This window comes from Pan paniscus, chromosome 13 (assembly GCF_029289425.2).
Source record: "Pan paniscus chromosome 13, NHGRI_mPanPan1-v2.0_pri, whole genome shotgun sequence".
NCBI classification, from domain to species: Eukaryota; Metazoa; Chordata; class Mammalia; order Primates; family Hominidae; genus Pan; species Pan paniscus.
Window position 1 is genome coordinate 121,835,109 of NC_073262.2, and position 120,991 is coordinate 121,956,099.

Consider the following 120,991-nt stretch of genomic DNA (forward strand, 5'->3'; position numbering starts at 1 on the left):
CCAGAAGCTGAGCAGATGCTGGCACCATGCTTCCTATACAGTCTGCAGAACCATGAATAAATTAAACCTCTTTTCTTTATAAATCAACCAGCCTCAGATTTTTTTTTTTTTAAAGACAGGGTCTCACTTTGTTATCCAGCTGAAGCACAGTGGTACAATCATAGCTCACTGCAACTTCGACTTCCTAGGCTCAAGCAATCCTCCCACCAAAGCCTCGCGAGTATTTGGGACAACGGGTGGATGCCACCATGCCCAGCTAACTTTTTAAAAATTTTTTTGTAGAGAGGGAGGTCTTACTTTGTTGCCCAGGCTGGTCTCAAACTCCTGGGCTCGAGTGACCCTCCCACCTTGGCCTCCGAGGGATGGGATTACAGGCATGAGCCACCATGCCTAGCGAGGTATTTCTGTATAGTAACATAAGAACAAATGACTACATTTGCACTTCAAGCATTCTGGCTCATGCTCAAAAATGAGATCCGAAGATTTTTATTTTTTGAGTTCCACAAGGCTTTGGTTATCTGAGCATTTGTAAAGTGGGAGTGGGGAGAGAGGCAGTGTTTATCTTTGTTTAGTCTGCTCCATACACGTTTCTCCAAACTGAAAGCCTATAATTCTTTCTATTTTTGTAGAGACAGGGTCTCACTATGTTGCCCAGGCTGGAACTCCTAGGCTCAAGCGATCCTCCTGCGTCAGCCTCCCAAAGTGCTGAAATTACAGGCGTCAGCCACCATGCCGGGACTGGAAGCCTACAATTCTAAATTGTACTGATGAATATAGAGAGGAAAAAAAATGAATAAACAAAATTCTTAGAACCAAATGATTATAATGAGACTGGGAAAAAATTATTTGAAATCTGACAGTTATATATTGAAACAAAATAAAAGCATTTATAAAGTCCTGGATGCAATTTAAAATAAAAAGAATATTGGCTGGGAGTGGTGGCTCATGCCTGTAATCCCAGCACTTTGGGAGGCCGAAGTGGGCAGATCACGAGGTCAGGAGTTCGAGACCAGCCTGGGCAACATGGTGAAACGCCGTCTCTAAAAATACAAAAATTAGCTGGACGCAGTGGTGTGCACCTGTAGTCCCAACTACTTGGGAGGCTGAGGCAGGAGAATTGCTTGAACCTGGGAAGCAGAGGTTGCAGTGAGCCGAGATCATGCCACTGCACTCCAGCCTGGGTGACAAGAGTGACACTGTCTCAAAAAAAAAAAAATTATATTGGTCAGGTGTAGTGGCTCACGTCTGTAATCCCAGCACTTTGGGAGGCCAAGGCAGGAGGATCACTTAAGGCCAGGAGTTCGAGACCAATCTGGGCAACAAAGAGAGACCCCCCCCACCCCATTTCTACAAAATTAAAAATTAGCTGAGCACGGTGGCTTGTGCCTGTAGTCCTGGCTACATTCAATAATCACTAAGAATATTCTAGGCTAGGGTTTTTCAGAGTGTGGTGCATGGCAATCTGTGTCAGAATTCCTTCAGGTGCTTCCTACTGAATTAGAAGCTCCAGGGCCCGGAAATCCGCATTTTAAACTAGCTCCGTAGGCGATTTGGATTCACCCTAAAGACTGAGGACCACACTGTTCTAGGCACTGTTAGGTGCTGGGACCTAACACGAAACAAGGTAGATGTGGTTCCTGATTTCCCAGTATACTCATATAGGGGCTGGTCGCATTAGTGATATGGGTGCTAGAATGGAAGAAGTAAGATCACATAGCAGGTGCGCCTAGTTCAGACTGAGGAGGGATCTGCAGCTCTAGAGACGTCTGTACTTTGAGAAATACAGGAGCTGTCAGCTCGTGGAGGCGAAGGGCAGCCGTGGCCGTGAACAAAATGGCCAGGAGGAGGGCATCGTGTGTGAAGCGGGCTAAGGACCGAATTGTGAAAGACCCCAAACCACCCAGCCTTCCATCCCCCAAGATATCCGTCTTTGCCTTCGCTGGCCTTCCTCTGCGGAGCTACGCCCGCGCCCAGGGTCGCGGAGCCGCGCATCAACACCCTCTCGCTTCGGGACAGTCTCCCGACTCAGCCTTCTAGAGCAAGGCGAGGCGGGGCGGGGCTCAACCGAGGCCCTCCCCGGCTGCCCGGAGACTGCGCCGGACGCGCCAGCCCTGCGTGATGACGTCAGCGCGCCGCGCCCGCCGAGGGAGGAGCGGGCGCCGGGGGCCGGCTGGCGCGGGCGCTCCGGTAACCCGGGCTGGGCGGGGGAGAGGAAGGGGCGGGGCAGGGAGCCCGCCAGAGTGCGGGGTCGCTGTGCGGACCTCGAGCACGAGCCCTAAAGACGCTCAGCACTCGTCGCTTCTCCTAGCAGACCCTGCCCGGCCTGGCGATGGAGTTTCCGGACCTCGGCGCTCACTGTTCGGAGCCGAGCTGTCAGCGCTTGGGTGAGGGGCGGAGCGCGCGGGGGGCGGGGCCCAGCGGACAGGGACTTTGAACCGCAGGTGGGGAGGGAAGGGTGGGCTCCCAGGCTGGCAATGCCGGGGGGCGGGGCTTGAAGTTGGGGGGGTGGTCAGCGGCAGAGGGGGCGTGGCCAAGGAGGTAATGGGCTTGGGAAGGGGCGGTGTGTCGAAAATAGGGTGGCGTTTTCCTTCCCGAGTGGAAGGCTTGAGTGAGAGAGAAGGACATCGAGGTCCCGCTGGACCTGCAATCCGACCAACTCTTTGCAGATTTTCTGCCGCTTAAGTGTGATGCCTGCTCAGGCATCTTCTGCGCAGACCATGTGGCCTACGCCCAGCATCACTGTGGATCTGCTTACCAAAAGGTGAGGGGGCGATCCTCAGGGTGAAAGCAGGCAGATGGAGAATGCGTGCAGAATCCCCCAAATCTGTGTCTCACGTTTCTTCTCCCTTTTGTCTTTCTGAGGCTGTCAGTGCTGGGAAACACTGTTTTTTTGCGTGTTTGTGGTGGGTCATATCCAAGTTCTTTCAAGACCAGAGATTTGTTGGACTGGAGTGGGCCACAGACTGACCCTTGCTCCTTGACTACAGGATATCCAGGTACCTGTGTGCCCTCTCTGTAATGTGCCTGTGCCTGTGGCCAGAGGGGAGCCCCCTGACCGTGCTGTGGGAGAGCACATTGACAGAGACTGTCGCTCTGATCCAGCACAGCAAAAACGTAAGGTAAACATTGTAGGGGTCAGCCACAACCCAGCTGGGACTATGGATGCCTGGAAACCCAAACAGCTAGTCAGAGTCTCAGCAGAGACAACCTTCTCACTTCACCTCAGATCTTCACCAATAAGTGTGAGCGCGCTGGCTGCCGGCAGCGAGAAATGATGAAACTGACCTGTGAACGCTGTAGCCGAAACTTCTGCATCAAGCACCGGCATCCACTGGACCATGATTGCTCTGGGGAGGGGCACCCAACCAGCCGGGCAGGGTAATTGCAGCCAAGTCCTCCACTTGCTTTTGGGAAGCATTCTTTTGGAACTGACTCAAGCTCTGTTGTTACAAATTGGGGAGCTTCAACCCTACCCTGTCGGCTAGGGGAGTCTTTTAGCTTCCTTTTCAAGTGCATGTTTTTCCAGAACTCTCCTCCTGACTTCCTGAGTAAGGCTAGTTCTTGGAGACATGCCAAAAATCTCTCTTCCCTACAGACTTGCTGCCATCTCCAGAGCACAAGCTGTGGCTTCTACAAGCACTGTCCCCAGCCCAAGTCGAACCATGCCTTCCTGTACCTCTCCCAGCAGGTAGGCCTGCCCGTTTCCCTGCTCCCCCTTTTTCCCCTTCACACCTCTGACCTCCACCTCTTCAATGTCTGTCGTAGAGCCACAACCCGATCTCCGTCCTGGACAGCCCCTCCAGTGATTGCTTTGCAGAATGGCCTGGTGAGTTGGGCAGAGGTTGGATGGACAGAAACAAACACACAGAGAGCGAAGTCCAAGGACGCTGGTCTTCTTTCTCCCTTTGTAGAGTGAGGATGAAGCTCTGCAGCGGGCCCTGGAAATGTCCCTGGCAGAGACCAAACCCCAGGTTCCAAGGTACCTTACCCTCTTGTGAAAGAGAGCGCAAGCTGTGGGCAAGGGCTTGGTCTGGAGGCAGGTAGGTGGGACCACTCTGACACAATGCAAGATAATCACTGCCAACTTGGTCTCAAAATTAAGATGAACTATATGATCTTTGACAAGTTATTTAACCCATGGAGCCTTCATTTCCTCTATAAAACGGGGACAATACTAATACCCACCTTGTAGTGTTGCTATGAAGATTGAGATAATCCTCAGCAGTGCTCGGCACCATGAGGCCCAACACACACAGATCAGATGTTCAAATTTCAGATCTTACCATCATCCAACTTAAACTGTTTCTCCCTCCCAGTTGTCAGGAGGAAGAAGACCTAGCTTTAGCACAAGCACTGTCAGCCAGTGAGGCAGAATACCAGCGGCAGCAGGTATGAGGCTGGGCTGAAGATGTGTGCTGCAGTGGGAGGGAGGAAGAAGTCAGGGATGGGGGTTCTTCCGAGTGGTGCAGAGTTTTGGAATGGTGGTTATCGTTTGGTTTTCAGTATGACTCCAGCCCATGCTGAGCTCTGAAATGAGGGCTGTCCCTCATTTCCTTGACGTTGCACCGTGTCTTCCCCTCCTTCCCCTCTCCTTGCTCTAGGCCCAGAGCCGCAGCTCGAAGCCGTCCAACTGCAGCCTGTGCTAGGGCCCTGGGCTTGGGGAGGGAGGTTCACCTGAGGAGGACTGTGGCCCTCACACCTCTAGGGTACACAGGGAGAGGAGGCCCGGAGCACCCTGGAGGGCAGAGACAAGCGGGAGTGATGTGGAGGTCGCCCTGGGAGCCTCTGGAAGGCCTTGCTAGTGCTCCAGCTGCATGGAAGAGAGTGGCTAGCAACTGTTCCCTGGTTGGGCCCTCAGTGGATGCTGGCCAGGCCCTACTCTCAGCCCCTTCATCATGTCATCTCCCTTATGCTGGAGCTGCCCCGATGTGGAGTGGGCAGGAAGGGGCCTGGAAAAAATAAAGGATCTTGGCAGTTGATAAAACGTACAAGTGGTGTGTTTCTCTCTCCTCTCTAACCTCAAACAGAAAAGCCGTGTCAAGAATGCTCATCTGACTTATGGGTAGAGGCCCGCTGCAGTACCCCATCCCACAAAGCCACAGTGATCCTCGCACAGTCCACATTTTTATTTCCCCAAAAGGTGTTTTTCTGAAAGGTCCCTTTCCCTTACTATAGCTAGCACCACACCCCAAGACCAGGATGAAATAAGCCAGGGAAAGGAGATACATCTTATTCCCTTCTGGGTTAGTCTTTGAGAGGGAAGTGGCCAAACTTTTGTCACCGTTCCATGGTCTGAGGCTTAGTGTCTTCAGAGGTTTCTTCCTGTCCCTGCTGCTGCAGCTGCCACATGTCAGCATACACCCCACCTCGGGACAACAGAGCCTCATGCCTGGGGTGAGGAGAAAAGTGTGAGTCCTAACCATTAGTTTTACCCCGAGGGTCCTTGCCACCAGCCCACAGAGAGGACGGGATGGGAAGGGAGGTCCCCTCCAGAAGCCCCTGGGACTTCATGCCCCCTTTCCTGGAGCCCCCAATTCAGAAGACCTGTCCTTTTGATCTATGTATCTCTTACCGTCCCCTCTCCACGATGCAGCCATCCTTGATGACGAGGATCTGGTCAGCATTGACCACAGTTGAGAGCCTGAGAAGTCAAAGATCAGTCGCCTACTACCCCACCCAAAGCCGGCCACACCACCAGCCACCCCAGGCCTGTAGTCCTGTACCTGTGTGCCACTACGATGGTGGTGCGGTTGGCACAGACTTTGGCCAGAGAAGCCTGGATGGCCCTCTCATTAGATGTATCCAGCGCTGACGTTGCCTATAGAGAGGGTCCAGGTAAAACTGCTCCTGCCACTCAAAACCCTCAATGGAAGGAGGCAGGCTGCTGGCTGAGGCCTCAAGAATACACAAGAGCCTTGTTTGGGCTTGAGAACTGGAAAGTGTGTTTTGTGAGATTTGAATTCATGGTATCTGTTCTAGGTGGGGACAGTGCCCAGGAGGAACGGCTTGAGCATACACAAGGCAGGAAGGAGGGGAGGAGACCCAGGGCGCACCTCATCCAGCAGAATGATGTCCGGAGCCTTGAGGATGGTGCGGGCAATGGCGACGCGCTGCTTCTCCCCGCCGCTCAGCTTCAGTCCCCGCTCGCCCACCTGTGTCCTGTACCCTGTGGATATTACCCACCACATGTTTCTTACGTGGAAGAAACAAGAAACGGAGGGAACAGGGGTCAGGGATTAGCAGGACAACACCAGGAGGGGAGGGGACTCTCTGGAAAGGAATCTCTCACCTTCAGGGAAAGCCATAATGGCATCATGGATGCCTGCAGCCTGAGCAGCAGCCTCCACCTCATCATTCCCAGCTGTGACACGGCCGTAACGGATATTGTCGGCGATGGTGTCATTAAAGAGGACAGTGTCTTGGGGCACAACTCCAATGTGAGACCGGAGAGAGGCCTGGGTCACCTAGGGCCAAAAGACCACACACTCTGCCTTGTGAGATACCCCCAAGGCCTGGGAGGCAGGGTGGGCTGGCCGGAAGCATGTGGGATAAGAGGCTGTGGTAATAATCCCACCATCACTGCCCCAAATCCTAGCCGTGTGGGCAAATCACTCCTCTCTGTTTCCCCATCTTCTCTTCCTGCTTCACCAGATTGCTGCAGATGTTTTGTTTTGTTTTTGGATAGAGTCCACTCTGTCACCCAGGCTGGACTGCAGTGGCAAAATCTCAGCTTACTGCAGCCTTGACCTCCTGGCTCATGCAATCCTCCTACCTCAGCTTCCTGAGTAGCTGAGACTACAGGTGCTTGAGACTACGTCAAGCTAATTTTTAATTTTTTGTTGAGATGGGGTTGCCAGGTATGTTGCCCAGGCTGGTCTCAAAATCCTGGACTCAAATGATCCTGCTGCCTTGACCTCCCAGAGTGTTGGGATTACAGGTGTGAGCCACCACACCTGGCTACAGAATATCGTTGTACCTTTTTTTTTTTTTTTTTTTTTTTTTTTTGCTTTTTGTTTTGAGACAGGGCCTTGCTCTGTCACCCAGGCTGGAGTGCAGTGGCATGATCATAGCTCACTACAGCCTCCTGGTGGGACTACATGTGTGTGCCACCATGGCCAGCTAATTTTTGTATTTTTTTTTTTTTTTTTTGAGACAGAGTCTTGCATTCTTGCCCAGGCTGGAGTGCAGTGGCGCCATCTCGGCTCACTGCAAGCTCTGCCTCCTGGGTTCACACCATTCTCCTGCCTCAGCTTCCTGAGTAGCTGGGACTACAGGCGCCCGCCACCACGCCCAGCAAATTTTTTGTATTTTTCGTAGAGACGGGGTTTCACTGTGTTAGCCAGGATGGTCTCGATCTCCTGACCTTGTGATCCGCCCACCTCAGCCTCCCAAAGTACTGGGATTACAGATGTGAGCCACCGCGCCCAGCAATTTTTGTATTTTTTGTAGAGAGGGTGTTTTGCCATGTTGCCCAGGCTGGTCTTGAACTCCTGGGCTCAAGTGATCCACCTGCCTCAGCCTCCCAAAGTGCTGGGATTATAGGCATGAGCCACTGTGCCCGGCCCTTTGTAGCTTTTATGGCACCATACAAATCCTTCACGTGACTACTTTACTTGTGTGACTGTAGGTTATATCATGCTAGAATGGCCCTAGTTTTTTTGCAAGGGTGACATCTCCTCTCTCTGGACAGCCAGCCCTTATCATTCCTCCACACGTAGACCCCTAAACCACCGTCTTCTCCAGAGCAACCCTACCTGTGAAATGTCCTGCCCATCTATTCGGATGCAGCCAGAGCTAATGTCGTAGAAGCGAAACAGCAGGCGCAAAATTGTGCTCTTCCCTGCCCCAGATGGGCCCACCTGTTGCATTGGAAATGGGAAAAATCTCAGGCCCACTGGCTTTTTTTTTTTTTTTTTGAGACCGAATCTCATTCCGTCACCCAGGCTGCAGTGCAATGGCGCGATCTCAGCTCACTAGAACCTCTGCCTCCCAGGTTCAAGCGATTCTCTTGCCTCAGCCTCCCTAGTAGTGGGATTATAGGCGCCCGCCACCATGCCCGGCTAATTTTTGTATTTTTAGTAGAGATGGGGTTTCACCATGTTGTTCAGGCTGGTCTTGAACTCCTAACCTTAGGTGATCTGGCCACCTAAGCCTCCCAAAGTGCTGGGATTACAGGCATGTGCCACCGCAGCCGGCCGAGGCCCACTGGCTTTTGAGGTTCCCTCTCCAAGAGGTCACCAGTGTCCATGGAGGCTGCACCATTCAATCCGGTTGCCTATCGTGACTGGGCTCTCTGACTCCACAGCCTGGGTCACAAGCTACCATGGGCACTGAATGAGGGAAGCTTGAGGCATCTGGGCCAAGTGGCTGGGTCTCCTCTCACCAGGGCAAGTGTCTGTCCAGGCATCACAGTGAAAGACACGTCCTGCAGAGTCTCCTGCCTGCAAGGAAAGGTGAGGTTGCTCAGCAGGCACCTTCCATCACCAGAGCTGCTAGTAGGCCCTGCCCCTCCCCTGCCCAGGCTCTTTTCCAAAAGCAGGGATTCAGAGCACTGAGAAGCAGGAAGGCAGTGTGCAAATGAACGGAAAAGCAAAGGAAGCAAAAGGAAGGCCTCACCCATCGGCGTAGCTGAAGTGCACGTTCTCAAACTCAATTCGGCCCTTCTGAAAGCGAAGGGGCCCTGCTCCAGGAAGGTCCTTCACCTGGAAGGGCACCACCCATGTGTGCTGAGGTTCTCAGCTTTGTGTTTTCCAAGCACCAGAAACACCACACAGCTCCTCCCTCCCCAAACCCTACTCCTCTCCCTTCGCTCACTTCTGTCTCCTCTTTCAGCAAGTCAAACATGTTCTCCATGTCAATGAAGTTGGTCTGGATCATCCTGCAAAAAGGTGCTGGTTAGGACTTCTCTGAGTAGCCAGGAAATAATAATGTGCCCTGGACAGGTGAGGGCCAGGGCTCAGATTACCTGTAGTAGGTGCCAAACCAATTGAGGGGCATGTACAGCTGGATAATGTAGGTGCCAAAGAGCACATAGTCCCCAACCTGTGGCAATCAAGGAAGCAGAGCATGTCACGGGGGGCCTGCAGGCCGCTCTTCTTGTGTCACCCTGCCCACTTCCTACCCAAGAGCCTGGTGACCAGACACAGGCCCCAGGCCCCCTTTTCCTTGTGCCCCACTCTCTCATCCAAGATCCTGCCTCACCTGTAGCTTCTGCTCACTGACAAAGTATGCGCAAAGCAGGGAGCCGGCGAGGAGCCCGAGCCCAATCACCAGGTTCTGGGTCTGATTTAGTAAAACCAGTGAAGCGCTCGACTTCCACTCCAAACCCTGAGGGCAATAACACAGGAAGAGGAATGTCCTATACACAATGGCCATCAGTGAGTCCAAACCTGGGCCCAGGCCCCTTCTACCCCAACACTCGACTATCACTCTTGGCCCTGAAAATTCTACCAGGCCAGGGCATTATTCTCCGGAGGCCTCAAACTAGCATCCTCACCTGATATTTGATGATGGCCTCTCGATAGCGTTCCACTTCATAACTCTCGGCGTTGTAATACTTCACCTGATGAATTCAAACCAAATTTATTTGGCATGGGCACAGCACATGGCACTCGGGTCATTCCCCCCAACTCTGAATCCTCCTTCCTGAGTTCAAACATCACACACTAACATCACACCCCCAGCTCTCTGTCAGCCCCAGTGGTCCTAGTTACACTCCTCCACATCTCCACGCCTCACACCACTGCCACCGGGCCCTCTGTTACCGTCTCGAAGTTTAGCAGAGAGTCCACTGCTCGTGCCCGGGTAGCGTTCTCCTGTGTGTTCATAGCACGACGAAACTTGGTTCTCCACTCAGTGACCACAATGGTCAGGGCTGGAGAGTGACAGGATGGGGAGCAGAATAGGACATCATCCCCAAAAGCAGAGACCAAATGTCAATGTCCACTACCTGCCATGTACACACTAAGCCTATGCTCAAGCCCGGAGACCCAGATTCCACAGGGAGGCATCTCTGCAGCCTGCACAAAGTCTCATGTGTAGAAAACGCTTTTGGTAAACGAAAGCAAGCTGCATCTTGTTACACAAACGAGGCTTCCTTGACCTGTGTCCACAGCTCAGACTTAACGTGACAAGAATGTCCTTCCCCAGCCCCTCAGCTAGGTTGAGTTAAGGTTTGATTTGACAGAAGAGACCCGCCCATCACAGGATGAGCACTAGGAGCCCATTCAAGTCCACCAATCCACAGCCTCCCATAGGTGGGTCACTTGAGTGGGGGCACAGCTCATGGCCAAGGGAGTCCCTGGATAGTTCAGGGAGATGGTGTCCCCCAGCAGCACTCACTGAGGTAAAGACTCATGCACAGGAACACAATGAGGCCAAACCAGGCGTTGAAGAACATGCTGAAGTAGATGATGCCAATGATGATGTCGGCCAGCGTGGGGATGACATTGAACACCAGGTAGCTAGGAGGGCAGGTCAAGTGAATAAGAAAGGTCTGGGGGCTTAGACCCAGCAACCCTGCCTCTAGGCATTTCAGGGTAGTGTTTTATTTTCAAGCAACAGACTGGAACCAGTCTTAATTAATTCTACCCTCAAGAGGTGGGTGGCTAAATCAACCATGCTCAAACTACAGAATTCTCTGTATCAATTACAATGAATGAGGGAGACCTTCAGGCATGGAAGAAAAATATATCTCCATAATGTTCTGTTAATAAGCAACTCTGAGAATGATGGCTATGTCACAATACCATTTGTTTTAGGAAAAACCTCCACAATGCCATATTAGTTCTGTGAGTCTGCATATATAATATGTATGTAAAAATGCAAAAAAGCAGAACCCAGCTGGGCACAATGGCTCACAACTGTAATCCCAGCACTTTGGAATGCTAGGTGGGCAGATCACATGATGCCACGAGTTCGAGGCCAGCCTGGCCAACATGGTGAAACCCCGTTTCTACAAAAAATATAATAATTAGCCAGGCATGCTGGTGCACATCTGTAATCCCAGCTACTCAGGAGGCTGAGGCAGGAGAATTGCTTGAACCCGGGAGGCAGAGGTTGCAGTGAGCAGAGATTATGCCACTGTACTCCAGCCTGGGTGACAGAGCATGACCCTGTCTCAAAAAAAGAGCAGAACCCAACATACTAAACAGAGTGGGAAGCTCTGAAAAAGTAAGTGCAGCTTGAGATTTGCCCTCTGCTCGCATTACCTAAGTTATTAGGAGAGCACGTATACAATAATCCTATACTTTAAAAAACACCAAGGTGGGAGGGGCAGGCAGCTTCTCAGGCGGGGTCTGTTCTCTTCCTCCCACGGGCCCCTATCCCTGCTTCTCCGGCTCCACCCTCCCACATGCCCTTTCCACTGGGGCGGCACCTGAGCAGCCCTGTGACACTGGATGTGCCCCGATCCGCGATCCGCAGCACCTCCCCTGTGCGGCGCCCCAGGTGCCAGCGCAGTGAGAGCTCGTGCAGGTGGGAGAAGATGAGCAGCTCCACCCGCCGAGACGTGAACTGCTGCACCCGGATCCACAGGAAGGTGCGCAGGTTGCTCACGAAGCCTGCAGGGAGCCGGGGGATGCCTCAGTAGGGCCTGGGAGCTGAGGGACGTCAGCCCAGCACCAGGATGTGAAAGGTCTGAGAGTACATGGGGGCTGGGGAGGAATGCTGGGAGAGGCGGATGCTGAGGGAATGCCTGTGGGAGGGGCCTATACCTAGCAGGGTGAGGGCGGAGTCTCTCATACCTGTACTGCCAGTGCCACCCCCCTGGAGGAACTTGAGGAAGACGTAACTGGTAACAGTCCAGGCCAGAGAGTTCCAAGGTGCCTTCTCAGTCAGCAAGTTCACTGTGGAGAAAACGAGTCAGAACCCACTTATGGCGCCCAGGACTCTCTTCAGGCAAAATGGCCCCAGGTACCAGCCACAGTCTCTTTCTGACCACCCAGCTCTGTCCCACCTCCCTAGGTAAGGACCATCCCAGCCACCAGGCTGATGAAGGACCAGCACACTGAGCTGGTGCTCCTCCTGCTCACCAATGTTCCTATAGAATATAGGCACCAACACGTTGAGTGCCCGTTCCAAACCCATGAGCCCCAGGCAGATGAGCACCACCAGCTGCAGAGCTGGACTCCCTCGAGGCCACAGGTAGCCACTCAGGAGGCGGAGCTTCCTGCCAAAATCTCGCCAGGTAGACTGTTGGGCTGCTGACCGAACCTAGGATGGTGAAACACGTAGGAAGAGAGCTCAGAAATCAAGTAAGTGCACTAGCCAGAAACCCTTCAGGGAAAAACATATGGGGTTACAGCTCCCAGGTATCTCAGACCCACAAGTGATCCTTGATGGGGTCAGAAAAACTAAGTTGCAAACTGAGATTTGGAAAAGAAGCATTTCATTTTGGGGGAAGGAATGATGACAGGGAATGAAATGAAGAGACTCCAGGATTCAGAAACTGAGGTGGGGTCTGGTGCAGTGGCTCATGCCTGTAATCCCAGCACTTTGGGAGTCCGAGGCAGGTGGATCACCTGAGGTCAGGAGTTCAAGACTAGCCTGACCAACATGGTGAAACCCCATCTCCACTAAAAATACAAAAATTAGCCGGGTACACACCTGTAATCCCAGCTACTTGGGAGGCTGAGGCACGAGAATTTGTTTGAACCCAGGAGGCAGAGGGTGCAGTGAGCTGAGATCGCGCCACTATACTCCAGCCTGGGTGACGGAGCAAGATTCCGTCTTAAAAACAAAAAGAGGCCGGGCGCAGTGGCTCACGCCTGTAATCCTAGCACTTTGGGAGGCCGAGGCAGGCGGATCACAAGGTCAAGAGATCGAGACCATCCTGGCCAATGCTGTGAAACCCTGTCTCTACTAAAAATACAAAAATTAGCTGGGTGTGGTGTCATGCACCTGTAGTCCCAGCTACTCAGGAGGCTGAGGCAGGAGAATTGCTTGAACCCGGGAGGCGGAGGTTGCAGTGAGCTGAGATCACGCCACTGCACTCCAGCCTGGTGACAGAGCAAGACTCCGTCTCCAAAAAAAAAGAAACTGAGGTGTACCTGGCTCCTTTCCACATCTTGGTCCTCTTCATGAACCTGCAATGTATAGGACTGGGGACGAAGTCCAGGGGCCCAGAGACCCAGGACAAACAGCCCTCCAGAGACCACATACCGCAGCACCCACAGGCTAAACTGAACCTAGAATGAAATATAAGTGGAGAGAGTATCATTGAGGATAAAATTTCATTGTATTACTACTTATAATAGGGCTGGGGACTGGTGTCATGAACGCATTCAGCACTTACAGGCTTAAAAAAAAAAAAAAAAAAGCAAAACCACAGTGACTCAGCAAAGACACACCCCACCAGCTGGCTATCAGCTCCCGGCAGGACTCAGCCCCTCCCTTCTCCCTTTGCTTAGAGGCATCCTAAAGCCTGGAAGCAGTGTGACTGGACATGCAGTGCTTTCTCCCAAGCCCGGCCAGCAGAGGCTTCCCCCTTCCCACAGAGTCCCTCACCTGCTGGCCCAAGTCTGCCCTTGCCCACCACCACTGTGGGCTGTTCCAAGACACCAGGGCCAAGTTCTCAGCTGCAAACGCCACAGTCCAGAGGAGCAGGAGACCAGGGCTGTGCCTGAACTTGATCCAGATGCCCATTGCCAGACGCTGCCGTGCCTGGCTCCGCTCCACGACAAGCAGCCACAGGCCACAGGCGCCGGCCAGACTCTCCAGCACGGAGGCCAGAAGTAGGTAGCTTGGCAGTGGGGCCCCCCGGGCAGTGCCCACCCGGCCAGCCAGGCCGGCCAGGGGCAGCGCCGCCTGAAGTGTGGCCAGAAGCAGCTGCAGCACGTAGGGAGAGATGCGAGGGCCGGCCCCCCAAGACAGCGAATCAGCACCAGCGGGCCGCTCCCGGCGTCTGCAGGGAAGAGCCAGCACCAAGGCCAGAGTCCCTAGCGCCATCCGCGTCGAGGGCACGAGCGTGAAGAAGAAGCAGGGACTCAGGCCATCCTGCGTCCAGGCCGGACCCACGGGCCCTTCGGCCTCGCAGTAGTTGCCCACAGTCACCATGGCAATGCGTGGACGCCGGCCGAGGCTGCGGGCACTGCGGGACCGGAGGCCGGGACTGGTCACTCCGAGAAGGGCGCGGACATCCGGGTGCCTTGGCTCACGTAGCCGCTGGGCGCCAAGCTGTGGGGGTCCCGGGAAGAGACGCACGTGGACCAGGCCTCACCGCCCACTCCCCTAGCGCACGCGCCGCCGCCACGCACTCACGCAGGGCACGTACGCCGTCTCAGCCCGGCCCCGCTGGTTCTGGGCCCGGGACCCTTCTGCCAACTGCAGGCCCACGGGAATGCTCGGTGTTGGACTCGCACCGCGCTCCACGGCCGTAGCCCCGCCCACAGGACCGCCCCCAGCCCCTACCCACGGCTCCCATTGGCCAAATGTCTCCGAAGGGGGAGCGGGGGGAATGGTGCAGGCAAGGAATGCAAATTAGAGAGGCAGAGCCGGCTTGGTCACGTGCCCAGGGCGGGAAATCTGACGACCAGGCCGAGCTGGAAACCTCCACGGAATCGTGGCTCGGGGCTGGAAACAGACCTCACGGAATCCTGGCTCGGGGCAGGACACAGACCTCCACGGGAACTGTAGGTCGGAAGCTGCCCTTCCGCCAGCCGCCTTGCTCAGCGTATCTGAGCGACGGCCTAAACATACTTTCTTCTAGACCCCGGCCGAGTCCCCATCCCATTTCTCTTGTTCCCAGGATTCTAGCCGCGCGAGACAACAAGAAGTCTGGTCAAACTCCCTTTTTATTAAGGGTTATCAAGCTGTACACGGTCCCTACCCTGCTCCGCTCCGAGTTCGGGCAGCGCAATTCACCACTCTCCCAAAGCCGGACCACAGCTGGGTGAGGGGTGGGACAGAGAGTAGGAGCAGTCCCAGCATGCAGTGCAGCAGCCCAAAGCCTCGGGCGAGGCATCGCCCTTCATCCCCCTTCAGGGGACAGCGAGATGCGGGCCAGAGCTCTTTTGCTGGGACGTACACAGCCAAGGTCACCCTCCAGCCCGGTCTGTCCCATGTGCAGGTGATGGGGGGTACGATAAGCAGCAATGAGGGCCCAGGAAGACCTCAGTCTCCTGGGGGCCCATCCTAAAAGATGGAAAGGGCAGCAAAGTATTTCCATCCTGCTCCTACAATTTAGAAACCTTCTTTCTTAGTGTCAAAATATAGCGTCGAGGGGAGCTGGAAGCTAGGGTCTTCACCCTAACGCAAAGCAAAAGCCGAACGGAACGGGAGCAAGCGAACAGAACAGGAGCAAGCAGCACACACAGGCCAGTGATGTGCAAGAAGCGGAGAGAGGTGAGCCGGCTGCAGTACTGGGCGAGAACTGCGGGTGAGGTAAGGGCCACAGCCTGACCTGCTCATCTATTGAGGGGGCTAGGGAAGGTTGCAGGGGTTGAGGGTCCAGGCCCAACCTCCCCACTCCACAGTTGGCACAGGTTCTCCCTGCTTGGCAGCTTCTATCGTGGGCAGCCCTCTGGGGACTTGCAGGGGTAGGTGTAAAGGTGGCAGTACTGGGGCTGGGCTGGGGACCAGTTTCTAGCACCACACTCTGAGCCAAGGGGGTCCTGGGGATGAGGCTAGAGTCCCGTGTGCCCTCGGTTCCTAGGCCCCAAATTCCTCTCCTGGGGCTGTGGCAAGCCCAGTGTTGGCACCTCCCTTGGCCAGGCACAGACACACAAACACCACACACGTGGGGCCAGGCAACACTCAGAGGAGCCGTCCCATGGCAGGCAGATGGGATGGCAGGGCAGCGGTGGCCTCCATCCTGGGCCATAGGAACCCTGCTCAGCCTTGTCTATACCTGTGGGGAGAAAGGGTTGGTAATGGAGATAGTCTTCAGCTTCTGGTTGATACCTGCTAGCCCCATAGAAACCTAGAGGTAAAGGGACAGGAAAGGTTGATTCCTGGGGAGGTAAGGTAAGGAAAAACCAAGCCCTGCAGAGCAGTTGAGAAAAGAAGGGGTAGTGTATTTTGGAAGGGAGGGTACAGTATCTCTGTGTGGGGGTGGGGCATATCTTCCTTCCCCTGAAAAGCTGTTACCTCACCCTGGAAGTTACTATTTCTGGCAGTTTTTCCTAAGCCCCGGGGCCCTTACCTTGTGCACCTGAGGGGGTAGCTCATCCTCCGAGCCCTCTTCGGGCACGGGCTCAGGGTGCCTTGATGCCGACTGCCCATCTTCCGCCCACCCTCCAAGAGGCAGCCGAGAGAAATGAGAGGGAGCCCTGGGCACTGTGCCAGGATCTGGAGAGACAAGTAAGAGTAAGCATACTCATAGAAGGAACACAAGAATGAGGAACAGGGCTGGGGGGCTGCTTGGGGGGTGAGTCTTTGGGCCTGTTCTCTCAGACCTCTTTCCTCCCCTTGAGAGGCCCTGGAAGAACCACCCTTCCCTGCAGCCTCTGTTTCCTCCTATACCCCCACTGGATACCTGTGATGCCACCGTAGCGCCTCTGGAAGCCCCCATGCAGGGCGGTGGTCTCAGGAGCTCCAGGCCGGGGTGCTGCACAGGGATAGCTAGCAGAGCGAGGGATAGACTGGGGGGCCCGGGCGCCCTCTCCCCCTTCATCAGGGGCGCTTTCTCCACTCTCATCACTCTCCCGGCGGTGCCATACATGCCGCTCAGGTTCAGCCTGGGCCTGCTGCTTGTGGAGCTGGAGAAATGGGGGGCTCGTTAGTGGGGGACAGACGGATGTCCATCTGAAACAGCTGCCCTCCAACCTGGTATCAGTCAGTTCCCGCTTTACCCCTTCCCTGAGAATCCTTGCCTCAGAGCACCTATTATGTTAATAGTGTGGAATATACCTCTGATCTTTACAGATTACATTCACAGCAGATCCCCCGAAGAAGCCTGTGTTGTAATGGCCCTCATTTTACCTATTCATTTGATTCAGGAACAAACTGACTGACGGTCTAAGTGCCAGGCACTCTTTTAGGTGTGGGGAGATAGCAGTGAACAAAACAGACAGAAATGCCAGCCCTTGTGAGGCTTATATACTGGTAGAGGAGATATGGAATAAGCAAATAAATAAGGAAAAAACATGGTATGTCACATGGTGCTAAATGCTATGGAGAAAACTAAGACAGGAAGATTCAGGAGGGTGGGCAAGGGAGCCTTTTACTGAGAGTGATCAGAGAAAGTCTCAGGGAAACGGCAGCTGCAGAGACCCGAGAAGAAGGAGGAGGCCATCTGGATATCCCAGGGAAGTGGATTCTAGGCAGGGGAAACTGCGAGTGTGTGAAGGCCCTGGATGAGAGCAGGCTTAGCTAAAAAGGATATTAAGAAGGTAGATATGGGAGTGGAGGTGGCAGAACAAGTAAATGGCAGAGAAGGGTTTGGAACCCCGGTCTTGCTTCTCCGCATCTAAACCCTCTACTCTCTTTTTTAGCTGTGCACTCACCTGGTGCATATAGAGGGCATGCAGGCTCATCTCTGTGGACGCATATTCTGACAGCACCAGGCTCTGCAGCTGTCCTTCCCACACGCTGCTCCCGGAGCTGGCTGTCCTGGCATCCACCCTGTCTCTCCCAACAGAGACAGACAGCAGCTGTGAACTTCTCTGAGACCCACACAAGCTGCTGAGGGCTGCCGTGCCCTCCCATCTTGGCCCCGATTTACTCACCCAGAGCCTGTCATGGTACTGTGAGCCCGGCCTGTGGGCGCCTGCCCGGGTTGCAGCGGGGAGAAGGAGCGCAGGGCAGAGGCCACTTCAGCCCTGTGCCTGGAGCCCTGCAGGTCTCTGGGCAGTGGAGGGCCCCGGCAGGATGAGCCAGCTACCACATTTGCGATAAGGCTCAGGGGCTATGAACGAAACGGGTAGGTAGAATTCTTGAGGCAAGAGAAAGGTCTCTGGGGCCCCCTAGTATTCTGTATCTCAGGCCCCAGTGGCACATACTGAAGAGACAGCAGGAAGCCTTCCACCCCATGCCCGGTCCTCAATTCCCAGCTCCTGAAGTCCACTCTGCCCATCATCTCCCAGTCCCCAGGAACACACCTCAGACTCAGATTGTAAGGACTGGATAGACGTAAAGAGGGCATTTTCAGGGAGCAGACCCCCTTGGGCGAGGCTAGCAGCTGCTCCATCCCGCTGAACCTGCTCCTTGAGGAAGCCTAGGAAGGCTGTGCTCTCACGTGGTGGCTGCCAGCCAGGGTTGGTGATGGCAAAGTGCATGAGTGACAACTCTGTCTTTCCATCCTCAGCTTGCTGGTACACTGAGGCCTCTGTCTGCCCAGCAGATAGCCACTGCACAAGGAAGAGCAGAGTAAGCAGGACTGTTCTCTTCCAGGAGCCTTCCTGCACCTTTCCTGTTACTGGGGAGGCCTTACCCTTGGAGAACGGAGACCACAGTATACTGTCAATCTTTCCCAGGGCACTGGTGCCCCCCCAGACCCAGAAGGGGCTGCATGCTGAGCCAGTTACTTGTGTTGTGCTTTTTTTTTTTTTTTTTGAGATGGAGTCTCGCTCTGTCGCCCAGGCTGGATTGCAGTGGCGTGATCTCGGCTCACTGCAAGCTCCGCCTCCCAGGTTCACGCCATTCTCCTGCCTCAGCCTCCCGAGTAGCTGGGACTACAGGTGCCCGCTACCACGCCTGGCTAATTTTTTTGTATTTTTAGTAGAGAAGGGGTTTCACCGTGTTAGCCAGGATAGTCTCGATCTCCTGACCTCGTGATCCACCCGCCTTGGCCTCCCAAAGTGCTGGGATTACAGACGTGAGCCACCGCGCCTGGCTGTGTTGTGCCTTTCTTAAGGGAGCTTGGCCAAGGGTGCGAATTAGGGCTGAAATCCAGCCCAGGCTCCCAAGCAGTGTGCCCCTGGTATAGGACTGCCTTTGTGTGACTCAGGAGAGGTGTCTTTTTGCGGTTTTCCCAAAGACACTGTATGTTCCAGCATCATCCCAGGCCACCTGGCTCCCTCCTCTCCCAGTACCTGGGGATGACCATGCTGGCGAACATCCATCTGAGCAAAGGAGCAGGTATCTCCCACACCAACGACCTCCACGGTGAAGTTTCGGAAGAAGTCTATAATCTCCAGGGCCCGTGGGCGCAGGCAGAAGATGAGGATGAGGGGTGTGACAATGGGGCTCAGCAACTCTTCCAAAATGAACACCTAAAAGGGCGGGACCAAGGTCACAAGCGAGCAGGAGGGAGCCCAGCCCTCACCACCGAGCTACCAGCCAGTCTCTAGCAGGCCCTAACTCCAACTCCACTCACTGCCTTGTACTGGAAGAGCTGGGCAAACTCGTCCCGGGTCTGCGAGCGGTGGGCATTACCCTGCCAGTGGTCAGGCATGTAGTGGATGTGAGCGAGGATCACGCGGAGCAGCTGCTCAGGGCAGAACACCATGTGCTGGTCCGGGATAAAGGACCTAGTGGGATCAGGATCATGGTGAGATGTATGCCTTTCCCAGGAATGCTAGCCGGCTTGCTCCCGCCTGTGGCCCTGGCCCACCTGCACACGGTCACGGTGACCCCCAGGAGTGTGACGGTGGTCAGCACATGTTCCACAGCCAACACATCTTCGTCATAAATGGTGAGGGCAATAAGCACAGCCAGGATGGAGCCAGCGAAGAAGGCTCCATTCTTGGCCAGCAGTGTCAAAAGAGGTGACAAGAAGCAATTCATGTACTTGGAGGCGGGCTTGTAGCCACGGTTGAGGCGGGACTGCAGCTCGTGCTCCAGCTCGTTGAAGTGGCGGAGGTAGCAGCGGCCATAGAGTGACCAGCAGCGTGCTCCCAGGGCCCCCGGCTCCCGCTTCAGCACCTCAGCATAGCTGAAGAAGGCATAGAGGATTTGCCATATGAGGATGAGGGGGCACAGCAGGAAGTTAGCGATGCCAATCCACAGGATGCGGTTGCTGAGGCGCTGGGCCAGCTCTAGCCGTTGCCCCCCACGTTTGTACTCGGCCTTGAGGCTCCATTCATTGAGAAACAGAGAGCCAGGTCCCCAGAAGAGGATCAGCTCAAAGTTGTACTTGAGACCACGGGTGAAGAAGACAGCTTCCCCGAGGCCAGGCAGGCGGAAGCGCAGAGGCAGGAGGGATTTGTTAACCAGTGCCACCATGTAGTTCTGGAAACGGAGGATGCGGTGGTAGATGTCCAGTTCTGTCAGCTCACGTTTGTGGATGCAGATCTGGTGCTCCTTCTGTGTCTGCACGATCCGGGCCTGCACTTCTTGCCACGTGCAATACGGAAGGGCAGACTGCGGGGTGGGGTGGGGAAGAGACAAGGTACGGAAGGTGGGGTTGTTGCCTCGACCCCTTTGCCCTATATTAGAAGTGAGGTTCAGGGGTTGTGAGCTTAAGAGACACTTCCTGACTTGGCAATGACAGATAAGGATAACTGGTGCCCAGGAATACACCCACACCTCCCAATACATCTTAGACTATGGGCTAACTGCCCAACTTCCCAGTCTAACCATAGGGATGCGCAGAGCGTGCAGGTAGAAGGAGTGGATCTCCCAGTAGCAGCAAATGTTATAGATGAACTTGATAAGCCGGTGGATCCAGAAGACACCAGCAATGACCAGGATGGTGATAAGGGAGCCATTTTCCTGAATCCTGGTGGGGAAAAAGAAGGGGAAGGAGTCTTGGCAGAGACGCTGCTATCCTGAAGTATTTTTGCTAGACCAAGCCTGAGTCAGTTCTGGAGTATGAGTTGCTGCCTCAGACTCCACTCTATTACCCACCTGCTAGCAGAACTCAAGGCTATGGTGTCCTCTTGACTTGCAGCCCTTACCTGGCACTACAGACTTGAGCAGGCAAAAAGGCGTCTGGCAGAGTGACCTTGACGGGTTCAGTAGGGTGAAGACTGTGGTTCACCATCTTGTTGGCAAATAGGATGTCATAGTCCACGCAGCTGACCAGGAACGTAGTGAAGGCAACCACAAAGAGGAACTGCCTGGGGAGTTGGGAAGAAGGGGTGCAGTCTGAGAGCCAGAGAGGCTCCAGTGAAACCCAGTGGGAAGAGGAGAGTCTGGAGGTGGCAGAACAAGACTGGGAACTGGAAGGGCCTGGAGAACTCCCAGCGGGCCCTCTCTGCTCCTCAGCCCCACAGGACTGTCTCAGGCCCACTCTTTGCTCTTAGCCTCAGCTGCCACAGCTGCAGCCTACTTTCCTCACCTCATGGTAACCTCAGCCACCACTACTGGACTCTCGAAGGTTTCATCCTGTGGGTCTCTGATCTCCAGTCTCTGATTTCCTTTTGAGGTTGTAGTTAAAAGCCCTTGGGGGAGTTTTCTGATTGAGGGAGGGCTTCCTAACCCCTTCCCCTTCGGCAATGCTATATGGTTTCTCTCTCCCAGGAGGCTCTCTGCCTAGGAGCAGGCCATGGAACAGGCAAGGCAGAACAGAGGCTTTTCTCTGTGGCTGGCATCTCTGAGACCTCCTGACTGAACAATGTACGTTCCATTGGAGCGTTGAGATGATCAAGGTCAAGGCCTGCATTCTTTTTTTTTTGAGAGAGTCTCACTCTGTCAGCCAGGCTGGAGTGCAGCGGCACAATCTCGGCTCACTGCAACCTCTACCTCCCAGGTTGAAGCGATTCTTGTGCCTCAGCCTCCCAAGTAGCTGGGATTACAGGCGTGTGCCACCACACCCAGCTAATTTTTGTATTTTTAGAGCCTCCTAAAGTGCTGGGATTACAGGTGTGAGCTGCCGTGCCCAACCAAGGCTTGGGTTCTTTTCATGGAAGAGATAAGCCTTGGAAAGCTTTTCTTGTAAGAAAGCTTGGCCGGGTGTGGTGGCTCATGCCTATAATCCCAGCACTTTGGGAGGTTGAGGCGGGCAGATAACCCGAGGTCAAGAGTTCGAGACCAGCCTGGCCAACTTGGTGAAATCCCATCTCTACTAAAAATACAAAAAAAATTAGCCGGGCATGGTGGCACATGCCTGTAGTCCCAGCTACTAAGGAGGCTGAGGCAGGAGAATCACTTGAACCTGGGAGGCAGAGGTTGCACCGAGCCAAGATTGCACCACTGCACTCCTGCCTGAGCGACAGAGTGAGATTCACTCCATCTCAAAAAAAAAGAAAGGTGAAGCTGTAAGTTTTGGTGCCACACCCAGTCCCTGAACTACAAAGGTTTACAGAATTTTAGCCTAGGACTGAGTTGTACTGGCAGGTTGGGCCAAGTGTGAGTGCAAGGAGAGGAAAGACTAAGATGTATTCTTTCACCACATCATCTGTCCCTTCTTATACTTACATGAGCTCAAAGATCTCCCCGATGAGCATACATGTGAAGCCATTCTTCTGGTGCAGATTATAAACGTATAATTGTTAAGAAAAAGTAGTCAGTAAAGAAAGCAGGTAAGAGCACATACTTTGGTGTCAACACACTCAAGCTTAAGTCCTGGCTCTGTGACTTTCTAGCTGTGTGACTTTACCAAGTTACTTAACCTGTCTAAACTTTTGTCTGTCCATGGTGGTACATTAGGAATAAATAACACTTGTCTCATAGGAGTATTAGGTCTGAGATAATGCACGTAAAGCATTTAACACAGAGCTGACACAGAATGAGTCAAAAGACGTTACTTATTACGATTATTTACATCCCATCAAAAAGGAGGCTCAGCTGGGTGTGGTGGCTCACGCCTGTAATCCTAACACTTTGGGAGGGCAAGGCGGGTGGATCACTTGAGGTCAGGAGTTCGAGACCAGCCTTGCCACATGGTGAAACCCTGTCTCTATGAAAAATACAAAAAATAGCTGGGCATCGTGGCAGGTGCCTGTAATCCCAGCTACATGGGAGACTGAGGCAGGAGAATCTCTTGAACCCAGGAGGTGGAGGTTGCAGTGTGTTGAGATCGCCCCTGGACTCTAGCAGCAAGAGACAGACTCCATCTCAAACAAAAAAAAAAGGAGGCTCGCTCACCCTTAGAAAGGCTTCTACAAATTAACACCACAAAGTGCACACAGGCACACAGATCTTGGTAAATGTGGGCTATCATTACTTAACGATGATTTCACCAGCCTCTTTCAGCCTCAGGATGAGCTCCATTCCCGCTTCCAGGTATTAAGAGTCAAACCTACCCCCACCTCCCACCAGAGCCCCGGCTTAGAGAGACATTAAAGGTCCCAGAGCTCCAACTCAGAAACACAAAGGATATTCGAGAGAAGAAGAGGTCAAGGTTTTCAATATGGTGCCAAGGTGCTGTGGGATAGGAACAGAGATGTCAGAGCCCTGGGAGAACACAAGCCCCTTGCTCTCTCCATGTTCTTCCATCAACTCTCCCTATGGCTGTCATATCCAAGAACTCACACTTGCTCCCCTCGGCGACGTGCACCAACAGGTCCTCCTCCCCTGGGGGTGAATCACTATAGGAGGCCTCTAGGCGCTGGTATTCAGTGTCAAACTGCGCCATCACCACCGCCCCCTGTCCACCTTGACCACCTGCCAATAAGGAGGAAGAAGAGACCCTGATTCAGTTCCAGCTGCTGCCCATGGGCTGCCCTGCCTACTGCCAAAAGGAGAAAGTACCCTTGGGCTTTGTCCACTACCAGCCTCCTTGGCTCAGAGGCAGAGGAGTAGTGACACAAGAAAGGCAGTAAGCTCAGGGCTGGGGGAGCCTTAACTCTGGCCAGTCTGGGTGTCTACTGCTGCTTTCCTGGCCCAAAGCCAGAATCTGTCCCTTTGTTGGGGGCTGTTTCATCTTCTATTTAACGGACAGAAGAGTCCCTCCCCCGCCCATCCTGGGAACCCTGGTCTCCCAAGAGACTAACAGTTTGGAAGCACTTCACAAACAAATGTTTGAGAAAAGCACATGGCCCTACCAGCTCCATGGACAGTATGTGCTCCTCTCCAGCCCTCGATGCTCTGCAGCTGCTGGAGGAGAAGATGTCAGGCCCCAGAGAGTGGGCAGTGGGGATAAAAAGGAACCCAACCCTCCCACCCATCCACACCCCACCAAGAGGAGGCCAAGCATGGGGCAGGAAGGCTGCAGTGGGGAAGAAGCACCCTTCCAGCCCAGGACTACGAGCACTTCCTCTGGCTGTGCTAAACAGGGCCACTCTTCCAACTCCAGGGTCTCAAGAAGTAACTTAGGGACCCCATGGAGAATGAGGGGGTACAGACCTGAGGCCAGGGGTGCCTCTGGACTATTTCTCCATTGCCCCACCTTAGCCTCAGAAATGACATACTTCTCAGGGTCCACAAAACCTCAAGAGTCTTTCCTGAAGAGGACCTTTCTGGTCAACCCCTTCTCTTACTTCCCTAGCACCAAAGATCCAGCCGGTGAGCAAACCTTCTGGATGGGAAACCTTGACTGGGTCAGTGTAGACCCCCGATCCTAGGTGAATTTGTGGGTTCCCTAGGTCCTGTAAGCCAGGCATGGTCGAGGTGGTACTCACCTGTCCGTGCAGCCCCTGGGGGCCGTGGATCTTGGCCCAGCCTGGCCCCGGTGGGATTCCCTGGGCTAGTGAGAGCCCTGCCCCTCAGGGAAGTCACCACTCACAGGGTCAGTGTGGACCAGGGCCCGTGGAGCCCCGGCCGGCTGGGCCTGGGCTCAGGGGTTCCTGCGGATGTTGCAGGGATCGAGTCAGCCTTACAGCTGATAGCCCAGGTGGGTTGGCTTGCCTCCCCACACCCAGCCGCGGCGACCGTGGACCGGAGTCCACCTCGCCCCAGGGTCGCCCGGCCCCAGGCCAAGGGCTGGCAGCTCCCAACAGCGGACAACCTCGCGCGCGGCCCCGGCGCCCGCGCGCGCCCCCGTCTGCGCGCGCCAGCAATCAAAACATTCCGGCTGCGCGCCCCCGCCCCGCCGGCGGCGCCCCTTCCTCCGTTACCCGCCGCGAGCTCACTTAGGGCTCCGCAGGCACCCCTGGGCAAGGCCAGACACGGGGCCTGGGATTCCAATAACCGGTCTCACGTCTTACCTCAGGAACAGCGACCCGGGTGATTCCAGAGGCTCCGCCGGCTCCGCTCGGCTCGGCTCGGCTCGGCTCGGCGCGACCCGCGGCGCTAGGCCGGGTGTCTGCCACTCACTGTCACCCGCAGCCAGGCTGGCCAATAAGCACGGGGGGCGGAGACACAACGGCCAATTCTCGGCTTCAGGGACGGGACTAAAGTCTCGAGGCGGGTCTTGGACAGTCAGTGGCCCAATAGTGTGCTCTACGTGGGGCGGGGCTCAGGTGCGGACGCCGCCGGTTGTCCTCTTCGCTGCTCCGTAGTGACGGGGATTGTTGTGTTGCAGAAATCCGGCAATCGACCTGAGGACTTGCGTGCCGCTCAGCTCCCGGGACGTTTGGTGCGTCTTCTAAGGGCGTGGGCGAGTTTACGCGGGCCGGTTGTTGCTGGTCGCATGGGTAACGAGGAAAGTTCGGCTAGGCAAGCTCAGTGATTTTTAACTCTGTTGGACTCGATTTGGGAGCTGAATGCCCATTTCATTCTTTTGTGGGCTGAGACTGGGGTTTGAGAAAGTGGACTGGGGCCAAGGTATTCATCTCACAGCTGGTAGCAGGATGAGAGACGAGAAGTCTTGCGGTGCAGGAGAAACCAAGTCAGGCAGGCAGGAGACGCAGCAGTAGGATCTCGTTTGCAGGAGCTCTGTTTCTTACACGCTTTCTACTCCAGGAGCTGCTGCTAAATAATTTCTGCTCAGCCATGTCGCCGGCTCCAGATGCAGCCCCGGCTCCTGCGTCGATCTCCCTGTTTGACCTCAGCGCGGATGCTCCGGTGTTTCAGGGCCTGAGCCTGGTGAGCCACGCGCCTGGGGAGGCTCTGGCCCGGGCTCCGCGTACTTCCTGTTCAGGTATTCTGGAAGGTTTCGTGTGAAACGTGACAGGGCTCCTTAGAGCGTATTGCCCGTTCAGGGAACACATTCTTATTGGTATTCCCGAGCTTAGGAGGCCAATTGATTTATCTTTCTGCTTGATTAAATTCACTTAATCTCTGGGTAATGTCCAGCACAGCCCTTGTTTTCAAACAAGTCTTTTTGCCATTGCATGTATCTCCTCACGTTAACACCATTCCCTTCAAAAACACTTTAAACTTTGTAGAGATAAAATTCTCAGATGTATTCCACATTTAACCAGGCCCCACTCAAATTATTCCTTTTTGCTGAATATGAAACAATTTGTTATTTGTTTTGTATAGCTTTATTTTTTGAGAGTCTCGCTCTGTCGCCCAGGCTGAAGTGCAGTGGCACGATCTCCACCCACTGCAATCTCCGTCTCCCGGGTTCAAGTGATTCTCCTGCCTCAGCCTCCCGAGTAGCTGGGACTACAGGCCCGCACCACCATGCCCGGCTAATTATTGTATTTTTAGTAGAGACGGGGTTTCACCATGTTGGCCAGGCTGGTCTCAAACTCGTGGCCTCAAGTGATCCGCCTGGGTCAGCCTCCCAAAGTGCTGAGATTACAGGCATGAGCCACCGTGTCGGTCCTGTTTTGTGTAACTTTAGTTTGGCCACATCTTTTCTTGCACCTCTCCTTAGACAAACTGTACACTAATTGGAAATGTAAACTTTAAAAAGCATTTGGGAAGTAGTTTTTGTGCAGTGAAAAATAATTTTAAACTGAACAGAAATTATTTTCTTTAGGATTCGCCCAAACAATCTGTTTGGCTAATTTAAATTAGACAAGACTCAAACTCAGCCAGTGGGGAGGACTTGCAGACGCTGGATCTCGGGAGAGGGCTACGTTGGAGAAGTTTAACCGACCCCAAGGCTTTTACCCTCATCGGATTCTTTTCCAGAATGCCCAGGGCCAGTTTTTATTTACATTCGTTTTATTTATTTTATTTTTATTTTTTATTTTTGAGACAGAGTCTCGTTCTGTTGCCCAGGCTGGAGTGCAGTGGTGTGATCTCGGCTCACTGCAAGCTCCGCCTCCCGGGTTCACGCCGTTCTCCTGCCTCAGCCTCCCAAGTAGCTGGGACTACAGGCATCCGCCACCACACCCGGTTAATTTTTTGTATTTTTAGTAGAGACGGGGTTTCACCGTGTTAGCCAGGATGGTCTTGATCTCCTGACTTCATGATCCGTCTGCCTTGGCCTCCCAAAGTGCTGGGATTACAAGCGTGAGCCACTGCACCTGGCCAATTTTATTTTATTTACATTGATTTTACGTACATCTTTTCAAAAGCATGTTTATTGCATTAAGTGATTGCTGTACTGTTTATTTCATGACTATTAGAGTGTAAATTCCTTGAAGGCAGTATCATGCCATCTCTTTTGTATCCTCCTCTGCTTTGTATATCACACTCTGAATATAATTCTTGTCACTGTGGATTTGGGCTCCCTTTCTATGTCCAATTCCTCTTCCCTTATTTAGGCTCAGGGGAGAGAGAAAGCCCAGAAAGAAAGCTACTCCAGGGTCCTATGGATATTTCAGAGAAGTTATTTTGTTCAACTTGTGACCAGACCTTCCAGAACCACCAAGAACAGGTAATAGGTCAGGTGCAGAGCTAGATGTTAGAAGCAAAAGTGTAATGGTGGGTGGGGAGAGGTAGACATTTGATTTGTCTTAATAAAGGTCCATGCTTTGACTGAGGCAGTTGGTGTTACCTGGTTGTACTTCCTAGAATTCTATAACTGGTCTTGGCCAGTACAAGGTCAGGCTGGGGCATATTTCCACCTTTATCTCACTCTTTGTCTTTGTACTAGAGGGAACATTATAAGCTTGACTGGCATCGGTTTAACCTAAAGCAACGTCTCAAGGACAAGCCTCTCCTGTCTGCCCTGGACTTTGAAAAGCAGAGTTCCACAGGTGATGAGTGGTAGGGGGACCTATGTAGGAGTAGGACATGGAGGTATAAGAAAGCACTAGTTTAGAGTTTGAGGAAAGAACAAAAATGGGGTACCAAATTTGTGTATCTCATATTGTCTGTCTTCAGGAGATCTTTCCAGCATCTCGGGATCAGAAGACTCAGACTCAGCCAGTGAGGAGGACTTGCAGACACTGGATCGGGAGAGGGCTACATTTGAGAAGTTGAGCCGACCCCCAGGCTTTTACCCTCATCGAGTTCTTTTCCAGAATGCCCAGGGCCAGTTTCTTTATGCCTACCGCTGTGTCCTAGGCCCTCATCAGGCAAGTGACAGTACAGGTTGCATGGCTAACCCCAGCCTTTTGTACACCCAGCCTAGATTTCCCTTAGCCTAGTGCATTTCTCCCTGCTTCTCTTCCTTCCTGTTGGTTGTGGGTATCACGCTTGACAACATAGTCTTGAATTGAAACTGGCCTGAATTGTGGAAGGGTTAAGTGTAATGGAATTAAGTTTGGAAACAAACCAATTTAGGTTTGAATTGTGATTCTACCACTTCATCTTGACTGCCTCGCCAAGCCTCAAATTTCCTTGTCAAATGGAAACAAGCCTCAGGGTGGTAATATTAAATGAGATAATGTTTGTGAAAATTGGCCCTTAGTTTCTTGCTCTCAGTGAATGCAACAGATATGTTTCTGATGCTTCTCTGTCATCAAGGATCCCCCAGAAGAGGCAGAACTGCTGCTACAGAACCTGCAAAGTAGAGGTCCCAGAGACTGCGTGGTGCTCATGGCTGCAGCTGGGCACTTTGCTGGTGCTATATTTCAAGGGTGAGAGGGTGCTGCATGGGGGTAAGGATGGAGTGGATCCTGTTAGCCAGGGAGCACCAGCTGGTCTCCAGTACTGAGTCTGTGCTGTCTACAGAAGAGAAGTGGTGACACACAAAACTTTTCACCGCTATACGGTTCGGGCCAAGCGGGGCACAGCCCAGGGGCTTCGGGATGCCCGAGGTGGGCCATCACGCTCTGCTGGAGCCAACCTGAGGCGCTACAGTGAAGCCACACTATATAAGGTGAGTTAAGCCTTTGAGATCTGGTGGTACTGATCCATACTTTTTTTGCATCTCTGTTCAACTCACTGTTAAGTAGGGAGGTTTTTGACTCATATCCTTCCAATTTTCATTATAGGTAGACAAAGGTAGATGAGGGATTCCCCAGGAGCCTTAGTCCTCTATTCTTTCTCCGTGTTATCCTCTACTTTCTACCCCTTGCACTTCTGTGGGCCATTTTTTTTAGTTGGAGATTTATAAATAGCAAGTGAAGGTATGCAGGACTGAGTTACTCTCTTCTCTAGGATGTTCGTGACCTGCTGGCAGGGCCAAGCTGGGCTAAGGCGCTGGAGGAGGCTGGTACAATACTGTTGCGTGCTCCCCGCTCTGGCCGGTCTTTGTTCTTTGGAGGCAAGGGAGCACCCCTGCAAAGGGGGGATCCCCGACTTTGGGATATCCCCCTCGCCACCCGCAGACCCACCTTCCAAGAGCTACAGCGTGTGCTCCATAAGCTGACCACTTTGCATGTCTATGGTGAGCCTTTGCTCCAGATCCCAATTCCCTAGACCTTCCTGTTCTCTCCAACCTAAGCCTCCATTCTCATTGGTATATCCAGAGGATTTTCTAAGCCTTGGACTGCAGCCCAGCTACATCTGCATTGAGAGAAACCTGCGCTAGCTTCTCCTCAGCTAAGGTTGAGAAAGATCTTTTCTTTTATGGCAGAAGAAGACCCTCGGGAAGCAGTCAGACTGCACTCACCTCAGACACACTGGAAAACAGTAAGAGAGGAGAGAAAGAAGCCTACTGAGGAAGAAATAAGAAAGATCTGCAGTGACGAAAAGGAAGCGCTGGGGCAGAATGAGGAATCTCCCAAACAGGGTTTGATTACTATCTGGCAACTGTCAGATCTGAGTTTCTGTCCTAAAAATGCACTGGCAAATTCCCTACTCTCAAAACTGACCCATTTCCTTATTTAAACACACACCCACAGTGTCTATCTTAGCAATTACTGAGACATGTTTAGTGACCTTTCCAAATCTATTATCTCTTTTGTTATGGATGTTTCCCCAGAGCTAAGAAAATCTTTGTGTGGAGCAGATGCGTGGATGTGTTGCATGGATCTCACATAGTTTATCTTTGATTGGATGCTGTGGTTTGAGGCTGAGGGCTGCTTCCATGCTTTCCTCTATTGTGCGGCATCCTAAGGCTACTCATAGGGAGAGTCCAGGGACTTGTTCTTGTCTGGGCTGAGAGCCTCATTTCTGCATGTGATATAATGGACTCAGCTCTTGATGTGCTACTTTATCTGGGTGACAAAATAAAAACAATTTCATTTCGGGCTTTCATTCTTATGCATCTGCTTCTACCCTCTGAGTACTCCCTAGATGGATTTCACATGTCAGGTTTTTCCCTAGGTTCAGGGTCGGAGGGAGAAGATGGCTTTCAGGTAGAGTTGGAGCTAATGGAGTTGACTGTGGGGACTCTGGATCTTCGTGAGTCTGAAGTATTGCCCAAGCGGAGGAGGAGAAAAAGGAATAAGAAGGACAAAAGCCGAGACCAGGAGGCTGGGGCACATCGGACTCTTCTCCAGCAAACTCAAGAAGAGGAGCCTTCCACACAGTCATCCCAGGCAGTTGCTGCCCCCTTGGGCCCTTTGCTGGATGAGGCCAAAGCCCCTGGTCAGCCAGAGCTCTGGAATGCACTGCTTGCTGCTTGCCGAGCTGGAGATGTTGGAGTGCTAAAGCTGCAGCTAGCTCCCAGCCCTGCAGACCCTAGAGTTCTGTCTCTGCTCAGTGCCCCCTTGGGCTCTGGTGGCTTTACTCTCCTGCATGCAGCAGCTGCAGCTGGAAGAGGCTCAGTGGTTCGTCTGCTGCTGGAAGCAGGTGCTGACCCCACTGTGCAGTGAGTAAAGGTCCCCATCCTGAGTCATTTGGGGTATAGAGAGGATAATTTGGAGGTTAAAGTTGGCATTGGCTACTTGGCAATATTCCCTTGGTCTGGTTGGGTGATGTTGGGAAAGGCAGGATGCAAGTTAAACCCATTTTTGGAGTTTTTGCACCTAGGGACTCTCGGGCCCGGCCACCTTATACTGTTGCGGCTGACAAATCAACACGTAATGAGTTCCGAAGGTTCATGGAGAAGAATCCAGATGCCTACGATTACAACAAGGCTCAGGTCATCTGGAATAGGAAGGACAAGCAGAGTGGGAAGGCATCACAGATCCTGGCTAGACCCTTTCTACTTCTTGCAGTTTTACCAAAGATAACTTATAGGGTCTTATATTTGAAATCCTCCAGGTGCCAGGACCATTGACACCAGAAATGGAGGCACGGCAGGCTACACGGAAAAGGGAGCAGAAGGCAGCCCGGCGGCAACGGGAGGAACAGCAGCAGAGGCAGCAGGAGCAGGAGGAGCGTGAACGAGAAGAGCAGCGGCGATTTGCCGCCCTCAGTGACCGAGAGAAGGTGAGGCTGGAGGTTCTCTTGTCCACGGCAAGGCTTCCTAGAGGTCTAACCCCTTCCCCAGCGTGCAGCTGTCACCTCTTGGGTGGCCTACTCGCCACTGGGGCCTTGTCCTTAACACAACTTGTCTCCCTCAGAGAGCTCTGGCTGCAGAGCGCCGACTCGCTGCCCAGTTGGGAGCCCCTACTTCTCCAATCCCTGACTCTGCAATCGTCAATACTCGGTATGGGGTGCGGGATGAGGGAGTGGGTGGACTGTAATGTTGCAGGGACCATTGGGGGCAAGAGAAATGAGTACCTGCACAGTATTCAGAAGGGTGGTTGAGGGGATTTGGGATGTTCTGGCAGATGCTGCAGTGAAAACAGAAATGGCAGGAGGAGGGACGGGGAGAGCGTGGATTGGAAAGTTTCTGGGGTACCTGTCCAGCCATTTTTCTTCCTCTTGTTCAGACGCTGCTGGAGTTGTGGGGCATCCCTCCAAGGCCTGACTCCCTTTCACTACCTCGACTTCTCTTTCTGCTCCACACGTTGCCTCCAGGATCATCGCCGTCAGGCAGGGAGGCCCTCTTCCTGATCTCTTACAGCTCTACCTGGGGCCAACTCGGACCTGAGACGGCACATTCACAGCAGCCCTAGGTTTTTTCTTCCCCGTGAAACCAGAGATGATTTGGAAGATGGGGGTGAAGGACACTCGGGAACTAGGGCAAAGACAGGGCTAGAGAGGTATGTGGAGCTGGTACTGTCTCTGGAATTTTAATCACAATAAAGTTTGGCAAGGAATGTGTACTTGTACTTACATTCAGAGGCATTGTGGCCTTTAGTTCCTTAGGGTCACCGTGGCCAGCACCAAGGGATCCTGCCCACTCCATGTCCCAGGTCCAAGGGTTACTTTTTTTTTTTTTTTTTGAGATGGAGTGTCTCACTGTCACCCAGGCTGGAGTGCAGTGGTACTACCTCCACTCACTGCAACCTCTGCCTCCTGGATTCAAGCAATTCTTCTGCCCTCAGCCTCCCAAGTAGCTGGGATTAGAGGTGCCCACCATCACGCCCGGCTAATTTTTGTATTTTTAGTGGAGACGGGGTTTCACCATGTTGGCCAGGCTGGTCTTGAAGTCCTGACCTCAGGTAATCCACCCGTCTCAGCCTCCCAAAGTGCTGGGATTACAGGCATGAGCCACCACGCCCGGCCTACCTTTCAGTGCCCACTTAACTCCATTGGTTCAGAGGCACTCAGTGTATCAGCTGAAAGGGAGTTGATATGTGTCCTGTGCAAAGTACTAGTGCTATTGAGGATAGGCTTATCCAAAAATTGGACTTGGGGCTGGAGAGGTACATCTTCTAGTTCCAGCAATGTAATTTTGTTGAGGGCTCCCCTAGGAAACAGCAGGAATCTTGGCACGTAGAGGGTCTGTTGTGGCCCCTGCTTTGTCCAGTACCGGCCCAAGTTAAACCCATTGATCCAGACTTGGCCCTGGGGAATAGGGAGCAGGAAAGAGGGGAAAAGAAAGGGTCAGCTCTCCAGGGGTAGAATCATACCCTTTTGGGTTTCTAATCAGAGGATACTTTCTGCTCCCCTCCTTCTGTGATTTTTCTCTTTTACCTCCCCGCTACCCAAACCACCACCATTAGCAATACCTTGGTCCATCCAGGTAGATATAGAAATGTGTCCCCAACTGAGCCTAAAATTGGAAATGTTTTGGAGTAGAATGTGGGGCCAGAAGGAGCTTGAGGATATGGCCATTTTGGCAACTGGAGGGGAAACCACCACTTCACAAGGTTATCAATTTTCAGAGGAAACATCATCCACTGGGTAAGGATTGTTTGCCCCAGAATTGGTGGCTTCAACAGGCCCTATAGGGAAGGAAAATGAAAAGTCATCATTCACTAAGCTTTGAAGCTAAGTTATCCTTAATCAAGCCCTGGGATATAACTAGGCAAAGCTAGCTCACCTTGAAGTCACTGCTGTTAGACCCAAAGCTGAGCCTCCCCATGTTCTCCACCAAGATATCCAGTTTGGACCCCAGTTTCCCCGTCAAAAATAGTTTGTCTCTCATATTTCGCTCCAAAACACCCTGGAACACCTGTGGATAGGAGATAGGATAGGAGCAAGGCTCAGCATCTAGCTCTTAGCCACTGCATAGGAAACCACACATTAGGATACTTATTTGGAGGGCAGAGAGAATGTAGCCATCTATCACCCATCTATTCTAGAATTCTATCCTTAATCAAACTCTTCCTCATCCCAGCTTATCCCTGGAACCCTCTGCAAACGTGAACAGGCAGGTGGGAAAGTGTAAATATGGGGAACTTAAGGCTAACGCTTCCTGGGGAAGGGAGGAGTTTGGGGCTCACAGCCTGGAATTAGGTTCTCACCCCATCCACCATCACATAGGCACGGTCATGGACTCCATTATTTGGCACCCAGAATGGTGTTGGCTCAAAAATGGTATGGGTCATATAGGTTCGGTACAACATGAAGCCATGGTCCTGGGTATGGAAGAATGAGTACTTCAGACAAACAGAAATAAAAGACGACACTGTGACTATAGCCAAGGAACTTTTGCGTATAGCTGTTAAGGGAGGTTGTCATCTCCACCAGATGTGGGTTTATGCCTTACCTGCTTGACAGCCTCAAAGGTCATTGGCAAGATTGAATGAATGGGCCCACGGGGGCAAAGCAAGTCTAGGAAAGCCAGTAAATGCCCAACCTATTAGAATAAGGGAGAAGAATTAGAATATCAGGGAAGTTTCTGGATAGAGGACAAGAAAGAATAGGCTATTTAGAAAAAAAAGGTGTGGTATAAGAGAAAAGATGTGGAGGAACTTACCAGGTGCAGAGTCACAGGTCCAAGCATCATCTTGGGGCTGGGGGGAGGTAAAGGTCCCAAAGGAACTTCCTGGAACTGAGCCCAGATTCTCTCAGGATCCATAGGAAAACCACAGAAAACAATACCTATTCCAAGACTCTAGGGCAGAGTTCCTAACCTGGGGCCCAGGGAAGGGCTTCAGGGATCATGGAGGCTCAATAATTTTGCACACCTGTGTGTCTTCACACATAGTCCCATTTGGTTGAATGGGAAATGCTTCAGTGGGATGCTCAGAAGGCTCTGTGGCCCAGACAATAACCACCAATTTATGGGATACCTTTACAATGTGGGCACTCCCTTCCTCCAAATTAATAAAAGCCTTTGGAGCTTAATGAAATGGTAGGGTACCTTGCTGATGACATCTCGAAGAGCAAAAAGCTTAGGTGTGGGGTCCCCTGCTTCAGATATAGGTGCATCATAGTCATAGCTGGTAGTAATCGGAAGGAAGCGTCCCTTCTTATCGGCACCTGAAGTTGAGCCAATTTAATTAATTCAACATATATTTCAGATGACAGGCACTACTAAGCATGCTTCATGCAGAGAATTTTGCCATCAGAGGGGGCAGAGGTGGCCATATTCAGCTTCTAGACATCCTAATCCACCTGGCCCTTAGATTCTCATTCCTTGTTACCTCCCTGCTTCTATCCCAGGGACCATCTGGACTCACCATTCCAATATCCAAAGTTGGTACCTCCATGGAACATGTACCTGAAGTGAGAGAGGGTGGGGGAACAGGTAAAAGCTGACTCACTGAATCTTAACTTTCATCCCCAGCTCCCAGCTACAGATTCATATTGCCCCCAGTGTCTTTACTTACATGTTCACACTGGCTCCCAACTTGAGCATGTTCTCTAGTCCTTTGGTTACAGCTGACACAGACCGTGTGGAGTGATTCTGGCCCCAGTAATCCAGCCAGCCTGTGTAGTACTCAGAGTTTACCTAGAGTGTGAAATGAAAGGAGCTGTGAGTGAGATGGAACTGAGCTGGACCCATTCCTATCCCTGATTCCCTGACTCCTCTCTGGCCCCTCACCAATGGCCCATGGGGTTCATACTTCCGAAGCAGGGTAAAGATTTTGGTCATGTTGTCAGCTGCGGAAAGGAGGCAAAAGAAAAAGATAAATGTCGTGGAAGAGGTGTCCTTTCCCCAGACTCCACTCCCAGCCCTTGCTTGAGACCTGGGCCAAAATCTACAGTGGTATAGAGTCCCTGGAGGGAGCCACACTTGAGTCCTTCAGGCCCATCTGTGGTGAAGAGCAAGATCTTTTCTCCTAGCAGTGCACGGAATAGCCCAGCCAAGTGCCTCATGTAGCTGAAGTCACAGGCTCTGTAGCTACCATATTCATTCTCCACCTGCCAGAGGGGAGGGAAAGTGGAACCCAGCTATGGGATGGAGGTCAAGGACCCCTTGTACCTTCTTCCCCTGCTCCAGTCACTTCCCCCTTGTACCTGAATGCTAATGATGTTGCCCCCATTGTGGTAAAGCCATGGATATATCTTGGGCAGCAAGACCTTGAACCAGGAGTCCACTGCGGCAAGGAAGTCTAAAGGAAGGAGCAGAGCTTCTGTGTTAGGTGCTACCATCACACTTGCTCACCACTAAATATGGGAAGCAATGACTCTTGTCAAGAAATTCCCAACCCTAAGCACCTTGTATATTTGCACGTCAATGAAATTTGAACATAGGAAACCTTAAAGTAGTGTTTCTTAAAAACAAATGGGCCGGGCGCGGCGGCTCACGCCTGTAATCCCAGCACTTTGGGAGGCGGAGGCAGGCAGATCACGAGGTCAAGAGATTGAGACCATCCTGGCCAACATGGTGAAACACTGTCTCTACTAAAAATACAAAAAAATTAGCTGGGCGTGGTGGTGGGTGCCTGTAATCCCAGCTACTCAGGAGGCTGAGACAGGAGAATCGCTTGAACCCGGGAGGCAGAGGTTGCAGTGAGCCGAGACTGCACCACTGCACTCCAGCCTGGGCAACAAGAGCAAAACTCCATCTCAAAACAAACAAACAAAAATGGTGGTATATGGGGAGACTAAAATATAGAGGGGATGGCCGGGTGTGGTGGCTCACGCCTGTAATCCCAGCACTTTCTGAGGCCAAGGCAGGGGTGGATGACCTGAGGTCAGGAGTTTGAGACCCTCATGGCCAACATGGCAAAAACCTGTCTCTACTAAAAATACAAAAAATTAGCCGGGCAAGGTGGTAGGTGCCTGCAATCCCAATTACTCGGGAGGCTGAGGCAGGAGAATCACTTGAACCCAGCAGTCGGAGGTTGCAGTGAGCCAAGGTCACGTGACTGCACTCCAGCCTGGGCAACAGAGCAAGACTCCGTCTCAAAAAAAAATAACAATTATGCCGGGCGCGGCGGCTCACACCTGTAATCCCAGCACTTTGGGAGGCCAAGGCTGGCAGATCACGAGGTCAGGAGATCGAGACCATCCTGGCTAACACAGTGAAACCCCATCTCTACTAAAAATACAAAAAATAGCCGGGTGTGTTGGTGGGCACCTGTAGTCCCAGCTACTCAGGAGGCTGAGGCAGGAGAATGGCGTGAACCTGGGAGGTGGAGCTTGCAGTGAGCCGAGATTGCGCCACTGCACTCCAGCCTGGGTGACAGAGCGAGACTCCATCTCAAAAATAAAATAAAATAAAAATAATATATATATGTGTGTGTGTGTGTGTGTATATATATATATACATATATATGTATGTATAGAGAGAGCGAGAGAGAGACCAGGAAGGCCTCACCAAGGTGACTTCTGCAGGAAGCTTGTGATGAAGGAGCACCACATGCAAAGGCCTCAAAGCCCAAGGCCTGGTGGGTCTGAAGAACAGCAATGAGGCCACTGTGGCTGGAGCAGAGTGAACATGGGGGAGAAGAGCAATAATGTCGAGGAGGTGACTGGGGCCAATTGTGTAGGACCTACCACTTTAAGGAATTTATGGTTCATATTCTGAATGAGATGAGAACCTACTAGAGAGGTTTAAGCAGAGAAATGACAAGATCTGAGATGTATCTTTAAACTTATACTTGAACAGGATCACACTGTCTGCTCTACTGAGAACAGATTGTATGGGGGAGAGGGCAAACAAGGGAAACCAGTTAGGAAGCTATAAAATAAGCCAGCTGAGAGAGATGGTTTGGACCAGGGTGGGGGCAATGGGGGTGATAAAAAGCACTTAAATTTAATGTTTGTCAAGATACAGCTGATAGGATTTTCTCTTTTTTGAGACAAAGTCTCTTCAATCTGTCACCCAGGCTGGAGTGTAGTTGTTCAATCTCGGCTCACTGCAACCTCTGACCCCCGGGCCCAAGTGATTCTCCTGCATCAGCCTCCCAAGTAGCTGGGATTACAGGTGCCCACCACCTCGCCCAGCCAATTTTTTGTATTTTTAGTAGAGATGGGATTTTGCCATGTTGGCCAGGTGGGTCTCAAACTCCTGACCTCAGGTCATGCACCCGCCTGGGCCTCTGAAAGTGCTGGGATCACAGGCATGAGCCACCGTGCCCAGCTGTTTTTTTTTTTTTTTTTTTAATCAGTTTCTTCCACTATATTATAAGCTTTACAGCACAAGGATGGGGGTCTGTCTGGTCCCCCAGTTTCTTGCATCCTGCTGGGCATGAAGGAAACACTTGGTAAATGAATGATGACCTCCAATTTGGGAATGGTCTCTTCTGCTTTTGGCACCCAAATAGCCCATTTTACTTCCTTCCTTCTGTGTTAAATCCTTTGTCTCAACTCACCTGGATCTGAGGTTCTTAGATGAATTTCAGGTTTTCGAAGCAACCAGGATGGGAGACCCCCCTGAGACAAACATAAAGAGAACAAAGAAGCATGTAGGTTTTGTTTTGGGGTGTGGTGGGGAAGCTAGGAAGGGAAGGAATTGAATATAGTGCTGGAGATGGCCCTAGAGTGTGGGCAGATGGGAGTAGTCTAGGAACTGCACAAGGATAACTGGTTCTATCCCCTCTCCAGCTAACTCACCATCTCCCACTCTGCACAGATGTAAGGTCCTGGTCTCAGTATGACCAACAGGTTCGCTAGAGCTGCCTCATTCAGAAAGGCAATGAGGTCCCGGCTGCCATTAAAGTTATAGACCCCAGGCTGTGGCTCGTGGTAGTTCCAGGGCACATAACTGAGAAAGGAAGAGGTTAATAAGGCCCAAGGTGGAGAGACGCCAGGGAGGCCTAACGGCTCAGGCCTTGCAGGGAATCTCCACGAAGCGGTTGGAAGGAGGTCCTGGCCTGCCGTTTCCCACCCTTGGCCTAGGAGTCCTGGCAGTCTTCCTGTCCCGACCTTCTTTATAAGGGGGCGGTAGAAAAAGTAGATCCCATCCCTCCGCGGCTCTTGCGAGCACTTCTTACAACTGTATGGCGTTGAGGCCGCTCCATCGCATCTTCAAAAGCCGGTCGCCCCAAAGCACCCGCGGTACCCGAAAGTAGTGCAGGCTGCCAGACACATAGCGGAACGGGGCCCCGTCTAGGAGAAACCGGTCATGACCCCTATCCACTACGAACGACCGAGTGTCTGCCTATAAAGAGAAAGAGACGCTGCTCAGCAGACGCCTGGAGGGAGCGTCGAGGGTCAGCGCCTGCCAAGAGCGGAAGAGATGGAACTAGCCCTGCGGGTTGTTTGGTTGTTACTTTGGACTTTCTCTCATCCGCTGGATCTGATCCCGCTCACCGCACCCGGCAGGCTGGTTCACCGTCTCATCTTACCTGGGGCAGCAGTAGCGTCAGGCTGAGCGGCAGCAGCAGGGAACGAAGGCAGGACAGCTTCTTGGGAGCCATGGCGCTTACAGCGCTCCTCTAGTCTGAGACGGCGGACAGACCGTCACGTGTCGGATTCCTGGGAGGGAACCTCAGCGAGCAAGGGGGCGGAAACCACCTCAAGTTGCCAGGCGTTTAGCCTGGACTTCCTCTCCAGCCTGCAGCCACCCCCTTACTCTACTAGTTTGTAAAATTTCTACATCATGTTAAAGTGCAGTTCACGAACCAGCTTCATCAACGTCACCTGGGAACTTGTTAGAAATGGAGAATCTGGCTGGGCACGATGGCTCACGCCTGTAATCCCAACACTTTGGGAGGCCGAGGCGGGTGGATCACTTGAGGTCAGGAGTTCAAGACCAGCTTGGCCAACAGGGCAAAACCCTGTCTCTACTAAAAATACAAAAATTAGCCGGGCCTGGTGGCACGCGCCTGTATTCCAAGCTACTCCGAGGGTGGGGGTGGGGGTGGGGGTGGGGGTAGGGGCTGAGGCAGGAGAATTGCTTGAACCCGGAAGGCGGAGGTTGCGGTGAACCGAGATCCTGCCACTGCACTCCAGCCTGGGCAACAGAGCGAGACTCTGTCTCAAAAAACACAAACAAACAAACAAAAGAAATGTAAACTCTCAGATCCTACCTCAGACCTATAGAATCAGAATTTGTATTTTAACAAGATTCCCAGGTGATCCTAGGCACCTTCAAAATTGAGAAGCATGGCTTTACTTGACTGGGCTCCCTGAGGACAGGGAGTGCCCTGTTCATCTCAAATCCTCAGCCTCTAGCACAGGGCCGGGTATATAGTAGGTTAAATCTGGATGAATCAATGTCATAACCAAAAGGCTAAAACAGGTTCAGAACCAGGGGAAACCATTGGAAAATCTTCAGGGTGATCCGGGGTGTGGAAGGGAGGAACCAGGTCACAAGAAGGACCTCTTTCCTGGAGAGTCCTGTTTCAGCAAAACAGCCATTCCCTCCTGGCCATTCCACCTTCTTTGGAAGTGCACCCCTCTCCAGCTTACCCCTGCCTGCCTCCGCAACAGATATTAAGGACAACTGCTTTGTGCCAAAGCTCGAAAATTTGTGAATTTCCTTTCCTTTTGCCTTTACAGTCTCAAGAATGGGATGTGAAGATCAGGGTAATAATAATTACGGTTTATTGACACGTACTGAAGGCTATGTGTCAGATATTGTATTAAACACTGTACATCTCATTTAATCTTCAACTCCATGAGGTAGATAATTATTTCCATTTTACAGAGGAGGAGAGGAAAGGACAGAAACATTAAGTAGCCTGTCCAAGGTCACACAACTACGTTAACGGAGCTGTCATTTGAACTAGTCAGTCTGGCCTCACAGTTAAGCTACTTAACCTTATGTACTATTATACCTATTTTACAGCTACCAAAAGTAAGGATCCGAGAGGTTAAGTAACTTGCCCGAGGTTACACAGCTAGCATGCTATTAACACTCAATTTAGAAACTGGAAGTCTGGTTCACAAGCCTGAGCTCTTAACCACTGAGACTAGGGGTAGTGGGATACAGGCCAGAGCCCAGAAGGTTGTACGGGCTCAGGAGACCAGGCCACCAGACCCGCCCCTCACTGGATCCCCCTCCAGGCTGCAGTGTAGTTGGCCGCTTTCTGCCCCAGAGCGCCAGAAGTATGAAGCCTCCTACCTCCAACATTGGGAGATGGAGGTCCTGGGGGCCTCGGGCCGAGCCCGGCTTTGCTCCCCTTTGGCGTAGGTGCCTGCGTCTTGACCCCCACCGAAGGCCAAGTAGAGAACCCTCACCAGGGTCCTGGGACCCGTCCACCCCTACACCTAGCTAGCCCGGAGCCTCTCAGCTCCGCGCCCCCACATCCTCCGGATGCCCAGCGGTTGCTAAGATACCGCGGGCCGTTACGCCGGCGCGGACTGATGATGTCAGCACTGCTTCCGGTCGGTGGCGCTTCTCTCTGGCCCGAGCCAGGTCAGTCCGGGAGTGCAGATGGCCCATCCCGGGCTCTGGGCTCCTAGACCAGGGGTGGGCCCTGCCAGGAGTGGGCCTGAGCCTCGCACGTCCTCTGAAACTACGCTATGCTCTGCTTTTGCGGCGCGATGGGCGTGGGAGCGGGGGCTGCCCAAAGATGGGCTGGGGTTGGAGGAAGTGGCCCGGTAGCCGCTGTGTGTCCTGAGGCCGTAAGGCGCCTGACCCCACCCTTGAAGCTGGCGACGGAGCAGGGCCTGTTTTCTCTACACTATAGTGTAGGTTCCAGAGACCTGGGCCTGAGCTCTCCGCATTGGTACTTCATGGGTCGTCTGGATTGTGCCGGACCTGTGACCCTGCCGTTGTTTTCTTTCCAGCATGATCCGCTGGGCCCCCAGCGCATCTCCTGGAAGAGCCCACTCACCCTGGACGAGCTCTTCGGTAGCCTCAGACCGTCCTTGAAGAGGATGACTGAGACATTATGGGCCACGGGCTGTGTGTCTGCTCTCGGGGAACTGTCATCATTGACAATAAGCGCTACCTCTTCATCCAGAAACTGGGGGAGGGGTGAGTGTTTGGAAGTCAGTTAACTAGTCCTCAAGTTTATGGTCATTGAAGGACAGCGGTGTGCACATGCTTGGGGCACAAGGGTTTTATCCCCATCCCTGTCCTCTCTCACCTGACAGAACCTAGCTACACAGTATCAAGAAGGGGGATTCTGGAGCCAGGCCTCCTAAATCCACCTCGTGTGACCTTGATAAACCATGTTTTTTTCATCAGCTTAATGGAGATGATTATTATCCCTCACTGATGGAGTTGTGAGGATTAAATGAGATAATGTGTATAAAATGTCTCACCCAATGCCTGGTTGACAAGTACTTGATAAGTGTTGGCTATTATTTATTTAGCATCTGTCAAGTGCAGAGGTCTCTATTACGACCATAGGACCTCAAAGATTTCTATATCTCTGCTCCTGAGGAGCTCACGGTGTAATATTCTTCAGATTTCTCTTAGAGCCACATCTTGGGAAGGTTTCTGCTAAATGGGAAGGACACCCCACTCCCCACCAGGAAATTTCTCTAGGTCCAAGCCATGTGGGAGATGACCATGGCCCTTTATTGACCCCTTTGGCCCACAGCGGGTTCAGCTATGTGGACCTAGTGGAAGGGTTACATGATGGACACTTCTACGCCCTGAAGCGAATCCTGTGTCACGAGCAGCAGGACCGGGAGGAGGCCCAGCGAGAAGCCGACATGCATCGCCTCTTCAATCACCCCAACATCCTTCGCCTCGTGGCTTACTGTCTGAGGGAACGGGGTGCTAAGCATGAGGCCTGGCTGCTGCTACCATTCTTCAAGGTCAGAAAGACTCCTGGTTATGGAGGGGGTTGCAACAGAGCCACCTACTCAAGGGCTGTGTGAGCAGTCCAGCATGTTAGGAAGCAGGGACCATGTCCTGGGTTTGGCCACTTTAGATTTTGAGTTTGAGGTGTGTATCATGAAAGGGCTGATAGGCTTTGACATAGGGAAGGGATCAGGCCTAAGGAGCAGAGGCTCCAAAAACATCTCCAACTGTAGGGAAACTTGTGTTGCAGAGAGGTACGCTGTGGAATGAGATAGAAAGGCTGAAGGACAAAGGCAACTTCCTGACCGAGGATCAAATCCTTTGGCTGCTGCTGGGGATCTGCAGAGGCCTTGAGGCCATTCATGCCAAGGGTTATGCCCACAGGTCAGTGGGAGGACCCTGTGTGCTTGCTGGGGCCCAGAGGAAGAGCCTCACCAGGAGAAATGGGAGGTCTCTGTTCTCCCAAGAAACAGCCTGTATGATTCTTTTGCTTGCTGGGATTCCAGCCTTCCTGTCCAGAGATGCTCATAGGTCACTTCTACTTCTCTACAGGGACTTGAAGCCCACCAATATATTGCTTGGAGATGAGGGGCAGCCAGTTTTAATGGACTTGGGTTCCATGAATCAAGCATGCATCCATGTGGAGGGCTCCCGCCAGGCTCTGACCCTGCAGGTAAAAGAGTCTCCAGGCTCCTTTTCTCACCTGTTCCCCATTCCCACCCCTTCTGGTGCATGTCCCAGTTTGGTCACATGACCATGACCTGTGCCCCACTTTTGAGCTCTGGGATCACTGTTCCAGGACTGGGCAGCCCAGCGGTGCACCATCTCCTACCGAGCCCCAGAGCTCTTCTCTGTGCCGAGTCACTGTGTCATCGATGAGCGGACTGATGTCTGGGTGAGGAGCATGTGGGTGGGTATCTGGGTAGGGAGGGCTGTGGCTCTGTACCCACCGTGGAGTAGAGTAGTTCGTTGGTTTCTGTTGCATGGGGCCCCAGGAACCACAATATGTCCCCATCCACTTCAACTTCCTTCCTGGGAAATGTCACTGATACTGTACCCAGTTGTACCGGATGTGGTATAATCCGTGCCCCTGAACAAGGTGAGTACAGCTCAGTGTCAGTAGTGAAGGCACTGGCTAAGCAGGGGCTAAGCTAAACAGGGGCTGCGGAGGCCTCCAGCTGACTGGCAGTTTCTCTGGACCCTGGTGGTGCCATGTGGCTGAGGTCAGCGTATTCTTTTTAGCTTATGTAGTCTCCTTTTACCACAGAAGTAAAGGGAGAGATGTCACCTCCACTGGTCCCCTTCTAGGGACTAACCAAGTTATGCTCAGTCCCTAGGCTGCGTGCTATATGCCATGATGTTTGGGGAAGGCCCTTATGACATGGTGTTCCAAAAGGGTGACAGTGTGGCCCTTGCTGTGCAGAACCAACTCAGCATCCCACAAAGCCCCAGGTGAGTGAGCAACGAATAGGGCATCAAGTGTTTCAGACTCCCCCCTGGTATTAGCTGAGTTGACAGATAGGTGTCATCCGGTCACCCTGGGCTCCTCTCTCCACAGGCATTCTTCAGCATTGCGGCAGCTCCTGAACTCGATGATGACCGTGGACCCGCATCAGCGTCCTCACATTCCTCTCCTCCTCAGTCAGCTGGAGGCGCTGCAGCCCCCAGCTCCTGGCCAACATACTACCCAAATCTGAAAAAGCAGCATGTTGAGAAGATGGCCCCTTGTGCCTTGGAAAGAGGTTCCCATCCCTCATTGGAATCGCCACCCATTCCATCCAGGACTTCTCTTACACTTGGGGGTAGCGGGGTCAGGACAATCATCTCAGTCCTGCATCTTTTCTTCTGCTTTCTTCCCTCCAAGAGCAAAACCTGGGCAAGGGGACTTACTGAGTGGGGGTGGGTGGGGGTTGGGAAAAGGGAAACTGGTGGGATATGGAACATGGCTCTGAGCAGGACTGTTGAGCTCACATAGTGTTCTGACTCCAAATCTGGGAGCAGGAGAATGTGTAAACAAGAATAAAGTGGAAGCAGGTTGGTGTGGATCTTAGTCTCAGTGTTCCTGGAGTGAGAGAAGAGGTGCAAGGGGCCCAAAGTCTGGTTGCCGTTTCAGGCAAACTGCCTGGGAAGGAGGAATGGTGCAGAGTCGGCAATGGTGTGACTTCATTCTACAGGAGGTTGGTTAGCAGTGGACAGTTCTAGCTTGTCTTAGATCAAAACTTAAAGCTGCTTGGGCTCAAGCTGGCATCTGCCTGTGTCAAGAACTAGGGCCCCCTAAAAACACTCAACTAGTTCTTTCCTTCCTTCACTCCTGGGGTGAGTAGCTTAGTCAAAGCTGCCTAGCCGGTTTGCTAGGCAAGGGCCTCTGGGTGGAGACACCTGAGGAAGCTTTGAGACAGGTAGATTACAGGTCTCCCATCCTCAGCCTAGGGGCGAGGGGAGTGGAGGTGGCAGCGGCAGCTGTTTTGGCCTGTGTCTCCCTGATCGTTCAAGCTCATACATGGTTAATGATTAATGAGGCAGTGTGGTGTGGCAGTATCCAGCTGCCACTTCCTGCCTACTCTGCTGAGTAAACAGGGGCCTTGTCTTAACTGGGCTTCAAACCTGTTCCCTAGGGAAGGGCTCTGTTCCCTGAATCACCAGGGAGGAAAGGCAAGGGCAGGGTTGGCATCTCCTGCTCTTTTGTGATCCAAGCCTCCTCCCCCGAACCATGTCTACCCCACAGTATGACATCAGCATGGGGCCTGGGGCTCCTGTTAGCAAAGTTGAAGCTTTCCCCAGGGCCCTAGCAGGAGTCTCTCACTAGCTAGCACAGAGGGTGAGGCCAGAAAGAAATCACAAACAGAGGGGAGATGACCTGACTTTTAATGGCACAGCCCCAGCTCCAGCAAAGCAGCAAGACAGGAAGCTATGCAAAGCTGCTCAGAGGTGCAGTGGCACAAACAACTCTAGGAGATCGCCTGTGTTCCCTCCCATCCCCCAAGCTTATGACGTGGCTCCATGCCCAGGAACTCTGGGCCAGCCCAGCCCCACTCCCAAACCCTCATAATGCACAGAGGAGCCTGGGCCAAGCCTTGCTTCCAGAGTTGGTAAATGTAGAGGCAGCAGGAAGAACAGGGTAGCAGTCTAACTTTCAAAGACAGAAACCACTGGATTAAACTCCTACTTGGAAAGGAGCTGAAGACTCATCCTTCAACAGTTTGTGCCTGGATTTTGGTCCTCATTTCCTCCCTATACTGAGTAACCCTAGGACTTCAATTTAAAGTCCCTGGGGTTATGCTTCCTGGGCCTGGCAAGAACCCCTTTGCAGGTCTCACCTTCAGCGATGGAAGGGATAAGGGTCATGAACAGCAAACAGAGCAGCAGCAGCATGAAGGGGAAGGCAGCAGAAGCTCAAGCACTCAGAGGGAACAAGAAACCGTGCAAGGAAACTGTTTATTTCGAAAGGATTTTGCAATAAACATAGTGAATAGGCTCCAGGCAGCTGCTTTATTCTTCTCCCTCATCCTCATCCTCATAGGAGTCGATGCCCACCTCCTCGTAATCCTTCTCCAGGGCAGCCATATCCTCACGGGCCTCGGAGAACTCACCCTCCTCCATGCCCTCACCCACATACCAGTGCACAAACGCCCTCTTGGCATACATCAGGTCGAACTTGTGGTCCAGGCGGGCCCAGGCCTCGGCGATGGCGGTCGTGTTGCTCAGCATGCACACAGCACGCTGCACCTTGGCCAGGTCACCCCCAGGCACCACAGTGGGAGGCTGGTAGTTGATACCAACCTTGAAGCCTGTGGGGCACCAGTCCACAAACTGAATGCTGCGCTTGGTCTTGATGGCGGCAATGGCAGCGTTGACATCCTTGGGCACCACATCTCCACGGTACAGCAGGCAGCAGGCCATGTACTTGCCGTGCCGGGGATCACACTTTACCATCTGGTTGGCAGGCTCAAAGCAGGCATTGGTGATCTCTGCCACCGACAGCTGCTCGTGGTATGCCTTTTCTGCAGAGATGACTGGTGCATAGGTGGCCAGGGGGAAGTGGATGCGAGGGTAGGGCACCAGGTTGGTCTGGAACTCTGTCAGGTCCACATTGAGGGCCCCGTCAAAGCGCAGAGAAGCTGTGATGGAGGAGACAATTTGGCTAATGAGGCGATTGAGGTTGGTGTAGGTTGGGCGCTCGATGTCTAGGTTGCGGCGGCAGATGTCATAGATTGCTTCGTTGTCCACCATGAAGGCACAGTCTGAGTGCTCCAGGGTGGTGTGGGTGGTCAGGATAGAGTTGTAGGGCTCGACCACGGCTGTAGACACCTGGGGGGCTGGGTAGATGGAGAATTCCAGCTTGGATTTCTTGCCATAGTCAACAGAGAGCCGCTCCATCAGGAGTGAGGTGAAGCCAGAGCCAGTGCCCCCACCAAAGCTGTGGAACACCAGGAAGCCCTGAAGTCCTGTGCACTGGTCAGACTGAAAGGCAAGAACGAGAAAGAACAGTTTAGGTAGGGGAGGGGCCTGAGGGACTCTATCACCTGGCTCCATAAAGCATAAGATACATCAGCAGTCAGGGCAAATACTGAGGATGCCATAGCAGCACCACACTCGAGACCATGTATAGTTAGAGATGACCCCCTGAAAGGATCTGAAAAAAAATACTCCTGACCATTAGCACAGTCTCAAAAGTTCCCTCCCTCCCAAGACACACTCTCACCAGCTTGCGGATCCGATCCAGCACTGGGTCAATGATCTCCTTGCCAATGGTATAGTGACCACGGGCATAGTTGTTGGCAGCATCCTCTTTCCCAGTGATGAGCTGCTCTGGGTGGAAGAGCTGTCGGTATGGGCCATTTCGGATCTCATCTGGAAGGGCAAAAACCACAAAGCTATGCTCAGCAGGGACCTTCCTCCCCCAGGGTGGTAGCTGTGGCCAGATGCATGGAAGGACTCATCCTCCTGCCAGCCTGAGATACCAGAGTGTGAGAGAAACCCAGACCAGCTGCCCAGGCCAGTCTCAGATCAGCTTGCCTTCTGCAGCTTCAAGTAAGGCTAGGAATTTTCAGGGCTAGAAATGCCTGGTCTAAATACCCTCTCTCTCCAGGGAGAAGCTTTGAGTCATGCTCCACCCCCTTCAATTTTGTCCCCACTTCCTCTCACCAATGACCGTAGGCTCCAGATCCACAAAAACTGCCCGGGGTACGTGTTTTCCAGCACCAGTTTCACAGAAGAAGGTGGTGAAGGAGTCGTCCCCTCCACCAATGGTCTTGTCACTGGGCATCTGCCCATCAGGCTGAATCCCATGTTCCAAGCAATAGAGCTCCCAGCAGGCATTGCCCATCTGGACACCTGCCTGCCCCACGTGGACTGAGATGCATTCACGCTGAGGGATAGAGAGAGGGGACACAGCATGAGCCCCACATCCACAAGTCCTCACCTTGCGAGTCTCTCTTCCACCCTATCATCTACCAGCTAGGATGACTCAGTTGGCAAGAGTGGAGGCTTGGGGCTGGGCAGAGGTGAGAAGAGAGTAGCAGCCTGCCCGGGCTCCCAGGTGCTGCTGGCACCCAGCAATGCAGGCCAACCTCTTAGCCCACTTCTCAGTGGGGAATCTGTCAAGTGAGCACTGTGGCTCCACATGACAAAAGAAGGTTTCCTAGAGGTATGGGTTTACAGCTAGAGGCCCCCCCCCACTTGATTAATTATTTGCTTTTGAGTATGAACAGCTAGAATTCATAGAACCCTTTCCCTCTTTCTTTCCTGTAAGCTGCAGAGGTGTCTCAGCCATCCAATCTGGCATCAACTGACCACACGCCATCAGGATGCCCTCCTCCCTCACCTTTAAATCCCATCTGGCTCTGGGGATCAATCCCATCTGGCTCCTCTCCCCACCTCCACCCCCGCACCCTGGGTGTCTTCACCACTTTCATCTCCCGTGTCAGCCCGCACGGAAATAGCGGCGGTAATGCTTGTAAGCTCAGACAGCAGGGGCCAGCAATAAGGTTTGAGGGTACTGGGGCGCTCACTGCCTTAGGCTCCGTCCCTGTCAGCCCGAAATTAACCCCTAAAGCACTAAAGTCCGGCAGGGCCCGCGCGCTCTTCCCACACCGAAATGGCGGGGTGACGGTTTCCAAATACCCAGAAAGGAAGTGGAACCTGCGGTGAGGCCCCAGAGGTAACCCGCCTTGTCCCGGGCAGGATGGGCGCCATCCTGCAGCCCAGCCCTACATCCGCTCTCCCTCTGGAGTCTTTACAGTTATTTCCCAGCCCAAAGCGGGGATTGGGTTTCGGCCCCCGCTCCTGGGCTATAAATACCACCCCCTACATGCACCTCTCTCCCCTCCCCCCAACCTGGCCTCGGCCCGCGCAGTGCTCAGCGCCAGCTGTCTCTGCCCATCCGCGCACCCGGGCTTCGGCTGGAGAGGGCCGGCTCGCTTCAGGAGGCCGAACCCCGTTCCCACCACCCCTCTCAGCTCAGAAGCGGGGTGCTGAGTCACGGGGAGGGGGTGGTTCTGTGGATAGTTGGAATGCATACACAGAGGAAAGGGGGATGCGGCACCAGGTAACCTGACCCCTTCCACCTTCTAGCGCCAAGCACGTGCTCGGTCAGTGCTGGGGACCAGGGACTGGGGATGTAAGAGGGCAGCCAAACGCGTCTTCTTTTGCCCGCGGAAAGGACGGGGCGCGGGCCCGCGTGACTCTCATACAGAGTCGGGACACAAATGCTCGTAAGGCAGGAGCAGAGTGCCAGGAAGGGTTCCTCTCTGTTACTGAAGAGTCGCACTCCACCCCAAGCCCCAACACCAGCCACCGAAGGTGAACTATACGGCTCGGCCAAAGTCACCAGGAGGGGGTTGGGGAGGGAGGATGCAAAACCCTCGCACCTCCTGGAGACCCGGAACGCCCGGTGGAGGTCCCCGAGCATGCCTGGAAGAAGTGTCCCCCAAAGGAGAGGGGCAATTAGGGGACAGGCGCGACCCCGGCCGGGCCGCACTCACCATGGTGAGTCCGGGCGGTGCGTCTCACGTTGAGTCGGGGTGACGGGTCTCAGTGAGAACTGCGCTAGCTGCAGTGCCGCACCGCCCTTATAGGCGGGGGGGGGCGGGGCCCGCGTTCCCCGCTCGCCCACTAGAGGCTGGGCGGCCCGCAGGCCACGCCTCCCGGGAGGGTAAGCGGCCCCCCCGAGGGGCGGAGCCTGGCCGGGTACTCTCCCCAAGCTGCGCGGGGGTCCCTCACCTGTCCCGCTGGGATTAGGAGTCGCGATTCGGGCTTTAACCATTCTTTCCTCGTTTTGAGCAGACACGCTGGGCTCCCGAGGGCCTCCGCGGAGATGCAGGGTGCTGTGGCAGGGCGAGTCTCACCTACACCTGCGTCCTGGAGGCACCGGTCATCCAGGTGTTCTGACTTAGGTCGGGAGCAGGCGAGGCGGTCCTTCCCAAGCGGCCACAGCTGGCCTTCACCCCTGCCCTTCCAGCCCTGCCTCCCAGGAGACTCGGGCCGGCTGTGAGGCTGTGGCGCGTCCCCGGGGAGCCCTTGCCAGCTGCCTGAGGCTTCCTGGTCCCCGGCCGGGGCGGCAGCCTTTCGCCGACGCCTGTGGGCGGCCAAGGACCCAGAACTGCACAGCCTGAGCCCCAGATTGCCAATGCCTTAGGCGCTCCCGCAGAGTCGAGCCCCGCAGCCTGTCTGCCGGGGCCGACCCCGGAATCTGCCGCGGCTCGCCGGCCGCCCGCGGGTCAGTGGCCCTGTCATCAGCGCAGTCACTATGATGCCCTCGCTGCGGGCACCTGCCCACTCTCCTGCTGCCAGAACTGCGGGAGCGCTGACCGGGGGACCTCAGGACCTGGATTCTCCTCCAGGCTACCCTGTGTGACCTTGAGCAAGTGACTTAACCTCACTGAGTCCTTGACATTTTCGTGGGTGAAAAGGAGACAGTGATGTCATAGTGGAAACGTTGTAAGCTATCAAAATGTCTGTTGCCTCTGGAGAGAAAAGAAGAAAATCGAGATTCTCATATCTTGGATGATTCTGACTCTTGGTCTCTTCTGTCTCTAACCCAAGAGCAGGATCTGCAACCCGCACCTTAATGGTCTCAGCACTCAGCCCCTGGTCTCCGCAGAAGCCCTTCTTTCTACATTTCATTCCGTTCTCTCCACCCCATCTTTTCAAGCTACTTCTGCTTTCTCTTTCTCTCTCTCTCTCTCTCTTTTGAGTCAGTGTCTTGCTGTGTCACCCAGGCTAGAGTGCAGTGGTGCAATCTCAGCTCATTGCAACCTCCATCTCCCGGCTCAAGGCCATCCTTCTACCTCATCCTTCCACCTCAGCCTCCTCAGTAGCTGAGAACACAGGTGTGCACCACCACCATGCCCAGCTTATTTTATTTATTTATCTATTTTTGAGATGGAGTTTCGCTCTTGTTGCCCAGGCTGGAGTGCAATGGCACGATTTCGGCTCACCTCAACACCTGCCTCGCGGGTTCTAGCGATTCTCCTGCCTCAGCCTCTGGAGTAGCTGGGATTACAGGCATGTGCCACCATGCCTGGATGATTTTTGTATTTTTAGTAGAGACGGGGTTTCACCATGTTGGTCAGGCTGGTCTCCAACTCCTGACCTTAGATGATCCGCCTGCTTCAGCCTCCCAAAGTGCTGGGATTACAGGTGTGAGCCACCACACCCGGCCTTATTTTTTGTATCTTTAGTAGAGACAAGGTCTCGCCATATTGTCCAGATTTGTCTTGAACTCCTGAGCTCAAGCGATCCACCCGCCTCAACCTCCCAAAGTGCTGGGATTACAGGCCTGAGCAACCACCCCAGCCTGCCTTGCATTTTCTAATTGTCTCCCTTCACTGGGGAAAGTCATCTGGCAGTGCCCCAGGTGCTGCTGGTTTGCAGATCTTAAGAAACCTGTCTTCCTGGCTCTACATCACTTGGAAAGGATTCACCCCTCCCTCCCCCATCACCTGACAACACAACATAATACCATGAAAGAACTAGTGATGGCAACTCTCTATCAACAAAATAGGCAAGGCATGGAAAGGAATATAGTGAAATATGACAAGGTCTTTCTTCCCAGTAGACTTGCCATCTGATTGGGAGAACAAGACTCATTCATAAAAAGAAAACTGACAGGGGCGTATAATGAGGCTTCTTTGGGGAATAAGGTCATGGTCCCTACAAAGAAAGGAGCCGTGGTGACTACAGGACACATGGCAGTAGGTTGCAGACCCTCCCTGAACCTCTTTTTCCTTGTGCTCTCCTATCCTAGCAGAATGAACATAGTAAGAGACTTGAGCTATCTTAGGAAAAACCCTAAACCTCTTTGACCTTCAGGTGCAGATTCTTCATTTGTAAAACCGGGATAACAACTTCAGATTGTGAATATCAGATGAATTTAGAGATGTACATATTCACATCAAGGCACTGTGTAAGTAGCTGTGACATTTATTTTAGTGGATATAGCACATCATGCTATAGTTATTTGTGTACATGTCCATCTTAATATTATAGATAGCAAACTATTGGAGGTAAGGACTGTGTCTTATTCATCTTTGTTTCTAGCTCCTAGCATAGTGCTTAGCATACCTGGTAAGCATTTGCTAAGTGTGTGTCAGAAGAATTGTTTCACTTCAGAGATGGTAGGCAGAAGAATGCTCCCCCATAAAGATGTCCACATCCTCATCTCCAGGACCTGTGACTGTTACCTTACATGGCAAAATACTTTGAAGATGTTATTAAGGTAAAGATCTTGAGATAGGGAGATGATCCTGGATTATCCCAGGTAGGCCCAGTGTAATTTCAAGGGTCCTTATAAGTGAAAGAAGGAGGCAGGAGGGTCAGAGACAAAGAAGAAGAGGTCAGACCTGGTGCAGTGGCTCATGCCAGTAATCCCAACACTTTAGGAGGCTGAGGTGGGAGGATCACTTGAGGTCAGCAGTTTGAGACCAGCTTGGGCAACATAGTGAGACCCTGTCTCTACCAAAAAATAAAAATTATAAAATAAAGAAGAGGTCAAAAGTAAGTAGAGGTCAGAATGATGTGATTGTTGGCTTTGAAGAGGGATAGGGGCCATGAGTAAAAGAATATGGGCAGCCTCTAGAAGATGGAAAAGTCGAGGAATAGATTCTCCCCTAGAATTTCCAGAAGGAAGGCAACCTGGCCAACACCTTCATTTCAGTTCTGTAAGACCCATTTTGGCTTTTTTTTTTTTTTTTTTTTTAAGATGGAGTCTCACTGTTGCCCAGGCTGGAGTACAGTGGCGCGATCTCGGCTCACTGCAAGCTCCACCTCCCGGGTTCAAGCAATTCTCCTGCCTCAGCCTCCTGAGTAGCTGGGACTACAGGCATGTCCCACCACGCCTGGCTAATTTTGTATTTTTAGTAGAGATGGGGTTTCACAGTGTTAGCCAGGATGGTCTCGATCTCCTGACCTCGTGATCCACCCACCTCAGCCTCCCAAAATGCTGGGACTACAGGTGTGAGCCACTGCGCCCAGCCTTTTTTTTTTTTTTTTTTGAGGCAGGATCTTGGCCGGGCATGGTGGCTCAAGCCTGTAATTCCAGCACTTTGGGAGGCCGAGGCGGGTGGATCACGAGGTCAGAAGTTCAAGACCAGCCTGACCAACATAGTGAAACCCCGTCTCTACCAAAAATACAAAAAATTAGCCGGGTATGGTGGTGTGCACCTGTAATCCCAGCTACTCAGGAGGCTGAGGCAGGAGAATCGTGTGAACCTGGGAGGCAGATGTTGCAGTGAGCCGAGATTGCACCATTGCACTCCAGCCTGGGCAATAGTGAGAGACACTGTCTCAAAAAAAGAAAAAAAAAAAAGAGACAGGATCTTGCTCTCTTGCCCAGGCTGGATTGCAGTGCTGAGGCAGGAGAATCGCTTGAACCAGGGAGGCAGAAGTTGTGGTGAGCCAAGATTGTGCCATTGCACTCCAGCCTGGGCAACAAGAGTGAAACTGTCTCAAAATATATATATATATATACACACACTATATATATATATTTTATAGATATGGGGTCTTGCTGTGTTGCCCAAGCTGGTCTAGAGCTCCTAGCCATAAGCTCTTCTCCTGCCTTGGCCTCCCAAACTGCTGAGATTACAGGCATGAGTCACCTGGCCCATTTTGGGTGTTTTTTTTTGTTTTTTTTTTTGAGACAGTCTCTCTGTGTCACCCAGGCTGGAGTGCAGTAGTGTGATCTCAGCTCACAGTGCAATGCAACCTCCACCTACCAGGTTCAAGCGATTCTGCTGCCTCAAAGTCCCGAGTAGCTGGGATTACAGGTGCGCAGCATGCCTGGCTAATTTTTGTAGTTTTAGTAGAGACAGGATTTCACCATGTTGGACAGGCTGGTCTCGAACTCCTGACCTCAGGTAATCCCCCTGCCTTGGCCTCTCAAAGTGCTAGGATTACAGGCATGTGCCACCATACCTGGCCTCATTTTGTTTGTTTTGTTTTGTTTTGTGTTTGTTTTTGTTTTTGTTTGACACAAGGTCTGGCTCTATCACCCAGGCTGGAGTGCAGTGACGCAATCTCGGCTCGCTGCAACCTCCACCTCCCGGCCTCTAGCCATCCTTCCACCACAGTCTCCTGAGTAGTTGGGACTACAGGTGTGCACCACCACGCCTGGCTAGTTTTTTTTTTTTTTGTATTATTAGTAGAGATGGGGTTTCACCATGTTGCCCAGGCTGGTCTTGAACTCGTGAGCTCAAGTGATCTGCCTGCCTCAGCCTCCCTGAGTGCTGGGATTACAGGCATGATTCACCATGCCCAGCCCACCTGGCTCATTTTGGACTTCTGAACTCCAGCCCTGGCAGATAACAAATGTGTGTTGTTTTAAGCTATGATTTTTATTACAATTTGTTACAGTAACAGTAGGAAAATAATACGACAACAATAGAGGTATGTGGAAGCTACCATCTTAAGATGGGCAACAAGCTCCCTCCAGTTCGCCACAGTCCTCATCACTCTCTGTGTCTCCCTGACACAGAACATAAGTGTCTGTTGTCATTTAACTTCATACGATCAGCCCACGTTACACATTTATGATACCCTGGCCACTGTAGCTAAGAGTTTATAATCCTTGAGCACGCTTTCTAGCTGACAAAATGGAGAAGACATGGGTGCAGGAAGAAATGCCCAAGATGGCCGGGAGCAGTGGCTCCCTCCTGTAAATCCTAGCACTTTGGGAGGCCGAGGCAGGCGGATTGTGAGGTCAGGAGTTTGAGACCAGCCTGACCAACTTGGTGAAACCTCGTCTCTACTAAAAATAATAAATAAATAAATAAATAAATAAATAAATAAATAAATAAATAAATTAGCCGGGCATGGTGGCAGGCACCTGTAATCCCAGCTACTCAGGAGCTGAGGCAGGAGAATCGCTTGAACCTTGGCGGCAGAGGTTGTAGTGAGCTGAGAATGCGCCACTGCACTCCAGCCTGGGCAATAACAGCAAGACTCTGTCTAAAAAAAAAAAAAAAGAAAAGAAATGCCCAAGGCATGTTAGTGAAATACAGATTCTGCTTCTGATTGTGTGTGTGTGTGTTTGTGTGTGTGTGTGTGTCCTCAGGATGTATACAGATCCTCAGAATTAGGGCCATAAACTCTGGGTGAGTATGCAGGTAATGGTCCATTTTACCAGATCAAAAATTTTTAGACATTCACAGACATGTACAGAATCTAGAAAATGCTACCAGATGTTGAATTACTTTTCTAATTCACTCTCCCGTTGAATTACTTTTCAGTCCATCTACCTATATGTGTACTCTCCCTCTGGGTCTCTCTCCCTCTTCTCCTTTCCCATTATCATCTCCATCTTTTCTGACCCCTTCCCAGGGTCTCACCTTTATCTTGGAGCAGGGCAGCAAGGTACTCAAAGTTTAAAATGTTTGCACTGACTCCATCTGGGAGAGATAGAGCCACAGCCTTAGTGATGTGCATCCCTCAGTTTTTCCAGACTAGAGCATCTCCCAGCCATCCTCTTTCTCACAGCACTGCCTTTACAAAAGGGGTAGCCCTATTCATCACATATCCATGAATTCACCCCTCAATACTCTCCCTGCAGACTTGACTCACATACTCCGCTGAGATGCTTTTGCCAAGGTCTCTAGTGGCCTGCCTCTTGCCAAATCCAAAGGCCACACATCTTCATCTTCATCTTTCTTAGCCGCTCACAGCAGCATTTCTCATGGTCGATTCTTCTTTCCTTCTTGAAATTCTTTTTTGTTGGTTTTGATGACAGCACCGGCTTCTAGCTTTTGTCCTGGCCCCTCCTTCTTGGTGGCCTCTGATAGCTTAATTTTAAATGATGTTCCCCATAGCCCAGTCTCAGGTTCTCTTATTTCCTTCATTTATTTTTCTCCCTGAAGGAGCAATTGTTGAAGCTTGGTGATGAATATATGAGGTTTTATTATATTATCTCTGTTTTTAGGTATATTTTTAATAATATTCATCATAAAAAGTTATTGTAACATTTTTGGAATTATTTAAAGAGAATTATTAAAAAATAATTTTGGAATTATTTTAAAACTAGAGTATATACATTCCCATACAATAGTGAAGGAATAGGATAAAAAGAAATGAATGTCATATATATGCTGACGACTCAAATTTATATCTCCATTTCCGACCTCTCCTCTGAACTTCAGATTCATATGACTAATTGCCTTCTTGACATCTCCACTTGAAAGCCCATTAGACATCTCAAACATAACACAGTCACCATGGAACTGTTTTCTACCCTCACCCCACTCCCTGCCAAACCTGCTTCTGTTCTAGGCTTCCCAGTCTGAGTGATCATCTTCCTTCCAAGTGCTTGAGTTAAAATCTTAGGATTGGCCGGGCACGGTGGCTCACGCCTGTAATCCCAGCACTTTGGGAGGCCAAGGTGGCAGATCACCTGAGGTCAGGAGTTTGAGACCAGCCTGACCAACATGGTGAAACGCCGTCTCTACTAAAAATACAAAAATTAGCCGGGCTTGGTGGCAGGCACCTGTAATCCCAGCAGCTCGGGAGGCTGAGGCAGAAGAATCATTTGAAGGAGGCGGAGGTTGCAGTGAGCCAAGATCGCACCATCGCACTCCAGCCTGGGGGACAAGAGCGAGACTTCATCTAAAAAAAAAATAAATAAATAAATAAAATCTTTATTTTAGGATCACTTTCCTCTCTCTCTCTCTCTCTCCTCTCCCTCTTTTAAGTTAGAATTTTTTGGCTGCAAATAATGGAAAACCTAACTTATCAATGGCTTGAACAATGAGGGCATTTATTATCCCACAAGGAATCTGAGTATAGGGTCTTTCCAGGGTTGATTCAGTCATGTCACCAATAACTCCAGTGTTTCTAGCTTTCCGCGCTGTCATCCTCAAAGAGCGGGTGACATCTTCCCTCAGGAACACAAGATACAGCAGCTCTAAGTATCATGTCCTTATATGACTCTGTCTTAAGGCAGGAAATGGGGGGCTTCCTCCCACATCTGTTTTTATCAGGAGAAAAACCTTTCCTTGAAGCGCCCTAGCAGACTTCCCCCTTCTAGCTCACTAGCTTTTGCCTAAACCAGTCACTGGAGGGAGGGAGTTAAATGGCCATGGATGGTTTGGACTAACCTGTACACACCCCTAGGTCTGGGGGAAAGCTGTCTTCCTCAAGCAAGTGCAAGGGTGAATACTCAAATAAAATCAGGACCTTGCTAGTGAAGAATTGGGCAGGGGCAGGCAAGGCTGTTGAGAAGCTCTGCCACCACCTACACTAGTATGTCCTTCACTTTACTGCCAACCCAGCTACTTCTCACCACCCCCTACTACCATCCCGTTATTCCTAGATGCCTTCAGCAGCCTCTGAACCAGCTTCCTGCCTCTAGGCTTGAAACCCTAATGCAGTCTCCACACAGCAGCTGCAGTCATCTCTCTGAAACACAAGCTAGGCAATGACGCTTGTTTCAAACCCTCCTGTTACACTTATATAAAAGCCATTCTCCTTCCAAGGCCCCTCCACCTCTATGATCTCATCTTGTAGAGCTCTCTCCTTTCCTCACTCTGGGTTTTTGGACACACTGGGCTAGTTCCTACCTATGATTGTTTGCACTTGCTATTCTGTCTGTCTGGAGAACTGGTTTCCAGATCTTGCCTCGCTGACTCCTCACCATTCAGCCCTCAGTTCAAGTGTCACCTTCTGGCCGGGTGCAGTGGCTCACGCCTGTAATCCCAGCACTTTGGGAGGCCGAGGCGGGCGGATCATGAGGTCAGGAGATCGAGACCATCCTGGTTAACATGGTGAAACCCCATCTCTACTAAAAATACAAAAAATTAGCCTGGCGTGGTGGTGGGCGCCTGTAGTCCCAGCTACTCGGGAGGCTGAAGCAGGAGAATGGCGTGAACCCAGGAGGCAGAGCTTGCAGTGAGCTGAGATTGTGCCACTGCACTCCATCCAGCCTGGGCGACAGAGCGAGACTCGAGACTCTGTCTCAAAAACAAAACAAAACAAAACAAAACAAATATCACCTTCTTATAGAGTGGCTTCTGTTCAGTCTAAAATAGCAGCCCCTGCATATCTTTCTGTTCCATTATCCAGCCTTGTTTTCTTCACATGCTTATTGCTATCTGGAATGTTCTTGTTTGTTTATTGTCTGTCTTCCCCATGAAAATGAAAGCTCCATTTTATTTCTTTTTGAGACAGGGTCTTACTGTGTCACCCAGGCTGGAGTGCAAGTGGCATGATCACGGCTCACTGCAACCTTGACCTCCTGCGCTCAAGTGAGCCTCCCTCCTCAGCCTCCCAAGTAGCTGGGGCCACAGGCATGTGCCACCACACCCAGCTAATTGAAAAAAAATTTTTTTTTTTTGTGGAGGCAGAGTCGCACTATGTTGCCCAGGCTAGAATGTAAGCTTCTTAAGAGCATAAACTTGCCAGGCACAGTGGCTCACACATGTAATCCCAGAATTTTGGGAGGCCAAGGTGGGCAGATCACCTGAGGTCAGGAGTTCGAGACCAGCCTGACCAACATGATGAAACCCCGTCTCTACTAAAAATACAAAAATTAGCCAGGCGTGGTGGCATGCGCCTGTAATCCCAGCTACTTGGGAGGCTGAGACAGGAGAATTGCTTGAACCCGGGAGGCGGAGGTTGCAGTGAGCCGAGATAGCGCCACTGCACCCCAGCCTGGGCAACAAGAGCAAAACTCCATTCCCCACCCCCCAAAAAAGCATAAACTTTTGTGTTTATCACTGTATCCCTGGCACCTGAAATGGTGCTTGGCATACAGCAAGCACTCAATATTTGTTGAAGAAATTAAGAGTATTCATGGCCTCTTATGTTTTAATCTAGATGCATTAAAATGCTTTAAAAATCTCAGTCTTGGCCGGGCACAGTGCCTCACACCTATAATCCCAACACTTTGGGAGGCCAAGGCAGATGGATCATCTGAGGTCAGGAGTTTGAAACCAGCCTGGCGAACATGGTGAAACACTGTCTCTACTAAAAACACAAAAATTAGCGGGGTGTGTCGGTGCATGCCTGTAGTCCTAGGTACTCGGGAGGCTGAGGCAGGAGAATTGCTTGAACCCAGGAGGAGGAGGTTACAGTGAGCCAAGATCACAAAACTCAGTCTTTTCATTCTGCTTTACATAAGACAGCTGACTGCCATTAGGATAGTTTTCTTTTTGGAGTTGGTGATACCTAGGTTGACTCTGAGAGTCCAACTCCCAAGGCCAGTTGGGAGAAGTTTCAGTGCTACACAAGAGAGTTTTGAGCCCAGTGGGCCCTCTGGGCCCCATACCACTCCATCTGGACAATAATTCCTGAGGTCCATGGTTTCAAGGGCCAACCCAGTAGAAGGCTGAGCTTTCTTATCTTTGATATGTTAAGTGGCTGGGTCTCTTCTTTGGGCCTCTTTGTTCCAGGTGGGAGACAGAAGAGTTCTAACCTTCAGTCTGTAGCCAAAGCCAGAGTTAACCAACTTGAGATCATTCCCTAGCTTACTGGGATGACAGGGTCTCTGAAAAAGTCCCCTGTTTCAACTGCACTATGTAACACAGTGGCTGAAATTTCACATTAGCAACTACTTCCTGGATAGGGTTGCTAAATAAAATACTTTTATTTGCTAAATCTGGCAGACCTAGTCCTGGTTTTGGCTGCTATCTGGAAGAGGGACTGAACTGTACAACAGTCCCCCCTTACTTACAAGGATATGTTGTAGGGCCCCCAGCGGATGCCTGAAATGGCGGATAGTACTGAACCTTATGTACTGTTTTTTCCTATACATGGATACCTATGACCAAGTTTAATTCATAAATTAGGCACAGTAAGAGGTTAAGAACAATAATAGGCCAGGTGCAGTGGCTCATGCCTGTAATCCCAGAACTTTGGGAAGTCAAGGCAGGCAGATCACTCGAGGTCAGGAGTTCGAGACCAGCTTGGCCAACATGGTGAAACCCCATCTCTAATAAAAATACAAAAATTAGCCAGGCGTGGTGGCATGTGCCTGTAATCCAAGCTACTCAGGAGGCTGAGGTGGGAGAATTGCTTGAACCCAAGAGGCAGAGGTTGCAGTGAGCTGAGATCATGCCACTGCACTCCAGCCTGGGTGACAGAGTGAGGCCCTGTCTCAAAAAAAAAAAAAAAAAAAGAACAATAATGATATAGAGAAATAAAGCGATGATAGTAATATGCCAGCATCACTGCTCTTGAGCGGTGGGGCTGTTATGAGGTAGAATAAGGGTTACATGAGCAGAAGCATCGCCACAGTCGATCTGATAAGGGATCCGGCTACTCAGTAGCTAATGGGTAGGTAGTGTCAACAGTGTGGATACGCTGCACACAGGGATGTTCTAGACATGATGGAGTAGGACGGCACTAGATTTCATCACACTACTCAGAATGGCGTGCAATTTAAAACTTATACATTGTGTTTTTCTGGAACTTTCTCTTTAATATTTTCAGACTGTGGTTGGCTGCAGGCAACTGAAACTGCAGAAAGTGGCTAATGGGGGGCTACTGTGGTGTGATTTCCAGGCAACATGAGGGCCCATTTGAGGCTAGTGGCCATGCGTTCGAAACATCAGTCAGCATGGTTCTGGATTTTTCTATGGTCACTGTTTAGCTGGGTGAGTGCAGACACAGAGCTGGGGACAAAACAAATTTAACCAGGGTTCTGGTTTAGTCAAACAAGGATGTTGAAGCTAGCGGGAGGCAAGACAGTTGAGGGGTACAAAAGGGAGTGACCCTGGCTGGCCATGGAACTGAAGACTGGGAGGAAGGAGATAAAGACCGAGGAGGGGCTGCTGTGCACACTCTGCCATGTGGAAAGAGGGGAAGCAGAGCCCGAGTCCTAGATAAATCTTAATTCCAGCACTAATTAATCCCCATGTGACCTCAGGCAGGACACTAGGGATTTCAATTTCCTTTCCTTCATCCTGGGAAAGGGAGGCCCTGCCTTGCCTACCTTACAGAGTTGTTGAGGGATTCAAAGGAGGTACGGAGAGAAGGTGCCTTAAGAAGCATAAAGCAGACTAGGCGCAGTGGCTCATGCCTGTAATCCCAGCACTTTGGGAGGCTGAGGCAGGTGGATCATCTGAGGCCAGGAGTTTGAGACCAGCCTGGCCAACATGGTGAAACCGTGTCTCTACTAAAAATATAAAAATTAGCCAGGCCTGGTGGCAGGTGTCTGTAATCCCAGCTACTCAGGAGGCTGAGGCAGGAGAATCGCTCGAACCCCAGAGGTGGAGGTTGCAGTGAGCTGAGATTGCACCACTGCACTCCAGCCTGGGCAACAGAGCAAGACTCCTTCTCAAAAGAAAAAAAAAAGATGCATAAAGCAGGATACAAATGCTAGAGACTAGCCTTTTTATTTCAGAATTTTGCCTAAGACTATCGGGAGACTCCTTTTCTGGGGACATAAGGCCAGGCTAGAGCAGCAGTGACTTGCCATGGCCTAGGAAGAGACATTTAGGAAGTGCCTTGAGGCCCTGCTCATCCTCTTGCTTTGCCCTTGGAGAGCAACAGCTCTTTTGGACTAAGCACTTAAGAAAGGTTACCTTGTTAGTACCTCGTAATACTACCTCTCCCCATTCTCCAGAGAGAGAGAAAAAAATAAGTTTTAATTGCTAGTAGCTATTAGAGGTGGGATTAAAACCAAGCTCTAGGTCGCTTGTTGTATGATATTCTGAGTTTCCAGGCAGGATGTCCTGAGGCTTGATCTCTTGGCAGAGGACTCATTATTTCTGGATCATTGCAGAGATCTTCTTAGTCCCACCCACAGTCGACTTACAGCCCTCAGCAACCCTAGGGCAGGGGAGTGCAGGGGTTTGATGGGTGGGGGTGGTGCTGGAGCTCAGGGTCTTGATTTCTAAATCATCTTCCACCTATGAAGTGCAGGCTCTGCCACCAGGAAATGGGATTGCGTGACTGACAACAGATACCATGTACCCAGAGGCCTGGATACCTGTGTGGAGTTACTAGCCCTGGCCCCTCCTCTGCCCACCTCAGCTGGCTCCCCTGTTTGGGTGCAGGCCCAGTGCTTGCCTCGTACTCTGTGACCAAGTCAACAGGCCCTGCCCTCCCAGGCCGTTTCTAACAACATCCACCTGCTGAGAGCCACCCAGCGAGTATAAGGAGGAGGCTGGCTGGCCGCTGCAGGCCTCTCACAGATCTATCCCTGCTCACTATCCTGCAGCAGACAGAGAGACAAGACCCCAGCCAGCCCCTGTCCAGGCAGCATGGTGAGTAGAAGGGGCCTTGCGGGGACTGAGCATGCAAGTGAGGGTCCCAGTGGGCCCAAGATATCTGGCGTGAAGGTACCTTGGGAGTCCACATGGTGATGGGGCTACAGTATGTGGTGAGGTGGGGAGAGGGAAAGAGACTTCCAGATGTGGCTGTGGCCCCCAAATGTGCAGGTGTGGGGGGCATCACAGGGTGTAGGGAAGGAAAGTTTAATGGTAACCAGGTTGTGGGGCTGAGCCTAGGCTGAGAAGCAGGGCTGCTGAGGGGGTCTGAATTTAGGTGTGGGGAGTGTGGGGGAAGCAGGACTTGAGCAGAAAGTGTAGGTGATTTCCTCTGCTGGCTGAGGATCTCCAGACCCTGGGCCTTGCCACAGGTTCACTGTCGGGCTCTGATCCCACCTTCCCACCATGGGGACACATCCTCCATGGAAGCTTCTCCCCTCTGGTTCCTCCCTCCACCCTGCCCATCTGCTGTGCCTTTGTCTGACCTCTCATGTCAGTTACAGATCAGTGGGGAGAAGAAGGAGGAGGGAAAAGGGGGTGCTCCCATCTGTCAAGAGCTGGCTGTGCCTGGGGCTTATTTGATATCTTTTACCCACCTCCCTACCAGGCAGGATAGAAGAACAGTTAAGAGCATGGTTGGTGCCAGGCCGTCCCTGCTCTAAATATTCTTGGTTTTGCTCATGGCCTTGAGCAAGCTACTTGACTTCTCTGAGGGTCAGTTTCCTCATCTATAAATTGGGGGTAATAAAACTACCTACCTAAGGTGAATGTGGTAAAGATTAAATGAGATAATGTGTATAAAGTGCCACCTTCACCTGGCACCTTATTAGTGCTTAATAAGCAGAACTAAGCAATGTAACAACACAGGCCGCCGGCTATGAGATTCTTCTCTTTCTACAGTCATGAAAAAGGTGCTAGGGAAGCTGAGGTGAAATGACTTGTATTGGATCACAGAGAGATGGGGGTTTGAGGCCAGGTCTGTGTGACTCCAGAGTTCTTTTTTTTGTTTTTTTTTTTTTTGAGACGGAGTCTCATTCTGGAGTGCAGTGGTGCAATCTCGGCTCACTGCAACCTCTGCCTCCCGGGTTCAAGCGATTCTCCTGCCTCAGCCACCCAAGTAGCTGGGACTACAGGTGCTTGCCACCACACCCGGCTAATTTTTGTATTTTGAGTAGAGACAAGGTTTCACTATGTTGGCCAGGATGGTCTCAATCGCCTGACCTTGTGATCTGCCCACCTCGGCCTCCTAAAGTGTTGGGATTACAGGCGTGAGCCACTGCACCCGGCCAGGGGCTGAGTTCTTTGCCCCAAAACTGCTGCCTCCAGTGTGAGACATCATTCCCAGAGGGGCCAGAGACACCTTGCATGGGCTAGTAGTTCTGGGGGCCAGGACGATGTCTGGGTCTGTGGACAGAACTGGCTGGTCAGGCTCAGAGGTGCAGCACCAGGCAGGTGATTGGTGAGCCAAGGCAGCCCCAGGATTGGACCTGGGATTTCTCCTGTCCTTGAGGTCTCAGCTCAACTCATTATCTTTTTTTTTTTTTTGAGACGGAGTCTCACTCTGTTGCCCCGGCTGGAGTGCAGTGATGCAATCTCGGCTCACTGCAACCTCCACCTTCTGGGTTCAAGCAATTCTCCTGCCTCAGCCTCCCGAGTAGCTGGGATTATAAGTATACACCATTTTTGTATTTTTAGTGGAGATGGGGTTTCACCATGTTGGTCAGGATGGTCTCGAGCTCCTGACCTCAAGTGATCCACCTGCCTTGGCCTCCCAAAGTGCTGGGATTACAGGCTTGAGCCACTGCGCCCAGCCTCAATTCATTACCTTCTCTTACTATGACATCAGGGATTGAGGGTGGGAAATTGGAAGGGGAACCCAACATGCATGGCACGCCCTAGTGTGTGTTAGGCAGTGGGCCAGGCACTTTGCATGCATTCTTTCACTTAATTCTCATAGTTTTTCTAGGAGGGGCTCTTATTATTGTCCACATTTCAAAAGGAGAACATTGACAAAGAGGTTAAGATTTTTGCTCAAGACAAGTAGAGAAGTAATTGGGCTGGAATACAGATTATTTATGGATTAATCTCAGTCATCTAAAAATCATGAAAAGTCAGGCCTTTGTGTTATATAAAAATAGTCAATGAAGTGTTACATTTTTGGAGAAGTCATCCTCATTAAACAATTAAGAAATATTTCAGGAATGCAAAAAGGTATAAATAATAACATGATAGGCTGGGCGGCGGTGGCTCATGCCTGTAATCCCAGTACTTTGGGAAGCCAAGGCAGGTAGACTGCTTGACCCCAGGAGTTTAAGACCCACTTGGGAAAGATGGCAAGACCTGTCTCTACAAAAAAATTTAAAACTTAGCCAGGCATGGTGGTGCATGCCTGTAGTCCCAGCTACTCGGGAGGCTGAGACAGGAGGATCCCTTGAGCCCAGGAGTCCAAGACTGCTATAGTTAACGATGATCACATCACTGTACTCTAGCCTGGGTGACAAAGTGAGATTCTGTCTCAAGAAAAAAAGAAAAGAATAATGTGATGAACAGCAGCTATCAAGCTTGAGAAATAGAATCTGTCTCCAATTGCATCTATCTGCTTCCCCTGCCAGAGAGCACCATTATTCCAAATTTGGAGTTAATGTCTCCTGTGCTTTATCTTTGTACTATTTTCCCTTGCTTCCCTCACCAATGGCTCCTAATTTCTTTCTGGACACTGGTGGGTAGATTATCTTGCACTTCTAGATTCATTCGATTCCTTCAATGTTGCTCATTGAGACAGGCACTGAGCAAGAGTCTATAATCTCAGAACTGCCCGCATCTTCTGCTTCCCCCAATGATTTTGGCCCAGCCCCTACAGCCGATGCCTGTTGCTCCTCAGTGCCACCAGTAAATGCTTAGATGCAGGAGGCGAGGCAAGCAGAGTAGAGTCCAGGAACCTTGGCCCTCAGCCAAAGAGCCACTCAAGGAAGGCAGGCAGGAACCATGTCCAGGCATGATATGTTTCCCTCTGTGAAGGCCGTTCTCTGCCCTTTGCCCACTCAGTGTGAGTGCATCTCAGTCCACGTGGGGCAGGCCGGTGTGCAGTTGGCAATGCCTGCTGGGAGCTCTACTGCCTGGAACATAGGATTCAGTCTGATGGGCAGATGCCCAGTGACAAGACCATCAGGGGAGGGGATGACTCCTTCAACACCTTTTCTAGTGAAACTGGGGCTGGGAAACATGTGCCCCAGGCGGTGTTTGTGGATCTGGAGCCCGCTGTGATGATCAGTCCCAGCCACAACCTTGTCCCTGGGTACCACAGCAAGTCCTACTCCATAACTGCAGAGCATGGTGTCTGTGGTATAGCGTCCCAGGTGCTGCAGCCAATTAGAACTCCACATGTACAGAATCACTGTTACTCAGCTCCTGAGTCTGTAGGCCACTCCACATCCCTTTCCTTATTGAAAAACACATCCAAGCAGCACAAACACATCCAAGCAGGTAATAGCAGCAGCCTGAATGCAGAACCTGGGACCCAGTGACCCCACTCCCTTCAGGTCCCCTGGGGCTCCAGCAGCTGGATTGCAAAGGGAGGTGGGGCCCAAAACTCTGCCCACTGCAGATGAAGTTTGAACAGGCACATACCGCCAGATCTCCCATCCAGAGCAGCTCATCACAGGCAAGGAAGATGCTGCCAATAACTATGCCTGGGGCCACTACACCATTGGGAAGGAGTTCATCGACCTGCTACTGGACCGGATTCGGAAGCCGGTGAGGAAAGGACTGAGGGCTGGGGCAGGGGGAATGAATCTGGATTCCTGTTGTGAGGTAGTCTGGACACCAGATTGGGGAAGGACAGCTTCAGCCTCTGGGAGAAACACACAGGATCAGGACCAATGAGGAGAGGCCCTGCACTCTGATCGGGGGGCCAACTGTAGGTTCCAGCTGGAGCTGGTGTCCCCTGTATCTCCGAAGTGGCTGGCCTGATGCTAGGCAGGGTGTCCATTAAGGCAAACATGTTGATGGGCTGCCTGGCCAAGTTGTGGGGTTCCATAAGCGTTCCCAGAATACCACCTTGTGTTACAAGGATGTGGGCAGAAGTCCCTGTGAAAGTCAGGGATTCAAAGAATGTCAGCCCAAAGCCTCTGTGATTGGCTTTGGCTTCTACAAAGGATGGGGATGAGGTTCCTGGATTGTTGTTCTTAGTAGAGAAACCCTCTAGAAACATCCAAAGTTAAATCAGCGGGGCATGGGTGTGATGGTGGGTGGAGTTGGCAAGTTATGACGACAAGATGAGGGAGCCCTGGAGTCCTGTGCACTGGTCAGCCTAGACAGCCAACTCCACCCACCATCATACCCCTCTTTTCCAGCATACAACAGAGCTCTGTGTTAAGGGCCTCAGGAGATTTCAGAGGAAGAGGGACAGGGAGGAGAAAGAGTGGGCCCTGGACCCACTCTATGAGGATCTCTTTTGTGCTCTTGGAAAAGTCTTCCATGGAGTTCATGAAACTTTTGGGAATTTAAAACAGCACAAGTTGGTTCTTTTCTGTCCATCAGCTGTGCTCCATGCCCCACATTTCCCCTCCCCTTCCCTGTCTAGGCTGACCAGTGTACAGGACTTCAGGGCTTCCTGGTGTTCCACAGCCTTGGTGGGGGCACTGGCTCTGACGTCACCTCATTCCTGATGGAGCAGCTTTCTGTTAACTATGGCAAGAAATCCAAGCTGGAATTCTCCATCTACCCAGCCCCCCAGGTGTCTACAGCCATGGTCAAGCCCTACAACTCTATCCTGACCACCCACACCACCCTGGAGCACTCAGACTGTGCCTTCATGGCGGACAACAAAGCAATCTATGACATCTGCCGCCGCAACCTAGACATCGAGCGCCCAACCTACACCAACCTCAATCGCCTCATTAGCCAAATTGTCTCCTCCATCACAGCTTCTCTGCGCTTTGACGGGGCCCTCAATGTGGACCTGACAGAGTTCCAGACCAACCTGGTGCCCTACCTCACATCCACTTCCCCCTGGCCACCTATGCACCAGTCATCTCTGCAGAAAAGGTATACCACGAGCAGCTGTCGGTGGCAGAGATTACCAATGCCTGCTTTGAGCCTGCCAACCAGATGGTGAAGTGTGATCCCCGGCACGGCAAGTACATGGCCTGCTGCCTGCTATACCATGGAGATGTGGTGCCCAAGGATGTCAACGCTGCCATTGCTGCCATCAAGACCAAGTGCAGCATTCAGTTTGTGGACTGGTGCCCCACAGGCTTTAAGGTTGATATCAATCACCAGCCTCCCACTGTGGTGCCTGGGAGTGACCTGGTAAAGTGCAACGTGCCATGTGCATGCTGAGCAACATGACAGCCATCACTATGGCCTGGGCCCGCCTGGACCACAAGTTTGACCTGATGTATGCCAAGAGGGCGTTTGGGCACTGATATGTGGGTGAGGGCATGGAGGAGGGTGAGTTCTCCAAGGCCCATGAGGATATGACTGCCCTGGAGAAGGATTACAAGGAGGTGGGCATGGATAGTGTGGAGTGGGGGGAAGAAAAGATGGGGGGATGAATACTAGGGGAATACTGTGTGTCTGTCCTACATAAAGTGCTGTGGCCTTATTGTCTCACGAATGTCTTTTTCTCTGGGGGAAAACCATGGGGGGAGGGCTTCTTCTCCATGAGAGAAAGGAACGCTGGTGTCTTAGCCTCTATTCCCCAGAAAGCAGATCTGATTTTAGATTTCATTACAGAGTGCAATTACAGCAAATAGAATGGGGGCCAAGGGAAGTAAGGCACAGAAGGAGGAAAAATTCACCCTAGAGAAAATGCAGCTGAATAAATGGCATCTCAGAACCATCCTTGGGTGAGTGGGCAGGTGAGGGCTGGGGGTGGGGTTTATGCACTGGCTCTATTCTTCCACTAGTTAAACTTTCGCCCCATCAAGCATTAATTCCCCTGCACTGGTGGATTGCACACACTTGGGCTGTAGAGTCATCAGGAAACCCTGGGCGAGGAGGAGGTGCTATTAAGTTGCACATATGTGAAGTCAGTGGAACCCCACATGGAGCTGCAACAAGAGCCCGGTGAGGCCAGGAGGATCCGAAGTGATCCTTAAAGTAATCTAGTGCCCACTAGCCCATCCTGTGATCTGGAGGCTTGTCTTCTCCAGGCAGGAGGTTGGGGTAATAGAGAGCCCTGACACTGGAGTTGGTTGAGGCAGAAGAATGGTGCAGTGGCTGCCACACAGGGAGAATGGCTTGTAAGGGTAGGAGGCTTACCTCCCAGTAATCTCTGTCAACACTCACCACTTTTTTTTTTTTTTGATGGAGTTTTACTCTTGTTGTCCAGGCTGGAGTGCAATGGCACGATCTCGGCTCACTGCAACCCCCGCCTCCTGGGTTCAAGCTATTCTCCTGCCTCAGCCTCCCAAGTAGCTGAGATTACAGGCATGCACCACCAGGCCTGGCTAATTTTATGTTTTTAGTCGAGACAGGGTTTCACCATGTTGGTCAGGCTGGTCTCCAACTCCTGACCTCGGGTGATCCACCAGCCTCAGCCTCCCAAAGTGCTAGGATTACAGGGGTGAGTCACCATGCCCGGCCCTGACACTCACCACTTTTTGATAAAGACAGTTGACCTTTTAACAGTCCTGTGGCATCATGCACACACAGCTTCCCACCCCCACTTCCAAACAGATGGCAAATTTTAAATCCTGAGACTGAGTGAGGCAGGAGAATCGCTTGAGACCAAGAGGCAGAATTTGCAGTGAGCTGAAATAGTGCCACTGTACTCCAGCCTAGGTGACAGAGCCAGACTCCATGTCAAAAAAATAAATATAAATAAAAAAAATACAATACAATAATATTTTTGTAAGGACAGGATCTCACTATGTTGCCCTGGCTGGTCTCGAACTCCTGGGCTCAAGTAATTCTCCCACCTTGGCCTCCCAAAGTGTTGAGATTACAAGCATGAGCCACCATGCCTTGCTAAAAGGGCTGACTTTTAAATCTCCATATATTTGACTTATGCGTCTTTCTATCAACTGGTTTCAAACTTGGGAAAGGAAAAGGTGTTACTCTGGGAGCCCTTCACACCCCAAGAAATAGCCATCATTTAGTGAGCATCTACTATGTGCTAGGTCCTGTATCCATAAGATCTTGTTTAATTCTGAGGTTAATACAGTTATTACACCCACTGGAACAGAAGCTCTCAGACAGGCCTTGGACTGTTTTTCATTGTTCTACTCTCAACACCCCAGTGTTGCCTGGCATATTAGATGATTAACATTTGTTGGATGAACTTGTTCAATGAACACCTATTTTATAGATGTGGAGACTGAGACTCAAAGACTCGCCCAAGGTGGTAAATGGAGGAGTTGGGATTCAAACCCAGGTTAGCCTGCACCAAATCATATGTTGCTCCCCCACCTTTTTCTTAGGTGCCCTCACTTCCTGCTCACAGTGGTTCCAGGCAGCCCTCCAGACACCACCTCTTCTCAGCCTGCCAGGTCCCGAGTGCCCAGACAGTGACTCAGGTGCCTCAGGGGCAGGGAGTGGGTGACGCTTCACAATGCCCTGCCCAGGCTCTGGGAAGGAGGGCATCAATGTAGAGGGGAGAGTCCCAGCTTCTGGGTCTGAATGGGGGTAGAGGCTTCTTTGGGGCCAGATTTTGGGGCTATCAGTGCCCTTTGGAAAACATCCCCCAACATCTCCTAGGAGGTGGTGAGGGCCTGGGAGAGGCCAGGATTGGGGGTGGGGAGGGAGGTGAGCTCTTCACCTGCCAAGATGGCTAGGGATCGAGAGAGGCAGCTCGTCTCCCTTCCTGTCTGCTGAACCAGCCAGCCCACCCTGGGCAGCTATATAGCCATCTCCCTGAGGTCTTCCTGCTAGTAATACTCTGCTGGCAGGCCCTGGCAGGCCTGGGTTGGACTGGGTATGGGTGTGGAGAGGTGGCAACCCAGACCTCCTGAGGCAGCTAGGAGCACCACCCAGCCTGGCTCCTGGGGACTCCCTCAGTGCAGGAGAAATGCTTTCATCCCTGATGATTCTAAGCCAAAGTACAATTGCCTCCTTCAGGCAGACAAAAGAGACAGGTTCCCAAGCTCAGATTCTACCCAACAAATTTATTCCCTGGGCTCTGATGTGTCAGGAACACGCCTGGCTTCAAAGCTGTGTTGTCACCATTCTCTCCTTCTGGAACGCCACCTCCCCCTGCTTGTCTCAATGTTGCCATTCCTTCCAGCTTAGGTCACAGCCATCCAGAACCTACCCAGCCCCAGGGAGCTCTCCCTTTTCTGGATTCTTTTAGCACCTACCTCGGTCTCTATTTTTCATTTGGCACTTGGTGTGGGCTGCCTTGTATGACAGCACTTGGCTTCTTGTCAATGTCTTATTTCCCCAACTCAATTTTTAACAATTAGTATGAATTTGAACAGTTATTAGGTGCATATGCTTCAGAATTCAAAAAGTATCAGAGAGATTTAGGAACAAGAAAAATAAGTCTCTTTCATTTTGTTCCCCTCTTGGCAGCCACCACTGTTAATGTTTTTGTTAGTGTTTCCTTCCAGAGATGTCTACATATATATAGGTTGAATATCCCTTATCGGAAATGCTTGGGAACAGAAATGTTTAGGATTTCAGATTTTTTCAGATTTTGAAATATTCGCATATACATAATGAAATATCTTGGGGCTGAAACCCAAGTCTAAATATGAAATTTACTTATGTTTCATATACACCTGATATACATTGCATGAAGGGAATGTTGTATAATGTTTTAAATAATTTTTTTGTTTTGTTTTGTTTTGTTTTTTGAGATGGAGTTTCACTATTGTTGCCCAGGCTGGAGTGCAATAGCGTGATCTTGGCTTACTGCACCTCCACCTTCCAAGTTCAAGTGATTCTCCTGCCTCAGCCTCCCAGGTAGCTGGGATTACACGTGCCTGCCACCATGCCGGCTAATTTTTGTATTTTTAGTAGAGACAGGGTTTCACCATGTTGGCCAGGCTGGTCTCAAACTCCTGACCTCAGGTGATCCTCCTGACTTCAGGTGATCCTCCCGCCTCGGCCTCCCAAAGTGCTGGGATTATAGGCCTGAGCCATTGAGCCCAGCCTATGTTTTAAATAATTTTGTGCATGAAGCAGTTTGTGTATATGAGGTCAGGTATGGAATTTTCCACTTGTGGCATCATGTCAGGTACTCAAAAAGTTTTGAATTTTTGAACATTTCACATTTTGGGTTTTTGGAGTAGGGATGCTCCATCTGTACTACCATGCTTGTATGCACATTTAGTATACACTTTGTTCTACACCTTGTTTTTTCACTTAATAATAAATCTGGAAGATGGTCCATATGAATACTGTTAGCTATGCCTCATTCTATTTGGTCACAATATAATATTCCATCGTATAGCATACCAACACTTGTTTTACCAGTCTGCTATTAACGGGTATTTAGATTGTTTCCAATCTTTTGCTATTAAAAAGAATGCTGCAACCCTTGTATGTATTTTTTTTGCACATATGTATGACCATACATTGTTAGAATTGAGATTTCTGGGTCAAAGATTATGCATTTTAAATCTTGCTCTCTTTAAAAGTCACACCAGGCCGGGCACGGCGGCTCACGCCTGCAATCCCAGCTACTTGGGAGGCTGAGGCAGGAGAATTGCTTGAACCCGGGAAGCGGAGGTTGCCGTGAGCCAAGATCGCACCATTGCACTCCAGCCTGGGCAATAAGAGTGAAACTCTGCCTCAAAAAAAAAAAAAAAAAAAAAAAAGTCACATCAAATTACCCACCCTCCCACTACCAATCTATAAGAATGCCTGTGCCCTCAGCCTTGCCCATACAATGTATTCAACTTTTTTTTTTTTTTGGTCTTTGTCAATCATCCAATAAGTGAAACAAAGTATTTTGTTAGGGCCATGTGCCCGGGTGCAGTGGCTCTGGCCTATAGTCCCAGCACTTTGGGAGGCTGAGGCAGGAGGATCATCTGAGGCCAGGAGTTTGAGACCAGTCTGGCCAACATGGTGAAACCCCATCTCTACAAAAAATACAAAAATTAGCCAGGGGTGGTGGCACATGCCTGTAATCCCAGCTACTTGGGAGGCTGAGGCAGGGGAATTGCTTGAACCTGGGAGGTTGCAGTGAGCCAAGATAGTGCCACTGCACTGGAGCCTGGATGACAGAGCAAGACTCCATCTCAAAAAACAAAACCCCAAAGTATTTTGTTGTAGCTTTATTATTATTATTCTTTTAAAAATTATTATTATTTGAGATGGAGTTTCACTCTTGTTGCCCAGGCTGGAGTGCAATGGCACGATCCTGGCTCACCGCAACCTCCACCTCCCGGGTTCAAGTGATTTTCCTGTCTCAGCCTGCCGAGTAGCTGGGATTACAGGCATGTGCCACCACGCCTGGCTACTTTTTGTATTTTTAGTAGAGACAGGGTTTCACCATATTGGCCAGGCTGATCTAAAACTCCTGACCTCAGGTGATCTACCCGCCTTGGCCTCCCAAAGTGCTGGGATTACAGGCATGAGCCACCATGCCTGGCCTGTTGTAGCTTTAGTTTACAGTTTTTTGTGAATGAGATTGAGCATCTTTTCATTTGTTTAAAAGCCAGTATTTCCTCTTCTGTGAGCTGCCTGTCCCTTTGTCCATTTAAAAATGTCATTGTCTTTCATTAGTTGGCATTTCTTTGTGGACAAAGGAAATTAAACCTTTGTCTGCTAGATGTGCTCCATATAATTTCCCTCGGTTGTCATTTGTCTATGTCCTATCCCCTTGAGCACAGAGATTGGAATTTAAACTTTTTTATATTCTTTTTCTTAATATAACAAGACATACACGGTAGGTGCTAGACAAATGTCTGTTGGCACAGCAGAGTAAGAATAAAAAGGCAGAGATCTGGAAAATTTGGAGTGACTTAACCCAACCACTCCTTCCTCTTATACCAAGTCTAACCCTTAGTCTTTGTGTCAGTCAGGACTCTTATAAACAGCAGAAGCTAACTGGCAAATTGTTTCAAGTCCCCTGCCCCCAACAATTATAGAGATATCGGATAGCACACAGAATCAATGCAACGGCCAGCAAACAAGGGTCAGCAATCAGACAGGCACCTAGGGAAGCTGGGCAGCCAGTACCACAGTCAAGGTTGGGCACAGGACAGCCTGTGTAGGAGACTCCTGTCCACTCCACCCTCCGCAGTGATCCTCCTACTCTTGTCCCTCACCTGCGGCAGTAGCGCTGACACTTCCTCCTCCAGACACTAGAGGCCGCTGTTGGCCCCATCGCCTCCACCGCCGCCGCAGAAATGAATTCCTAAACCAGCCTTGCTATTCCGTGACTTGCTCCAGATTCAAAGTCCCAGTTGGAGCATCCGATTGGCGGAGCTCATGTCTTCTGCCTGCAACCCTAGAGCCGAGTCAGGGAGAGCAAGCACTGGGGCTTTGTGGCAAATGGTGGCCTGCTTTCCATTAGGGCCCTTGCGATGGGAATTCCCCAAATGTAGGCAGGAGGTTCTGATGGTGGGCGGCCAGGAAACCAGGACACTCACACCACCTTCTTCTCTCACGTCCGCCTCAAACCCTTCTCGTTGGCGAAGTATTCCTGGGTCCCCCAGCCTAAAGCACTTTTCTGGACTCACATAACCATTATTGCTTGAGCCAATCGCGATGCCAGCAGGACCGCAGTAACACCTAATTCGTACCATGTCTCATTTGACTTTCAAACAACCCTAGGCACTACCTATAATTAGTGAGAAAAAAAGAGTGCTCAGAGATTTTCCCAAGTCTCACAGTAATGCCAGGTTGTACTCTGTTTTCAAAGCCTCGGGTTTCCCAGGGGGCTACATTGATGGGCTGGTATCTTATCAAGTTCAAGCTCTGCAAAGGCAGGGCTTGGGCCACATTCTTCTTTATACGGCCTGGCAGCATCTTGAATGCAGAAAAATGCTCAGCTAATGCCTTTGGATTGGCCTGGATGGGATCAAGCAGGAGCCAGTTCTGGAAGGTTTCCTAACTCTCCAATGAGGCCTGAACCCAGGGAGCATTTTGAAGTGGAATAGGCCTACTCAGGATCAGTTTGGGAAGACTTGAACCTGGGGAATTCCGTTGTACGGCCCCCTTTACCTCACCTCCCCCAAATGTGTCAAAACTGTCAACAAGAGGTTTGCAGGTGTTCATTATTTATTCATCCCACGGGTAGTTTTGAACCCCTACGACTGCTCTAATAGACCAGTGAGAAAAAACACACAATTCCTGTCCTGTGAAATCGACATTCTAGTGGGGGAGGTGAATGGTAATAAAAAATAATCAAACCAATAAATGCTAATTTGTGGCTCTAACAAGCCTGATGAAGGAAATGCCACGAGATGCTGTAAAAGGCAGTTCTGACCTACTCAGGAAAGCCAGGGCAGCCTGCTGGGGGACCTGGGGCTGGAGCTGGGAGCTGAAGAAGGGGGAGGAGTTAGAACCGTGGTGGGGGGAGGGAGGGAAGAGTCTGAGTCCTCGAGGTGGGTGAGTAAGCAAGGATCATCGCTCATGTTTATAAGAAAGTGACAGAGGAACCTGGGGGCCGAGCGGCTTGTTTGTGGGCTGCCCCAGCCTCCGTGCGAGCGCGTCTCGCTTGGATGGAGGCGGGGCCGCAGTCTCCCAGGTCCCAGCTGGGGCTGACGTCGTCCGGGTGTGTGCCCAAAATAGCCGGCTCCGCCCTCTTCTCCCGGCAGCCCCTGCAGGCCCCCACCCCCCCAGGGGACAGGCGGAGCCGGCCTTCTCCCGGTCTCTAGTAGTTTCCGCACCGCTGACGCATGCCTGCGCGCACAGCTGGGCCGGGCGCGTCCTACGCAGCAGCCGCGAGCCGGGCTGCGGGTGCCAGACGGTTCCCGGCGGGGGGCAGGGGCGGGGCGCCGCAGGAGGCCGGGACTCCTGGCGGAGGAGGTGCGGCCGGGGGCCCGGGTCAGGCTGGGGGCCCTGGATCGGACTGCTGGAGTTGGGGGGCCCCGATAGGGCTCCTGGGCCTGGGCGTCGAGATAGCTCTTGGCCCCGGCCTGCGGGGGCAGATAAGGCTGCCGGAGGGAGCTAGTCACCGGCCGCAAGCAGAGCCCGGTGTGCTCCGCTTCCAACTGGGAGCGCCTTCCGCCACCCGGGGAGGGGGACTGCTGCAGCCACAGGGTGGGGCTCTTGGTTCTTTCCGCCTGACTCCTTCTCTTCTGCAGCCCCAAGGAGGCCCGCCTGACGACTGACCAGTTGCCATGGCATCCTACTACGAGATCCTAGACGTGCCGCGAAGTGCGTCCGCTGATGACATCAAGAAGGCGTAAGTGCCTCCGTGTGCAACAGAAAACCTCTCACCCTCCACCCGCCACCACCATGGGGCACTTCAGAGTGACACCTGTAGGTGTCTGAGGGAACCAGGTCGTTAGAAAGCACTGGGGTGCTTCTTCCGAGTGACACCTGCAGGGAGGAAAGAGACCCCTGGTAGAGTACAAGGAGAACGTCCAGAGAGTGAAGTAGTTAGTTCCGCTGGGAGCTGCACTGTGTTATGGGTTGTTCTCCAGTTGATCTTCCCCTCCTCCTCCTCCTTTCCCCTCCCCTCCCCCTTCCCCCTAGATTTGGGCATTCTCAGGCTGCAGTGCAAAGATGCAGTGCAAAGAGGCTCTATGAGGAGGAGGGGCCGGTGTCCCTGTACTCTTCGAGGCCACATGTGCCCCAACCTTTGCAGCCCCAGTCCAGTGAGCCCTAGGGAGGGGCTAGGGACCCTGGCATTGTATCCGCTTGTACATGTGGTCCCAGCACTGGTGGCGGAGGAGAGAGGGTGGAACTTGATGGAAATATCACAGCAGCGGCAGCCCTAGCAGCTGGGGTGGACCGGGACCCGGGGGTGAAAGGACAGTGATAGGCTAGTGGGAAAACAGGTCGTTCGGTTCCTGGGTGGGAAGTGCCTGCATTTGTCCCCCGACTCTCTCCTCTGCACCCACTTTCTGCAGGTATCGGCGCAAGGCTCTCCAGTGGCACCCAGACAAAAACCCAGATAATAAAGAGTTTGCTGAGAAGAAATTTAAGGAGGTGGCCGAGGCATATGAAGTGCTGTCTGACAGTAAGGGCCGGGGTCAGGCAGGACCCAGCACATCACCCCCTACTTCATGCCCCAGCTCACATTTTCTTAAAGCAATGTCTCTGCCACCTAGTTTCCTCTGTGCCTTTTTCCAGCCTGACATTTAAGCTCCCCCCTCCCACAGGGACAGCTCAGTGTCTGCTCCCCAGAGTCTGGTAGGAGTGGCTGGCATGAGACCTGAAAGGGGAAGGAAGCAGGGCAGGTAACTCATGTGAGCTGAGCCTCCTGCGTGCCAGGCATTGGTGGGTGTCATCTCCATGAGTTCTCACAGCCGTCCTATGAGGCAGGTTCTATCACCCCTATTTTACAGGCAAGGAAACTGAGGCTGAGAGAGGTGAAGTAACTTGCTCAAGGCCACGCAGAGCTGGAATATGAATCCAGGTCTGCCTTTTTATTGATTCATTCGAAAAGTAATTCAGTGAATGGTGACAGTGTCCGGCACTCGCTGGGTGCTGGGGAAACTGGAGGACAAGCAGGCACTGTCTTTGCCCAGAGGGGCAGGGAAGACCAACACCTACCAGGCACACACACAGACACAGTTACAGCTTGTGAAGCGTATTCCGAGGGAAGAAACAGGGCAGGTGGAGTGCTAGGGAATAATGTGCACTTGCTTTAGTTCTGGTGGTTGTAGAAGGCCTCTCCGAGAAGGTGACATTTAGGCTAAGCCCTGGTGAATAATAATGTAGTAATCATTAGCTAACATTTATTGAACACTTTCTATGTGTCAGGCACTGGTAGGCAGTTTACGTGGATGGTCTCATTTTATCTTTGCAACAACCCTGTGCGGTAGGTGTTGTGATGACAGCCATTTTCCAGATGAGAAGAGGCCAGCTGTGTGAAAGGCTGAGTTGCTGCCTAAACCTATAGCCTGTGTCCCCTGGGTCCCCTGCTGTGCCTGCTTTCCCCCACCAAGTGTCAGAGTGTCAGTCTCTGGACAATCCTTTGAGTGTCCTAGCCTGGGAGGGGAGCCCATCCCAGAGGGAGGGTGAAATGATCTGGTCTCTTTTTGCAGAGCACAAGCGGGAGATTTACGACCGCTATGGCCGGGAAGGGCTGACAGGGACAGGTAGGTGGAGTGGTGAGGCCCAGGAATGGAGGTGGGGCAGGGAGGAGAGGGGCAGGGCAGATTCTTGCAATGGAGGCTCTCTCAGGCTCCTGGCTGTGCCTTAGGTGAGGTCCCCCGGCTCAGGGCAGGATGCATGCCCTAAGCTCTCTCCTCATCCTGCCTTTCCAGGAACTGGCCCATCTCGGGCAGAAGCTGGCAGTGGTGGGCCTGGCTTCACCTTCACCTTCCGCAGCCCCGAGGAGGTCTTCCGGGAATTCTTTGGGAGTGGAGACCCTTTTGCAGAGCTCTTTGGTGAGTGGACTCTGGAAGCCTCTGAATGGCTCAACTTCCCCCTCCAGGCCTGTCCTTCCATCAGCTGGGAGGCCCTGAGGTGGAAGGCTGAGAGGGGACGGGAATGCCACGGACAGAAGATTTTGTGGAGCTGGGTCCAGTGAGAGCCGGGACAGAACCTCACGTGTGCCAGAACCCCCGTAATCCAACAGTGACACTTCACAGACTCACCTTATTAAATTACAACAATAATACATTGTTAGACTTCTATAGTAACAGCCATGAAAGCAAGACTCAAAGCATCTTGTGACAATATTGTTATTATTACCTATAAAACAGATACTGGTATTTTTTAATGATAGATATGTGCCAAATATTTTACATTTCGTAAGTCTCTAGTGAACCCTGACAGGTGGGCAATTTTCTCCCCATTTGCAGATGAGAAAACTGAGGCACAGTTAATAGCCCAGAGTCACATAACACATGGCAGAGCTGGACTCCTAGCTGTGTCTGCCTGTCATCGCGTCATGATGATTTTCCTGTACTGAAAGAGCCATCTGTCCTCCATCCCTCTTCCCCCTCCTTCCTTCCTTTATTCTTTATTGTGGACAGAATTAACCAGTGAGTGTTTTTGAATTCAACATTAAAAAGGAATTTATAAATAAGCCCAACTAAAAAGCAGAAAAGAAAAACCCTACCCAGTTGCTTAGTGGTTTATACTTCCAGACTTGGGCTCACACACTTTTGAGGGGAAATGTCATTACCAGATGACTGCTAATCTGTTTACTTGTTGCAGATGACCTGGGCCCCTTCTCAGAGCTTCAGAACCGGGGTTCCCGACACTCAGGCCCCTTCTTTACCTTCTCTTCCTCCTTCCCTGGGCACTCCGGTAAGTTCTGCCCCTTCCCACGTTTGCAAGCTCCGATTCCTGGAACCCCTGGCTTGAGCTTGTTGCTTTTCCAAGCCTGTCTCCTGTGTTGGGAGCCCTGCCTCCAGCAGCCCTGCGAGGAGGCCTGGAGCCTCGGTGACCACAACAGGCAGCGCAGTCTTCTTCTAACCACCTCTCCTCCTCCTCCCTTGTCCCGATGCCAGATTTCTCCTCCTCATCTTTCTCCTTCAGTCCCGGGGCTGGTGCTTTTCGCTCTGTTTCTACATCTACCACCTTTGTCCAAGGACGCCGCATCACCACACGCAGGTGAGAGCTCTTTCTGGGGCCATAGAGGGCTGAGAGGTCTGCTGGGGAGCTGTGTTCAAATAGAAAGTTGGCTCCTTGAGGGCAGGGCCCAGTCTGCACTCTCTACTGCGGTGGCCAGAACTGGGACCAGTGCCTGCAGGATTCTGTCACTGCTCGTTGCCTGAACTGTGCTGTCTCCCACAGAATCATGGAGAATGGGCAGGAGCGGGTGGAAGTGGAGGAGGATGGGCAGCTGAAGTCAGTCACAATCAATGGTGAGGAGCAGCTCCCCTACCCAGCCCCTGGCAGGAAGCCCCAGCCCCAACCTCAGCAGCCTCCTCCCCAAACTGCTGCTCTCTGAACTCACTTAGGGCTTGGGAGGGAGTGGCAACAGGCCAGACTGGTAGGATCAGAGATGGCAATGCCGGGAAGGGGGCGGAGGAGTCTCACGAAGCCATCGCCGTCACTGTGAGTGGGGTGCCTTACATTTGCAAAGCACTTTACTATTTTTAAAGCACTTCCAGATATACGATATCCTCTGTATTCTTCAAGCATCTGGGGGAGTACACAGGGCAGATGGTATCCAGTCAGTTTTAATTTGGGGAGCCTGAGCTGCAGCGTAGTTAAATGACCCTAACTTCCAAGTAGCCCAGGCCCAAGACTCTTTCCTTCCAAGTAAGGAGTGGAGCCAGGAGTCAAACTCAGGACGCACGATTCCCGGGGCAGAACTGCCCCTGCAACACCATGCTGTGCAGGGCCGTCACCACAGCTAACCTTTCACGCCTGCTGACTCCCAGCACTGCGCACCAAGCCCTTTACATGGGCTGACATATTTAATCATTGGAACAATTTGAGTATGAAGGCACTATCATCATTCCCATTTTCTTCTTTTTTTTTTTTTTGAGACAGGGTCTTGCTTTTGTGCTCAGCCCAGCACGATTATGGCTCACTACAGCCTCGACCTCCTCGGCTCAAGCAGTCCTCCCACTTCAGCCCCCTGTGTAGCTGGGATGACAGGCGTGTGCTACCATGCCCAGCTAATTTTTAAAATATTTTGTAGAGATGGGGTCTCACTATGTTGCCCAGGCAAGTCTCGAACTTCTAGGCTCAAGTGATCCTTCTACCTCGGCCTCCCAAAGTGTTGGGATTACAGGCATGAGCCACTGTGCCCGGCCATCATTCCCACTTTCTAGATGAGGAAAGGGAGGAGTAGGGATGTTGAGTGACTTGCCTAAGGGTAGGAGCTCCTACCTGGTAGAGCTGAATACTTCCTTGTGCTCAAAATCACAACCCTAGGTGCCAAAATGCATGTGTGCCAATTCCAAATAAGAGACTCTTAAGTGGTCAGGGTTGTTACTGTGTGAGGCAGCCTGGCAGTAATACCCCTGGCTCAGGTTGGGGCCTCATGGTGGCTGTGACTCTTGCAGGTGTCCCAGATGACCTGGCACTGGGCTTGGAGCTGAGCCGTCGCGAGCAGCAGCCGTCAGTCACTTCCAGGTCTGGGGGCACTCAGGTCCAGCAGACCCCTGCCTCATGCCCCTTGGACAGCGACCTCTCTGAGGATGAGGACCTGCAGCTGGCCATGGCCTACAGCCTGTCAGAGATGGAGGCAGCTGGGAAGAAACCCGCAGGTGGGCGGGAGGCACAGCACCGACGGCAGGGGCGGCCCAAGGCCCAGCACCAAGATCCAGGCTTGGGGGGGACCCAGGAGGGTGCGAGGGGTGAAGCAACCAAACGCAGCCCATCCCCAGAGGAGAAGGCCTCTCGCTGCCTCATCCTCTGAACACCGGGCCCAACCTGATCTGATCCAGATCTTGACTGGGGGTCTGACTCACTGTGGGAAGAGAAGAGGGGAGTATCCTGAGTTGTAGGAACTGCTTTCCAACTCCATGCTCCCTCCACAAGTTTCCCTCCCAGGCCCCCCGCACCCCAGTGTGGACTTGGGATTTGCTGTGCTCAGCCCAGGGCTGATAGGTCCCTGGTGAAGCCCAGGGTGGGGGGTGTCAGGGCAGTGGAGGGGCCCGAGGAGCCAGGTTGCATTTATTGGATGGGGAGCTCCAAGGGGCATTAGTGGTTTGGGCTGGGCCTTTTGTGCCCAGGTACTCTGCCACCTGTGTTGCTGATGGTGTCAAGGAAGGAGGACTTGGCCTAGGGTTGTCTGAGCCGGAGCCAGCAGCTCCACTGGAGAGCAGTGCAGGCAGAGTGGAGCCTCCTGCTCTCCTGGACCAGCTGCAGACCCCCAACCCTGGTTTCTGTGCCATGTTCCGCTCTGACCGTCTCTGTTGCTTCTCTTCTGGTGTTGCTTCTCCTCCCTCCCATTCTCTCTGCAACTCCCTGCGGGCCGCATCGCTTGCTTTCACTGCCGTCTGGCTAGGACTCCCTTCTTCCTTCCTTCCCCGAGAAGGCCTCAATGTGGCGAGGAAGATGCTGGGGCCGGTAGGGCTGTGAGATCTTCTGGGGAGGCTAGCCGGGTGGGGCGGGAGCCTCTCAGCTGTCCAGATTCAGAACTGGAGCCCACTCCTCCTCCCTCTCGTTGCCTCAGCCTGCCCTCACCCTCAGGACTAGGCAGAGGTGAGGCTGGCTCACCCTGAAGAGGTGGGATAGGACCGGGGGACCCCAGAGGGAGGCCTAGGAGGGGACTGCACCCATACTGCTTCCCTACCACAAATCAGGGCTCAGGGAGAGGCCATGCGGCCAGCCCAGGTCTGCATGCTGAGCCCCATCCTCCACAGCTTGCTGCTGACGCTCTCTCCTGTCACCCCGCCCCTGCTCTCTCCCCAGATGTGTTCTGAGCTGGATGCCGGGATCCAGAATCGCTGCACAGTTCCAACAGGACAGCGCCTTCCCCCATGCGCTGGGAGGGGACCCTCCATTTCTCCCCCTCACCCATGCTGAGTGTAGAGCCGGGGCCTGGGTGGTGGGCAGGGGCTGGGTGGGAGGTGGCAGTAGTCTTAGCCTGTGCACTCTCTTCCTTGGGTGTTTGGTGCTGGCTCCTGGGGACTACAAATCCCAGAGTGCGGTGTGCCCGGCCTCATTTCTGATAGATCCTGCTTGGGGGAGGTGGTGTGTGGTTACGGAGCTGTGCATCTTGGGACATGTAGTAGCCCAGGTCGGCTTGTCACTCGCTGTGAGATGGGGAGATTTTGTCTTTTGATTTATCCCTGTAGGGCTGGCAGGGTTGTAGATGAAGGGGGAATGATCTGAGCCTTGGTTCCCCTGACACATCTTGCTAGCCCCAGGGTTAGAGTGGGCAGGGCAGAGCCGCGCAGCACCTGGGAGCGGTACCTTTCCCTTGGGCAGCCTGGGGTCCCAGGAACAAGCCAGGGCGAGTAGCATGTCTGCCTGAGCAGGGTGTGGCCCCAGAAGGCTGAGGAGTGTGGGCTGGCAGAGAGCTTCGAGGGCAAGGCCACCCGCGGGGGCGTGTGTGTGGTGGGGCTTGGCATGTGATGGCAGCTCCAGGCATGCCGCTGCTTGTATGGCTTTCTTTGGCCTCTGACCCTGCTGCCCATTCTTTCCAACATCACAGATGGACTGCCTCTCCTCCTCCCTGCCTGGGGAGCCCAGTGGCCAGGGAGGGGAGTGGTGGAGCCAGTCGCTGTAACACTGAGCCTCAGAGACAAACCAAAACCAGCTGGGCTGAGCTCAGATCCAGGGGGAAATGCTGGAAGTCAATAAAACTGAGTTTTGAGAGCTTGGTGGTGTGTTGTGTTCTTGCGTTCCTACTTTCCGGGGTGGCCCAGGAGGGCCTCTTAAGGGACAGTGGGTGACACCTCAGGCCTCACACCTCCCTTTATGCCCCTACAGCTAGAGGTGCAGGCCTTGCCAGTTGAAGGCAGAAATGCCTTCTTTGACCAGGCTGCCCTCCCCAAGTATGTTATGGAACCCCAAGCAATGCTTCATTCTTTGCTTTCACCTCTTGGGAGCCTACAGCCGGCTTTCCCTAGCAGCCAATGTTCCCCTTATGAGTGGCTTCACCCCCTAGTACTACTCCACAGCACAGCTAGGACCATACTCAAGTTAAGACTTAACTGAGGCTGGGTGCGGTGGCTCACGCCTATAATCTTAGCACTTTGGGAGGCTGAGGCGGGCAGATCACTTGAGGCCAGAAGTTTGAGACCAGCCTGGCCAACGTGGCAAAACCCTATCTCTACTTTAAAAAATACCAAAAAAAAAAAAAAAACAAAACCCAAAAAACAACAAAAACACAAAAAGCTGGATGTGGTGGTGGTGCACATCTACATGCCTATAATCCCAGCTACTCGGGACGCTAAGGCAGGAGAATCACTTGAACCTGGGAGGCGGAGGCTGCAGTGAGCCAAGATCAAGCCACTGCACTCCAACCTGGGCAACAGAGTGAGACTGTCACAAAGAAAGAAAGAAAAAAAAAAAGACTGAAAGCACAGAAAGCTGAGAACACACAGTGAAACCTTTAAACTGTACCCCCATGAGGCCCACAGACTAAGCCCCTGGGTAGGTTTCATTGGCTCAGCCCGAGGTGTGAGCCAGTGGCACGTGGAGTGGCACGAGTCCAGCCCACCCAGGGCCCAGGCCCCAGGCCCCAAACTCATCAGGGCCCACGGAAGAAAAAGCCAGGTACCCCTTCCCTTTCATCTCCAGCCACTGTGCTGGGACAAGCACCTTTCCGTTGTCAGGCAGGGCCAGGTGGCTCCCCAGGCCTCTCTTCCATTCCAGGACAGGCTCTTGCTTCACCGTCAATCACCAAAGGGCCTCTACTATATTTTTCTCAAAGTGAAGAAGCAGCCTACCCTGAAAGAGGAATTTCAAACCTCCATCCTGAGTCGGGTGGAAGTTTGCAAATGGCTGTTTCTTCTACGTCTGTCTAGCCCTTGAGATGGCTATCACTGACACTGAGCCTCAGCAGAGCGTGGGTGAGACAGCGGGAGGGCCTGTGGTCTGCTGGTGGGTCCCTTCACTCCTGCTCAGGGCAGATGGTGTTTGCCCTGTTTTTTAATTAAGGAGACTGAGTCTCAGCACAGGTAAGTAGCCCTAACTCCCAAGTAGCCCCAACTCCCAAGTAGCCCCAGGCCTAAGGCTCTTTTTGCCTTATTTCATGTCCACCCCATTTGTCCAAGGACACCTCCTGACATGCAGGTGAGTGTGCCTTCTGGGACTATACAGGGTGGAGGGTTCTGGGAGCTGGGGTGAGACAGAAAGTGTCCTTTATCCCCAGGGGAACGCCTGTCCTAGCATCTCACAGGCCTAGCCTAGACTCACTGGCAGAGTTTTGCTATAGTTTTGCCTAAGGTGTGGCAGACACTTTGCTAATATCACTTTATTCAGGCCTCACCTCAATCTGGCAGCAGAAGGGCACAAAGCAGCTGCCAAGAACTGAGAGGAGGCTAGGCGCAGTGGCTCACGCCTGTAATCCCAGCACTTTGGGAGGCCGAGGCGGGCAGATTGTCTGAAGCTCAGGAGTCCAGACCAGCCTGGGCAACATGGCGAAACCCCGTCTCTACTAAAAATACAAAAAATTAGCCGGGCTTGGTGGTGGGTGCCTGTAATCCTAGCTACTCAGGCGGCTGAGGCAGGGAAATCGCTGGAGCCCAGGAGGCAGAGGTTGCAGTGAGCCGAGATCGCGCCACTGCACTCCAGCCTGGGTGACAGAGCAAGACTCTGTCTCCAAAAAAACCCCAAAAACAAAAAAAGAATTGAGAGGAGAGGTAGTAGAGAGGAGGTTAGTCAGCCAGGTGCAAACTCTAACTCCACCTTACAATCTTTTTTTTTTTTGTGAGACAGGGTCTCACTCTGTCACCCGGGCTGGAGTGCAGCGGCACGCTCTCGGCTCACTGCAAACTCCACCTCCCGGGTTCAAGCGATTCTCCTGCCTCAGACTCCCAAGTAGCTGGGATTACAGGTACCCGCCACCACACACGGCTAATTTTTTTGTATTTTTAGTAGAGACAGGGTTTTGCCATGTTGGCCAGGCTGGTCTCGAACTCCTGACCTCAGGTGATATGCCTGCCTCAGCCACCCAAAGTGCTGGGATTACAGGCGCGAGCCACTAAAGACGGGATTTCTCCATGTTGGCCAGGCTGGTCTCCAACTCCTGACATCAGGTGATCTGCCTGCCTCAGCCTCCCAAAGTGCTGGGATTACAGGCATGAGCCATTGCACCTTACAATCTTACAAGTTGTGTTACGTGTTACCACAAGCAAGTTCTGTGCCTCAGTCTTTCCATCTGTAAAATGGGACTCATCATGTAAAGCACCTTGGAGACTGCTAGCTGTGTAGGAAGCCTCGTTCTAACGTAGTGTTCCCACCTAGAAGGGCCTTACTGGCAGCTGGCGCTCTCCTGCTGTGCTCTCTGCACCTCCTGAGAGACCAGCAGGGACCGGCTCCGGGCTGAGGCTGGGGCTGGAGTCCAGATGCACAGCGGACAGAAATGCGTAGGAGTCTGGGTTGCAGCTGCACAGACAACACACTAACTTTATTCACACTGGTACAAAAGTAGTTTTTTCTAGAAATGTTCTCTTGCGCCAGAAGGAGAGAGGTTGAGCAGCGCATGGTGGGAGGGTGGTGGGAGGAGGCTGGGCGTGAGGCCAGGGAGGGCAGAGCGCCCGAGTGTGAGTCAGAGGCAGGCCCGGGGCTGAGAAGCAGGGGGAGCCGGGTGTGGCGACCCTCCACCCCATTCTTCCATACTGGAGCATAGGGGGACACACACAGATGTTCGGGGAGCTCCCAGAACCCCAGGAGAGCTACAGGAGAGCCAGGCCAGGGAATGTAGGCAGGAGAAGGCTCTGGGTAGAATTGCTACCCATGTCCTTTCCTCTCCTCCTGGCTGCAGCACCCCCATGGGATGCCCTGGGCTCTGGGATGCCCCAGCTCTGGCATGCGTGAGGCTGGGCAGGTGTGACCCTTCTGGCTTTCCCTTCCTGACTCTTCTAGGAAGAGCTGAGCATGCCCAAGAGGTGGCTGGTGGGGCAGTGAGGAGTGGGTACACAGAGATGCTCACACGGGCAAAGAGGGACAGAGGCTGGGCTGCCCGCCAAGGGGCCCCAGGGTCTCACTGGGGCAGGGCCTTGAGGATGGCATTCACTTCCTCCGCCACGGCTGTCAGGGCAAATTCAAACTGGTCCTGAGGAAGGGCAGTGGTAGGATGGTCATGGAGAGGGCTGACCTCTGCTCTGCCCTCAAGGTGGGGGGCTTTCGGTGGGGGGAGGGCCCTGGGCAGGTCCCCTGGGAGGAAGGGAGTCCTCCTGGAGGAGGCGCAGAAGCAGGTGGGAGAGGTTGGCAGCTGCTGCTTTCCCTGGGGTGGCCAAGAAGTGGGTGCTAGGGAAGGGTGGGAGCTGGGGTTGGGGCAGGAAGGCATGGTCACCTTAGAGCGGACAAGGCCAGGCCGCTGGTCACGGACATGCTCCAGGGTGGCAGCGATGTCAATCTCCTTCACTCCTGGAGATGGAGGTGGGGATGGGGCTGCTCAGGGGGTGTCCAGAGGAGGACAGGACCCAGAAAACCTGAGGCCTCCTGGAGGCGAAGAGCCTTGGAGGGCTGGGCAGAGCCTGGAGGTTGACAACCTGCTCCTTCTGAGCTCCCAGGACCCTGTGTGCTGGGGAGCCTCTAAAAAGGGCCTGGGGGCTGCGGGCACCGTGGGGAAGCTCCCTACCTTTTGCCATGCGGTTCAGGACCATGTCGATGAGGATGTAGGTGCCGGTCCTCCCCGCACCGTCACTGAAACAGGAGTTAGTGACAGGTTTAGCTTGAGATGCAGCAGAAAGGGGGAGGGACGGAGGAGGCCTGGGGGCCTGGGGGAGGGGAGGACACTGGGTGACCCGTTGGGGTTGGCTTGGAGAGGGACAGTGAGCCAAGGATGAAGGAAAGCTCATAGCACCTGCACGCTGGGACTTGGGCCTTGAGAGGGGAGTCTGTGACCTGTGGGTGTCACTTGGGCAATGGGACAACCAAAGAGGAGAGCCATGGCTCAGCCCAGAAGCAGAGGCAGCAGGAGGGAATTGGATGGGCCTCTCTATCCTTCAGCCAGCTTTTTGTGTATAGGGGGACAATGGTCAATATTTTCAACTTTGTGGGCCACATACAGTTTGTATCACATACTTTTCTTCTTTTTTCTTCACCCATTTAAAACTGTGAATGCCACGCTTAGGTCTTGGCCATTAAAAACAGGTGGTGTGCTGGATTTGGACTATGCCTGCAGTTTGCTAGCACCAAGGGGACAGGCAGGCAATGTGCACAGGAGACGCACACAGGGAGTGGGACCAGAGAGATGAATCTCCTCTCCACCCACCTGCAGTGCACGATGATGGGGCAGGAGCGGCCCCGGTAGCACTTGTTCACCTTCCTGCAACAAGAAATGGGTGTGAGGGCCAGTGGGCACCAGCAGAGAGGGAAAGGGAAGCTGAAACACATGACGTGGGCCTCTCTTTCTTCCTTTTCTCCCCACCTGCCCGGGGCAGAGAGGGAAGATGGTTGGAGAAAGGAGCCAGGGCTGGAGGCAAAGAACCAGAGCTGGTGTGGGTGGCACTGGGCTCGCCTTGTCACTTGCAAGCTAGGTGCCCAAGCTATGCACCTGGAACAACTGATTTAACCTCTTTGAGCCTCAGTTTTCTTACCTGTAAAATGGAGGATAGTAAGAAAAACCTCCTTAGGGTTCTTACAATGATCACATGAGATAACCCATGTAAAGAGCTAAGTGCTAGGTCTGGCACACAATAGGTGCTCAATACATGGTAGCAGGTGGCAACTATTAATGATAATACATCATCATATTAAGAGCCACTTCTGCCCAAGTCCAAGGGGATAGCTTTCTGGTGACTTCAAGGGTGCCAGTCTTGCCACATCCCTGCTCTGGCCCTCTGCCATTCTTTATGACCACCCAGGCTGTTTTCCTCCCGACTCAGGCTCCAGTGGTCCTTACCAGTTGTGACATCAGGCTGCCCTGGGCATAGTGTTCCCTGGGCCAGGGGAGGACAACCCCAACCCCTCAACTCGGGACATTGTGCTACTGCTTGTCTCCCTGGAGCAGTCTCACTTCAGCACAGGCATTCTGTGGCTGCGTTATATTCAGACTTGGGGTCCCCTTGGACCTCAGACCTTTCTCCACTGCCCCTGACCACAACTCAGTGAGGAGCAGGGGGCTTCTCCGTCTCTCAATGGACCCATCTAACCTGCCCTTGTCCTTTATGACCTTTCTGCTTTGGGAGTCACCTGCATACTCCTGATATCCCTGCAAGCCAGAACCAGGGAAGACCTTCTTAGGGGTTGTCAGATTGAAGTTTGGAACTTCACAGTCCTTCAGCTATAGGACCAGGTGACTTAGAATGGCTTCATAGGAGTCCACATGGTTTTCTAGCTCTTTGGCTGTTATGTCAGAGGGCTAGGGTAGAAGAGTAATCACAATAGTTGTTTTTGCTCATTTAATAATGATAATAGGCAGCATCTAGAATTAACTGAGCCCTTGCTATGTATCAGGCACTTACACTAGATTTTACATACTTTATCAAATCTTGCAACAGCCCTCTAAAGCAGGGGTCCCCAATCCCTGGGCCATGGACCAGTGTCAGTCTGTGGCCTGTTGGGAACCGAGCCGCATAGCAGGAGGCAAGCGAACATTACCACCTGAGCTCCGCCTCCTGTTAGATCAGCCATTGCAATAGATTCTCACAGAAGTGGGAACCCTATCGTGACCTGCACATGTGAGGGATCTAGGTTGTGAGCTCCTTATGAGAATCTAATGCCTGATGATCTGAGGGGGAACAGTTTCATCCTCAAACCACCCCCTCTCCCAGCCGTGGAAAAACTGTCTTCCACAAAACCGGTCCCTGGTGCCAAAAAGGTTGGGAACTTCTGCTCTAAAGTATGTGTAATCATCCCCATCTCACAGGTAGCGGAATGGAGGGAAGCCAAGGAACTTACTCAGGGTCACTTTCTTAGGGTCTCTTTTATTAATTTGTTTTCCTTCTAGGGGGGCTTGACCAAACTGCATTTATTTATTTATTTATTTATTTTGAGAGGGAGTCTGGCTCTGTTGCCCAGGTGGCAGTACAGTGGCACGGTCTCGTCTCACTGCAACTGCTGCCTCCCAGGTTTAAGAGATTCTCCTGCCTCAGCCTCCCGAGTAGCTGGGAGTACAGGCGCTCGCCACCCTGCCTGGCTAATTTTTGTATTTTTGGCAGAACAGGGTTTGACCATGTTGGCCAGTCTGGTCTTGAACTCCTGATCTCAAGTGATCCACCCACCTCGGCCTCCCAAAGTGCTGGGATTACAGGTGTGAACCACCGCGCCCGGCCCCGAACTGCATTTCTTAAGCAACAGTTTATTTGTTCTGGATGTCTAATGCCAACTGAGTTTACATAATTCCAGCCTAAAGCAATCTTTTAGCTTATCTGTGCAGCTTTAAAACAGATCCATGAACTAGTTCTACCAGGATTTTTTAAATATGGAAAAAGGAAATAGCTCTGATACCCTGGCACTGCTTTCAAGACGCCTGTGTCTCAGGCCTCAGGGACCCCAGTTAGAAACTGCTGTCCTGAGGTTCAGAAACTATACCCACGTCCCCACCCCCAGCTCTGCTCCTCTGTCCAGTACCTAGAGACATCAGGCCAGCTTGGCAAGGGACAGAGAACCAGGAGAAGGGCGCAGTGTGGGTGGGCCCCTGCCCTTGGTAGTGGGCTTCCCAAGTACCTGTCTGGGGCTAGGAAAAGCAGGGGACGCTGGAGGGCTGACCTGTCTTGGTGTCAGTGTTGGAAAAGGGTAAGTCCCTCAGGTAGCCCCTGTCTAGTCCCCACCTGCTCCACTGAGCCCCCCAGAATCCAGAGATCCTCCCACACTCCTTTCGACAGTCTTTGCCTCTTCCCTGTACCCCTTGCTCCCAGCTCGGGGTGGTCCCCGGGCCACATGTCCTGTCTGTCCATGCAGCAGCCACACCTGCCAATGATCACTTTTGTGACTATGCAACTGGAGTGAGAATACTAGCTGCAGATCACAAAAATGACACTGGCAGCTGTGAGGGAGAGAGAGAAAGAGGGAAGAAGGGAGAGGGAAGGACAGAGAGAGGAAAGACGGGCAGCGGGAGGGAGAGGGAGAGACGGACAGAGCAGCAGAGAGAAACTGGCAGACAGGGGAAGGAGGTGGAGAAAAACAGGGGAGAGGGCAGAGAGAAAGGAAGAGAAGCGCGGAGAGGGAGAAATGGAGAGAGGGAAAGGGTGAGGCAGAGACAGAGTGAGAGAGAGATGGGGAGAGAGAAGAGGAAGAAAGAGGAAAGGAAAAAGAATGAAAGACACAGAAAAAAGAGGCGAAGAGACGGAGAGGGATGAAGGAGGGATGGAGAGGGATGAAGGAGGGATGGAGAGGGATGAAGGAGGGGAGACGGGCAGGCGGGAGTGAGAGACGGAGGGGGCAGCAAGGCAGCGCAGTGCAGGGCCTGGAGACAGCGGGGCAGGAGGGAACTGGAAGGAGAGAGGAAGCAGGGGTCCTGGAGAGGGAGGGGAGACAGAAAGCAGAGGGCCCTCTGGAGGAAGCAGGTGGAGGAGAAGGAGCCAGTACCGGGAGCGTGAGAGGGAGGGAGCAGAGCAGCAGCGGCCGGCGCGGAGCTGGCCCACGCGGGTGGTGGAGGCTCGGGGAAGGGCACAGCCGGAGCCTCAGGCCTGGTTTTAGGGGTGGGAGCGTGGGGTCTGGAGGGGGCGGCCAGAAGTCAGAGGCCGAGGCTCCAGGCCCGACCCGGGGCTCCAGGCCGAGCGGCGGGCGGACCCCGGCTCCGCCCCCGCCCATGCGGTCCCTCCAGGCGGGGGCGCCCGCGCTCACCTGCGGAAGTCCAGCAGGGGCCGCGTGGAGGCCGGTGTGCCCTCTGCCGGCCAGCTGAGGAAGTGGAACTGCGTGAGCGTGCGCGTCTCCTGGGTCTGCACGTTCTTCAGGTAGAAGCTCCGCACCAGAAAGTCCTCGCACCAGATGTGCTCCGACACCAGGTTCACCTGCCCGGCAGGGGCCCAGGCCTGAGCGCCGCGGGCTGCCCCAGTCCCCGCGTTGCGCGCGCTCTCCTCGCGACCTTCTCGGTCTCTCCAACCACCGCCCGGCCTCCCAGGCCGGTTCAAATTCTAAGTTCCAGCGGTCCCAGGAACCCTGGCTGCCTGTCACTTATCTACTGCTCAGGACCACTAGTAGCTTTTCCACCCAGACACAGCTATTGTGAGCCTCTCGAGGTCGGAGTTTCTCCTCCCTCTTCCTCGCAGGGTCTACCAGAGTATCGGTGCTACACGTGCCATAAACTTGGATGAAATTCTGTAGTATTCTTACTGGATTTTTTTCGTTAACCACCAGCAGGACCAATGAAAGGCTTTTTTAAAAAACCGTCATGTGCTTATTTGGTGGGGAAAAATTACTATTCAGGCTCATCTGGTGATGAGAAGCTTCTGCTGTGTTCTTAAGGTTTTTTTGTCTTAGTGGGGACTCACGTTCTCCCATTTGTCTGAAATATTTCTCTTTCCCCTGCTTGGCCTCTGCCCAGTTCCCCCTCCTTCTCCACCCCTCCACCTAGTCTCTCTCCTAATGAAAAAGTTTGTTTCTCTTTTACATTAGTAACATATGTAACGGGTGGTATGTCTTTCTTTGCTTTGGCCACCAGGAAACTCAGAGCTAAATTAGGCTCAATTAACGTAGGTCTTAATCTCAGTCTTTGGGTATCCTTATCTTCCCTGTCTAATATACACTTCGCTGTTAGCTTCTTACCTCGGTTTTGGTGGTTTTATAGTTTTATCTCTGTGCCTTTATCATAAGTCTCTATGAACGCTTTTTGACTCTAGACAGGACACACACACACACACATATGTATGTTCTGTAAACAGGACACACACATGTATATATGTGAATATATGGGTATGCATATATGTGTTTATATATATTCATATATGTATGAATCATGAGCAGGGCCAATAAAAGCCTTTTTAAAAAGACTGTTGAGTGCTCATTTGGTGAAGAAAACGTTACGAAAAGGCCATCATCTACTCTTCCCACATCCATTGTCCCCTTGCTGTGGGGCCCTGCTGACCTCATATACGTGGTAGAGGGAGGCACCCTCATCTGGCCAGTAGCGGTCACACTGCTTGACACCATCCTCCACCAGCGGGGTCAGCATGACGATGACGGTGCAGCCGCTCTCCCACACCATCTAGGGACAGAGACCCAGTTGAGCTCCACTCTAACCTCCCTGGGACCTCGCTGGCCACAAGGACCCCAGCGAAGCCCTCCCTTTAAGAGCCCACCTGCCAGAAGTCTGCGATGGTATGGGACAGCGGGCCCTGCGTGGCTATGTAGGCTGGCATCCGAGGGTCATGCTCAATCTGGAGGCAGGGAAGATACACCATGAGCCAGTGTGGGAAATGCCACTATGGACAGGCGTGGTCAGAGCAAGTGGGTCAGGGTCTGAGAAGGCTGGCAGTTCCCCCTTGCTAGGATATCAGGCCCCACCACTCCAGGGGGTTGGTGGGGTGGCAGGTGACCACGGGGAAATGGAGTGCATAGGGCCAGGATAATGATGGGGCAGAGGTGGGGGCTGGAGTCAGGGCCACTCACAATGGGGCTGGCATTGATGTAATCGCTCCGAGAAGGGCTGCTCTCCACCTTCAGTTTTATGCGGGCATGGTCATCTGCACAGACCCGACACCCCACCCCAGATGGCCCTCTGGTCATTGGCATCGCGGGACCTCTGCCACTCAGCCTGAGCCAGAAGCCCAACCCCTTACCCCAAGCCCTCCAGACCTCGCAGCAGAGAGAGGGCTGGGCCAGGTGGGCCAGCAGGGTTCACTCACAGGGCAGGAAGTCAGGATGCCGGTTCTTTTTGATGTTGCCCTCCCCCTGCGCGGTGGCACAGGTGTTTGGCTCTGCTTGGTAGGCACAGAGGGCCTGCCACTCCTTGGCAAGGCGGTCCCGGTTCCGCAGGTGATCCTCCATGTATGCCTGTGGGGGCACCACGGTCTGGCTCTGGCCCACACAGCCAGCCTGGCCTCTCTCACCATCCCATTCCTTCACCCACTCTGGGCCCAGGCCCTGTCCTGACCAGAATCATGTGTCCTGTGGAGATGTCCATGTTGGCTTGGGCCGGCTCCTCGCACCAGGACGGGGTGCTGCTGTGGGAGCTGGGGCTGGCCTGAGCTGCGTCACTGAACTGGGAGGACACACTGCTCACCCGTGAAGGCTCCGGCGGACCCTCTGCCCGGTTGAACAAGGACTTCGTGGCCATGTGCTGGCGGCACAGGTCCTGTGGAGGAAGAATCAGGTGAGGTCCAAGAGTCCCCTGAAACTTTTCAACAGGGCCCTGGGTTCAACTCTGGGCTCCTAGGCTTGCCCTTGACTGATTTTCAGTGGAACTCAGCTCCTCTGGGGTATGGTCTTCTGCCTGGCCCTGATCCTTTCCAGGGCTGTTTTGCTTGGGTGGTGCTTATGTCAACCTCAGACATGACAGAGCGGAATCCCAGAGCTCCAGAAGCACAGCACCAAGAAGAACCTTAGGCACTGTATGCTCCCAATTCCCATGCGTTCATAAAGGCCCCTACCATACTCCCTCCCACTGGGGCTTCTCCAGCCTCCACTGGACCTTCCCAGGGATGAGGGCTCACTCCCCATTCAGTTCCGACCCTTACTCCACACAAGACCCAGACTCCCAGGCCCCTTGCATTTCCTTTGCTCAATCAGCTTCTGGGGCTGCACACCTGGTACTCAAAGGTAGTGTCACCATGGGCCCCCTCAGGCCCCAGGGCTGCCAGGCGCTCCTTGTCTCGCTGCCGCGCATGCTGCCGCACACACAGAGCCACAGCCAGAGCCACCAGCAGCCCAGCCACACCTGCCAGGGCCACCAGAGTGAGCAGCACTGAGCGCATGGGAGAGGTGCTGTGCGCGGTTCGGGGAAGGACTGCAGCTGCCTCCTCCCTCTGTGGGAACAAGGCTAGAATCAAGGGAGGCAGTGGCATAGGGAGGTTTCAGAGCTGCTCCTCACCCCGGTCCCATGCCACACCCCCTGTTAGGACATCTCCTGGGGCAAAGCTGGGAGATTAGGGGTATGGTGGTACAGCCAGATGGGCTCAGATTCTCCTTCTCAATCCCCATCGGATCAACTCAACCACAGTGCAGTGCCAGAGGCCCCCACCAGGAGTGTTTGCATTTAAAAACGGACAGAGAACCCTAGGAATTGAATTGTAGAACGTGAGGCATCAGTGTTGGATGCAGAAGACAAAGATATTTTGAGTATAGGCTGGGCGTGGTGGCTCACACCTGTAATCTCAGCACTTTGGGGGGCCAAAGGTTGGCGGATCACCTGAGATCGGGAGTTCGAGACCAGCCTGGCCAACATAGTGAAACCCCATCTCTACTAAAAATACAAAAAAAAAATTTAGCCGGGTGTGGTGGCAGGCACCTGTAATCCCAGCTACTTGGGAGGCTGAGGCAGGAGAATCGCTTGAACCTGGCAGGTGGAGGTTGCAGTGAGCCGAGATCGAGCCACTGCACTCCAGCCTGGACAGCAAGAGTGAAACTCTGTCTCAGACAAACAAACAAAACATATTTTGAGTATAATGTCCTTTCTGTGCAAGGTGTTCCGTTGGAATTTGGAGACCGCGCTCCAGCAGACTAAGGGCGGCTCAACTAGTTCTCAGGCCTTTTTACTACAGAGGGCTTGTCCTGCAGGGAGGGGACACCTGCGCCATCTGCTGGTGAGAAAGAGAACTGCGGGGAGGGACTGCTTGGGCGAAGGCCGCCTCCAGCCTGCCGTGCCTACGGACACATGAGGTTTCAGCTCCAGTTCTCCCCTCTGGTTTGCCTCCAGCTCTTGGGGACAACATCAGCCCTCTGGGGACTTGGACTGATTCTCCAGTTAGCGCATACCTGTCCCACTCCTGTCTGCAAGATTTGGAGCCCTGTCTGTGCTTCCAGTTCAGACTTCACCAGCCCTGCAGGGAGGACAAAGGTCAGGCTCGCTCCAGCCTCATGTGGTCTCCATCCTCTGTCTTGCTCTGCCAAGCAGCAGGCAGGGCCCATGTGGGCTGGGAACATTTCAAGGGGGCATCAGCAACAGGCCTGGATATATCCTCTTAGGAGTGGGGCTGGGGCCAAGCCTGGGATTGAGGTCGCAGAGATATTTACCTGCTTGTTGGGTCACATCAGCCAAAGACAGGTTCTGCTCATTGTGCCGGATGCGGAAGGTGAGGGCTGGTCCCACCACACTGCCAGATAGGAGCTATGTTACTGCCTTCTCCACCCCAGACCGCAGACTTCAAAAAAGAGGCCAGCTCTGGCCCTCTCCCCATTAGAGGATGGGGCTGGAGCAGATTGGGGATGCCCTACAGGGGCATCTGAGGCAAGGAAGATGCTGGATGGGGCCAGCAACGGGCTGGGTGTGGCTGTACCTTCAGTACAGCTGGGAGCATCCCTGAGCTCAGAGCTTGTCTGCTCTTCCTCCCGCAGGCCCCTCCAGCCACCTCCTTGCTCAAGCTGCTTTCTAGATCTCGGCCACTGCCCTAGCAAGATGCCAGCCCCACCTGATGTTGATGAAGCTGCCTGAGGACATGTGCACATGCTCAGCCAGGATCTCCAGCAGCTTCACTCCTGCAGCCAGGCTCAGGGGCCTGGAGATGGGAGAAGGCAGAGGAAGGAAAGTGGGGCAACCCTCTCAGTCATTTTCTTAAAACAGGCCACTCCAGGGGTACAGAGCAGCCTGTCAATTCCCTGTCCCTGCACATCTGGATTTCTGCCCTCTGCTTCCGGCCAGGCAGGCCAGCCCAAATCCCAGCAGACCAGAAAGCTTCCCAGGATGCAGCCCTTACTTCTGATCAGTGACGATGTAGCCATATTCCTCCGCTGCTGGGTGGGCTGAGGGCTGTCCTGCCACCGTGGGCTGGCTCTGGCCCAGTGGGCTTTTCTTCTCTAGCAGGACAGGTGTCGCAGGGGGTCTGGCAGCTTTGGGAGGCTCAGAGGAGACAGGGCTTGGCACCTGCTGGACTTCACTGGAGGTGGGGCTGGCAGTGGGGTGTCCAGGCATGGGGGGTGTGCGGGCTGGAAGCTCTGCTGTGTCTCTGCCCTCCACCGGCCCCTCCATTGTCTGTTCAGAAGAGGGTGGAGGTGTGGCCTCTGGACAGTGCTGGGGGAAGGGGTACCCTGGACTCGGAGCTCTCCACAGTGGAGCTCAGGACCTGCTTTTCACTTTCTACCCCCAGGGACCACTGCAGTACTGGGTACAGAGAGGACACCAGAGCATCTGAGACAAGTAAGTGGATACATGAATGAATAAAGGATTGAATGATTGAAAATGGTCTGTACTAATCCACAGAATGGGGCTGGAGACAGAAAACCCCTGCAGCAAGAGAAGCTGGGGTGAGGGTAAAAGACAAACAGGCAAGCGATGGTTTCTAGACTTTTGTTTAGCCACAAAGTCTTAGAAATCCAACACATGAAACAGAAAGAAGCAGAGCTCCTCCTGCTACAGAAGCTCAGGAAGGGCTCTCTGCTCGAAACTTCCCTCCTCCCCTAGGAATCCTCAGAGCATGGTCTGAAACGATTGTAGTGAAAAGAGGAATGAATTAAGAATTCAGTTTTCTGGCTCCAGTTCTGCCATCAACTTGATGGGAGACCTTAGGCAATAACTTGCGGTCTCTGGGCCTTGGTTTCCCCCAAAATGAGGGGTGGGAGGATACAGATTCTGGGTCCTGAATTTGAAATTTAGGTTTGGCAAGGGGGCGTGCTGCCATGGGGTGATTATGAGTCAAGGAGGTGCTGGGGACTCACTTTCTTGATATCAGCTCCAACATTTACAACCCCTCCTGCGAGACAGGAAAAACAAGAGTCCGGAAAAATGGCCATGGCCAAGGTCTACACAACACAAGTGGGAGAAAGGGCCAGAGACCCTGAGCCTGGAACATTTGCTGTGGTCTTCATCTCAGTCAGTGACCAAGACCCTGTTACTGGTCTCATCCTAAGCCTGGCCTCATTCCTTTTTGCTTCCTCCTCCCAATTTACTGTTTTATTAACTCCTCTCTCTACCATTGGCCATCTCTCTCAAAGCTATTCTTTGTTCAGTTATTTCTCTACCCATCAATTACTGGCTTCTTCTTAGCACTGGCTATGCCCTTTTTTAGGCCCTCATTGTCACCAACCCATCCTTCCTGATGCCTCCTTTTCCCTGCTCACACCCTCTGTTGGCTGCTTTTTCCATTACTTCCACCATCTAGTCTTTTCCTGATCTAACTCCTAAGCTTGCCACCCTACCCCCTTGCTCCCTGCTTGCTGGCAATGACCCTATGTCTCAAAGGAACTCTTTCCCCTGAAGCCTGACTCTTCCTCTCCAGGCTACTCCAAGTGGTCTCGAGGCAGGGCAAGAGGCCATGGAGCCGGGAGATATTGGTCCCTCCCTCTGCCTGGACACTTACCTGGATTTCTTCCTGCACCCTTGGGCAGTAGCTGCAGCAGGGTCAGGAGTGTGGAGAGCTGCTCAGGGGTCAGCTGACGCAGCTCTACCCCATAGCCCGCCAGCACAGCGGCCAGCCTCTGCAGAGCCGCATCTGCTGGGAGCCAGACACAGAGCTTAGGGCTGATTGCGCAGTGAACTTGAGGGATGCAGATGAGTGAGTGAGTGTGGGAGGGGACTAGCATGTTAAGAGAGTCTTCCCAGACACCAGGACACCAAGAGATGCCCTCCCTTTCCCAGCCCTTGTCCACACTTTGGGGGGAAAGTTCTTCCTGGGACCCAGATCAAACTTCAGGACATCTTGACTCTCCACTGGAAGGAGAGTCACGTCAACTCCACTCCCCACCACTTCCCTAGTGCCTGGCATAGACCAGCTTGTCAGTAGGCATTCCTTAAATGTATGAATGACTTTAAGGACAAGTTAACAAACGCATAGATTGTCAGGGAAGGGCCCCACCATGGTTCCCCCAAAGCAGCCCTCACAGGGAGGTGGATGCTGAGGACCTTGTTACCTGGCTGCACAGCTGGGGAAGCAGGCTTCTCTCCACGATCCCCTAGTCCTTCCTTCTCATAGCCCTCTGGGGAGTCCTCTGCCCGGCTGCTGCCCCCTTGCTCTGGCAGCCTTGGCACCCTGGCCCTGCTGGGTGCTGGCAACTCCTGGGCCAGATAGAGCAGCCCAGAGTCCTGAAAAAGCTGGGCAGGTGAAGGCCCTGGAAGGTCCCCGTAGGAGTGGCCAGGGTGGTCCCCAAATATGCCCTTGGAGGCAGTTCTGCTGAAGAGGGCAGGGGCTTCAGCCTTGGGCAGGGGGCCAACACTGACCATCCCTGGGGAGCCCTCTGAGACCCTGGAGCCATCACGGGAGCCAAACTGTGGAAAACCAGAGATCTGGGTAAGAGCAGAAGTCCGGGCTGAGGGACTGCGGTTGGGGTGGGACCAGAGTCAAGGACTTACCTGGTGGAACAGGTAGGGCTGCAGCAAGGCAGGTTCGTAACTCAGTGAAGGGTGGGGAGGCTGTGGGGGCAGCAGCAGGTGCTCCAAGAGAGGGGGGAGCAGCTCAGCCTGCAGAGGGGACAGAGAGGAGCTGGCCCCAGCTCCACCTTTGCCCACTGGTGGTTGTGGAAGCCGATGCTGGGCAGCAGGGGCGGAGCCAGTGGGGATGTCCTGTAAAAGCAGCTCTCCAGCAGGACCAGGTCTCTTGGGTGCCAAGCCAGACCTGTAGAGGAAAGCAAAGTGTGTGTGTTGGAGCGGGGGAAAGGGCATAGAGAGCCTGCAAGGCAGAACTATTCGGGGCCAGGCAGGCTCAGCGGTTAAGAGCAGGCCTGACCTCTTTAGAAACTGAGTGACCTCAGGGGAAGAGAGATGGGCTGGGTGGGAATGGGGAGGGACCAGAGGACCAAGCTGAGGGCAGAGGTATCTGCCTCCCTGGTGAGCATGGCTGAGTCTCTGAAACAACTGCAAAGGCTAGGTAATCGTGAGGCTGGGGATGGAGAAGGGGCAAACAGGAGCAGGGGAAGGCAACCAGGAATTTCTCTAGATGAACTGTGGCTGCAGCTGTCCCCGTTGCCCCTGTGTGCCATGTCCCCACACCTGGCTCTCCAAGTATATGTCCAAATATTCAGGACTGCTCCTCCACCCCCCACCACTATGCCATCTTCATCCTGGTATCATCATCTGAGCTCCCTAAACCTCATTTACTTTCCTCTGCTTTGCAGTCTGAATGATGCCTTTAGAGGCCCTAACCACAAAAAGATGATGGTGGCTCCTGTCATATAGAAATTCACATAGTAATGAAATGGAATATTGAACAACTTCAGTCCAACAGCATTCTAATTTCTCCCATGATGACTACATTGATGCTTCTTTTAAAGTAGCCAATGTCAATGTTCTTCAAAACATTCAAAAAATGCCCCTGTTTTTCTGGATCCCTAGAGATGAGCTCAGCTCCTCTTGGTCATGTGAGCATGTCAGAGAGTGACCATTCCTGCACCTCTTTACCTGTGCCCCAGCATGCTGGCCTTGGTGCCCACTTCCTTCCCCTTCTCTCCATCAATTAGGACAACCACAGATGCATCAGCCTCACCATTGCTAGAGTTGTAGAGAAAGGCTGCCTACCTGTCCCTTGGATGGGGCTCTGGGGGGCGAAGCCTGGGGATGCGCTCCATCTCCTGAGAGATCACATACTGGGTGAGGTCATCGTGCCAGGACAATCCTGTCAGGAAAGAGGACAGCGTAAGTTGGTTCAGGAGTCTGGGGATCCAGTAACGGGGACCACTGGGGATCAGAACTGTACCCTCTGCCCTGCAGCTCATGGGGTTTGTCAGAGTAGAGGGACAAACTCAGTGGGTGATCTGAGCTGTCTTCTTCCCACCCTCAGGTACAGCTATTGGAGCCAGACCACCTGGGTTTGAATCCTGCCCTTGCTACTGATGAATTATGTAACCTTGGGCAAGTTGCTGAACCTCTCCAAGCCTCAATTCCCTCATCAATAAAATGGGGATTTATACCTCCTAGGATTGTTATTATCATTAAAATAACACATATACATATCAAATGGTTAGAATAGTGCCTGTCATGTAGTGAACTTTTAACAAATGCTATTACCATAATTATTATCACTATTGTTATTATTCTTTGTGTTGACCCTGAACCTCAACTTTCTGTTTGTAAAGTGGAAACGATACATATTTCAGGGGGCTGTTGTGAAGATCAAGTGTGATCAGGGCAATCAAAGTGCTTAGAAAACTCTAAAGCACAATCCACATGTTTTAAACATGTATCATCATCTTCATTGTCATCATCATCATCATCATCATCACCATTATCATCATCATCTTATTCATAGACAGCTCTCCTGTTTGACTCTTTCCCCCAAAAAACTCTGCTCTCAGGAAAGTTCAGTCACTTATTCTAAAGGAATAATTTCCCACTTTTCACCCTCATTTTTTCTTCTCTAGTTCTGGATTTAAAATCTGTGCTGCTCTTAACTTGTATTCTGGTATCTACCAACATCCACACCTGCCTCCTTGCTTATTCACATTAGATGAGCTGTCTGTGTTCCTATTTAAAGCCAGTTCCTCTGAGCACTAGATTTCATCCCCTCTCACCTATTCAGGAACATTCTCCTTGCAATTCTCTCTTCTTTCCTACATAATTTCCTTTGCTCTCTACTGAATTATTCACATTATTCCCATGCAAACAATATGCAATTTCTTCCATCTTAAGAAAAATACTGGTTGATCCCACTTTCTTCTCTAGGGATCACTCCATATCTTTGCAGCAAGACTTCTAGAAAAAGTTGTCTATACTGACTGTATCCAATTCCTTTCTTTCTATTCCCTCTTAATCCACTTTATTCAGGATTTTATTCCCAACTATTCTACCAAAGCTGCTCTCATCAAGAGCAGCTTTGTCTGCTGTCCAAATCTAGTGGTCAATTTTCATATCTTATTTTACTTATCCTGTAATCATCATTTGACACTGTTGGTCACTCCTCCTCCTTGATACACTTTCTCCTGGCTTCTGGGACACTGAACACTGTTGTTTTTAATCCTACTCCACTGGCTTCCCCTTCTCAGTCTCCCTGAGAGGAAGTTGATGGTTCCTCTCTTTATCCTGGTCCTCATTTTTTTTTTTTTTTTTTGAGATGGAGTCTCGCTCTATCACCCAGGCTGGAGTGCAGTGGTGCGATCTCGGCTCACCACAACCTCTGCCTCCCAGGTTCAAGTGATTCTCCTACCTCAGCCTCCTGAGTAGCTGGGATTACAGGTGCTCGCCACCATGCCTGGCTAATTTTTGTATTTTTTGTAGAGACAAGGTTTCACCATGTTGGTCAGGCTGGTCTCGAACTCCTGAGCTCGTGACCTGCCTGCCCCAGCCTCCTAAAGTATTGGGATTATAGGTGTGAGCCACTACACCTGGCGTGGTCCTTTTAATAGAAGAATTATCTAGGACTTGATCCTTGGTCTTCTTCATAGACACTCAATCTTTTGGTTATCTCATCCACCTCATGGGTGTAATTACCATCTATATGCCAAAGAATTCCAAATTTATATCTCCAGGTGAGAACTCTGTCTCTCAGAATCCAGTCTCATGTACTCAACTTCCTGCTTCACTTGAGTAGACATCTTAAACTCAACATATTCAAAGCTGAACACCCCCACCAAGTTGATCCATTTGCAAGTTTCCACATTATAATTAGTGACATCTCCACTGATTCAGTTATTCAGTAAATAAAACCTTTGACTCCTGGCTGAGCGCGGTTGCTCACACCTGTAATCCCAGTACTTTGGGAGGCCCAGACAGATGGATCACTTGAGGTTAGGAGCTCAAGACCAGCCTGGACAACATGGTGAAACCCTGTCTCTACTAAAAATACAAAAATTAGCCAGGCATGGTGGCACGCACATGTAATGTCAGCTACTCGGGAGGCTGAGGCAGGAGAATCACTTGAACCTGGGAGGTGGAGGTTCCAGTGAGCAAGAGATTGCATCACTGCACTCCAGCCTGGGTGACACAGCAAGACTCTGTCTCAAACAACAACAACAACAATCAACAAACAAAAAAAACCCAAAAAAACTTTGACTCCTCTCTTTATAACCATATCCAATATTTCACGAAATAATGCTGACTACCTTAAAAATAAATGCAGAATTCTGTCATCCTTCATTCCTTCCCTGCAATCACCTTGGCCCCATCCACGTTCATCTCTTATCTGAGTTATTGTGGTAGTTTTTGTTTGTTTGTTTTAGTAAAGTGAAAGCAGTTTATTAGAGAAGTGAAGAAACAAAAGAATGGCACTCCATAGACAGAGCAACCTATTGTGGTGGTTTTTAGTGGTCCCCCTCACCAACTCTTGACTCCATCTATTCTAGTCTCACTACAGCAGCAAAAGTGATGCTTGTCAAGTGTAAGTCAGATCATGTGCCCCCAAGCTCCAAATCTTGTAATAGTTTCCTTCTTTACTCAGAGTAAAGCTAATGTCCATACATTCCCCTATGAGGCCCTAAAGTGATCCACATCCCTTCCCCCATTACCTACCTGACTGCACCTTCTACTCTTCCTCTCCATCAGTCTTCTACAGTCCCCTGGCCTCCATGGTGCTCTTCAGAATTGTGCTTTTGTCCTAACTGTTTGGTCTGCCTGAAATACTCTTCCCCTAGATAATCTTCTGACAAACTCCCCTACCTCCTTAAAAAGTCTGTTCAGATTTCATAGTCTCAATAATGTCCACCTTGACCACCTGATTTCCTCATTTAATACTGTAGCTTTCTACCTCACCATTTTGATCACTTTATCCTGCTATAATATTCCATGCTATTTATCATCTTCTAAGACACTATGTATTTTCTAACTTTTATAGCGTGTTTCCTCCCCTTATCCCCCAAACAGAAACTCCAGTAAGCAGAGATCTTTGTTTTATTCCCTGATACATTCCAAATACCTAAAACTATGCCTGCTACATAGTAAGTACTCAATAAATACTTGTTGAATGAGGAATTGGGTGAGTGGAATATTATCCTGGCTGAGGATTCCAGAGTTCTTGGCTCTGTAGCACTCAGACAATGCCAGTGAGAGGAACTGGTCCTAAGGAGATGGAAGCTGGCCTTTTCCAGTGACTTCTTCTAGAAGGCTCCTCTGGGCTTCTCCAGAGAGTCCAAATGTGAATAGCCCATCTCTAGGGTTCCACCTCTTACTCTAGCAAGATATGGGAAGGTGAGGCTCCAGCAGTGGGGGTGATAGGAATATTCCTTGAAGAGAAATCTTCTTCCCCACCCATAACTAACCAAGTTCCAATCTCTCTCCTCCAGTGCACCCAGACCTTACCTTGGGACATGAGTTGTCGGAGCACACCTTGTAAGCGTTGGAGAACTGGGGAGGTGACTTGCAAAAGGGGCCGGGCCTGCCCCACTCCCACCTGGCACTGCCCAAACAAGCCATCTAAGGGCACAAAAGTGGTGTCAGCAGGGGGCTTGAATAAGAGGCCTTCCAAAGTCCAGGTTGCAAATGGACTGTACTCTCTTCACCTCCTCCCCTACCTCTCCTCCTCCAGGCAAGTCTTCCTTCTTCTCAAGCCCAGTAGCCCTCTTCCTTTCTGGGCCTTCTCTCCCCTTCTTGTTTTTTATTGCCCCTCTCCCCCTGATCTTGTGAGTTCTATGCTTGGGCCTCACTCACCCTGAATACAGACTTCCAGGTGAGAGCAGAGCCTGCGGTCAAATAGACAGCCTGTAGAGGAACAGGTGAGCAGAGGCTCAGACACCCACTCACAGAGAATGGGCAGATGGGTGGACAGGCTGGGAATGGGAGAAGCAGATGCAATTTATTCTTTCATTCTAAAGAAGGCCTTAAGCTGGGAGGAGAGTAGGAATCAGGCCTGAATTTCTTAAAAGGAAGCATGGGATCTTGTTTTGGATTTTAAGAATTTGTGAGTCTGTATCCTTAAAAGCCTCTGTTTGCTTAACTGAGTGATAGGGAAGAAACCTTCCAGGTGCAGGGAGAGAGATTCATAGAATTACTGCAGGAGAGGTTTTGGCCAAATTCTGAAAGAGGAATTTCCTTCCCAAATATGGAAAAGCATCCTATAATGGCCTGGAACTCAGAAGAGGTTCTAGCACACTTCCCCCGGTCGGGGGAAAGAGGGCATGGGTGGGGCTGGGGAGGGTGTCTCTTAGGCATCTCTCCTCGCGCTGTCCCGAGCCGCCGGCGCTGTCCGCGGTGCTGAAGCTCTGAGTCTGGCGCCGCCAAGGTCTCGCCTTGGAGGCGGTTACCAGAGAGGAAGGGGTCACAGAGCGAGGACTCTCCACTAGACCTGAGCCCTCTGTTCTATTCTGCCAACCCACAGCGTCACAGGAAGTACTCTGCCTCTTGGGCCTCCAAGCCCGGGTGGGGAAAGAGGGCGCCAGGCGGCGAGGCTGCGCCCCTTCCCCCACGCGCCACCCTCCTATCCCCCACCCCCTGCCCGTGAGTCAGCGCTGACTGTCTCTGTCCGCACAGATGTGAGTCAGCACCAGGCCTGGCTGTGGGGAGGGGGACAAGAGAGGACCCTCCCCTCTTCATCCTCTTCTGCCCCCTCCCCGTGCTGTCCCCCGTTACAGGAGATCAGATCGCTGCAATCAGCTTCTCTAGGCTTACGGAGAAACCCTGGCCTCTCTCTCTGCCCAGCTGGGACTCTATGTCTGCGGCCCAGGCTTCCACTGCCCAGAGATCACCGTTCCCTCATTCTCCCCGCCACCTCCCCTTCCCATTCCTCAGCGCCTGTCACCACCTCCCAGGCGCCTCGGAGCAAGTGGCTTCTCCTGTGGTCTCGCAGCCGGTCTCTAAGTCCCTCTGCCCACATGCACCCCGTGTCCTTCTCCCGAACGTGCAATTTTCCCCAGAGCCCAATTCTCTTAGGTCCCGCCCCCGTATTCCCAGCCCCACCTCCAGGCCTACGCCCCTTTCCTCCGAGACGCCCTCTCACCTTCCTCATCTCGCATGCCTCCCCCAACCCATATTCTCCCCGAGCTTCATGACATTTCACCCTCACCCCCACCGAGTTTCGCTCCAGGCCCCAAGCTGCTCCCCGCCCCCCACCACCCGCCAGCCCAAGTTTCCTCCTGACCATGGGCACTAACGGCGCTGCAGCCCCCCGGGCGGCTGCTCAGCAGCAGGAGGCAGAGGAGCAGCCGGAGACCCCCGGATCCCCCGAGACCCCCAGGCCGCCGCGGGCGCCGCATCCTTCCGAGCTCCGGGCGCTCGCTCCCGGGCCGGAGCCGCAGCGACGCTGGCGGGAGCCTGCCAGAGGGGCCGAGGCGGGGCTTGCCGCTCCCTACCTCCCTACGAGGCGGGGTCTACATGCCCCTCTCGCTGCAACGCGGCCAACCGCAGGCGGGTGCTGACGACACCTCCACCCCCGGCTCGTAAGCTAATTTGCGTCACATATGGCGTAAGAGCCCTGTCGGAGCGGGGGACCTACCTAGCCCATCCCTCCTCCATCAAATAGTAGGCGCCTCGCTAGAATTCCCACTTGGCCCCATCCCTGTAGCCCTCTTCTAGGATCACCTCTGTCTCCCCGCCCCAGGGTGGGTGAAAAGGGTTAAGTTGAGTGGGGGGCCAGGAAAGATAGGTGGGTACAGAACGATAAACCCGAAGACAAGAAGCAGAAAAGTGGGTAGAATAAGTACTCTTACTCATTGTCATTGAAGGTACTGTTCTCTTCCTTAAGAAAAAATGGTTAGGCATGCCTAGATTCCAGTTCTAGCAGGGCATCTACTAAGGGTATGACCTTGGGCACCTTGTTTAACTTGTCTGCGTCCAAGTTTCCTGATCTGCAAAGTGGAGGTGTTAATAGTTACTACCCGCCTCACGCAGTGATTGTGAAGATTTTGTTCGTTACACTAATATGGATCACTTAGAAGGATGACTGGACTGGTGCATACTACATGCTCCATACATATTAGCTGTCATCATTAGCTTTTATTTATTTTTTATTGAGATGGAGTCTTGCTCTGTTGGCCAGGCTGGATACTGGCGCGATCTTGGCTCACTGCAATGTCCACCTTCTGGGTTCAAGCCATTCTCCTGCCTCAGCCTCCCTAGTAGCTGGAATTACAGGTGCACAGCACCTTGCCCGGCTAATTTTTGCATTTTTATTGGAGATGGGATTTCACCTTGTTGGCCAGAATGGTCTTGAACTCTTGACCTCAGGTGATCCAACGGCCTTCGCCTCCCAAAATGCTGGGATTACAGGTGTGAGCTACCGGGCCTGGCCTCATCATTAGCTTTGACTCTCCTTTCTCTCCGTCTGTGCCACCTCGAGGCTATCAATCATTTTATGGTTTCTCCCTGCAAAATACATCTCCCATCAGTCCACTTCTGTCCATCCTCACTACCTGAACTGAAACACTGTGCTCTTTCACCACGACCACTGCAGCAATCAGCTAGTAACTGCTCTCTTGCTTCCACTCTAGTCATCCAATAAGTAGGGGAGTGAGCTTCTTAAGTTCAGATTTGATCTCCTTCCTCTCTTGCTTTCCAGTAAAATAAAATAAAATTTAAAAAGGACAGAAATGCATAATGAATACTTACATACTCATCATCCATACTTAATGGTTATTGATGTTATACAATATTTGCTTTTTAGTATTTAAACATGAATGATAGACATCATGACATTTCTCTTCTAAATATTTCATTATGCATCTCCAAGAAATAAGGACATTTTCCTGCATAACCTAAGTGCTGTTATGACACCTAAAAAAATTTACAATAATTCCTTAATATAATTTTTTTAATTTTTTATTTTTTTGAGAAGGAGTCTTGCGCTCTTTTGCCCAGGCCAGACTGCAGTGGCACTATCTCAGCTCACTGCAAGCTCCCCCTCCCAGGTTCACGCCATTCTCCTGCCTCAGCCTCCTGAGTAGCTGGGATTACAGGTGCCTGCCACCGCACCCGGCTAATTTTTTGTATTTTTAGTAGAGACGGGGTTTCACCGTGTTAACCAAGATGGTCTCGATCTCCTGACCTCGTGATGCACCCACCTCGGCCTCCCAAAGTGCTAGGATTACAGGCGTGAGCCATCTCGCCCAGGCATTCCTTAATATAATTTAATGCTCAGTTCAGATTCAAATTTCTCAGATTGTTTCCCCCAAAGTGCCTTTTCTTTTCAGGTGTTTTGTTCAAAATAACAGTCAATTAAGAACAACCACGGCCTTTGTTATGTTTCTTAATCTCTGTAAATTAGCATAGACACCATCTCCTCTCTCCCCTCCCCCATTTTTGACATTGTCATGTTGATAGACCAGGTCAATTTTTCTTTAGAACTCTTCTTCTGGGTTTATCTGATTTTTTTCTTCGTGTTGTTATTTCCCTGTATTTCTCCAGTGTATAACCTGTATATCACCTGTATTTCCTGTAAACTAGAAGTTATATATGAAGTATTGACTGTATCAAATTAAAGAATTTTTAAAGCAAAATGCCTCTCATTGCATCATTTCAGGAAGTACATGATGTCTGACTGTTCTATTAGTGATGTTAAAATTGATCACTGGTTTAAGGTAGAGACAGCCAGATCTCTGTATGTAAAGCTGTGGTTTTCTAATGTGACCAGCATGTAATCCTTGGATGATACTTTGGCACTGTGAGACTATCTAGTTCCTCATCAACTTTTCACCTAATGGTTTCACTATTCACTGGTGATCCATCCTTGACTAAATGATTTCATTAGAGGTTGCAAAATGGTGATTTTTATAATCCTATCATTCAATTCACATTTATCGCTTATTTTACTTTGTAAAGAAGGGCTTTCTCTCATCAACTGGGTTTAGTTTACACTAAAATGCAATTCCAACTGGAAAGGTAACATATATTCTCAGCTTTTTCTCTTTACCCTTCTGCAAAATAATGAGTCAGTGTAGTGACCTCTAACAGTGACTAATACATTTTTAAACATTTATTTATTTATTTAGAGTCAGGGTCTCACTCTATCACCCAGTCTGGAGTGCAGTGACAAGATCATAGCTCACTGCAGCCTTCAACTCCTGGGCTCAAGCAATCCTTTTGCCCCAGCCTCCTGAGTAGCTACCATTGTGAGCAACCATGCCCGGCTAATTTTTTTTTTTTTTTTTTTGTAGAGGCCAAGCACAATGGCTCATGCCTGTGATCCCAGCACTTTGGGAGGCCGAGGCAGAAGGATCACGTGAGCCCAGGAGATTGAGACAAGCCCGGGCAACATGACGAATCCTTGTCTCTACAAAAAATACAAAAATTAGCTGGGCGTGGTAACACGTACCTGTAGTCCCAGCCAGGTGTGGTGGCTCATGCCTGTAATCCCAGCTACTCGGGAGGCTGAGGCAGCTGAATTGCTTGACCCTGAGAGGTGGGGGTTGCAGTGAGCCGAGATTGCGCTATTGCACTCCAGCCTGGGTAATAGAGAGAGACTCCGTATCAAAAAAAAAAAAAAATTTTTTTTATCCATTTTTCTGCTGATGGACATTTGGGTTGTTACAGGTTTGGTATTATTATGCATAATGCTATTGAGAGGTGACAGCATGCTGGCAGCCCTCACAGCCCTCGCTCGCTCTCGGCGCCTCCTCGGCCTTGGCGCCCACTCTGGCCGCGCTTGAGGAGCCCTTCAGCCCGCCGCTGCACTGTGGCAGCCCCTTCCCGGGCTGGCCAAGGCCGGAGCCTGCTCCCTCAGATTGCGGGGAGGTGTGGAGGGAGAGGCGCGGGCGGGAACCGGGGCTGCGCGCGGCACTTGCGGGCTAGCGCGAGTTCCGGGTGGGCTTGGGCTCGGCGGGCCGCGCACTCGGAGCGGCCGGCCAGCCCTGCCGGCCCCGGGCAGTGAGGGGCTTAGCACCTGGGTCAGCAGCTGCTGTGCTCGACTTCTCTCCGGGCCTTAGCTGCCTCCCCACGGGGCAGGGCTCGGGACCTGCAGCCCACCAGGCCTGAGTCTCCCCTCCGCTGTAGGCTCCTGCACGGCCCTAGCCTCTCTGACGAGCGCCGCCCCCTTCTTCACGGCGCCCAGTCCCATCGACCACCCAAAGGCTGAGGAGTGCGGGCACATGGCTCAGGACTGGCAGGCAGCTCCACCTGCGGCCCCGGTGTGGGATCCACTGGGTGAAGCCAGCTGGCCTCCTGAGTCTGGTGGGGACTTGGAGAACTTTTATGTCTAGCTAATGGATTGTAAATACACCAATTGGCACTCTGTATCTAGCTCAAGGTTTGTAAACACACCAATCAGCACCCTGTGTCTAGCTCAGGGTTTGTGAATGCACCAATCGACACTCTGTATCTAGCTAATCTGGTGGGGAGGTGGAGAACTTTCGTGTCTAGCTCAGGGATTGTAAATGCACCAATCAGCACCCTGTCAAAATGGACCAATCAGCTCTCTGTAAAACAGACCAATCAGCTCTCTCTAAAATGGACCACTCATCAGGATATGGGTGGGGCCAGATAAAGAATAAAAGCAGGCTGCCCCGCCGGCAGTAGCGACTCACTCGGGTCCCCTTCCACGTGGTGGAGGGTTTGTTTTTTTGCTCTTTGTATTAAGTTACTACTGCTTGCTTGTTGGGTCCACCCTGCTTTCGTGAGCTGTAACACTCACGATGGTAGTCTGCAGCTTCGCTCCTGAAGCTCAGCGAGACTACACACCCACTGGGAGGAACGAGCAAGTCTAGACGCGCCACCTTAAGAGCTGTAACACTCACTGCGAAGGTCTGCAGTTTCACTCCTGAGCCAGCGAGACCAAGAACCCACCGGAAGGAAGAAACTCGGAACACATCTGAACATCAGAATGAAACAAACTCCAGACACGCTGCCTTTAACAACTGTAATACTCACTGCGAGGGTCCGGCACTTCATTCTTGAAGTCAGTGAGGCCGAGAACCCACCAATTCTGGACACACTATTATGAATTTTTTTTTTTTTTTGAGACGGAGTCTCACTGTCACTCAGGCTGGAGTGCTAGCGGCACAATCTTGGCTCACTGCAACCTCTGTCTCTCGGGTTTAAGTGATTCTCCTGCATCAGCCTCCCCAGTAGTTGGGATTACAGGTGTATGCCACCAGGCCTGACGAATTTTTGTATTTTTAGGAGAGGGGGCTTCACAATGTTGGTCAGGTTGGTCTCTAACTTTTGACCTCGTGATCCTCCTGCCTTGGCCTCCCAAAATGCTGGGATGACAGGCGTCAGCCACCGTGCCCAGCTGCTATTATGAATATTCCTGTACACACGCCTCTTGTGTACATATGTGTGCATTTCTCTAAGCTAGTAGTTCTCGAACTGTGGTCTCTGGACCAGCAGTATCAGTATCTGAAAATTTCTTAGAAATGCAAATTCTTGGGTTCCTGAACTATTGAAGCAACAACTGTGAATGTGACTCTCTGACTTTAACAATCCCTCCAGGTGATTCTAATGCATGCTGAAATTTAAGAACCACGGTACACCTGGGAGTTAAATTGATGGGCCATAGTAAGTATATGTTCAACTTTAATGGCTAATATAAAACTGTTTTCTAAGTTAATTTTACCAATTGGCTGACCTAGCTAACATGGTGAAACCCGGTTTCTACTAAAAATACAAAAATTAGCCAGTCGTAGCGGCGTGCACCTGTAATCCTAGCTACTCAGGAAGCCGAGGCAGGAGAATCACTTGAACCTGGGAGGCAGAGTTGAGGTGAGCCGAGATTGCGCCACTGCAGTCCAGCCTGGGTGGCAGAATGAGACTGTTAAAATAGAATAAAATAAAATAAAGTAAAAAAAAATAAATAAATGTTACCAATTTATACTCAGGCCAGCAGTATGGAGCTTTAGTTAGTCCATATTGTTGCCAGACCTGGTATTGTAAGTTTCTAAAAAATGTACCAATCCTGTTGGAATGTTATTTTGTGGTTTAAATTTGCATTTATTTGATGACTCATGATGTTGAATGCTTTTTTTTTTTTTTTTTTTTTTTGAGATGGAGCCTCGCACTGTTACCCAGGCTGGAGTGCAATGGCGTGATCTCGTCTCACAGCAATCTCCGCCTCCTGGGTTCACGCGATTCTCCTGCCTCAGTCTCCCAACTAGCTGGGATTACAGGCGCACACCACCACACTCGGCTAATTTTTTGTATTTTCAGTAGAGACGAGGTTTCACTATGTTGGCCAGACCGGTGTCGAGCTTCTGACCTCAGGTGATGCACCCGTCTCGGCCTCCCAAAATGCTGGGATTACAGACATGAGCCACCGTGCCCTGCCGATGTTGAATACCTTTTATGAGTTTATAGATTATTTGAAGATCATGTTTTAAAGTACCTGTTCAAGTGTCTTGCCGATTTTTTATTGGGTTTAAAAAATATTTGTCTTACTGATTTGCAGGATTGTTTATATATTCTGGATACCAGCTTTTTGTAGGCATATAAGTAGGAAATATATTCTCCAATCTGTGGTTTCCTTTTTCACTCTCCTAATGGTATCTTTTGATGATGAGGTATTCTTAATTTAATGGGTCAAATGTACTATCTTTTCCTTAATTTTCTAGCACCTTTGTTCCCTCTTTAAGAAAACTTCATGACCTTTAATTTTGAGGTCATGAGGTTATTCTTACACTATCTTTTAAATTCTTCATTGTTGAATCCTTGGCGTATAATCCATTAGATTCCATTTTTGTGTATGCTGTAAGCTACGGGTAAAGGTGAGTTTTTCTTCTACAAAGACACCTAATTGTTTCTGTACTTTTTTATTTTTATTTTATTTTTTATTTTTTTGAGACGGAGTCTCGCTCTGTCGCCCAGGCTGGAGTGCAGTGGCGTGATCTCGGCTCACTGCAAGCTCCACCTCCCGGGTTCACGCCATTCTCCTGCCTCAGCCTCCCGAGTAGCTGGGACTACAGGCGCCCGCCATCACTCCTGGCTAATTTTCTGTATTTTTCGTAGAGACGGGGTTTCACCGTGTTAGCCAGGATGGTCTCGATCTCCTGACCTTGTGATCCGCCTGCCTCGGCCTCCCAAAGTGCTGGGATTACAGGCGTGAGCCACCGCGCCCGGCTCTGTACTCTATTGAAAATATTACCCTCTCCTCTCTGTAGTGCCATCTTTAATATAAATCTATAAATCAAGTGTCCACATCATTGTGGGTCTATTTCTGAGCTCTTTATTTTTGTTTTGTTTTTGAGACAGGGTCTTGCTTTGTTGTCCAGGCTGGAGTGCAGTGGCATGGTAATGGCTCACTGCAGCCTCGACCATTTGGGCCCAACTGATCCTTCCACCTCGGCCTCTCCCGAGTAGCTGAGACTACAGGTGTGCACCACCATGCCCAGCTAATTTTTGTACTTTCTGTAGAGATGGAGTTTCACCATGTTGCCCAAGCTGGTTTATTTTGTCTTCTAGATCCACCTGACTGTCTTTACATCAATAGCACACTTTCTTAAATACTGTGGCTTCATACTAAGTCTTGATATCAGGTAAAGCAAACCATCCATCTTTTCAAAAACATATTTTATTCATCTTTCACATTTTAATTTTGAAAGGTTCTGTTATTATTTTGTTAAGGCAGGTAGATATGATTTATTATTGAAGTCCAATTTACATTCAGTATACAAACTTACGTTTACAGCTCTAATTATATACACATAGCATGTACATAAAACCCTGTAACCACCACCTAGATCAATATGTAGGCTATTTCCAGCATCCCAGAAGTATCCCTCATGCTCCTAACCAGTCAGTATACCCCTACATAGCACTATGCTGATGTCAATCAGATTAGCTTTGCTACTTTTTGAACTTGGTTTAAAAAGTGTGTACTCTTTTGTGTCTATGACATTTATATATGTTGCTGTGTCTATCGGTGTATAGTTTAATATTTCCTTATATGAATATACCACCGTTTACCCACTGATTGATGGACTTTGGGGTGATTTCCAGTTTGGAGATTATTGTATAAGATTACTAAGAACATTTTTGCATATTGTTTAGTGTGTATTGTGTGTGTGTGAGTGTGAAAATAGTGCTCATTTCCATTAGGAATATACTAAGCGGTTGAAATGTTACCTATCTTCTGGTACCAATTCTCTTTCAGTAGTTAAGCCCATTAATGAATTACAAATTTTAGTTCTTGTATTTTTATTTTTTTGAGATGGAGTCTCACTCTGTTGCCCAGGCTGGAGTGCAGTGGCACGATCTCGGCTCACTGCAAGCTCCACCTCCTGGGTTCATGCCATTCTCCTGCCTCAGCCTCCCAAGTAGCTGGGACTACAGGTGCCCGCCACCACACCCTGCTAATTTTTTGTGTTTTTAGTAGAGACAGGGTTTCACGGCGTTAGTCAGGATAGTCTCAATCTCCTGACCTCATGATCCACCCACCTTGGCCTCTCAAAGTGCTGGAATTACAGGTGGTTCTTGTATTTTTAAGTTTTAGAATTTCTATTTGATTCTTTTTTTTTTTCTCAAGGAACCAGCTTTTGAGTTTCATTGATTTTTTTCTATTATTTCCCTGTTGTAAATTTTATTGGTTTCTACCCTGATTTTTATTATTCATTTTCCTCCACTTGCTTTAGGCTTAAATTATTGTTTCTTTAGTTTCCTAAAATGTAAACTTAGTTTATTGATTTTATTTAATAATTAATGATAATAATTTTTTTTTTTTAAAAGAGATGAGGTATCACTATGTTAACCAGGTCTCGAATTCCTGGTCTCAAGTGATCCTTCCATCTCGGCTTCCCAAAGTGCTGGGATTACAGGCATGAACCACCATGCCCATATTTTATTATTATTATTATTATTATTATTATTATTTTGAGATGGAGTCTTACTCTCCAGCCCAGGCTGGAGAGCAGTGGTACAATCTTGGCTCACTGCAACCTCCGCCTCCCGGTTCAAGCAACTCACCTGCCTCAGCTTCCCGGTAGCTGGGATTTAAGGCCCACACCACCACGCCTGGCTAATTTTTTTGTATTTTTAGTAGAGATGGGGTTTCACCATGTTGGCCAGGCTGGTTTTGAACTCCTGACCTCAAGTGATCCGCCCACCTCGGCCTCCAAAAGTGCTGGGGTTGCAGGCATGAGCCACTGCACCCAGCCAACGCCTGTATTTTTTTGGGACAGGGCCTTTCTCTGTTGCTGACAATGGAGCACAGTGATGTGATTATGGCTCATTTCAGCCTCAAACTCCTGGGCTCAATAAAGCAATCCTTCTGCATAGCTGGGACTACAGGTGTGTGCCACTAAGCCCCGCTATTTTTCTTTCTTTCTTTTTTTTTTTTTTTTAAGAAACTAGGTGTTACTATGTTGACAAGGCTGGTCTTGAACTCCTGGCCTCAAGTGATCCTCCCACTTAAGCCTCCCAAAGTGTTGGTATTACAGGTATAAGCCACTGCACCAGGCCAGTGTCATTGATTTTAGATCATTCTGATTTTCTAATATATGCATTCATCACTATACACTTCCCGTTAAGCAGTGCTTTTACTGCATCCCACAAATTGTGATAATTTGTATTTTCATTTTTGTCTAATTTAAAAATTTCTCTTGGGGTGGGGCACAGTGGCTCACACCTGTAATCCAAGCACTTTGGGAGGCTGAGGCTGGCAGATCACTCGAGGTCAGGAGTTTGAGACCAGCCTGGCCAACATGGCAAAACCCCATCTCTACTAAAAACACAAAAATTGGGCGTGGTGGCATATGCCTGTAATCCCAGCTACTCAGGTGGCTGAGGCACAAGAATCGCTTGAACTCGGGAGGTGAAGTGGAGGTTGCAGTGGGTCAAAATTGTACTACTGCACTCCAGCCTGGGTGACTGAACAAGACTGTCCCAAAAAGAGAAAAATAAAAATAAAATGAAATAAAATATCTCAACTTCTTTGACCCACGGGTTATTTAGAAGGGTGTTGTTTTTCAGATACTTGAGGATTTCAGATATTTGAGCTGTCTTTTTGTTACTGACTTCTACTTTAATTCCATTGTGGTTGGAGAACATATTTTGTATAATTCCTATTCTTTTAAATTTGTAATGGCCAGGCGTGGTGGCTCACGCCTGTAATCCCAGCACTTTGGGTGGCTGAGGCAGGCGGATCACGAGGTCAGGCGATCGAGACCATCCTGGCTAACACGGTGAAACCCCGTCTCTACTAAAAAATACAAAAAATTAGCCGGGCGTGGTGGCAGGTGCCTGTAGTCTAAGCTACTCGGGAGGCTGAGGCAGGAGAATGGTGTGAGCCCAGGAGGCAGAGCTTGCAGTGAGCCGAGATCGTGCCACTGCACTCCAGCCTGGGCAACAGAGTGAGACTCCATCTCAAAAAAAATAAATAAAAAATAAAAATAAGTAAATTTGTAAAGGTGTGTTTTTATGGTGGTCTGTCTTGGTGAAAATTTGTGAGCTTGAGAAGACTATATTTTGGCTGGAAGCAGTGGTTCATGCTTATAATCTCAGCAATTTGGAAGACTGAGGCAGAAGGACCACTTGAGGCCAGGAGTTCAAGACCAACCTGGGCAACATACCTAGACCCCATCTTTACAAAAATTTAAAAATTATCCAGGCATGGTGGCACACTCCTAGTTACTCAGGAGGCTGAGGCAGGAGGATCTTTTGAGCCCAGGAGTTCAAGGCTGTAGTGAGCTATGATCACACAACTGGACCCCAGCCTGGGTGACATAGTGAGACCCTGTCTCTAGAAGAAAAAGAATGTTATTTTGCAGTTTTGGGATGGTGTATTCTACATGTCAATTAGGTCAAGTTGATTCACAGTTCTGTTCAGATCATTTATAGCCTTATAGATTTTCTGCTTGCTTCATCTATTACTGATAGAGTGGTGTTGACATCTCCAACCATAAAAGTGAATTTTTCTATTTCTCCTTTAAGTCCGATTAGTTTTTGCCACATGTATTTTGGCATATTTAGTTCTTTTAAAAAACTTTTTTTTTTTTTTTTTTTGAGACCAAGTCTCACTCTGTTGCCCAGGCTGGATTGCAGTGGTGCAATCTCGGCTCACTGCAACCTCCGCTTCCTGGGTTCAAGTGATTCTCGTGCCTTAGCCTCTTGAGTAGCTGGGACTACAGGTATGAGCCACCACACACAGCTAATTTTTGTTTTTGTATTTGTTTTTTTTTTGAGACGGAGTTTCGCTCTTGTTGCCCAGGCTGGAGTACAATGGCGTGATCTCGGCTCACCGCAACCTCTGCCTCCTGGGTTCAAGCGATTCTCCTGCCTCAGCTTCCCGAGTAGCTGGGATTACAGGCTTGCGCCACCATGCCTGGATAATTTTGTATTTTTAGTAGAGACAGGGTTTCTCCATGTTGGTCAGGCTGGTCTTGAACTCCTGACCTCAGGTGATCTGCATGCCTTGGCCTCCCAAAGTGCTGGGATTATAGGTGTAAGCCACCATGCCCAGCCTAACTTTTCTATTTTTTAATAGAGATGGGGGTTTCACCATGTTGGCCAGGCTGGTCTCGAACTCCTGACCTCAGGTGGTCCACCCACCTCGGCCTTCCAGAGTGTTGGGATTACAGGCATACGCCACCATGCCTGGACACTGCACTCCAGCGTGGGCAACAGAGCTAGACTCCATCTCAAAAAAACAAAAAAAAAAAAAACAAAAAAAAACTTACTCTCTGTGGTTTCTGGTTTCCTGTCAAAAATTATAGTTTGGTCTTTGTAGGTTTGAACATAGCAAGCACAGATGTTTTATGTTGGAACCAATGTTTTTCATTGAAATCACTGTGAGTCTGTTTTTGTTATCTATTGTGCAGAGCATAGTATTTGGAAAATTATCTGTAGAAATAATTTAAAGTTTTGATGGATTTTCATTTATGTCTGCAAGTGCCTGAAAGCACTAGCAATCTAATATAACCTTAATCCAATTTCAGAGCCATACTGCAGACTGAGCAAGGTTACTACTTTTTTATGTATTTATTTATGTATTTATTTATGTATTTATTTATGTATTTATTTATTTTTTGAGACAGAGTTTCACTCTTATTGCCCAGGCTGGAGTGCAATGGCACGATCTCAGCTTACTGCAACCTCCACCTCCTGGGTTCAAGTGATTCTTCTGCCTCGGCCTCCCAGAGTAGCTGGGATTACAGGCATGCACCACCATGCCCAGCCAATTTTACTTTTTTATCTTTATGCTTGGAGTTTGTTTCTTGTTCCCAGGCCAAAACACGGAGAAGTTTACTAGAATTCTTCCTTTCACAAGCCCTGGATTCTAACATCTACTCCTCTAGCTCCACAGGCTGTCTAAATCAGTCTTTTCTCGGCTTTTTCCCCGCCACTGCCGAGAGAGGGTCTTGCTCTGTCACCCAGGCTGGAGTGCAGTGGTGCAACCTTGGCTTACTTGCAGGCTCGACCTACCAGGCTCAATCAGTGTTCCTGCCTCAGCCTCTCAAGTAGCTAAGACTACCAGTGTGTGCTGCCCTGCCCCACTAATTTTATTTTTTGTTAAGACGAGGTCTCACTGCATTGCCCGGGCTGGTCATCTACCTCCTAAGAATGGAAAATTTCTCCATTGCAACCCTGAACATTGGATCTACTATCTCTGGATTCTTTTCCTTTCTTGGATCTTTTTCTGTGTCAGTTTCTCCTCACTCTCTTGCTCGCTCCTTGATGGTTTAAAAAAGATTTTGGTAATTTTTCACCCACATTTTTTTTTGAGGCAGGATTTCACCCTGTTGCCCAGGCTGGAATGCAGTGCTGTAATTTCAGCTCACTGCAACCTTGAACTCCTGGGCTCAGGTAATTCTTACTTCAGCCTCCCAAGTAACTAGGACTACAGGCACGCACCACCACGCCTAGCTAATTTTTACATATTTTTTTGAAATGTGATTTTGCTATGTTTCCCAGGCTGGTCTCAAACTCCTGAGCTCAAGCAATCTGCCTGCCTCGGGCTCCCAAATTGCTGGGATTACAGGTGTAAGCCACCTTTCCTGGCCTGAGTTATCTTTTAACTCCAGCCATTGCTGCAGCCACCTGCACTAAATCATTTGACACCACCTGCCTCACCTGCACTAAATATCTCTTGTTTTTGATTTGAGTCTGCTCTGCTACAACAGCATTAGGCACTCCTGGGAATCTGTTCAGTCATTCTCATCCATGAAAAACCTGGAAGTATGAGGAAATTAACATCCCATAGGTCAACTCTTGATCCAATGGCGGATGGAAACTAGAAGATAAATATTTCTCTTTCCGAAGGACAATTGTAGGGTATATCTTGTACCTGATGCTTAAAGAGTCCCCAGAGGAACTGATTCCCAGTGGCCTACAACTCATTCTTGCACCCTTAAATTAGCTTTCCAAGCCCTCCTGTTTCGCTCTTTTCATTCTCCCACTCTTGATCTTGTGATATCTTCCCAAACTAAACAACCTCTATACAAGCCCTTATTTCACAGTTTGACTTTGGGAGGAATCAGTCTAAGACAAGTTGTCTTCAGCAGGGGCCTGAGGAGTATGAGCTTGAGGTAATGACCTAGTGCATTATTACCAGAAGCAGAAATTGAGGAAAAAATAAATATAGGAGATATAACAACATGTGTTGATGAAAATGATCAGACATCCAAAAGGCTTGAGGTAATGACCTAGTGCATCATTACTAGAAGCAGAAATTCAGGAAAAAATATAGAAGATATTACAGCATGTGTTGACAAAAATGATGAGACATCCAAAGAAAAGGTAAGGAAGTAGGAAAGAGACCGGAGGACACAACTGTGTGATGTCCTTAAATGAGCTCCCAGCTTTAACTCTTAAGAGTAAATCAATTTTCCTTCTCCAACTAATTCTCCAGATATTCGTATTCTGTGAATGGCACTTTTATTCCCTCAGTCACAAAATCTCTAAATTCAGGTAAGCCTCCTCTCTCAACAAAGCCCAGTCATCTGTAGTAGTTTGCTAGGGCTGCTGTAACAAAGTACCATAGACTGGGTGGCTTAAACAACAGAAATTTATGGTCTCACAGCTCTGGAGGCTAGAAATCTGAAACCAAGCTGTTGGCAGGGTTGATACCCTCTGAGAGCTGTGAGGGAGAATCTGTTTCAGAACTCTCTCCTTGCCTTGTAGATGGCTTCCATCTCCCTTTATCTTTTCACATCATCTTTGCTCTAGCTATGGCTGTCTTCAAATCCTGCCCCTGCTTTTTTTGAGATTGGGTCTCCCTCTGCTGCCTAGGATGGTCTCAAACTCCTGTGCTCAAGCGATTATCTCGCCTCAGCCTTTGAGTAGCTGGGACTACAAGCACTGGCCACTGTGTATTTCCTCTTTTTATAAGGATACCATGATTGGTATTAGAGTCCGTCCTAATGACCTCATCTTAACTAACCACATCTGCAACAACCCTATTTCCAAATAACATCACATTTGGAAGTACTGGGGATTAGGACTTCAACATACGATTTTTTTTTTTTTTTTTTTTTTTTTTTTGGTGGGGGGACAGAATTCAACCTGTAACAGTTACAAAGGCTTATTAACTCATCCTTCAAAATATCTCTCATACATGTCCTCTTTCAGTCCATTCAGGTCGTGTATGGGACACCCCCACCATTGCAACAGTCTTTCTAAAACGTTTCCACTTTCTCCTGCTCTCTAATCCATCCTTAAACAGAAATGTAAGGCTATGCTTAAGCACAACTTTCATTGTGTTCTCTTGCTCAAAAACATTTAGTGTCTCCTCATTACCTATCAGATACTACCCAAATCAGATAACCTGGTCCTCTGCAATAGGAACTGAACCTGCCTTCCTTTCTAAAAACTCCCCATCTTTCCTACCCATTCACCATGTCCCAGAATTATCAGATTATTTAATGTCCCCTATAGGTTTTCCTTTTCCAGCCTCTGCAACTTTGCTCTGGGCATGGGGGTGATGTTACGAGGGTCAGGGAATGGACCACAGAGGAGAATTTAGATTTTTCAGGTAAGACTGACAAGGTGTGCTGGGGATGGGACACTTATATGCAGAGGGAACTGCTGATACAAGGGCCCAGGAGCATAAAACAGCTGGGTATGTTTGGGGAAATGCAAATAGGGCTGAATTGGTGGTGCACATAGGATGGGGGAAACACTGCAGTTTTGAAGAGGTTGATGAGACAAGAACTTGAATGCTCTGTGGGCCAGATAAATTGCTTAGATTCTGCCCTATACCCAGGCAGTTAGTCAATGATTTATAACCAAATCCATGCAGTGGATACTCTGACTTGTTCACAACTGTATCCCCAGGGCCTAGAAGAGTGTCTGGCACATAGTAGGCTTGGTCTGGGTGGACCCAAGAGCAGACTGAGACAAGAACTTGGGCTGGGCATGGTGACTCATGCTGGTAATCCCAGCACTTTGGGAGGCCAAGGCAGGAGGATTGCTTGAGCTCAAGAGTTTGGGACCAGCCTGGGGAACATAGTGAGACCTTGTCTCTACTAAAAACCAAAAAAATTAGGTGTGGTGGTGATCATCTGTAGTACCAGCTACTCAGGTTCAAGTGAGGTGGAGGAATTGGATTCTTCCAATTTTTCACAGCAGCCTCAGTCTCTCGGGCTCAAGTGAGGTGGAAGAATCCCAAGAGACTGAGGCTGCTGTGAGCTATGGTTGCACTACTGTACTCCAGCCTGGGTGACAGAGCGAGATCTGGGTCTCAAAAATGAATGAATGAATAAATAATTTGGGTGCAGGTGGTTCCTGTGGGAGATGATTCCAGAAATCACAGATGAAGGACAGGGAAAGTAAGCCAAAGAAGGAAGAAAAGCCAATAATAAGTGTGTTGCTGAACAGGTTACCACTGTGGGCGACTAGGCTGAATCTCACTAGGCACCCTCTGAAGAATCATACTGAACATTTCTCACTAAGGGCTGGTGGAATCTGGGATATTTTTGCACTAAATTTGGCCCTTAACTGATTGAGAGTTGCCTCTAGGGGTATTACCTCCCAGGTGCTTCAGGGCTGCCTGGGGCACAGCTGGGCAGTCCCTTGGCATTGCAGAAAGCCTGCAGGATGAGAAGCAGAATCCCAGGGCATGAGGTGGGAAGGTTGACAGGTTCAAGAACTGTCCACCTGCAGCTGCAGGCAAGGAGATACGGGATGGGGCATCCATTGCATTCACTCCTTGTAGATAACTGAATGACGCTATGTTATATGGCTTACTTTCTTGACTTTTTTTTTTTTTTAAACAGCCTCACTCTGTCACCCAGACTGGAGTGTAGTGGCACAATGATGGCTCACTGCAGCCTCAACCTCCTGGGCTCAAGTGATTCTCCCACCTCAGCCTCCCAGGTAGCTGGAACTACAGGTGCATGCCACCATGCCCAGCTAATTTTTGTATTTTTGTGGAGATGGGTTTTTGCCATGTTGCCCAGGCTGGTCTCAAACTACTGGGCTCAAGTGATCTGCCTGCCTCAGCCTCCCAAAGTGCTGGGATTATGGGAATGAGCCACCACACCCCACCCTGACTACTCTTAAAGGTCTTTGAGGGCAGGAACCAAATATGTGACTCAGCATAAAGGCCAGGCACAGTGAAGCACATGATTACATACATGTTTGAAAATGAGTGAGAAAGAAAGGCTTAAGAAGAAAAGACGGATGAGTGGCAGGGGTTAATTGATTTGATGAGAACTAGGTACGAATGAGTATGACTGATCTAACGTTGGCTTTAGCTAC

At 51.3% G+C, this 120,991-nt stretch overlaps 10 protein-coding genes and 1 pseudogene across 41 annotated transcripts; 5 read left to right on the plus strand and 6 right to left on the minus strand.

The window, feature by feature from the left end:
• Nucleotides 1–2,122: 2,122 nt before the first annotated feature.
• On the plus strand, nt 2,123–4,984 carry ZFAND2B (zinc finger AN1-type containing 2B). Of its 4 annotated transcripts, none has more exons than XM_008971992.3 (10): nt 2,123–2,187; nt 2,312–2,384; nt 2,667–2,761; nt 2,988–3,119; nt 3,227–3,378; nt 3,596–3,688; nt 3,766–3,826; nt 3,912–3,979; nt 4,317–4,389; nt 4,602–4,984. In XM_008971992.3, exons 2-10 carry the CDS (start codon nt 2,330–2,332, stop codon nt 4,644–4,646), a joined length of 774 nt encoding a protein of 257 aa, XP_008970240.1. In that variant the 5' UTR covers nt 2,123–2,187; nt 2,312–2,329; the 3' UTR covers nt 4,647–4,984. The 4 variants fall into 4 exon arrangements, with proteins under 4 accessions (XP_008970240.1, XP_008970238.1, XP_063451643.1 ...); XM_008971990.3 differs by having other exon boundaries at nt 4,706–4,984; XM_063595573.1 differs by having other exon boundaries at nt 2,127–2,187; nt 2,309–2,384.
• Nucleotides 4,985–5,111: 127 nt separating this feature from the next.
• ABCB6 (ATP binding cassette subfamily B member 6 (LAN blood group)) lies at nt 5,112–14,408 on the minus strand. Of its 4 annotated transcripts, XM_003818642.4 has the most exons (19): nt 13,507–14,408; nt 13,050–13,187; nt 12,033–12,213; nt 11,745–11,846; nt 11,378–11,561; nt 10,342–10,463; nt 9,765–9,874; nt 9,497–9,562; nt 9,202–9,327; nt 8,966–9,042; nt 8,815–8,878; nt 8,617–8,702; nt 8,384–8,441; nt 7,755–7,859; nt 6,290–6,464; nt 6,054–6,166; nt 5,724–5,818; nt 5,573–5,641; nt 5,112–5,389 (listed from the first exon to the last, which is right to left on the minus strand). In XM_003818642.4, the coding sequence occupies exons 1-19, from the start codon at nt 14,053–14,055 to the stop codon at nt 5,278–5,280; spliced, it is 2,532 nt and encodes an 843-aa protein (XP_003818690.1). In that variant the 5' UTR covers nt 14,056–14,408; the 3' UTR covers nt 5,112–5,277. The 4 variants fall into 4 exon arrangements, with proteins under 4 accessions (XP_003818690.1, XP_008970241.1, XP_034811077.1 ...); XM_008971993.4 differs by lacking the exon at nt 13,050–13,187 and having other exon boundaries at nt 13,507–14,387; XM_034955186.3 differs by lacking the exons at nt 10,342–10,463; nt 11,378–11,561 and having other exon boundaries at nt 13,507–14,386.
• Nucleotides 14,409–14,774: 366 nt separating this feature from the next.
• ATG9A (autophagy related 9A) lies at nt 14,775–25,174 on the minus strand. Of its 7 annotated transcripts, none has more exons than XM_063595567.1 (17): nt 24,909–25,014; nt 24,384–24,548; nt 23,808–23,859; nt 23,296–23,427; nt 23,144–23,187; nt 22,240–22,304; nt 20,778–20,939; nt 20,458–20,599; nt 19,493–20,241; nt 19,256–19,409; nt 18,972–19,151; nt 18,039–18,287; nt 17,667–17,845; nt 17,445–17,562; nt 16,475–16,697; nt 16,142–16,287; nt 14,775–15,847 (listed from the first exon to the last, which is right to left on the minus strand). In XM_063595567.1, the coding sequence occupies exons 4-17, from the start codon at nt 23,396–23,398 to the stop codon at nt 15,842–15,844; spliced, it is 2,520 nt and encodes an 839-aa protein (XP_063451637.1). In that variant the 5' UTR covers nt 23,399–23,427; nt 23,808–23,859; nt 24,384–24,548; nt 24,909–25,014; the 3' UTR covers nt 14,775–15,841. The 7 variants fall into 7 exon arrangements, with proteins under 7 accessions (XP_063451637.1, XP_063451638.1, XP_008970252.1 ...); XM_063595568.1 differs by having other exon boundaries at nt 23,808–23,856; nt 24,909–25,011; XM_008972004.3 differs by lacking the exon at nt 24,384–24,548 and having other exon boundaries at nt 23,808–23,856; nt 24,909–25,174.
• ANKZF1 (ankyrin repeat and zinc finger peptidyl tRNA hydrolase 1) lies at nt 25,147–32,024 on the plus strand. Of its 5 annotated transcripts, none has more exons than XM_003818646.6 (14): nt 25,147–25,279; nt 25,606–25,783; nt 27,306–27,418; nt 27,638–27,740; nt 27,868–28,061; nt 28,453–28,565; nt 28,660–28,807; nt 29,089–29,317; nt 29,507–29,662; nt 30,199–30,685; nt 30,847–30,958; nt 31,081–31,248; nt 31,383–31,468; nt 31,695–32,024. In XM_003818646.6, exons 2-14 carry the CDS (start codon nt 25,636–25,638, stop codon nt 31,816–31,818), a joined length of 2,181 nt encoding a protein of 726 aa, XP_003818694.1. In that variant the 5' UTR covers nt 25,147–25,279; nt 25,606–25,635; the 3' UTR covers nt 31,819–32,024. The 5 variants fall into 5 exon arrangements, with proteins under 5 accessions (XP_003818694.1, XP_063451639.1, XP_034811079.1 ...); XM_063595569.1 differs by having other exon boundaries at nt 25,157–25,279; nt 29,510–29,662; XM_034955188.2 differs by lacking the exon at nt 27,306–27,418 and having other exon boundaries at nt 25,157–25,279; nt 25,606–25,728.
• Nucleotides 31,973–40,789, minus strand: GLB1L (galactosidase beta 1 like). 5 transcript variants are annotated; one of them, XM_003818645.6, is made up of 17 exons: nt 40,559–40,789; nt 38,838–38,967; nt 38,484–38,650; nt 38,104–38,254; nt 37,863–37,923; nt 35,560–35,654; nt 35,289–35,463; nt 35,144–35,202; nt 34,929–35,050; nt 34,779–34,819; nt 34,460–34,578; nt 34,073–34,147; nt 33,863–33,952; nt 33,618–33,731; nt 33,194–33,325; nt 32,880–33,095; nt 31,973–32,715 (listed from the first exon to the last, which is right to left on the minus strand). In XM_003818645.6, exons 2-17 carry the CDS (start codon nt 38,907–38,909, stop codon nt 32,440–32,442), a joined length of 1,965 nt encoding a protein of 654 aa, XP_003818693.1. In that variant the 5' UTR covers nt 38,910–38,967; nt 40,559–40,789; the 3' UTR covers nt 31,973–32,439. The 5 variants fall into 5 exon arrangements, with proteins under 5 accessions (XP_003818693.1, XP_008970246.1, XP_054965102.1 ...); XM_008971998.5 differs by having other exon boundaries at nt 38,838–38,979; nt 40,559–40,774; XM_055109127.2 differs by having other exon boundaries at nt 38,838–39,469; nt 40,559–40,685.
• STK16 (serine/threonine kinase 16) lies at nt 40,721–44,238 on the plus strand. Of its 4 annotated transcripts, none has more exons than XM_034955195.3 (8): nt 40,721–40,852; nt 41,227–41,416; nt 41,933–42,207; nt 42,444–42,577; nt 42,746–42,866; nt 42,993–43,088; nt 43,524–43,645; nt 43,752–44,238. In XM_034955195.3, the coding sequence occupies exons 2-8, from the start codon at nt 41,317–41,319 to the stop codon at nt 43,888–43,890; spliced, it is 987 nt and encodes a 328-aa protein (XP_034811086.1). In that variant the 5' UTR covers nt 40,721–40,852; nt 41,227–41,316; the 3' UTR covers nt 43,891–44,238. The 4 variants fall into 4 exon arrangements, with proteins under 4 accessions (XP_034811086.1, XP_003818698.1, XP_008970245.1 ...); XM_003818650.4 differs by having other exon boundaries at nt 41,988–42,207; XM_008971997.5 differs by lacking the exon at nt 40,721–40,852 and adding an exon at nt 40,872–41,127.
• A 1,371-nt stretch (nt 44,239–45,609) lies between these two features.
• Nucleotides 45,610–49,335, minus strand: TUBA4A (tubulin alpha 4a). 3 transcript variants are annotated; one of them, XM_003818648.5, is made up of 4 exons: nt 49,177–49,335; nt 47,339–47,561; nt 46,896–47,044; nt 45,610–46,654 (listed from the first exon to the last, which is right to left on the minus strand). In XM_003818648.5, the coding sequence occupies exons 1-4, from the start codon at nt 49,177–49,179 to the stop codon at nt 45,683–45,685; spliced, it is 1,347 nt and encodes a 448-aa protein (XP_003818696.1). In that variant the 5' UTR covers nt 49,180–49,335; the 3' UTR covers nt 45,610–45,682. The 3 variants fall into 3 exon arrangements, with proteins under 3 accessions (XP_003818696.1, XP_063451640.1, XP_063451641.1); XM_063595570.1 differs by lacking the exon at nt 49,177–49,335 and adding an exon at nt 48,530–48,626; XM_063595571.1 differs by lacking the exon at nt 47,339–47,561 and having other exon boundaries at nt 49,177–49,194.
• A 15,490-nt stretch (nt 49,336–64,825) lies between these two features.
• Nucleotides 64,826–67,460, plus strand: LOC100968137 (tubulin alpha-1B chain-like; annotated as a pseudogene).
• A 7,153-nt stretch (nt 67,461–74,613) lies between these two features.
• On the plus strand, nt 74,614–82,191 carry DNAJB2 (DnaJ heat shock protein family (Hsp40) member B2). Of its 2 annotated transcripts, XM_003818655.4 has the most exons (10): nt 74,614–74,814; nt 75,093–75,193; nt 75,864–75,973; nt 77,004–77,057; nt 77,226–77,348; nt 78,124–78,216; nt 78,420–78,522; nt 78,706–78,776; nt 79,929–80,132; nt 81,283–82,191. In XM_003818655.4, exons 2-10 carry the CDS (start codon nt 75,129–75,131, stop codon nt 81,291–81,293), a joined length of 834 nt encoding a protein of 277 aa, XP_003818703.1. In that variant the 5' UTR covers nt 74,614–74,814; nt 75,093–75,128; the 3' UTR covers nt 81,294–82,191. The 2 variants fall into 2 exon arrangements, with proteins under 2 accessions (XP_003818703.1, XP_034811102.2); XM_034955211.3 differs by having other exon boundaries at nt 74,616–74,814; nt 79,929–82,191.
• Nucleotides 82,192–84,921: 2,730 nt separating this feature from the next.
• On the minus strand, nt 84,922–104,823 carry PTPRN (protein tyrosine phosphatase receptor type N). 6 transcript variants are annotated; one of them, XM_055109131.2, is made up of 23 exons: nt 104,728–104,823; nt 103,091–103,141; nt 102,743–102,856; nt 99,032–99,128; nt 97,871–98,132; nt 97,432–97,786; nt 96,882–97,013; nt 96,241–96,275; nt 95,283–95,557; nt 94,998–95,084; nt 94,603–94,682; nt 94,345–94,409; nt 93,177–93,395; nt 92,525–92,725; nt 92,277–92,424; nt 92,041–92,114; nt 91,731–91,808; nt 91,517–91,636; nt 90,277–90,443; nt 86,762–86,815; nt 86,126–86,190; nt 85,838–85,911; nt 84,922–85,597 (listed from the first exon to the last, which is right to left on the minus strand). In XM_055109131.2, exons 3-23 carry the CDS (start codon nt 102,750–102,752, stop codon nt 85,526–85,528), a joined length of 2,670 nt encoding a protein of 889 aa, XP_054965106.1. In that variant the 5' UTR covers nt 102,753–102,856; nt 103,091–103,141; nt 104,728–104,823; the 3' UTR covers nt 84,922–85,525. The 6 variants fall into 6 exon arrangements, with proteins under 6 accessions (XP_054965106.1, XP_054965105.1, XP_034811095.1 ...); XM_055109130.1 differs by lacking the exon at nt 104,728–104,823 and adding an exon at nt 104,517–104,708 and having other exon boundaries at nt 92,654–92,725; XM_034955204.3 differs by lacking the exon at nt 104,728–104,823 and adding an exon at nt 104,517–104,706.
• LOC130541300 (uncharacterized) lies at nt 86,824–90,262 on the minus strand. Its single transcript, XM_057301516.1, has one exon. The coding sequence runs from the start codon at nt 90,241–90,243 to the stop codon at nt 89,251–89,253; it is 993 nt and encodes a 330-aa protein (XP_057157499.1). The 5' UTR covers nt 90,244–90,262; the 3' UTR covers nt 86,824–89,250.
• Nucleotides 104,824–120,991: the final 16,168 nt, after the last annotated feature.

What these genes read in the sequence shown, in the direction of transcription:
- PTPRN (XM_034955204.3), bottom strand. Translation starts at nt 104,631, where the DNA reads ATGCGGCGCCCGCGGCGGCCTGGGGGTCTCGGGGGATCCGGGGGTCTC. An exon ending in GGGTGCAGGAAGAAATCCAG is followed by an intron (nt 96,276 to 96,881) that starts GTAAGTGTCCAG and finishes CCTGTCTCGCAG; the next exon opens with GAGGGGTTGTAAATGTTGGA. An exon ending in TGCAGACAGGAGTGGGACAG is followed by an intron (nt 93,396 to 94,344) that starts GTATGCGCTAAC and finishes TTGTTCCCACAG; the next exon opens with AGGGAGGAGGCAGCTGCAGT.
- ATG9A (XM_008972004.3), bottom strand. Translation starts at nt 23,398, where the DNA reads ATGGCGCAGTTTGACACTGAATACCAGCGCCTAGAGGCCTCCTATAGT. An exon ending in AGCTCTTCCAGTACAAGGCA is followed by an intron (nt 19,152 to 19,255) that starts GTGAGTGGAGTT and finishes CCGCCCTTTTAG; the next exon opens with GTGTTCATTTTGGAAGAGTT. An exon ending in GCCAGCATGGTCATCCCCAG is followed by an intron (nt 18,288 to 18,971) that starts GTACTGGGAGAG and finishes TTCCTTGTGCAG; the next exon opens with TGGCTATCTGCTGGGCAGAC.
- TUBA4A (XM_003818648.5), bottom strand. An exon ending in TCTGGAGCCTACGGTCATTG is followed by an intron (nt 47,045 to 47,338) that starts GTGAGAGGAAGT and finishes TTGCCCTTCCAG; the next exon opens with ATGAGATCCGAAATGGCCCA. An exon ending in TGGATCGGATCCGCAAGCTG is followed by an intron (nt 46,655 to 46,895) that starts GTGAGAGTGTGT and finishes CTTGCCTTTCAG; the next exon opens with TCTGACCAGTGCACAGGACT.
- STK16 (XM_008971997.5), top strand. Translation starts at nt 40,960, where the DNA reads ATGCTCTGCTTTTGCGGCGCGATGGGCGTGGGAGCGGGGGCTGCCCAA. An exon ending in TGTTTTCTCTACACTATAGT is followed by an intron (nt 41,128 to 41,226) that starts GTAGGTTCCAGA and finishes TTTTCTTTCCAG; the next exon opens with CATGATCCGCTGGGCCCCCA. An exon ending in ATCCAGAAACTGGGGGAGGG is followed by an intron (nt 41,417 to 41,932) that starts GTGAGTGTTTGG and finishes AAATTTCTCTAG; the next exon opens with GTCCAAGCCATGTGGGAGAT.
- DNAJB2 (XM_034955211.3), top strand. Translation starts at nt 75,129, where the DNA reads ATGGCATCCTACTACGAGATCCTAGACGTGCCGCGAAGTGCGTCCGCT. An exon ending in ATATGAAGTGCTGTCTGACA is followed by an intron (nt 75,974 to 77,003) that starts GTAAGGGCCGGG and finishes CTCTTTTTGCAG; the next exon opens with AGCACAAGCGGGAGATTTAC. An exon ending in GGAAGGGCTGACAGGGACAG is followed by an intron (nt 77,058 to 77,225) that starts GTAGGTGGAGTG and finishes CTGCCTTTCCAG; the next exon opens with GAACTGGCCCATCTCGGGCA.
- ANKZF1 (XM_003818646.6), top strand. Translation starts at nt 25,636, where the DNA reads ATGTCGCCGGCTCCAGATGCAGCCCCGGCTCCTGCGTCGATCTCCCTG. An exon ending in GACCACTTTGCATGTCTATG is followed by an intron (nt 29,318 to 29,506) that starts GTGAGCCTTTGC and finishes CTTTTATGGCAG; the next exon opens with AAGAAGACCCTCGGGAAGCA. An exon ending in GGTGCTGACCCCACTGTGCA is followed by an intron (nt 30,686 to 30,846) that starts GTGAGTAAAGGT and finishes TTTTGCACCTAG; the next exon opens with GGACTCTCGGGCCCGGCCAC.
- ABCB6 (XM_003818642.4), bottom strand. Translation starts at nt 14,055, where the DNA reads ATGGTGACTGTGGGCAACTACTGCGAGGCCGAAGGGCCCGTGGGTCCG. An exon ending in TATATTCTATAGGAACATTG is followed by an intron (nt 11,847 to 12,032) that starts GTGAGCAGGAGG and finishes TTTTCTCCACAG; the next exon opens with TGAACTTGCTGACTGAGAAG. An exon ending in TGCATCGTGGAGAGGGGACG is followed by an intron (nt 5,390 to 5,572) that starts GTAAGAGATACA and finishes TCCTCACCCCAG; the next exon opens with GCATGAGGCTCTGTTGTCCC.
- GLB1L (XM_003818645.6), bottom strand. Translation starts at nt 38,909, where the DNA reads ATGGCTCCCAAGAAGCTGTCCTGCCTTCGTTCCCTGCTGCTGCCGCTC. An exon ending in GCAACATCATTAGCATTCAG is followed by an intron (nt 35,464 to 35,559) that starts GTACAAGGGGGA and finishes CCCCTCTGGCAG; the next exon opens with GTGGAGAATGAATATGGTAG. An exon ending in ATCTACCTGGATGGACCAAG is followed by an intron (nt 32,716 to 32,879) that starts GTATTGCTAATG and finishes CCTATTCCCCAG; the next exon opens with GGCCAAGTCTGGATCAATGG.
- LOC130541300 (XM_057301516.1), bottom strand. Translation starts at nt 90,243, where the DNA reads ATGGGCGGGGGCGGAGCCGGGGTCCGCCCGCCGCTCGGCCTGGAGCCC.
- ZFAND2B (XM_008971990.3), top strand. Translation starts at nt 2,330, where the DNA reads ATGGAGTTTCCGGACCTCGGCGCTCACTGTTCGGAGCCGAGCTGTCAG. An exon ending in GCCGAGCTGTCAGCGCTTGG is followed by an intron (nt 2,385 to 2,666) that starts GTGAGGGGCGGA and finishes AACTCTTTGCAG; the next exon opens with ATTTTCTGCCGCTTAAGTGT. An exon ending in ACCAAACCCCAGGTTCCAAG is followed by an intron (nt 3,980 to 4,316) that starts GTACCTTACCCT and finishes TCTCCCTCCCAG; the next exon opens with TTGTCAGGAGGAAGAAGACC.